The 144,179-nt window shown below is 41.5% G+C and overlaps 1 protein-coding gene across 2 annotated transcripts; it reads left to right on the top strand.

Annotated features, from left to right (window-relative positions):
* The first annotated feature begins 25,283 nt into the window (after positions 1–25,283).
* KCNG3 (potassium voltage-gated channel modifier subfamily G member 3) lies at positions 25,284–73,421 on the top strand. Of its 2 annotated transcripts, none has more exons than XM_089677840.1 (2): positions 25,284–26,276; positions 71,463–73,421. In XM_089677840.1, the coding sequence occupies exons 1-2, from the start codon at positions 25,675–25,677 to the stop codon at positions 72,106–72,108; spliced, it is 1,248 nt and encodes a 415-aa protein (XP_089533966.1). In that variant the 5' UTR covers positions 25,284–25,674; the 3' UTR covers positions 72,109–73,421. The 2 variants fall into 2 exon arrangements, with proteins under 2 accessions (XP_089533966.1, XP_089533965.1); XM_089677839.1 differs by having other exon boundaries at positions 25,284–26,306.
* Positions 73,422–144,179: the final 70,758 nt, after the last annotated feature.

The raw sequence follows: 144,179 nt of genomic DNA, 5'->3' as shown, positions 1-144,179 counted from the left end.
GATGATGTGCAGACATGTAGGCAGCAATGACAGGAGTGCGATGAAGATGTGCAGACAGGTAAGCAGCAATGACAGGAGTGTGCTAAAGATATGCAGACAATGTAGGTAGCAATGACAGGAGTGCGCTGATGATGTGCAAACAAGTAGGCAGCAATGACAGGAGTGCGCTCTCCGCTCCTCGCAAGACCTCCTGCTCTCTAGCTCCCTCTCTATGCTCGTCTCCAGGACTTTTCCAGAGCTTCCCCCATCCTCTGGAACTCTCTACTCCTATTTATCAGACTATTGCCTACTCTGCTCACTTTTAGGTGATCTCTGAAAACCTATCTCTTCAGGGAAGCCTAATCCTGCCCTCAGCTAATAATGGAATCTTCTACTCCTTCTACCAGTCCATCACCCACAGTTACTACCTTTTGTACCACTAGCCCCTCCCTCCTAGATTGTAAGCTCCGAGGAGCAGGGCCCTCCTAACCCTCTTGTATTGAACTGTATTGTTGCTGTATTGTCTCCCATTATATTGTAAAGTGCTGAGCAAACTGTTGGTGCTATATAAATCCTGTATAATAATAATAATAATGATGTGCAGACATGTAGGCAGCAATGACAGGAGTGCGCTGATGATGTGCAGACGTGTAGGCAGCAATGACAGGAGTGCGCTGATGATGTGCAGACATGTAGGCAGCAATGACAGGAGTGCCCTGATGATGTGCAGACAGGTAGGCCCTCAGCAATGACAGAAATAGCAGTAAGTTGTCCCTGCTGCTCTGATTTCTGGGACAAAACATCGTGGGACAGCTTATTAGAAAGTGTGACTGCAAATCCAGGACAGTTGTCAAGTATCTTAGTACTGCTTGGGTCTTAGGAAGGGGGTACACCCAGAAAGCTTGTCCTGAAAATGTAAATGTTAGTGTCACTAAAAAAAATATAAGACAATAGCCAATTTTTTGTTTCAAGTGCACTAATATTGCTACAGTCATCATTAACCGATCACATCTTATCAATGTTACCATCTCTTTTGGCAATAGAGGGCAGAAAGACAGTCCAATCCAGAAAAAGTTAAAGAAAAAAAATAAAACTTTTTTTGATTCTGCTCAATGATTTGAAGTACGTGTTTTCTCATGCAAGCTCCTGTCAGAGAAACATTTAATGTGAGATCTGGGAAAGAAATAAGATGGCTTTGGTGCTAAGAACGGGGTTCTGCTGCCAAATGAAGTACAATTGCTCTTCAGGCAAATGTAAATGAAATCCCCTGCAGAGTGCATCTTGATAATGAAACAGAGATGATACATGAGACCTGTTATCTTGAGTACTGGCTCCTGTCCTAGGCATTAATCGTGCTCACATTTCACACTCACTAATGTTTCTCTCCTTGTATTTGTTTCTTTACTTGGGAACATTGTTACAGTCCCCTGGGGCTTCATGTGTTGGAGAGGATCTTCCGTAACACTAGAGATAGGAGACCACGGGTCAAAAAATGAAAGAGACAGAAATAAGTTCGATTTGGAAAAAATAACAAAAATGAATGGATGATTTGTCCTTACCAGCTTAACCACTTCAATACCGAGCATTATTACCCCCTCCCCCATTTTTTTTTTACATATTGTCACCAGTCCAGTGCAGCGTTATCATATAACTGGTGTGGTGGTGATCAGGGATACTGACTGGTGACAGTATGTAAAAAAACAAAATAATAATATGTTTCTTTTTTTCTATTATTTTTTCTTTTTCATTACATTTCTTTGTTTTACTATTTTTTTTTCAACACACTGTGACCAGAGCAATACAATGTTACCATAGTAACATTGTACTACTTTGGGAAAGTGATCAGGCTTTTTTTTTCTTACATGTTATGATTGCTTATACCAATGTACACTGTTCAAAAAAATTGAAGGAACACTTTAATAAGAGTATAGCATCAAGTCAATTAAACTCCTGGAATATTGATCTGGTCAGTTAAGTAGCAGAGGGGGTTGTTTATCAGTTTCAGCTGCTTTGGTGTTAATGAATCTAACAACAGGTGCACTAGATGGGAAACAATGAGACAAACCCCAAAACAGGAATGGTTTTATAGGTGGAGGCCACTGACATTTTTTTCTCTACTCATCTTTTTCTGACTGTTTTTCACTAGTTTTGCATTTCGCTAGGGTCAGTGTCACTATTGGTAGCATGAGGCGACACCTGGACCCTGCAGAGGTTGCACAGGCAGTCCAGCTTCTCCAAGATGGCACAGTATGCCATTGCTAGATGGTTTGATGTGTCTCCCAGCAGAGTCTCAAAAGCATGGAGGAAATTCCAGTTGACAGGCAGTTACTCTAGGAGAGCTGGACAGGGCCGTAGAAGGTCCTTAACCCATCAGCAGCACTGTTATCTTTTTTTTTTTTTCAAAATTGTCAGTCTTTTTTTTGTTTAGAGTGCAAAAAATAAAAAACGCACAGGTGATCAAAATACCATCAAAAGAAAGCTCTATTTGTGGGAAAATAAATTTCATTTGGGTGCAGCGTTGCATGACCGTTCAATTATCAGTTAAAGTAACACAGTGCCGTATCCCAAAAAATGGCCTGGTCAGGAAGGGGGGGGGGGTAAATCCTCTGGAGGGAAAAATTAGTGCATACTTTCAAAAGCAATGAATGTAACAGCTTTGTACGTAAGCTTCAGAACCATGCTGACAGGACAGAGGTCTGTGTTTACGCACAGATCTCTTCCCTCTCAGCCCTGGCGACGATCACCGAGTCCTGGCCGGGACCCAGTGATTGACATAACCAGCATCTAATATTGGTGCGGGTAGGGCAGTGCGCACGCACGTGTGTGCCCCCTACCCAGAAATGCAAAATCACACATATATATATATATGATTTTGTGCAGCTGAGCCACCCTGTAGCAGTAAATCTCTTAAGTGGTTAAAACAGTTGTATGGATAATGCACTACGCCGTTGCGCCCTTTTGTCTTATTTGAAAATCCAGCCAGCACACATATGCGTCCATAAAGGGCACATTCACTGCATTCTCCTAGCACAGGGGTAGGCAACTGTAGCCCTCCAGCTGTTGGTGAACTACAAGTCCCATCATGCCTCTGCCTTTAGGAGTCATGCTTGTAACTGTCAGTTTTGCAATGTCTCATGGGACTTGTAGTTCTACAACAGCTGGAGGGCCACAGTTGCCCACGTAAGCACATTGGGCGAGCTGTCACTGACAATTCTCGGTCAAGACTTCTGTTTGTGAGCCAGCATGATAGGTTCCCATTCATGTGACCTCTGTGAGAGCCAGCAAGGGAAAATGCCACCAGCACACCGAGGATCACCAATATGGGTCCAAAAGTTTTATTGAACGATCACATAGTTACAGCAAGGCAACGTTTCGAAGTCTCGCAGGACCCCTTCATCAGGCATGTGATGTCACATGCCTGATGAAGGGGTCCTGCGAGACTCCTAAATGTTGCCTTGCTGTAACTATGTGATCGTTCATTAAAACTTTTGGACCCATATTGGTGATGCTTGGTGTGCTGGTGGCATTTTCACTTGCTGATTCTGTTCGGTTCCAGCCGACGGTCGCTGCAGCACCCACTTATACACACAGCCATTTTTAACGCAGGAACGTGTGCATTTGGATTGTACACTTGCACTCTGTGACAGCCAATCACAGTGGTCACATGATACAGAAACCATGCATTAGAGCCCAATTAAAAGGGCTGCCTGGAGGGGTTAAAAACATGATTCCCATGTAGACCAGAATAAAGGTTTATAATATAGAATCAAATCTATAACAAGCTTCCATTCAATGAACAAAAGGCACTTTCTTACACCAAGGGATTAGCCGGGTGAGCTGCAGTCCAATTGTTCGTTCATAGTCATATAAAGTAGTGCCTGGAGGACACAGGTGTCAGAGCTAATTATAGTAAATGAGCTGTCTGGATGTATTCAGAGGAATAGAGCTTCGAAGTGTCCACAGTATTCCTTAACAGTGTGAAGAGGTTCAGCGAAGCCGTAATGTTTAATATGAAATTCTAAAATCTAAATGACGGGAAAGATAGTTCATAGGGAAACTCTAGAAAATTGCAGTAAGTAGACATTTTGAGTTGTTAAGCGTACCAGAAAATGATTATTGATGTTACTTTGACACCTTAACTTGTGTGATTAGCAGTTTACAGAAAGATCTGTCAGTTCTCCCTCTAGTGGATAACAGGGTATTAGGCAGTGTAGCAAGCATCTCCAATGCATAACTGCTGAGAAAAAAAACAATTACCAGATTTCACTTATTATTATTGGTGCTGGGTCCTTATCACTGTTTTTGATTGGTTCTATTTTTAGAAGATGATATTTAGAGACATTGCATGTTTCTGAGTTATTGAATAGCCTTTAGGGTAATTCTTTGTCACTATTTCTGTATTGTGTTTTCTAAATGTAAGTAGCGAGTGTCTACTGACATGGTTTTATTGTTTAGGCTCACTTATTTTGGGAACCACAATTGGGCTCGGTTGAATGTCTGCTGCTGCTCCTGATTTGAAATGTGGATAGGCGTGCACAACGGCAATAATTACACGGACAACTGTCCAGTATAACCACTTTCACATCATCTGTTTATTGCAGGGCAGTGCTTAACCTTTTATACAAGGAGAACAATAGGGTATACATCACTATTATGTAAATACAGTCACATTCTAAAAGGCACATTTTGCTTGGCTGAAATATAGGAGAAGTGCAGAAACTTGATGCTTGAGGCCGGTTATCTTTTCACTCCCCCTCACATATTCTAGGCCTAGGTACAAGATCCTCACAGTTCGACGGGAGGGGTTGAGAACAAACAAGTTAAGGAGGACTGCAAAGCTCCGGAGACAAAATATTTACGCACAACACATATATTTAGAAATATGAAAAAGTATAAAAGTAAATATTTATAAAATGTATGTATATTCAGGAGGAAACCGAATAGGCTATTTACCAAATCCATCACAATTATATGATAAGCCTCATGTTAGTAGACATCATTGTAAATATAGGGGTTCCATCATCCTATAAGACTATAGAAAAATTAAAGGGGAATATACCCCCAATGAGGAAAATGGACTATCTCGGAACCAGAAGAAAAACACAGTAATAAAAACAATACATTTTTATTAGTATACAAAAATGTTTTGTTTGATCAGACATGTACATGAATCTTTTCTAAAATCGCATTTAAAAAAAGATGAAGCTGTGGGATCACATGACCAAAGTGCAATTAAAAAGTGCACAGGGGTTGATTTACTAAAACTGGAGCATGCAAAATCTGGTGCAGCTGTGCATGGTAGTCAATCAGCTTCTAACTTCAGCTTGTTCAATTAAGCTTTGACAATAAAGCTTGGTTCACATATGTGCGGGTGGTGCAGCTGCGGATCCACACAAAAATCCATGCAGCTGCACCACCTGCACAGAGGAATGCGGACCTGCGGGCGGGTGCCATTAGTTCTAATGGCACGCCGCCCGCACTGTGCGGGCTGCGTTTTCAGAAGAAGTGCAGGGACTTCTTCCCTGTGTGTCACGGGGCACGGGAGTCCATTCAAATGAATGGGCTCGCGTGTCCACGCAAAAATGTGAACCAGGTGTAAAACCTGGAAGCTGATTGGTTTATAGGCACAGCTGCACCAGATTTTGCACTTTCCAGTTTTATTAAATCAACCCCCACGGAGTGAACATTTTAAGAATAGATATAGTTAGGCTTTTCTTCTATTTTACCTCACTGATTTTTTACTCATTCTATTAATGGGCTCATTTATATACATCCTATTCTTGCAGTTCTGTATTGTATAAGACAAAATTCTCTTATTTTCCTATTCAGCACATTTTTAGCATGCTTTCACCATTTTTTGTCAAATATTTGCTACTTCTTTAAACCAGTGTTGTATTCTTCGTACTCACTAGCCTTGCATTGCCTTATAAATTTTTACAAAGCAGCCAGTGAATCCAGGTTAATTGGGTCTGTTTTGAATGGAATTGTCTTTCTAAGCATACCCCATGGACTAACTTTCAGATAACAGGAACAAGAACACACCATAACCGTGCAGCACCTCTAAACAGAACGCAGAGAATGAGCAAATACTGCTGCCCCATGTTGGTCTTTAAAGCGAAAGAATCTCATAAAAGCAAGAAAACATCCTTTCCAAGAGAAGATCCAATTTTCGAAGGAAAATGCTGTTGACATCAGCAAAATCTATTAAACGTCATGTAAATATGGACTTCAGGCAGATATTAAAAATCACTAATGAATGAAGCCATGTACCCAATTGGGAAATAGTGTAAGTAACTGCATTTGAGTGTGAAGGGCAGGACAAGGTGCCAATCCAGTGGGCTGCATGTATGTGGGGTGCCAAGGAACACAGAAGGAGAGAGCTGAGTGAGAAGAGGGTGCTGCATGTCCTTCAATGTCCAATCACAAGTTGGGGATAGGGAAGGTGACCAAGCTGTATTATGATTAATTGATCAACTGTTCTGCAAAAATTCACTGATGTATATCCAAAGCAAAAGTAGGGAAGGGATAAAACTCTTGTCCATTTTTTGCCATCTATGTTTGGAAGATTTCTCTTTATTTCCCATGCGTTTGGACCAATGAAAGGGAATTAGATCCCATCTTAGACAATTGCAACAGCATTGCAAAATTGTACCTTCTATTTTTGATACAACTTTTTAATTTTCTTAATTTATTTATTTCAGGTACTTATATAGTGCTGTCAATTTACGCAGCTTTTTACATATATATTGTACATTCACATCAGTCCCTAACCCTCAAGGAGCATACAATCTAAGGTCCTTAACTCACATTCCTTCATACACATTCTAGGGTCAATTTAGTCAGGATAGAATTAACCTACCAGCATGTCTTTGGAGTGTGGGAGGAAACTGGAGTACCAAGAGGAAGCCCACACAGGCACAGGGAGAACATGCAAACTGGAGGCAGGAGTTGCGATTTGAACCAACGACCCTAGTACTGCCAGGTGGAAGTGCTAACCATTTAGCCACTGTGCTGCCCATCCTTCATGCTATCACCTCATGATATAATATTTCATAACATGTATTGATAAATTCATGAAATGTAAAGTGCAATCAAATGCCTAAAAAAAGTGCAATGTCACTTAAAAAATTAGTGTGCTGTCAAAATTCAATAAATAAATAAAAAACAGCCCCAAACAATAAATGTGCGAATTTCTACTCTTTCATACAATTTAGTGTCCAGTGCATTGGAATATTATTATCATAATTATAGTTAAAAAAAATCCCTCTATTGCATGCTTCACCTTCAGTGCCACTTCACCTGACAAATCCACTAAATCACTCTCCAGAACTCATGGCTGGTAATATAAAAAACAAGCAATACCGCATATGGAATGTAGGGTTCACTTTTCATCAAGGCTCAATGGATCTCTCCTCAGAACTATCACAGGCTAGCACTTCCCCTCATTGACCATTCAACCATACAAACCCGGTCCGAAGAAGGACAAAAATCTCATAGTGTAAAACCATTACAGCTTTTATTTTTTATCCGTACACCAAACACTTACAAAAATTAGTGCCACAACTAACGCTGGTATAGCACAAATATTTAATTACCAGACCATCTCCAGCTGCATCATCTGACCATGACCTGGAGTGCATAATGACGTCACATCAAAAGCCCTACTCTATGTGTTTCGTCAACCGACATCCTCCAGGGGTGGAATGGAGGACATCGGTTGACGAAATAAAACAGGTAATGGGTAAGTGAGCACTGAAAGTCGCTATAGCCTCTGAACACCAAAAGGTACCAAACAACCTCAGAACAACTATATAAGCAGGGGGTGCAGTGCTGGGGATCATAAATAATGCATAAAACATAAATTAAAATGAATAAAATACTTAGCTTTAAAAACAAGTATCTCTGTGTGCATAAATTATTGTAAAAAACTGTACATAACACACTATGGTGCAAAAACACAATAAAGTGCAAAAGGTAAAGTCCACACATAAGCTATTCTTGTCACTGCGTCGTGACTAATCAGTAATGAAAGTGAGTGCCCAGTCCACAATATCCCAGAGGGTTGAGTGCTGAGAGGATCATAAAGATCTCTGTGGTAAATTCAAAGTGGTGATATCCAAACTGATAAAAGACTGCACACTCACCAGATGCGCAATCAATATGCGCATGTAAGAGATAACCTCTCTTAAGGTTTAAATCCAGGAATCCCTCTGGAGTGTGGTCTGGTCTGTTCTGTTCCCATGCTCTGCTCACCCAGTTATTAAGCATGGCTCTGTCCTCCTTAAACGTGATTCTGCAGCTGTTCATAGGTTATTCCACCATCAAACTCAAGAGTACTAGCAGTTCCTGTCTTGTCATCAGTGAGTGATGATTTCCCATACAATTGCATAAGCCCATGGCAGTCATCACTAAAAATCTCTATATGCTCTTGAGATCCCTGTAAGTCCTTTTTGTTATTCTGAAGAAATAGCTGTTTGTGTCCATGCTGACGAAATGCGTAGGTCAGGGCTTTGGACGTGACGTCACCACGCACTCTAAGTCCATGCTCGCACCCTCTGATAAATGCTCTCTGAAGAGTGATTGGAATGTGGATCTCTCTTCAGAAATCTAAGCATGTGTGAATGAGCCCATAGAGTAAATCTCCCCCGCAGGGACAAAGTCATTCATAAAAAAACTATCCAAAACAAAAAAAAAAAGACTTTATATACACTTTAAAGGGAAAGAAGCTTTTATCCTCACTCTCCACCCTCTTGACAGTCTCTTGTATTCCTTCTCCTACCAGAATACAAGACCCCAGATTATAGAAGGTCTGTGTCAGGGCTCCGGGTATGACCAGAGGTGTGTGGACTGACACAGGGAAACGCAGGCTTCAGATATTGTATAAACAATATAATTTAAGACTAAACAATACATAAATGCAGTGCAAGATTAAACATAAACACAGTGCAAACAAACCAAACCAAAACCCCTAACAGATAACAAAAGAACAATACTAAACGTAGTCGGGCAGGCCGGGTAGGTAGCAAACGGGCGGGCAAGGTACCAAAAGAGCAGACTGGAGAGTGGTCAGGAATAGCAGAGGTCAGGACAGGCGGAGTTCAATCAGAGTCAGGGATAAAGCAGGATCACACAAGAAGCCGACAGGATGCAGGTACAGGGGCTCTTGGGAAAACATACACCCCAAGGCCCTGATTGGAAGTCTGGCCATTCCTTATATGCACCTCCCGTAATCAGCCTCAGGTGTTTTGGCTGACTGCAGGAGTGAGCCTCTGGTTGCTGAGAGCACCCGCTGGCCAGTCCTGGTACTGCAACCCACAAGGCAGGTGAGTCCCACCACTATTGGCGAGTCCATTCCTGACAGTCTGTATAGTGCTCAATGAGTGGATTGGATCCTGGGAACCACATGCCTCGCCAGCAGGGATGTGACACAATACCGGCAAAGACAAGAATCACCAATACTACATAGCATCAAACCGTATTCACCTTTTATTTGTTATAAAAAGGTACTCAAATTGCACAATGTTAACAGAGCACTATACAGACAGACTGTGAGTGGGTCTGGTGGCGTGATGATGTCAACATTTGCTCTACCCAACAGGTTTTGTCATAGGAGGTGTTCCCAATCAGCTCTTCTTCTTTTATTATGGTCAAGGTGGCCCTACAAAGGGTTCATGCAAACTCTTTCAGGGGGCACAGTTGGTAAGAGAAATAGAAGTAGGCTTAGAAAGCAGAAACTTCTAAGTAAAAAGCTACAGGTAAAAGTAAAATAGATTTGAGATTTGACTTTTTTAGTACTTTAAGTCTTCTATGCAGAATTATGATAGACAGAAGTAGATCCAAAGAATTTGCTGCTGATCCATACTGTTGGTAGCTTGAAACACAGCAGGCAGATGGACCCATCCAAGGAACCAATATAAAAAGGACTGCATAGTCAGCCGGAGTGCGAAGTGGAGCAGATGCTTGACTAAGTGCTTGAGTACATTGAGCCATACATCTGAGCATACAATATCTGCCCTTGGCATCAAGAGGTGTTTTCCAGGCATTAGGGACAAGCGCCAACCACTCCTTTGACGCCTCTGTGCACTGGGCTTTAAAACCAGCTGTAACCTCATCACAGATATGCAAAGAGTAGATCTAGAACTGCGTGCTGCTGAATTTATTGCCAATAATGCTCCCCACTGAGTGTAGAAGTTGCCCGAAATATCCGTCTCTCATCTAAACTCAGCAAAATAACATCTGATGTTTTAATTAATATGTGAACATACTAGTAAATACGCCATTATTTTTGCTCAGCCATCCCTGCACAGCTTCTTTTCCAAATGTGTTTGGCGTGTTCGAGCTCTTCCAGCTTTACAGAAGAGGTGTCAGGTGGGTGAGGTAATTCCACTGCAGCTTTCAAAGCTAAAATCTTTGCAATTCAAGTGCAGCAAATGTAATCCCATGTAGAGGTATTAAAATGCTCATGAATACTAACGACAAAAACAGATTCAAATATTCACTGTGATTTTCTGTATCAGAGCAAGGATTCCCCACTGTAATGCACATGCTTTATGAGGTATGACGGCCAGGGACTACCAGCCAAAGAGAATTATAAAAGATCTACAAAATCAAGGAAGGCTAGCAGTACGCATGATGCAAAAAATAGTCAGAAAGGTACACTTTATTCAGATATCAAAGCTGGACTCCAGGCAAATATCTAAGCACAAAGATTGAATGCTTTTATGAGAGCTGTTTTCTCTGCCAACTACTTTGTATTTCTTTCAATCCAGTCCTGGAATTTTCTACAACTCTGGAACACAGTACAGCCCTGTCTGGCAGAGCAGGAGATCTGTTTTTTCTGCTGCATTTCAGTAACAGGTACATGTCTTGTTTCCTTCCCAGCCTGTGACTGGACCATGAAAGGAGAAGCAGCAGACTGATAGACTCATCCCTCTGTCACTCTGCTCTCTCCTCTTATCAGAATGTTCCTGGTTGGCACATGAGCAATGCAGCATGACTAATTGGATCCTCGTGCTGCTTCCACCTCTCTCAGTTGAAGCTCTGCTGTACAGGGACTGCACTAAGATGATACCAAATCAAATTAAGGTGCTTGTTCCCCCCCAGCCTGTGACTGAACAATGAAAGGAGAAGCAGCAGTCTGATGGACTCATCCCTGTGTCACTCTGCTTTCTCCTCCTATTAACATGTTCCAGGTTGGCACATGAGCAATGCAGCATGACTAATTGGCTCCTTGTGCTGCTTCTTCCTCTCCCAGTTGGAGCTCTGATGTACAGGGACTGCACTAGGATGATACCAAGTCTCCCAGTTGGAGCTCTGCTGCACAGGGACTGCACTAGGATGATACCAAATCAAATTAAGGTGCTTGTTCCCCCCCAGCCTGTGACTGAACAATGAAAGGAGAAGCAGCAGACTGATGGACTCATCCCTCTGTCACTCTGCTTTCTCCTTCTATCAACATGTTCCTGGTTGGTACATGAGCAATGCAGCATGACTAATTGGCTCCTTGTGCTGCTTTTTCCTCTCCCAGTTGGAGCTCTGCTGCACAGGGACTGCACTAGGATGATACCAAATAAAATTAAGGTGCTTGTTCCCCTCCCAGCCTGAGACTGAACAATGAAAGGAGAAGCAGCAGACTGATGGACTCATCCCTCTGTCACTCTGCTTTCTCCTTCTATCAACATGTTCCTGGTTGGTACATGAGCAATGCAGCATGACTAATTGGCTCCTTGTGCTGCTTCTTCCTCTCCCAGTAGGAGCTCTGCTGTACAGGGACTGCACTAGGATGATACCAAGTCTCCCAGTTGGAGCTCTGCTGTACAGGGACTGCACTAGGATGATACCAAGTCAAATTAAGGTGCTTGTTCCTCCCCAGCCTGTGGCTGGACAGTGAACGGAGAAGCAGTCGACTGATGGACTCATCCCTCTGTCACTCTGCTCTCTCCTGCTATCAGAATGTTCCTGGTTGGTACATGAGCAATGCAGCATGACTAATTGGATCCTTGTGCTGCTTCCACCTATCCCAGTTGGAGCTCTGCTGTACAGAGACTGCACTAGGATGATACCAAGTCAAATTCAGGTACTTATTCCTCCCCAGCCTGTGACTGGACAGTGAAAGAAGAAGCAGCAGAACTGATGAACTCCTCTCTATGTCACTCTGCCCTCTCCTCCTATTAGCATTTTCCTTGCTGGAGCATGAACAGAACAGCATGACTGGTTGGCTCCTTGTGCTGTTTCTACCTCTCCCATTTGTAGCTCTGTTGTACAGGGACTGCACTAAGCTGATACCAAGTCAAATTCAGGTGCTTACACTGATTGCATAAAAACATACGCTTCAAGAATACTGTATTTAAACCTAACATTTATTTCTCCTGATATGTGTCTGCTGTACCATGTATGATCTTTTTTGTATGAAAAATTATCCTATTCTCTTTGTATTGTTTCCTTTGTGTGAAATCCCTGGTGTTCCCGCCAGTCCCTATGCTTCCCTATTATAGGCATGAGAGCACAGTATGGTCTCTTTTAGGGCTGAGAACTAAGCCTGCTCTAATCCACTGATCAGTCATTCACTGGGAAAACCAGTAGCGTATTGTGAAAGATGGGATTTTTGAGGCACTATTAAAAAATTTACTTTAGTTATTCAATTAAATATAAAACCTACTAATATAACTTACAATATTTCATAAAATCAATCCATAATACTATCTTATTTCACCAAAACATTTATAAAACTGGGATACACATATTCTGGTCTTTTGTGGCCAGACGCGTTTCATGGAATACTTCACTTTTTCAGGGGCCACCAGTCTAGTATTGTATCAAAACTGATCTGAATAAAAACAAATGGCCAGAATCTATCAGTTGCTAGTGTAAGGAAGGGTCCTGTGTTCCTAGCATGATGCAAAATCCTCAAGTTTATACTAGAGGCATCTGATATCAAAAGACAGAAATTTCAATGACTGCTAGCTGTACTTTAGGTGCTAGCTGTAGGATATAGTAATCAATTCCACGAGGTATACAAAAAGCAATGCAGGCTGGCAGTGGATCCTCCAAGTCAATCCACAGTCCTGATACCAGAAGGACATAACTTCAGTTTCAGCTTCTCAGTAAGTTCTGTCCTAGGTAGCTATAGCTAAAATGCAGGTTACAAGGGTATAGCCATAGATTCCAGACCATATATGTAAAATGTATTGCAGTACAAACTGGCAGTAGATTTTCTAAATGAATCCACAGTCCTTTCACCAACACAATTCGCACACAGAGACCTCTCTGAAGGATAAAATGCAGGACTTCTATGTTGTACGTTATTTTAGTAGGTTGTATATTTAATTGAATAAATAAAGTATATTTTTTAATGTGCCTCAAAAATCCCATCTTTCACAATATGTTGCAAGCAATTTACAATACAGGACTGTAGCACTTTACAATTTATTTAGGGTTACACAGGGAAGATCAGTGTACTGCGGTTTATCCTCCCCAAGCTTGTTATGCAGCTGAGAACAGAGGGAATGTGATTACTTTAAAAGGGGGAAAAGATTTTTATATTTTTTTTTATATCTATAAACACATGTTTGCCTTTCATTTATATTTTAAACTAAATGGGTTGTTTTACATGGTAAGGGTTCACATACTTTAATAATATATGGTTAAAAGAAAAGTTGCAAGAATTTGTGTCTTTGATATATGTTTGGAGTTCAGGTTTAACATTTATGCATTTGAACGTATTCTGACAACACAGCCTACCTATCTGTTTCTATATGTCCTTGAATTTTGAGTCTGCAAATACCTCCTCAATTGACATATACAGGTACCTTACATTCATGTTAGGCTGCATTCACACTTTAGCGTTTTGGGAAGTGTACACAATTGCATGATTTCTTGAACATTTACAAACCATGCAAAAAGCGTGCATTACACTTGCACTGCGATCCATTGTTAATGGCATCCCAAACATGATAAAAAAGACACACATATGCCACTCAAAAAAGTGCATCAAGCATGGTTAAAAAATGCATGAAGTTCGATGCTTAGAAAGGCGCACGAGTTATTTTGCTGTGTTTGTCACGCATGCTAAATGTGATTACAGCCTTAACTTTAAACGTGTGTATAACTTTTGTCCATAAGAAAAACATACATTTGTATGTTTCTGTAAGATATTTCCACATATAGTGGTTCAGTATAGAGTAAAAATGACAAATTCACTGATAGAGAGATAGATAGATAGATAGATAGATAGATAGATAGATAGATAGATAGATAGATAGATAGACTCATATAGTATGGCTGAAACCACTGAAAGTCTGCTAGTACACAGGATGAATATTGCACTAAAATGTTCCATAAAGGGTTAAATCCAAGAATATCTATATCCATAGATATCAAACATTGGCTGGGTAATGTGCACTTGGGTTAAATATTGTGTAATATTGTTCAGCTGCTGCAAGCAAATGTATTCCGTGACTTTATTGATCATAATCCATCTGAGAAATAATACGCTGTAATACAGCGCAGAATGCAGTATGTGTCTCCATTAAAATGAAAAACATGCCCATATGCCATAGGATCATGCAGATAGAAGCTCGCATAAAACATGCACACTAGCAAGAGTTCCTATGTACATGACCCACCATAACCGGATTTATGTTTTGTTTCTCGTAATGCAATGATAGGGGGATACAAATTCAATGTTAAAGGATACATATCAATTACGGAGGTGGCCTCATGATATTAAGATATTAATCCTTTTCATTGCACTATTTTTGGGTTTTGAACAACTCCCTTTTTTACCTATACTTGCTAATAACATAATAAAGTGTACAGATCTGCTGCCCTCTACTGTTAGCTGCTAATATCACAGTGTTATTATAATTATGCATTAGCACTTCCTGTCTCTGGGGGTGGCTTAATAAACCGCAGAAGAAGGAAGCAGAGAGAGAGAGGAGTTGACACCACATGTCCACATACAGGAGAAGCATTACTGCAATACTGTATTTTATCCAGACCAGAAGCAGAGATTATTAGGTAATTAGTCCTGTGTTCTGGTTGTTTAACTGTAGCTGTCCATAACTTCTTGATTTGAAGCCTAATGACAGATGAGTCTCTGTCCTATTGTTATTATGTCACATGCACAGTGCCAAGTAGCTAGGTCTATGCTACTGTATTTGTGTAGTGGTCACCTTCCAGTATAATGGTAGGTGAACTGTTTATATGCAGCTATTATTATTTTAGTTAATCCTGTCCCTTCTGGTCTGGATTTCTATACCTGGATTTTACTCAAAGTTAAATAACCAGCATAGGCTGGAAGTAGGTTAGGTATCTGACAGCGACTTCTGGTAGTTAGAAGTCTGCTGCATAACAGCCCTTCAGGACTGTAACTGTAAAAATTAACTGAAAAAGACCAAAAATAGGGGGGGGGGGTTTGAGAAAAGGGTAGGAGGGATTAATCTATCCTTCACAGTTTGCAATCAAAAAGTATTTACTACAGCAGAACTAAACTGTATAAAAGAACTGCAAACTGAAAATACGATTTAATTTAGATATTCAAAACAAACTCATTTATCCATCCATGTCTACATGATTTATTTTGCTGAGAAATCACTTAGAAAAACACCCTCCTAGCAGTTCTGGCCATGGCCATCTTGCGTAAGGACAGGTGATGCATTTAGAATTTACGTCCGGGATTCCATCTGCCCTTAGCTCAGGCAGGATGGTGGGCTTAGCTGAGAAAGCCCCTCTTCCAGAGGGGAAGAAAAAGAAAGTGCCATGAAGGCTCCTGGGATGTATGACATCATTTTGGTCTAGGCCAGAAACCAGGAAGTAGCTGAAAAAATTAGAAAAAAAGATTAAAAAAGTAAATATAATATGCCTTCCTATAGATTTACTAAGAATAGCAGCATAAGGATTAAAAATCGTTCATGTTGATTGTGAGAGTTTAGTTCCACTTTAAGATTGTTTTACAGAATCAGAGAATTTCTGTTTAGGCAGGGCTTGACAAATACCAGGTGCCAGGTTGCCATGGCAACTAAAAATAGCGTACTGGCGCCTGGGCTTTTGTCAGCCGTCCGCATCCGTCTCCCATTCAGGCCCGGCGCCACCATAAGGCAGAAAAAGCAGTAAAATGTCCCTTCACCAGGGCTGTCCTAACGTAGGGGCTCATGGGGCTGCAGCCTCAAGCCCCTTCCTTAATATAGGCCCAGGGGTGGACTGACCAGGCCAATAGGGGCGTGGTCATGGACAGTGCCAGTCTGGTTGCAACAGGTGTGGGGATCTGGAAAGCGAAGGCCTCGGGGTGGGGGCAGGATGAGAGCACCTGGCTCCAGGTATCATCTCCACAGGGAGAGTAGGCAGCCTCAGAGACAGAGGCCGTGGGGAAGGTGAGCAGCGAGTGTTGCAAGGACCAATAGCCCAGGTTAGAGAAGACCTCTGAAGATGTGAGCAACAGTGGGCACAGCATCCCTGGTGCCTGGACTCCTTCTTCAACCTCCTCTCTGCTCCAAGGCCCAGAGGACAGCTTGACTGGGGGCCCGGAGAACAAGGATGTGTTCCTGATGTGAGCCAGGGACCGCTCCATCTCACATCAAATAGATCCGGAAGGAGTAGAACATTTCCTGTCCTCGCCCAAAATGAAAACGGGTCCTGCCCGCTGCTGCCATCATGAACATCCTGCTGGCAATTGAAGGTACTATACCGAGAATCACTCACATCTTCCCAAAGACAGGGACTGGGATATGGGGGCACAGGAGGGACTGCAGACAGGGATAGGGCTAGTCTGCTAGGGCAGTCTCTCTCTCCCTTCTCTCTCCCTCTTACCTCTCCCACTGGCCCCCATCTCTCTCACCCTGCTCTATCTCTCACCCCCATCTCTCTCTCTCTCTGACTCTCTTCTCTTTCACCCCCCTCTCTCTCTCTCACCACCCCCTTCTCTTTCTCATCCCTCTCTCTCACCCCCCACTCTCTCTCTCCCCTGTCTCTTACCCCCTGTCCCACCGACTTCCCTCTCTCTCACACTCCTCTCTCACCCCCCTCTATCTCTTACCCTTCCCTCTCTCTCTGACTCTTTTCTCTCTCACCCCCTCTCTCTCACCACCCCCTTCTCTTTCTCACCCCTCTCTCTCTCACCCCCCCCCCACTCTCTCTGTCACCCTCTCTCTGTCAATCCCCACTCTCTCACCACCCCTTTCTCTTTCTCACCCCCTCTATTGCCCACCCCCCTCTGTCTCTCTGACCCTCTCAATCTCTCACACCCCTCTCTCTCTGTCAACCCCCACTCTCTCTCACCCTCTCTTTCACCACCCCCTTCTCTTTCTCACCTCTCTCTCACCCCCTCTTTCTTTCACCCACTTCTCTCTCTTTCTCTCTCTGACCCTCCCCTCTCTCTCTCCCCCCTCTCTTTCTCTCACCGCCATCTTCTCTCACCCCTCTCTCTCTGTCACCCCCCTCTCTGTAAACCCCCCTCACCCCTTTTTCTCTCTCTCACCCTCTCTAGCTCTCACCACTACCTTCTCTTTCTCACCCCTCTCTTTCTCTCATCCCTCTCTCTTTCGCATCCTCTCTCTCTCAATTCCCCCTCTCTCTCACCCCCTTCTTTCTCTCACCCCCTCTTTCTCTGTCAATCCCCCCTCTCTATCTCTGTCAACCCTCTCCCTCTCTCTCTCACCCCCTTCTCTTTCTCACCCCCTCTCTCTCTGACCTTCCTCATCAGTGCCCATCAGAGCAGCTTTTTCAGTGCCCATCAGTGCCACCCCATCAGTGCTCATGAGTGCAGTCTCATCACCATACATCAGTGAAGAAGAAAAAATACTTATTTGCAAAAAAGAAATACAAAATAGAAATAAAGAAGAAGGTTTAAAAAAAAATTGGGGGTCTTTTTTCATTTGTTTAGCAAAAAATAAAAAACACCCAGTGGTGATTAAATACCACCAAAATAAAAGCTCTGTATGTCTCAAAAAAATGCTAAAAATTTAATATGAGTAAGCATGACTGAACCAAGGACACCCTCTGACATTTTCTTGCAGCTGTGAATAAATGGAAAAGTAATTTAAATTAAAGTAGAACTAAGGCCCATGTGCAGACCATTTTCCCGTTCTTCATCCATCTCCAGCCATCTGACAGATGAAAAATGGACATCTCTACGGAAAAATGGATGTAAACAGATGATGATCCGTTTACATCCATTTGCATCTGCATCCGTCAACATCCGTTTTTTTAAACAGATCAAAGCCCTATTTTTGTTCCTTTAAAAAAGCAGAAGGGACAAAAAACGTATGTAAATGGATATAAATGGACAAACAGTCCATTTTTGCATCTGTTTTTGCATTGCTGGTGGATGGAAAACACAGATGTAAACTTTTTTTCCTTGAAAAAACTGTTATTGATGAAAGGAATTGAATGCGTAAAAGGGGCCTAAAGACTTAACTTTTTATTGTTAATTTTGCATAGAGTTAGGTGGGGTTGTAAACCGTCAGGTTTTTATTTTTTGCCATCTGTGTCCAATTGGGGAGATTTCCAATAACCAAAACAGGAAGTGATAGGAAATCCCTACAAAGCGAGGGAATTCCTGGTTGTCACTAGAACTAGTGTCCCCATTGGAAGATTTCCCCTTTATTGTTGATTTGGGGAAAATCCAAATTTTAGGATTTGCTTTCAGTTTCAGTGATAATGGTAAATAAGACAAATAGAGAACGTGAATCTCCCAGAGACAGGATGTCATGAGGAAGTCATGAGGGCGTGACATAATGTGTAGATGCGGTGTGGTGATGCACTTCCAGTGAGCGCCATCTTAGGACCCCAAAGTGTCTGCAGTACACCCATGCGTAGTGGTGTTAAGTGCTTGACATTTTCGACTTAAATTTACACATCATCCCCCGGACGAAGGTACGAAATCCCTGTAGCGCAACGCGTTGGGGAGGGGCAGTGACGTCACCGCGCATCTTATCTACTATACGGCGAGTACTGAAGGTGTGTGGACACACACCCTCTGCTTTGTTCTTTACTACAAGCTGCGAATATTGATACATTCAAAGCATAATGTTATGTATTACATGTGAGTGCATTATGGAAGCATATTAAAACTGTTTTTATCTCTGGGATAAGGCACCATATTCTTTATTTCTCTTTTGCATGAGATATATGAGGAACACAAAGGCAGTGGATTAAGGAGCAGATTAAAGGAGGGAGTATCCCTCACAGCCCTGCAGCTACACAGGCTTACAATATAAATGCAAAGATCCCATCTTTATGCCGAAGGAGAGTATATCTGTTTTTGCTGGAAATTCATTTGCACAGTTGCATTTGGACAGTATTGTTGACTTTTATCAGATTATTCATTACCATAATATTTTATATTTATTTCATCATATATTTCACTGTGGTTTATTTATGGAATATTTACACATTTATATGAGTATTGCACATTTAGCGCTTTAATATTATGATATTACTATTTTAATTTATCTTAAAAAAACTTTGCCTGACCCAAGATGGCCACTAGAGTCACATGGGGCAGCAGCATCCAACTGGATCGTTTCCCAAATGACCCAGGAAACCATAGAGGAGTACGTTCCCCCTGACTTCCTCTTCATCTGCAATGTCATGGCGGTTGACTGTCACCTGCAGTGGAGAAAAGAGATTGCACCTGCCTACATTCTGGTTGGAATCCCCTAAAACACAAGAAAAGGTATGATGTTAGGGCCTTGGAGAGTCTGGCAGAAACAAGATACCATCTGAAAAGTTTTTAATTTTATCATAATAAAGATATAAAATATGACCCCCCCTCAAAAAAAAAAAAATCTTTTTTTAAGATTTTTATTTTTGCACACAGAAACAATACAAATTGAACATTAAAAGCAAAATACAAACACAGAGGTGTGCAGAATGCAGAAAAACACACACATGCATGCATTCATACAAATGCCAATGACCCCTGAATTCAACTGTACAATGCATTACCTTTAACTATTTTTTTTTTAATCCAAACTAGGTGCACTGGATTGCAGAAGCAAATAAAGTAAGGCAATGGCTAAATGGGAATGTATATAAATGGGACAATCAGATTGAAATGTGTGCAGCTAGCCAAGGATATTATTTCCATTTAGAGTTTGCATATGGAATACAAAGAACAGACATATTGGATCACAGCAGTCATGGCAGTGTACATTACATGACATGCAAAATGTCACTAGAAGGAATACTAGCAATAAAATATAAACAACATAAAAAAAGTTTTTCCAGGTAAAGTTTACAGTGGGAAAACAAATGAGTGATCCCATTCAACTGACTGTGTTCCAGGCGAATTAAAAAGGTACAAACTAATCCAGCTCTGTGATCAATAATACAATTTCAGCTGTATTTTTTTAATGCTACAGCGTAGGCACTTGAAACTGCTGCGAGCTGCTTGGAGATCTATTGTTGCTGGAGGGATCGGTTGTTGAGCGGATATTTTGTTATAGAGAGTCTGTTGTGGCTGACTGCAGGTGATCTATTCTACTTTGTTTCTTGTTTTTTTTCATTTTTGTTTTTTTTTTTAAATAAAAACTGCCCTACTAAAACTCATTAACAACCTACTAACTGCTAAAACCAATGGCTGTTACTCCATACTCATACTCCTTGACCTTTCCGCTGCCTTTGACACAGTCAACCACCCACTCCTCCTCAGTAAATTCCACTCCATTGGCTTCCATGACTCTGCTCTCTCCTGGTTCTCCTCTTACTTTCTCAGCGCACTTTCAGCGTCACATACAACTCCTCCTCCTACGCTCCTCTTCCTCTTTCTGTTGGGGTACTTGGGTTCCTCCTTTTCTCTCTCTACGCCTCCTCCCTGGGCCAGTTGATAATCTCCCATGGCTTCCAATGCCACCTCTATGCTGATGACGCCCAGATCAATCTCTCCACTTCCAGCTCACCCCCTAAGTCTCCTCACGTATCACAAATCTATTAAGCGACATATCAGTATGGATGTCACATCACTACCTTAAACTCAGCCTTTCTAAAACTGTGTTTGTAATATTTCCTCCCCCCAGATCCCCAACTCATGACTTTACCATTAAGATCAACCATTGGTCCTTCCCTTCATTCCAGGGTGCTAGGTGTAATCCTAGACTCTGACCTCTCCTTTGGGCCCCACATCCAATCCCTGGCTAAATCCTGCCACCTCAACATTTCCAAAATCCACCCCTTCCTGACCAATGACACCACAAAACAACTTATCCACGCCTTGGTTTTATCCCGCCTTGATTACTGCAACTCCCTCCTCACTGGTCTACCATTACACAGGTTATCCCCCCTTCAGTCTATTATGAATGCTGCTGCTAGACCAACCGATCAGTGACTGCTGCCCCTCTCTGCCAATCACTTCATTGGCTTCCACTATCCCAACATATAAAATTCAAAATACTAACCACAACATACAAAACCATCCACAACACTGCCCCTAGCTACACCACCAACCTCATTTGCAGATATTGTCCAAATCACCCACTCCTCCCAAGACATCTTGTTCTCCAGCTCTCTCGTCACCTCCTCCCACGCTCGCCTCCAGGAATTCTCCAGAGCCTCTCCCATCCACTGGAACTCCCTACCACAGTATGTCCAGTCAGCCCCCACCCTGTCTGCCTTTAGGCGATCTTTGAAAACTCACTTATTCAGGGAAGCCTACCCCACCTCCACCAAAGAACTGTACTTGAGCCACCTCCATCAGAACATCGCCTACAGCTATTAGCTTTTGTACCACCTCTCCCTTCCTTTAGATTATAAGCTCCACAGCAGGGCCCTCCTATTCCTTCTGTACTGAAATGTATTGTAATTGTACTGTCTCCCTTATATTGGCGCTATATAAATCCTGTATAATAATGTTATTTGACAGGAGAAATGTGAGCACAGAGAAGCTACAGCATAAAAAAAGCAGTTGATATAATTTCTACTTTTAAAGAACCATAGATAAATACTGATTAATAATTCTATAGTTTTAGATTTCAATATCTTTATTAAATGTTTTTAAATAAACATAAACCAAAGATACAAAAAAAAAAAATGTATCTATAAAATGAGAGAGAAGGATAAAGACAAGAATAACATCTACCATGTTAATATTTGTATATTTTTACATTATAGGACAGCCTTTCCCAACCTTTTCAACACAGAGGAACATTTGAAATAACTTTCCATGCTCAAGGAATCCCTGCTAAAAATGACTATATCTACAACTCATGATACTGTAGCACTACCCCCTTATGGGTTGCTTAGTAATTTTTGGATTCCCTGTCAAACTGGACCTCTCCTTGAAAGCCCAACCTTTGCTAACACCACCATGCTCTAGTGACCCAGATAAATCAACCTGTAAAATGGACTCACACACAGAGTAGTATAAACCAAAATGAAGGTTATATTGTATTTGGAAGTAACTGAGTCAAGAATAACAAAAAACATTTGTATTAGCAGCAAATCTGATCACTCTTAGCAACTGTGAGCAAAAGTAACAACATTCACAATAAAACAACAGTAACTGTCAGCAGGCCTGCTTTATGAAATAATCCACTGCCTCCAGTCTGAGGGGACTGTTGAATCCCAAGTGAGCAGGAATAACTATCATTAACAGGTAAGCTCACGGTGGGTCCTCAGAACCAGAGAACAAGTATTATATGTGAAATAAAGTGAATTCTCAGTTATAATTGGTAATGTCCCCTTTAAGAGCTCTATAATGTCTTCTGGGTGCCTGTTGGTGCCCAATTGGTGTGACGTTGTGTCAAGAGGGGATGATAGTTCCTTAGGGTGGTCACTTCAAAGATACTGAGGGGAAAGGAGAAGAATCAACACTTCCTTGATTGATGGTAAAGAAGTAGTGCAAGGTTCCCTATAATAGCTCTAACCATGAATTGAGCTTGAAGTAGTAAATGGCAACAATTGACATAAATGTCTATGGACCAAGACAACTCCCTCTGAATGTCAAAGGGAAAAGATAAACAGTAATAGGAATCCTGCTCCGCAGAGAGGCAAATGGACTTGTTGGTTTAGTTGGCAGTGCTGTATCTTGGTCTGTAACTGTATGGCCTGCAGTCAGCTTGAATGATAACTGCACTGCAGATATATTCCAGCTGACCGCAGGGTGCATGGGTCTCTCTCGCCCGATCACTGCGGTTTGGCAGATTTCCATGATCCATCTTTCCCAATGTATAGGAACAGTCCACAGACCCTATGGTTCAGACTTGGCTTTCCGCTCTGTCTCCTGCTGTCCGCGTGTCCTGCTTGGCAGCGTGGCAGGATGGGAGGTCTGTAAATTCTTTCAACTCTCTCTCCAATCCTGTGGCCTAGTTCAGCACTTCAGCCATCAGCACATCTCCTTCTCCTTCAATCTCCCTCCACACTCCCCTCACCAATCTCCTGGGCTTTGATATTTATATGCCCCCGCCAACACGCCACCTCTCCTGGGAAATGTAGTCCTAGGCACTACGCTTATCATCCAAGCTCCAGAGGGCTCTTCTGTCAATGTGGATACCCCTGATTAGCAGACCACTGCCATCTAAAGTCCACTTTAATGTATTGCAAGTAATAACATTTCAATGGGTTACAATACATTGTTGTGATGGTCAGTGGGAAGAATGCTCCTTACACTTGTGGTCAGTGAGAAGAATTTCCCCCTTACAAACAGCTAAAAAGATCAATGGTGTCAGTGGGCACTTATCTGAGAGGCAGAAACTGCTCATTGCTCAAGGAACCCCTAGCAATTTCTGGAGGAATCCTAAGGTTCAATGAAACCCTGGTAAAGGGACTGACAAACTGGAAAAAAAATTGGATACAGCTTAACTCAAGGCAAACAGTTGTATACACAGCTCTATCTACAGATATGTGAATGGTTTACCTATCAAGTCCTGCACCTCACTCATGCTGCACTGCTAGGTCCTGTTTCTCTCTACAAACTGCTAAGTAACTGAGCATGACAGGAATGTCCAAGACCCACCCCAGCCTGTCATTGGGTGGCAAATGGGCAGCAGAAAACTGATAAGGTCATCTCTTTGTTTTCCTGTGTAGTAAGATTGTTCACATAGAACATTTTAAAAAAGCAGCAGAGGCTTACTGACTTCCAGAGCTGGCCCACCCTCAACCAGTGTAAGAATTACAGGAGGATGATAACATGGCAGATTAAGGTACCTGAGCAGGACATATTCAATCTGATTCTTGTGCAGGAAAGAAAAATCACTTGATTCCCCCATCAACACAGTCAGTGTTGATGGGGAATCCCTTCTGTGGAGCTATTGTGTTCTCCCAATGGGGGGTAGCCATTCTTGCTGGGAGAACACAGTGATTATTGCTATTGGCTATAAATATCTAACATGCTGCTCAACCGATGTTTGAACCATCTATGGCCAGCTTTATGCTAGTTACATGTAAAAATGAATATAATGACTTCCTAATAAATGCATACTTGAATTAAATAGTTTTTTTATCCATCTGGAGCTTTAAAGGTTAAAAATATCCACCAATAAATCCATCAGTTCAGGTTAGATAGATGTAATTTATTTATACGGAGTACTGACAGTAAGCACAACCATACTGTAATTTAAAGCAAACTGTCTTTTGTGGCAGCACAGTGGTGGAGATAGAGTGCCGTGTGTATCGTATTGGCTGGGAACATCAATGCTTCAAAGAACGATTTAATGTACTACCAGCTGGAGCAGCAGTTGTTACCATTTATATTTTGTATGGCTGGGATCTTCCCCTTGTCATCTTATCGATGAGTTCATTCATTGCTGTACTGATCTAAAAAAATATTATTAGCATGATGCATATTTCGTCATGAGAAGTAGAACATAATCAACGGAATGCTCATAGGGTATTTCCTAAATTATGGATTGGTTTTTATATTATGTTATGTGTGATGGAGAGAGAGAAAAAAAGAAAGAGGTAGAAAAAGGGAGGGTGAGAGAATACGGGAGAGAATAATGGAAAGCAATACAAAATATGTTAATTTTACTCTAAACATTCTTCTTTTAGATATTCTTTTCAGAAGAAAAGTGATGGAAACTAGACAATGAAAGGACAAAGTTGGCTTCATCTACTCCTTCCAGTTGCCCTCTACTGATGATTTTAATGCAATAAAGACTGGTAAGGGAGGAACAGCTGTCACAGTGTACAGCATGTATACAGTAATGTTACAGTCATCTTTGTAATAGAGCTTTATAGGAAAGTACCTAGTAGATTTGTGTAGCAGACACAAGCCACTCCACCTCCTCTATCGCCTCCTTTCTCCCTCCCCTCCCTTCCTGCCTCTGAGTGAATCTCACATTGAGTAAAGTTCACCAGACACAGAACAGGCAGTAGAGCTGGTAGCTCTCAGCACTCTCCCTCTTCCTCTCATCTCTTCATTTCATTAGCTCTTGAGAGTTTCCTTGAAAATACATTGTAGAAGAGAGACCTGATGACTGCAAGGGGCTGCAAGACAGTTTGGATGATGTGTCAGGAAGATGTAGCCCAGGAGGAGCCTTAGAGGGATGTTGGACCTTTTGGGTCAAGAACTGCTGAAGTTTTCTACATCATCATTAGTCAATTCATCATGTTGTGCCCTGTATTTTTTACCTGTCTGGACCCACCCAGACAAACAGGCTGTAAGGAATCCGGAGGTGGAAACAGAGCCAAAACTTTAAGGTGAAAGGACCTCCGAAGCTTGGGGTGGTACTGAAGGATAGCACCAACGTTTCGGCCATCGCAATGAACTTTTCCCGAGATTCCTTTACTCTCAATGTCGGGGGTGCAAAGTATTCCTTCTCTCAAGAGCTGATTAAGGATTTCCCTCTACGACGGGTGAGCAGACTCCAGGACTGTTCTTCGGAGAAGGATCTTCTGGAGGTATGTGATGACTACGACCAGGAGAGGAACGAGTTTTTCTTTGACAGGCATTCCGAAGCCTTTGGCTTTATCATGATGTACGTCAAGTATGGTAAACTGAGGTTCGTGCCCCATATGTGCGAGCTGTCCTTCTACAACGAAATGATCTACTGGGGCTTGGAGTGCTCCCAACTAGAGTACTGCTGCCAGAGGAGGCTTGATGACCGCATGTCGGACACTTACACCTACCTGTCTGACGAGAGCAAGCCTGATGAGAGCACCGTGAAAGAGAACCCTCCGGCTCCTGAGGACAAGAAGTGGCTAGAGCGCATGAGAAAGACTTTTGAGGAGCCCACCTCATCCCTGGCAGCCCAGATCTTGGCGGTGGTGTCCATACTGTTTGTCATTGTTTCTATGGTGGTCCTGTGTGCTAGCACCTTGCCCGACTGGAAGACAGCAGAGAATAGGAGCGTGGAGGAGCACAGGTATACAGCAAGTCTGTGGGATCCTTCGGGGTACGACCAGTCATTCTCAGTATTATCAGTGTACGTCTGTCTTGGGGGGAAGGGGGCTGCTTATATTACAAGACAACCATGTGACAGGAGGGCATAAACCAAACATAAGCCAGGGCTTGTGCAGCACTTAGCACCATCGTTCTTTCTCTAGCTGGATAGGAAATAATTGGTACACTAGAAGTTAGCGGAGTTTAAAACATTCTTCAAGCTCTGGGATTACATCACATAGAAACACTTGTACAGTAATCCTGATAGACCTCATTATCAGACCTCGGGTTGTTTACCAGAGAGTCACATACTAGGCATTAACACGTTCCTTGCCATCAGGCTGCTTGTGCACAACATGGTTAACTCTGCTCAGACTGATGTAACTCAAAGAATACCACTCTAAAGGTACATTTCCCTAGAAAGCATCTTATGTCTAGAAGTATTTATTGATTAGTATTGTATATTCCTGCATAGAGAATATTTAGAATTCTTTTGCTGAAAACTTGCTTTTTCAGATGCTAGCAAATATATATGTTATTTGCATTACTTGTGTGAATATGCTGTCCTACTGTAGAAGCCATATGGCAGGATCCATGAGAAAATGGGCAAAAAACCCTAAAATGAGCCAAAGTCCAGTTTTTGCTCATATGAACCAATGAAAATCTTTGTTACAGTTGGCCAGAGAATAAAATCACTTTTGTCAACATCGTCACTTTAAGACATTAGTAGTAATCTGTGTCCAGCAGACTTTCCGAAGTAGAGGAGACATCTTGATCTTCTTGGTCATCTTGGTTCATAGATATCATAGGTGGATAGGGTCATCAAGGGACCCCTGTGTAAAACCAATTTTTGGGTCCCGCCATTCACCTACTGACCTATAAAAAGACTTAAAGTGTTACTAAACCCAGGATCCTGCATTCACTCTATCTGGTCTCCCACAGTACACAGAGCATGGATATGCAATTATTTTAGTAAATATAAACTGCTAAATACCTTTTCGCATCAGCAGCTAGAGCAGTCTTGTGACTATTATCAGTGTCCAGCCGAGCACTGGTTTAGACTTGTAGGAGGAGTTTTCATTTTGCTGTAGGAGGATGCGACAGTTCTGATTGGCCCTGTTCTGTTCACATGCACTCTCCCAAGAAAAAAAAACTCTCTAGCAATACACACCTACACTCCAAACTGAGCATGTGCAGAGTGACTCCATACAATATGTCTTATCAGGAGATAAGGGGGGGGGCACTGGAAGAAGGGGAGGATCAGAGAAGACAGGATCAAACAGCATTTTTATACAATGCAGAGGATTAACCCCTTAGGTTCCTCAGTGAGGATAACAAGCATGCTTTACTGCATATACAGGCTGATTTTACTGCTGTGGGTTTAGAAACACTTTATAAATGTGTATCAATTGGCAGCCAGATATAGGTGAGCAGGGTCTAAGTCTATGTAGGGTCTCAGCACCCATCTAACACGCATCTGGTAACAATGAAACCCTAAGTGCTAGAGGATCCTGGTGCAGCTTTACAATCTGCACATATGGTATGCCCACCTGTAAAGTGCTGCGCAAACTGTTGGCGCTATATAAATCCTGTATAATAATAATAATAATAATATGGTATGCCCACCTGTGACAGGTACCTACGGGATATATACATACTCATACCAGGGATATCTGTGTGCCTCTTCTGCTGCTTTAACTACTACATTTGCTATAAGCTGCTTCCAGATGAACAATACTATTTTTTTTCTAAAGGAATAGCCTCCTCTTTTCTGATAGATGCGTGTTTTCCTCTAGAATGCTACTTAGACCCGTTACACATTTAATGATTTCAAGCTGCTGTTTTAGCGACTTTCCTCGAGTGTGATGGCAGTCCTGTTGTTCCTGTTCACACGAGGGTTGATTATTTGACAAGTTAAGTCAGACGGATCAGTTCATGTTAAGGTGACCGCAGATGTTAGAGGATAGCTGCCTACTCTGGTGGGATTGTCCAACAACAGCGGTATTAAATTTAAACTGCAGGAAACACCATGGCCAACTGCTCCTGGGAGGGAGGTAGAAAAGAATAGAAAGTTGGAGCAACCACAAATGGAAGAAAAAGATATTTAAAATATATTTGAAAAATATTCTTCCTAAATATATTGATACATACTACAATTTTGGCCATATTCAATATATTGTAAAATATATTTCAATAAATAAATAAATATATATATATATATATGTATGTATATATATATATATATATGTGTGTGTATATATATATGTTGGAATGCATTTTTATTGCAAAATTAATGACAAATATCTTTAAAAACACAATTCAAATATACTGTATGTCTTTAAAAATACAGGTCCACATTCTTGGAATGCATTTACAGATATTTGTAAAAACATATGTTAAAATTCCTTTTTTATATGTAAAAAAAAATCAGAAGAATATATTTTAAAAAATATATTTAAAAAAATATTTTTCATATATTTTGTAATATATAAAAACGCATGTCAACATGCAATATATATATATATATATATATATACATATATATATATATACACATATATATATATATATATATATATATATATATAAAATTATTATTTTTTTTAAATTTAAATATATTGAATATGGCCAAAATTGTAGCATTTCAAATGTATGTCAATATATTTGGGAAGAATATTTTTAAAATGTATGTTTCTTCCATATGGGAAGGGGCACCTGCTATGTGCAGAGAAATGTACATTCAAGCTGTATATTTCCACAGCAGGCAGACAATTGCTATTTGTTGCCTCTAGGCAAGTTCAGCTCATGAGTCCTGTATAAAACACTTGCAACTGTGCTGTATGACCTCTATCCGTTCCAACATCAAAGTGTAAAAATTGAGTTCCACAATGATTGCATCTTTCAGTATCACTTTCCACAACATTGAGTTCATATCTAAGCATTTGTATCTTGCAGTTTACAGTACATGCATGGACAAATATGTGAAAGGTCAGGTCACAGGAGTTTGATGGTGTGCCAGCTACAACCTGTATGGTTAGGGTGAGAGGAGCAGCCCGTCCTTGCAGCAGTAAAGTAAAATTGGAATGCCCCTTTGAAGGAAACCTATATGGAGAGGAAAGATCTGGAGGCTGCCATTGCAGACTTCCTGAATATGCTGATTGCCTGGCTGCCTGCAATACTTTCTGAATGGTAGAGAAGAAGCATGCAGATTAGGAAAGTCAGAGTAAAGTCAGGACTCCCAATTTCAAATGGATACTGCGCTAGGTAAATCCTTAAAACATTGTAAGCGCTATGAAGACCTTCACACCTCTGAAAAGCGATCAAAAATTGAAAATAAAACATTGTAATAGTTAAACTAAATAAGTGCATACATATGCTCTATGAAGACCCTCACCCCTCTGAAGGGCAATCAAAATTTGAAAAAAATTAATTGACTAAACTGAGTGAGTACAGTAATCATACTCGTATTTATGTTTATTCAATTAATTTTTTTCAAATTTTGATTGCCCTTCAGAGGGGTGAGGGTCTTCATAGTGCTTACAATGTTTTAAGGGTTCACCAAGCACTGTCTCCATTTGAATTAGCCTTTTAAGAGACGATATCCTCTTATACACTTGCAGCTTTGTGACTTCAGTTGATTGGGGATTTGCACGGTTTGATCTTACATACATTAGGACTCCTGATTTGCATACTTCTTCTGACTCAGTGACTAAAAGTGGGTGTAAACCTTAGACATGAATTCTGAACAAAGCATATCCCTCTATAGTGTGTACTTGTTTCAGTTAAGAGCGTTAAGTGTCATTTCTGTCTATTGCTCTGTTCCTCTGCTATCAGCACTTCTGACAAATTTTCCTGACACCAAGAGAAAAATGGTGACAGGGGAGGGCACAGCCTGTGGTTGACAGGCTCAGCTCTGTGTGCTGTGTTAAGGGATGTATATCCCTTCCTTCCAATCAGCTCTAAGAGCTCTCCTCACTGAGCTCTACAGTGTGTAATTTCAGATCTACACCCCCTTTTTTCTGAACTCTCAGGAAAGTTCTTTCAAATTTTGGAGTTTGTCACAGATGTAAAGAAGATAAGGCAGCACATAAATGGGTACAACGTATGTAGGAGGATTTGTTTCATCTCTGTGTATCACCTGAGGCCTGTCACATCACTGGGTATATCCCTCTATAGTGTGTACTTGTTTCAGTTTAGAGCGTTAAGTGTCATTTCTGTCTATTGCTCTGTTCCTCTGCTATCAGCATAAATCACTACTGACAGTTTTTCCTGACACCAAGAGAAAAATGGTGACGGGGAGGGCACAGCCTGTGATTGACAGGCTCAGCTGGCTCAGCTCTGTGTGCTGTGTGAAGGGATGTATATCCCTTCCTTCCAATCAGCTCTCAGAGCTCTCCTCACTGAGCTCTACAGTGTGTAATTTCAGATCTACACCCCCTTTTTTCTGAACTCTCAGGAAAGTTTTTTAAAATTCTAGAGTTTGTCACAGATGTAAAGAAGAGAAGGCAGCACATAAATGGGTACAATGTATGTAGGAGGATTTGTTTCATCTCTCTGTATCACCTGAGGCCAGTCACATCACTGTAGGGTTTACAACCACTTTTAGCTGCCCATACACCGATCGAAATTCAGCTGGTTCATCAGGGAACAGATACATTTCAATTATTGTGTTGATATCCCTACTCAACAGAAGTTGATTGTTAGATTGACTCCTATTGAAGGGCCATGTTGGAGAGCTTTTCCAGATCAGCAGCTACAGCTGTGGGTGCCACTGTCAGAATACAATATCATGGTGGTGTGCATTCCGGAATCCAGGTCCTTTGTGTGGATGGAGGAATCTAACAGTCAATGACTAGCTGAAGAATGGCTGGAATCCAATTGATCAGCATGAGGGCCAGGAGACTAGCAGAAGTAGACTAGAGATGGCAAAAAGAGACCAGAGATGGCAAAAAGAGACTAGAGATGGCAAAAAGAGACTAGAGATGGTAGCCCCTATGCTTCCTCTATACTAGTCATTCTCATCCAGGGTTCTATGGAACCCAAAGGCTCCTCACAGGCTGTTAGGGATTCCTTGCATCAAGTGCATTTATAAAGGCAGACTGTTTTTTTAAAGGTAGACTGAACATAGAAAGACTTTTAAAGGTAAATCTAAAATTTACACAGTTGCTAGGCTTTGCAAGAGGGAATAAAAAAGAGCTTACAGCAGACTCCTTCTACAGCAGCCGTTCTGAACCAGGGTTCCTCCAGAGGTTGCTAGGGGTTCCTTGAGCTGGGGCTGATTGACCTTCCATTTGATGGTGCCTGCATAGTTCCAGCACAAAGACCACTTGGCAGAGTGAATGGCATGAAACCATTAATCTGTCTCTAAAGGTGGCATTCTGACCAGCACTGTAGGGGGGCATTCTTCTTACTGCTTATATGGAAGAAAAATCTATTTGAAATATATTTTTAAAATATGCTTCCCAAATATATTGACATATAGTTGAAATGCTACAATTTTGCCCATATTCAATATATTTAAAAAAAAAAAAAAAATATATATATATATATATATAATATATACTGTAGTATATATACTGCATGTTGAAATGCATTTTATTACAAAATATATGAAAAATATTTTGAAAAATACATTTCAAACATACTGTATGTCTTTAAAAATAAAAATCTACATTTTTGGAATGCGTTTACAAATATATGTAAACATATATGTTAAAATGACTTTTTTTGTATCTTAAAAAAAATCTGAACAATGTATTTAAAAAATGTATATTTTTTAAAAAATATATTTTTTAAATATATTCTTCAGATTTTTTTTAACATATAAAAAAGTCATATTAACATATATTTTTACATATATTTGTAAATGCATTCCAAAAATGTAGATTTGTATTTTTAAAGACATACAATATATTTGAAATGTATTTTTAATAATATTTTTCATATATTTTGTAATAAAGACATATTTCAACATACAGTATATATATATATATATATATATATATATATATATATATATATAAAATTAAATATATTTTTCATATATTGAATATGGCCAACATTTCAAATTAATGTCAATATGTTTGGGAAGAATATTTTTTTAAATATATTTCAAATATATTTGTCTTCCATGTGGGTGACCCCCAATGAACTTGTTTTAGCAGGGGTTCCTTGAGACTTAAAAATTATGTCAAGTGTAAAAAGTTTGAGAAAGACTTCTCTATACTGTCATTGATTTTTGGATTCCTTCATAATTTTTTTTAATTTTGCTCCTTTAGTGAATCATCCCAATCTCTATAGATTTTTGGGACCCTGCAGAATATGTAACATGGGCAGCTGACCAGCTTCATATAAAGGGAAGGAAGAATATGTTGATTTGTTATATGTAACAAGGTTATTGTTTGTGATGGATGGACACAGCTAAGCCCACTGGCAATGAGTGGTAGGAGTGGAGGGAGGGAAATCCTTGCTGTGCCAGAGGTTGCTTAGTAATTACTGTCATTATTATTACCAGCCATCGGAATGACTGTTTTCGGGGTACAGGAGAACAATAATGCTGTAACATTGTACTACTACAAAATGTGTTTAAATAGCAAAGCAATCAATAAACTAGACAAGACAAAAAAGTCTATATTAACAATGATGTACTATATTAACAATGATCTACTTACACACTTCCCTGCTAGACTGTAACCTAATATATTAAAAATATCTCCATGATTTTCAACAACCTACAGCCCTGGTCTCCCCCTGGCTGTGTCAGAGCAAAATCACAGTTCTTGGTGTGCTTTGTGTATTTGTTCCAGATCTGTGCAGCATTCCAGTATGAAGAGACACTGAAAAATGGAACCCTAACAAAAAAAGAAACTAATGGGGCTTTGAAGGGCACCATACCGACAAAACTCCATACACAAGTTACGAAAAAAAATAAATAATGATTAAAAAAAAAAAAAAAAAAAATATATATATATATATATATATATATATATATATATATATATATACAAAATAGAGCAAGTGAGTGCTAAAAGTCCAAAAAAGCTGCTGAAACACCAAAGGGTACCAAATAACCTCCAAAGGATCAATGTAAAGTAAGGTGCAGCACTAAAACTCTAACCACATTTGTGAAAACTTCATATGTTAAATACATAAATAAACATATAAATGTATAAATGAATAAAGTGACTCGTGACAAAGTGCAAAATATGTCATTAAAAACAGAAGTGACTCAGTGGTAACGTAAAATCTGTCACTATATAGTGACCAATAGTGATTTATTGTGCTAAAATATTGTCCAAATATAGGTGCATGGAAGATCTGATAATCTTCAGTTATAGGTGTTCCATCCGGTATTATGGTGATGTGACCAATGATATAAAGACTGCGCACTCACCAGATGCGCAATCAGTAAGCGCATTTAGAGACAATACTCTCAGTAGATGAACTGGAGGCCCCTTTAAGGATGAGTATGGTCTGGTCAGGTATTCCCCTCACTGCTCACTCCGCTGTCAATAATGGCTCTATCACTCTTCTCCTGCAGCTCTGTGGGTTATTAGAAGCTCACAGGGAGCTCAGAAAAGAGGAGGCCAATAGCGTGATACCATTTGATAAGGTGTATGTTTATTCCAACATAGATAGCAAGCGTGTAGGGAACAGAACAGAAGCTACTGACCATAAGCAGAAATCCAAGATGGCCACCAGGACCCACGTGGTGTCGGCGGCGTGGCGTGATGTCACGACACTGTAGCTCCTCACTGACGCGTTTCGTGCTATTGCACATAATCATAGGGGGTGTGCACCACATGGGTCCCGGCGGCCATCTTGGATTTCTGCTTATGATCAGTAGTTTCTGTTCTGTTTCCTACACGCTTGCTATCTATGTTGGATTAAACATACACCTTATCAAATGGTATCACGCCATTGGCCTCCTCTTTTCTGGGCTCACTGTGAGCTTCTAATAACCCGCAGAGCTGCAGGAGAAGAGTGATAGAGCCATTATTGACAGCGGAGTGAGCAGTGAGGGGAATACCTGACCAGACCATACTCATCCTTAAAGGGGCCTCCAGTTCATCTACTGAGAGTATTGTCTCTAAATGCGCTTACTTAATGCACATCTGGTGAGTGCGCAGTCTTTATATCATTGGTCAAATCGCCATAATACTGGATGGAACACCTATAACCAGGGGCGGACTGACCATTTGGAAACTCGGGCACTGCCCGAGGGCCCGGGGTCTGTAGGGGGCTCCATGAGATGCCCCTGGTACCTTTTTCATAGGCTTTTTTGAGTTTTGGCAAAGACACAGGGGCCCCATGATCCCCTATTGCCCGGGGGCCCCATGAGTTGTCAGTCTGTCCCTGCCTATAACTGAAGATTATCAGATTGGGGAATACCTGACCAGACCATACTCATCCTTAAAGGGGTCTCCAGTTCATCTACTGAGAGTATTGTCTCTAAATGCGCTTACTGATTGCGCATCTGGTGAGTGCGCAGTCTTTATATCATTGGTCACATCACCATAATACCGGATGGAACACCTATAACTGAAGATTATCAGATCTTCCATGCACCTATATTTGGACAATATTTTAGCACCATATAGCACTATTGGTATATAGTGACAGATTTTACGTTACCACTGAGTCACTTCTATTTTGAATGACATATTTTGCACTTTGTCACGAGTCACTTTATTCATTTATATATTTATATGTTTATTTATGCATTTAACATATGGAGTTTTCACAAATGTGGTTAGAGTTTTAGCGCTGCACCTCACTTTACATATATATATATATATACACCGTATGCCGGTATATCTGTATTCCACAAACATTAGCAACACAGTTGAGATGAGAAGTTTGAGCATAGGTAATGCTCAATATAAAACGTAAAGCCATTACATATTGTGACTATGTCGTCAGGCTTAGTATACAAAATATTCCAAGCAATTCCCATATACAGTTCAGTGGGTAAATAAACAGCTTGTATGTAATAGCTTGAGATTATTTCGCTTACACGTTTCGCAGGACAAAAGCCTGCTTCCTCAGGGAGTTTTTACACACAATTCAAACGATGGCATCTGATTTTTCATAGGGCAGCCAAGGAGACATGATCATATAGATCCTAGAAGATCTTTCAAACAGTAGTTGCAGAGAGAAAATAAAGATATGGGCCTAGCAGATAGAAGGAGATTAGGCCCATTCTATCCCAATCTCAAGGTTTTCCAAGGCAATGCTCCAGCTTAGTCGATGCACCCCAAGATAGTAGTGTAGCTAATGTGCACAAGACATATTAAAGCCCGCAGTAAAGTGGTATTCCAGTATAAAACTTTCCCTCTGTGGAGGAGCTTCCTATAATAAAGACTTGTCTCTGCTGCTCTCTCTCCTTGTGCAGGGTGACTGGTCTTGTCTCCGCCCCTCCTGTAGTTTTCTGCAGGAAGGCAGTAGAAGGTGGGACCTGCTGGGTCTCTCCCACAGCTCTACTCTCTGCACAGGCTATGTACTGCATAGTGATGATGTCACCCCTAATTTTACAAGGTAATATCTGGGTTTGCATTCGGTGCACACAAAGTGGATTTAAAGTATATCCTTTAGAAATACATTTAAATGAAAGCTTTTGTGCCTGGTTTCTGCTTTAAATAAAGGATGGAGGGGGGAAAACAGATGAATAAACAAAATGTAAACATTTCATATCTAAACAGCACCTGAGACTGTCTCCCACAGTACACAGAGCATGGAAATGCAATTAGTTTAGTAAATATATCTGCTAAATACCTTTTCTCATCAGCAGTATATAGTAGTCTTGTGACTTCTATCGGTGTTCAGCTGAGCACTGGTTAATCTTGTAGGAGGAGTTTTCATTCTCCTCTAACTGTCCTATGAGGCTGCATAACCCCTGAACCCCTGTCTGGACAGCACTGATTGGCCCTGTGCCGTTCACATACACCCTGCCAAAAAAAATATTTCTAGCAATACACACCAAACTGAGCATGTGCAGACTTGCCACTGCTGCTCTGTACTATAATAGATGGATTAGGAATGGTAAAAGAAGGGAAGGATCAGAGAAGTCAGGATCAAACAGCCTTTTTTACACAATGGAGTAACCCCTTAGGTTCCACAGTGAGCATAACAAGCATGCTTTACTGCATCTACAGACTGATTTTACTGTTGTGGGTTTAGTAACGCTTTAAAGCTGAACTCCAGCTTTCCTTTCAGTCTTGCACAGTCATACCGGCTCCTCTCCTGTACTGAAAGTGCCTACTCTGATTTCACTGCACACTGTGAGCTTCTTACAATGTGCATTAGAAGTTGCAGCATGTCAGTGTTTCCTGGGTGGAGGATGCCCAGCATTATTTAGCTTCTTCCTCCCCAGCCTAATGCAGACCATACATGGTTCAGATTCTGAACGATTTTTCGTCCAAAAATCGTAAATGTCATTCGCTCAGGAATCCAATGGTGCCATCGTTGTTTTGGAATATCGGTTAACCAAGTCATAAAGTTCACCCCATATAACATGCAAAACTTCTGTTCCTTCCAGGTCACGGCTCATGCGCATATTCTTTTCGGAAAAATGATCCTAGGATTTGACCATCATTGAGTAGAAAATCAGTCATTTTTCACACATTTTCCAACATGCCCGATCACCGAAAAGGGGAGGAACCACGAAAATCGGCTGGTGCCATTGACTCACTAACAGAGCGAAAATCAACCAATTATTTTTAGGTCCGATTTTTGGATGAAAAATCGGTTGATTTTCGACCCATGTATGGCCAGCCTAACTGTCCCTGCTCCACCCCTTTCATTTATTGGATTTTAGTTCTTTCAATCACGGAGGCTCATCATTACATGTGGGTGTTACCTAGGGTGGTCTGCATCAAATACAGCCTGCCTTGGAGCGCCCTCTCCAGACTGACATCTGAACATCAATGCATTTCAATACTGGCATAACCCCTACTAAGAGCCATCTCACTGCTTACATCAGGGCTGAGGGCTCTAGTGACAGATCCACACTGATCAAATGTAAATATTCCTCTGGAGTGCACCTTTAACCACTTGAGCTCCAGAGGATTTACCCCCCTTAATGACCAGGCTTCTTTTTGCTACTCGGCGCTGCACTAATTGAACTGATAATTGTGCAGTCATGCAATGCTGCACCCAAACGAAATTTACGTCCTTTTTTTCACACAAATAGAGCTTTCTTTCGGTGGTATTTGATCACCTGTGTGCTTTTTATTTTTCACGCTATAAACAAAAAAAGGCCAAAAATTTTGAAGAAAAACAATATTTTTTACTTTCAGCTATAAAAAATATTTAGTAAACTCAAAGTTGGTTATAAATTTAGGCCAAAATGTATTCTGCTACATGTTTTTGGTAAAAAAAATCCCAATAAGTGTATATTGATTGCTTTGTATGGAAGTTATAGCGTCTACAAACTATGGTATAAATGCTGCAATTTACGCCATTTTTCTGCTATACAGCGCTGCGCTAGTTTAACGGACAATTGCGCGGTCATGCAATACGGTACATAAATGAAATTTACATCCTTTTTTCCCCCACAAATTGAGCTTTCTTTCGGTGGTATTTAAACGCCTGTGCGGTTTTTATTTTTTGCGCTATAAAAAAAAAGGCTGACAATTTTGAGGAAAAAGAAAACAATATTTTGGACTTTTTGCTATAAAACATGTCCAGTAAAAAAAAAAAGCAAAAATCAAATTTAGTCATAAATTTCTGCCAAAATGCATTCTGCGACAAGTCTTTGCTAAAAAAAACCCCAAAACGTGTAAATTAATTGGTTTACATGAAAGTTATAGCGTTTACAAATGGCGGGAAAGATACTGGGATTTTTAATTTTTATTTATACTAATAATGGCGCCGATCAGCGACATATAGCGGCAATCAGCGACATATGACGGCGACCAGCAACTTTTGGCGGGACTGCGGGACTGAGGCGGACATTTTGACACTGGGGGGGAGCTGACTTGGGGTCACTGACATCCCCAGTGACACCAATACAGTGATCAGTGAAAAAAACCCACTGAAACTGTACTAATGTCACTGGGGAGGAAGGGGTTAACATTTTTAGTGTTCACTGTGTGAGGGGAGTGTTTTACTAAGGGGCGGGGGTGTGTACTGAACGGGGGGAGGGAGGGGGGAGCTGATCGAGGGAGAGAAACTGTATTCTCCCTCTGCAGCTTGGCGGCGAACTGTCACAGAGCAGGCTGTGTGTAAACAATGCAGCCCTGCTCTGTTTCAGTGTTCACCGCTCATCGCGGGAAAACGGCCGGTAAAAACCGGCCGTGACCCGGCGGCGGGGACCCGCTGCTGACACCCGCGGGACAGGTAGGGCGGGCGCGTGCCTCGCGCGCGCCCCCTGCCTGTTTTGTAGGCACACGTTTTAAAACGTGCTTTTGCCTACGAGCGCCGCCCTGCCACCGTTTATATGCGGTGGCTGGGCGGCATGTGGTTAACACTGTATTAAACCCAAAAACAAACATTTAATCTATTGCAGTTTAACAATTCTTAGATGGGATGGCTGCATTAGTTTTTCTATTTTCAGGATTTCTTTCTTCTGTTTTCTTCTGGTGATCTTGCCAGTAAGTCTGTTGTTTTCAACTGAAAAGCTGTCTTGCAGATACAGGGATGAGGCAAACCATTTTATAATGACATGTATACAAAACCTTATTCCCAAAAGAAAAAAAAAGACTGTTTGCTAGAATAGCGTAAGTTGTTAGTTAAATTTAGTTAGCTCATCTGTAATCAGTGGAGCAGAGATTGATTATTCAGGTCTGCTCAGCGTATCACAGTCTGCTACTGTGATTGCTTCCTCCTGTATTCTAGAGGAGGCTAGAATTATAGTGGGAGGAAGAAAAGAGCAAGCAGCCTGCATATTTATGAAACTCCAGCCAATCCCTGGGGAGGTGTGCCCAGTAGGTGTTGGGAGAGCCCATATATAGTCTGTGGCCCGAGACAGGAGCAGCAGAGTTCCTGGGTCCAGTCCTGCTGGAGGAGATACCTGTGCAGGGGTTCTGGATTACTGGAGGTGCCATCTAGAAGACATCAAGGTCCCAGCTGAGTAAGGTTGCTGAGGAAGTTGGGTTAAAGTGTCCATCTGTTAAAAAAAAAAGTGTCCAGCTGTCCTTTGGTGTTGTGAGACTGTATCTTCCTCTGGAGACTGCTTGGTGGATATCGGAAGGAGACAACCAATGATCCTGTCGCTATGCTAGCAAATTACCCCACTGCTTGCAGTTAGTGACTGTGTCCAGTTTTGGTCTTTTGGAAAAAATCCTAGTCACCTGACAGCATTAGAGATTCTGTAAGACCCCACATGGAAGAAAAATATATTTGAAATATATTTTTAAAATATTCTTCCCAAATATATTGACATACATTTGAAATGCTAAAGTTTTGACCATATTCAATATATTTCAAAATATATTTAATAGCTAATAATTGAATCTTCTGCTCTTCCTACCAGTCCATCCCCCACAGCAGGGATGGACTGACAACTCATGGGGCCCCCCGGGCAATAGGGGATTACAGGGCCCCTGTGTCCTTGCCCAAACTCAAAAAAGCCTATGAAAAAGGTACCAGGGGCATCTCATGGGGCCCCCTACAGACCCCGGGCCCTCGTGAAACTCGAAAAATTAGAATATCGTGCAAAAGTTCATTTATTTCAGTAATGCAGCTTAAAAGGTGAAACTAATATATGAGATAGACTCATTACATGCAGAGCAAGATAGTTCAAGCCGTGATTTGTCATAATTGTGATGATTATGGCTTACAGCTCATGAAAACCCCAAATCCACAATCTCAGAAAATTAGAATATTACATGCAATCAATAAAACAAGGATTGTACATAGAACAATATCGGACCTCTGAAAAGTATAAGCATGCATATGTACTCAGTACTTGGTTTGGGCCCCTTTTGCAGCAATTACTGCCTCAATGCGGCGTGGCATGGAAGCTATCATCCTGTGGCACTGCTGAGGTGTTATGGAAGATCAGAATGCTTCAATAGCGGCCTTCAGCTCTTCTGCATTGTTCGGTCTCATGTCTCTCATCTTTCTCTTGGCAATGCCCCATAGATTCTCTATGGGGTTCAGGTCAGGCGAGTTTGTTGGCCAATCAAGTACAGTAATCCCACGGCCATTGAACCAGGTTTTGGTGCTTTTGGCAGTGTGGGCAGGTGCCAAGTCCTGCTGGAAAATGAAGTCAGCATCCCCATAAAGCTCGTCTGTGGAAGGAAGCATGAAGTGCTCCAAAATCTCCTGGTAGACGGCTGCGTTGACCCTGGACTTAATGAAGCACAGTGGACCAACACCAGCAGATGACATGGCTCCCCAAATCAACACAGACTGTGGAAACTTCACACTGGACTTCAAGCATCTTGCAGTGTGTGCCTCTCCATTCTTCCTCCATACTCTGGGTCCTTGTGCCTCTCCATTCTTCCTCCATACTCGGGGTCCTTGGTTTCCAAATGAGATGAAAGTTGCTCTCATCAGAAAAGAGGACTTTGGACCACTGAGCAACAGACCAGGTCTGTTTTTCTTTAGCCCAGGTAAGACACTTCTGACTTTGTTTGTTTTTCAGGAGCGGCTTGACAAGAGGAATACGACATTTGAAGCACATGTCCAGGATCCGTCTGTGTATGGTGGCTCTTGATGCACTGACTCCAGCCTCAGTCCACTCCTTGTGAAAGTTCCCCAACACTTTTGAATGGCCTTTTCCTGACAATCCTCTCCAGGCTGCGGTCATCCCTGCTGCTTGTGCATCTTTTTCTTCCACACTTTTCCATATAACTTTCTATTAATGTGCTTTGATACAGCACTTTGGGAACATCCAACTTCTTTTGCAATTACCTTTTGAGGCTTTCCCTCCTTATGGAGGGTGTCAATGATGGTTTTCTGCACAACTGTCAGGTCGGCAGTCTTTCCCATGATTGTGATTCCTACTGAACCAGACTGAGAGACCATTTAAAGGCTCTGGAACCCTTTGCAGGTGTTATGGCTTAATTAGCTGATTAGCGTGGGACACTTTGAGCCGAGAATATTGCACCTTTTCACAATATTCTCATTTTCTGAGATTGTGGATTTGGGGTTTTCATGAGCTGTAAGCCATAACCATCACAATTATGACAAATCACGGCTTGAACTATCTTGCTTTGCATGTAATGAGTCTATCTCATATGTTAGTTTCACCTTTTAAGTTGCATTACTGAAATAAATGAACTTTTGCACGAAATTCAAATTTTTCGAGTTTCACCTGTGTGTATATATATATATATATATATATATATATATATATATATATATATTTATTTATTTATTTATTTATTGAAATATATTTTGAAATATATTGAACATGGTCAAAATTGTAGCATTTCAAATGTATTTTTCTTCTATATGGAACATTTTTGTGCAGCTAGAGAAGAGCCTCAAGGTGTCCTGTTCTGGGGTATCCCTTGCTCCCTTCACTCCATTTAAGTTAATTGTTCCAAGAAAACCCAGAAAAGACACCCCTAGGCAGTTCCTTCGAGCCAGTGGAAGAGTGAAGAAAATGCTGTGTACCTAGTTGTGTGCATTGTATATAGGAGAAAGGAGACATGTTGACCTGCGGCTCCTTTGGGGGTGCGCTACAGCTGTAACTGATTATAAAGTATTATCTGGAGTTTGGCTTCAATTTGTTAGTGTATTTAAATCTGCTAGTAAATGTAATACTCCCTTCCCCTCAGACTGACAATTGTGCTGTCCAAATCTGCCCCCTGTGCTGTAGTGTAGCATTCTAATACAGAAGGTGTATTACTGCTCAGATCACCAGGTGAAGAGAGAGGGACAAGTTTAAAAAATGAAAACTAATACAGCCACCACATGACTGGTAAGTTGTAATATATATTTTTGGTTTTGGGTTTAAGTTCACACGTGTTGTGATTGATGCATTTTTCCTGAGTATTTTCTGTTTGTTTATACGAGTTGTTGATGCATATTGCTTTTTTTTTTGCCAATAGGAAAGTGTAGACTTTGATGCCACTTTGATGTGATTTTGTATGGGTAAGACATCGATGCGACTTTGGTGCCACTTTGGATGAGTGTAACTAGGATGCAACTTGGATGCTATACATGAACAGAACTGTCATACTTTCCTGTTAGTGAAAAAAAGCTGCATCAAAGCTGCACCCATCCAAAGTAACATCAAAGCTGCACCCATCCAAAGTCACATCAAAGCTGCACCCATCCAAAGTCACATCCAAGTGGCATCAAAATGGCACTGAAGTCAATACTTTCCTTTTAGCAAACAAAAAAAAAACCCAAAACACATAACAAAATCCACTGCATTGAAGTCTATTGAACGAGAAACGTACCATGTTGCATTTAAAAAAGTCCCTGACCTTCTCCAAAAATGCAGCAGCTGAAAACTGCATAGACGTGAACGTGTCCCATAGGTGATCATGTTAAATGGGCTGTAGTGCATTTCTGCAAACTGTAAAATGCACTCAAAAATGCATAGGTGGGAACCAGGCCTAAGGGTAGAGCAGCAAATAACTGGATGCTCATTGCAATCTATTAGGGAGTCTCATTCTCTGCAGTGGAAAATATAAATAATAAGTCGCAGCACTGTAAAGGAAAAAAAACATAACCACAATCGCAAGTACCCCTCCTCCCACTGAGACTGTGTACAGTGAAAACTTCCAGTCCTGGCCAATGTAATTATCCTGCATTTCTCAGCAGACATATTTAGAGATCCAGCATAACGTTAGCGCACTGTGTCTCAATTTCATACCCGGTGTTCTGTACTTTACAGGCTTAGATCATTACCGGCAGTGGTGCACCAAAATTAAAATTCTGGTGCCGAAAACGAAAAGTCAAAATACAGTTGGACGAAAACCGAAACCGAAATGCTCAGTTTTTAAAAATGAATATATATTTTTTGGAAAAAAATACACTTTGAAAAAAAAAACCAAAAAAGTATATATGTACCCCAATTTTATGGTAAAATATGAAAGAGGATGTTATGGCGAGTAAATAGATATCCAACATGTCACGCTTTAAAATTGTGCACGCTCGTGGAATGGTGTGCAATTGCGGTATTTAAAACTCTCCATGGGTGATGCTTTAAAAATTTCTACAGGTTAGCAGTGTAAAGTTACAGAGGAGGTCTAGTGCGAGAATTATTGCTCTTGTTCTGACGTTCGTGGTGATACCTCACGTGTGTGGTTTGAACACCATTTACAAATGTGGGCACCACTACGTGCGAGCAAGGGGGGGGATTGGGGCACTTTAAACTTTTTTTTGTAAATTTATTTAATGGGGTTTTTTTTGCACTGTCCCTTTAAAAAAAAATGTAATCACTTTTAGTCTTATCACAAGAAATGCATGCATTCCTTGTGATAGAAATAATATAGAAATATATATATCTCAATTACCTTCCCGCCCAGCCTATAGCAAATTGCCAGGTAGGCCACTCCTCCTCACACAGCTGCGGGGCCACGCGGCAGCACGATCAGTCAACAGCTGTGTCCACCAGACACAGACGATGACTGATCACTATACCGGCCCGCTGCCAGTGTCATGTGATCGCTGTGACCAATCACTACAGATCTCATAACAACTGTATACAATGGATGGCTTCCTTTCATGCCATACTTTGCATATAATTGTGTTGTTAGTGGTGATTGGTCACAAGTCACATGGTACAGACAGGGCCAATCACAGCTGATCTGTACCATGTAATGAACTTTGACCAATCACAGCTAATCACAACAAAAGACACTGATTATTCAGTTTCATTCAGTAAAAATGGTTGCTAATATCAATAAAATACTTTGGTATAACCAATCATAATGTGTAAAACAAAAATCTTAATCACTTGCCCAGAGTAGTACAATGTTACTGTGGTAACACTTATTCTAGTCACAGTGCATTGAAAAAAAAGTTTAAAAAAAGAAAAAAAAATATTAAAAAAAAGAAAAAATAACAGAAGAAATAAAAAAAAATAACAATTATTATTTTTTTTTTTTTTAACATACCAGTTAATGTCCCTGGTCACCACCATACCAGATATATGATAACACTGGACTGGACTGGACTGGTGACAAGATGTGAAAAAAAATGTGAATGTTTTTTAACTTCTTAATTTTCCCAAAAAAATTGTGCCAAAAAATTACAACTTCAAAAAACTCACCATGCCTCTTACTAAATACCTTGGACTGTCTACTTTCCAAAATAGGTCATTTTGGGGGTATTTGCACTATCCTGGTGTTTTCAGGCCTCAAAAAATTAGATTGGTCCTCAGTACATCAGGATCGAACAATTGTCAGATATATATACCATGGTTTGTGGACTTTATAACTTTCCTACAGACTAAATATTATACAATAATTTGGGGTATTTTCACCAAGGACATGTAGCAGAATACACTTTGACCTAAATTTATGAAGAAACATTATTAATTTGCAAAATTTTATAACAGAAACAAAGAAAAGCGCGTTTTTTTTCAAAAGTTTTGGTCTGTTTATTCAGCACAAAATAAAAACCTCAGTGATGATTAAATACCACCAAAAGAAAGCTCTAGTTATGTGAAAAAAGCAAAATGTTTTTTGGGTACAGTGTTGCGTGACCGCGCAAGTGTCATTCAAAGTGCAACAGCGCTGAAAGCTGAAAATTGGACTGGGCAGGAACGGGGCCCGCTACCAAAGTGTATGAATATATATATATAAATATTTTTTTTTAATTTGCAATATTTTTTTCTAAGAAAGTGGTGTTACCCTTTAAGGCAACATACATTATATAATACACACTAACACACCCCATCTGATGGTAATGGTATGAATTGTAAAATGTAGTTCATCCTCTCCATTGGCAGTGAAGAATGCATTGTTGCCAGTTGCTGCTAATGTTTTCACAAATATGTCAGCAATAGCAATTTTTAGCATTTCCTTTTTTTGCTACAAGTTTCCTGTAAATCATATCTAAACCCCCCAAAATGTAATATATTGCAGTTTACCAATCCTGACATGTGGTGGCTGCATTAGTTTTTTTTTAGAACAGTTTCAGCACGTACAGAAAACCCCCGTTGATCCTCCCAGAAATCTAGTGTCCTTGTCACTTCCTGTTATTCGAAAATAAAGCACAAAGATCCTAATCTTTACTATGCAAACTACTAGTCCCATCATTCCCACATGAGCAAAGACAGACATGTTTGAAGTCCGAGTTGTATGACAATCATGGCCTTAAATTCAGTGGTGAAATAAGTGCAGACATTACAGTGTATCTAAAAACAAATATAAATATATGACAGAGCGGGGTCAGCGCATGCTGAAGCGCACAGTGCGCAGAAGTCACCAACTGTCTGCAGAGTCAATAGCTAAAGACCTCCAAACTTCATGTGGCCTTCAGATTAGCACAACAACAGTGTGTAGAGAGCTTCATGAAATGGGTTTCCATGGCCGAGCAGCTGCATCCAAGCCTTACATCACCAAGTGCAATGCAAAGCGTTGGATGCAGTGGTGTAAAGCACGCCGCCACTGGGCTCTAGAGCAGTGGAGAGGTGTTCTCTGGTGTGATAAATCACGCTTCTCTGTCTGGCAATCTGATGGATGTGTCTGGGTTTGGCAGTTGCCAGGAGAACGGTACTTGCCTGACTGCATTGTGCCAAGTGTAAAGTTTGGTGGAGGAAGGATTATGGTGTGGGGTTGTTTTTCAGGGGTTGGGCTTGGCCCCCTAGTTCCAGTGAAGGGAACTCTTAAGGCGTCAGCATACCAAGACATTTTGGACAATTTCATGTTCCCAACTTTGTGGAAAGAGTTTGGGGATGGCCCCTTCCTGTTCCAACATGACTGCACACCAGTGCACAAAGCAAGATCCATAAAGACATGGGTGAGTTTGGGGTGGACAGACTTGATTGACCAGCACAGAGTCCTGACCTCAACCCCATAGAACACCTTTGGGATGAATTAGAGCGGAGACTGCAGGCAGGCCTTCTCATCCGACATCAGTGCCTGACCTCACAAATGCACTTCTGGAAGAATGGTCAAACCTTCCCATAGACACCCTCCTAAACCTTGTGGACGGCCTTCCCAGAAGAGTTGAAGCTGTTATGGCTGCAAAGGGCGGGGCCAACTCAATATTGAACCCTACGGACTAAGACTGGGATGCCATTAAAGTTCATGTGTGTGTAAAGGCAGGCCGACCAATACTTTTGGCAATATAGTGTATATATATATATATATATACATTATATCAGTTTGCCAATCCTGAGATGTGGTGACTGCATTCGTTTTCTTTTTTAAAGACGTTTTTCCTTTTTTTTTCGCCTGGCGATCCGGCCAGTAAAACACTTTCTGTTTTAAGGTGTCTCCATTCTGGATGGAGGAGTAATAGAGACACCTTTGAACAGCAGCATTGTCAGTCTGGGGGAGGGGAAAGTTAGGCTCAGTTCACTACCACTACTACTGCAATGAGACTTTAATGTGATTTACAGTGTGATTATGTGGTGCGAGTTTTGCGGTGCATATTCTATGAAGCCAAGGGAGTGCAGGAACTTTTTCCAAAACTGTACAATTCTAAGTCGCATTGATTAGAACGGGCACCACTCAAAACAATTACATTTCCATTGTCATGCAATTCTTTGCAACTCCAGTCGCACCATTCGCACTAGTGTGAACCAGACCTTAGATGTACTAGCAGATTTAGATCGACTTGACTAACAAATTAAAGCTGAACTCCAGCTAACACTTTACAACAGCTTTACAGGTACAGCAACTGATTTTGTTTCTTTTTGGGATAAAAATGTAAATAAATAAATAAAAGCAGACCATTGTAAGCACCCCTGTCAGTGGTAAATGGTTTGTCTCAACCTTTCAACTGCCACTTTTGCTGGACAGCTTGGTCTGTTAAGAGATATTGAAATATAAAAGACTTACTGGCAAGATCACCAGGGGAAAATGAAGGAAAAAGCCTAAAAAAACAACTAATGCAGCCACCACATCTAAAAATTGGTAAGCTGCAATATATTACATTTTCACTTATTGGGTTTAGATACACTTTAAGGTACAGGAAGGGGTTGACTTACTAAAGGCAAATAAACTGTATTTTGCAAGTGCAGTTGCTCCTGTGCTTAGTAAATAAGATAAAGATCCACTTTGCAAAGATTACCCAATCATGTGAGAGGAAAATAAAAAAAAAACAGCATTTTTACTTGCACAGGATTGGATGATGGAAGCCTATGTGCCTTTAGTAAAAAAAAATGGAAGAAACATCTGAGTGTAGTAGGTAGGTAAAATTGGTTTAATTGGACAACTCACAAGATGTAGTGTAAGGGCTCACACATCACATAACAGCCACCTACTGAGAGGTGTAGGTTTTGGACCGCTGCGTGTGGTGACTCCAGAACCCATCACACCGGTGGCTTCCAGAGATTCAGGCAAACGGGGAGATCCAACGCTGATCGCGGTGACATCACAAGTAGAGGGGAGGTTGTCCAGCACGTGCGCATTCTGAGCATGCGCACTCCTTCCTCAGGCCGTGATGCGGCCATGTTTGTTAAGTATTTCAAAATGGACCGATCAGCTAAATCCAATGTGCAATTCAAAGTGATAACAATGAACAAAATACAAATACAATACTAATATTCAGTCCCAACATGTGAATAATTGGTGCAACGGTGCTGTATCTTTAACGGTGAACCTCCATACTGGAATGACAAGTGCTTCACTGTGTTCACACTGGCGCCCCACATAGATGTAAACTCACTGTCATTTCATGAACACCTATCTCTAGGTAAGTGACACTCGCTTTTGTGACTATCTCAATATGCAATCCGGTCCTGATTGCCGCTATTCCTTCACCCTTATAACCGTGGATGCTGGTAGTAACCGGTAACTTTCCACTAGGACTGCATCAATGTTAGGAAACTCCTCTCCTCCACAGGCAGTATTTCATATTTTCAGCATAAATTAAAACAAAACCAGACATCTCATAGTGTAAAACTGTATAGAACTTTAACCTCCCTGGCGGTATTCCCGAGTGTAGCTCGGGGTAACATTTCAGTACCAAAAGCGGTAACCCCGAGCTACACTCGGGAATACCATGCGGCGCTGCTCCGGCATGTGTTCTTCACTTACCTTACCCTGCGCTCCCACGATGTGTCCCCTGCAGCGTCCCCGGCCATCTCCTCCGGCCGATGCCGGCATCCGGCTTCTGTGTCCTGTCCCTGTGACGTCGGGACGTACGGGCGCCGCCGCCGCCGGCGGCGGGAAATTTAAAAATTTTAAAAAATGTCATTTTTTTTTTTTCATTTTACACAGTAAAACATTGCTGTTTCAACCTATTTCACATACATATTGTCCCTAGTGCTTTGTCCTGCGCCCTGCCTGCATTTTGTCTGTTCTTTCTGCCTGGAAACTGAGAAATGTCCATGGCGTCCAAAAAGTGTCCCTTTAGGTCAAAAGCGGTTTTAGATCAGCTAGAGAACAGCGATAGTAAATCAGAACCACTTGCAGAATTGAGTGATAATGATTCGTGGGGGAAATTCGTCATCAGAAACTGAAAACGATTTTGCGACTGAGCTCAGCAATGTGCGAACTTGGCGCTATATTTCACATTTCAGTGTTTTTGGTTTGATTATATTATTGAATTAAATTTTTTATTATTTTTATATTATTTTTATGATTATTTATTAAATTATAATTTATGATTTTGTGTTTCAAATTTTATCATACCCGGGATGTTTACTAGACTCTTGTTCGGACAGATTTCAGTGAGTTTTTCCTAAAAATTACAGCCTACAATAAAAAAAATACATATTTCCATGCAAAAAAATGGTACCGCTTTCAGCACCAAAAATCTGAAATAATCATACCGCCAGGGAGGTTAATATGGGGTCCAGGGGCGGACTGACAACTCATGGGGCCCCCGGGCAATAGGGGATCATGGGGCCCCGTGTGCTTGCCCAAACTCAAAAAAGCCTATGAAAAAGGTACCAGGGGCATCTCATGGGGCCCCCTACTGACCCCGGGCCCTCGGGCAGTGCACGAGTTTCCAAATGGTCAGTCCGCCCCTGATGGGGTCAAACAATAAAAATGCCACTCACAAAAAAGTGCCTTTCCTGGCACTGGGTGTATTCAGCTTTGTGTATTATGAATGGGAATTAAGATGGCCACCGTGTTCCAGCATGCATTCCAAATTCTGGAAGTGACGTCAGCGGAAGTTGTGTCATAAGCCCTCGACGCGGTTCGACCAATAGATCGTCTTCAGGAAGTTTGTTAAGGGCTCCCCTATATAGTGCCCGAGAGCAGACTACAAAGCTCAGCGGACGAAAAGTACAATAATACACAGCAAACTAAAAATAATATCTACATATACAACAAAGCTAGAGGGTGTATATATATATAATATATATATTTATTTATTTCAGGTACTTATATAGCTGTCAATTTTACACAGCGCTTTACATATATATTGTACATTCACATCACTTCCTAACCCTCAAGGGGCGTACAATCTAAGGTCCCTAACTCACATTCATATACTAGGGCCAAGTTAGACAGGATCCAATTCACCTACTAGCATGTCTTTGGAGTGTTGGAGGAAACCAGAGTACCTGGAGGAAACCTACGTAGGCACACGGAGAACATGCAAACTCCAGGCAGGAGGTGCTATGGTTGGGATTTGAACCAATGGCGCTAGTACTGCCAAGTGCTAACTATTTAGCCACTGTGCTGCCCATGACACCAAGTCAGTTCCCCCCAGTGTCAGAATGCCCGTCACAGTCCTGCAGTCCCACAGTCTTTTGTCCATATATATTTATGGACAAAATATTTATGGGGAACAAGATAAATTAATATAAAATCTATGATATAGTAAAATGAACAATAAAGATAATGGCTATTTGGCATATACAGTGTAAGGAGTATGTAGGGGAGAGAGAGGCCAGCAGCATTTTTAGTCCTCAGCATTCCCTGTTCTTATATGATTGCCTCCTGATGTACTTACTCTCCCAGCGCCACATAGGCTACTTTCACACTGAGGAGTTTTTGATGCGTTTTTGTGTTAATAAAAGCGCCTGAAAAGCTCAAGAAAAATGCTTCCCTATGTATGTGAATGTATATCTATGTATGTGTTCACACTGAGGCTTTGCATTTGTGGTGCGGTGTAAAACCTCCTCCTTGCAGCATCTTTGGGGCATGTTTGGGGAGTTAAAAAAACGCCCCAAAACACCTCTTCCCATTGAAATCAATGGAAAACGCCTAAAAAAAACCCTGAAAACCACCTGAAAAGCACCTAAAAAACACCTCTGATAAGTGTTTTTGATGCAGTTTTTAAGTCACGTGTCCTTTAACCACTTTCCCTCCAAAAGATTTACCCCCTTCCTGACCAGGCTATTTTTTGTGCTACAGCGCTGTGATACTTTAACTGACAATTGCACGTTCTCCCCTTACCTGGAAATGCAAAATCATGTATATATACGTGATTTTGCACACCCGTGCTGTCCTGTAGCAGTATATCTGCAATAGGGAGGACGGGAAGCGGTTAACAAACGCTCAGAAAGGGCAGCAAAAGTGCGGTAAAAACACATATGTGTTTTTGTGGCGGATCAGTGTGAAAGTAGCCTTAGGAAGTTTTTGAAGCGTTTTTGCGTTAAAAAAAGCGCCTGAAAAGCTCAAGAAAAACGCTTCCCTATGTATGTGAATGTATATCTATCAGGGGTGGACTGACAACTCATGGGGCCCCTGGGCAATAGGGGATCATGGGGCCCCTGTGTCCTTGCCTAAACTCAAAAAAGCCTATGAAAAAGGTACCAGGGGAATCTCATGGGGCCCCCTACTGACCCCGGGCTCCTGGGCAGTGCCCGAGTTTCCAAATGGTCAGTCCGCCCCTGATATCTATGTATGTTTTTACACTGAGGCGTTGCGCTTGCGGTGCGGTGTAAAAACTCCTGTTTGCAGCGTCTTTGGGGCATATTTGGTGAGTTAAAGCGGAGTTCCACTGACATGTCAAAAAATAAAAGTCAGCAGCTACAAAAACTGTAGCTGCTGACTTTTAAAAAAACAACCACTTACCTGTCCCTCAGTCCCGTGGTGTGTCCCCCGCAGCCCGATTCACCAGCTGTCCTGTATTCCAGGAGGCCGGCATCTTCAGTGTGGGCACCCGGCTGTGATAGCTTGCTGCTTCACAGCTGGGTACCCACTGCGCATGCGCGAGTAGTGCTGCGCTTCGTGAATGGTCCTGTAGTCTTCTGGGACCTGTCACGTGTCCCAAAAGACTACAGGAAGGGAGGTACAGAGGACACCTTCCATTTCTGATCTCCTAGGCCAGGGGTCTGCAACCTTTAAGACATAAAGAGCCACTTGGACCCGTTTCCGAGAGGGAAAAAAAGACTGGGAGCCGCAAAACCATTGCAACATTTAAAACAAATCCGACACTGCATATATTGCAAAAAACGCTCTGGTCATGAAGGGGGTTTAAGGGCCCAGTAAGCAAAGGGTTAATCAGGGCCACAGTGTATCGTCATAATCACAATCATAGCCTTATGTCAGCGGTGGGCAACCTTTTTTTTCGACTGAGCCAAATCTCGCCAAAACCACGATTGAAATTTATTTTGAGAGAAACATTTTTAAAACTGAAAATACATCCCCCATATAGTAATTCATCCCCCATATAGTAATTCATCCCCCATAGTAATTCATCCCCCATAGTAATTCATCCCCCATAGTAATTCATCCCCCATATAGTAATTCATCCCTCATATAGTAATTCATCCCCCATAGTAATTCATCCCCCCTATAGTAATTCATCCCCCATATAGTAATTCATCCCCCATAGTAATTCATCCCCCCTATAGTAATTCATCCCCCCTATAGTAATTCATCCCCCATATAGTAATTCATCCCCCGTAGTAATTCATCCCCCATAGTAATTCATCCCCCCTATAGTAATTCATCCCCCATATAGTAATTCATCCCCCATATAGTAATTCATCCCCCCTATAGTAATTCATCCCCCCTATAGTAATTCATCCCCCATAGTAATTCATCCCCCATAGTAATTCATCCCCCATATAGTAATTCATCCCTCATATAGTAATTCATCCCCCATAGTAATTCATCCCCCCTATAGTAATTCATCCCCCATATAGTAATTCATCCCCCATAGTAATTCATCCCCCCTATAGTAATTCATCCCCCCTATAGTAATTCATCCCCCATAGTAATTCATCCCCCCTATAGTAATTCATCCCCCCTATAGTAATTCATCCCCCCTATAGTAATTCATCCCCCATAGTAATTCATTCCCCATATTGTGTGAATTCACTTACCTTTGCTCCGCGCGTTCCTCTCGCTGGGTTCCCGCGCCGTTCTGGTCTTCAGGGCGGACTGTGAGAGGAGAGGAGTTCGTCACGCTGCCCCGCCTACATCCGGGCTGCCCCGCCTACATCCTGACAGCCAATGTTTGCCAGCGGGCGCCCGGCACACAGAAGATCTGCATTAAAAGAGCCGCGGCTTGCCGACCCTATTGCCTGTCACCTGGTGGGCAGTGTGCTCCGGAGCCGCAGGAAAGGTGAAAAAGAGCCGCATGCGGCTCCGGAGCCACGGGTTGCCGACACCCGTCCTAGGCGGTTGGACCGGAAATGGGAGCGGGTACCTGTCAAATTCGGGTACCTGCTCCCCACCCCCAAAGGTGCCAATCCTTAATGGGGAGTGGGGGAGGAGTCCTTAAAATGGAACTTACCCTTTTGAGTGAAACTCCGCTTTAAAAAAAAAATGCTTCTTCCCATTGAAATCAATGGAAATTGCCTGAAAAATGCATAAAAAATACCTGAAAAGCGCCTTAAAAGCACCTCAAAAATGCCTCTGAGAAGCGTTTTTGGTGCCATTTTTTAGTCATGTGTCCTTAAAAAATGCTCAGAAAACAGCAAAATTGCTCTAAAATCGCCTGCGCGTTTTTGCTGTGTTTTTGCGGTGGATCAGTGTGAAAGTACTTATCTTTCTGTTTGTCTTTAGTAAATCAACTCCAAAGTGTGTTAATTGCAGGATCACCAGGTGAAAATAATGGGAAGAGGCCCGAAAAAGAAAATGAATGCATGCATGGACTCACAATGGGTTTTGGATCTGGATACTCTTCCAGAAAGGAGAGGATGGGAGAACCCAAGCTGGAAAACCAATAGATATTTCACAGGACCAGCTCTGTCCTGCTTATTAATATGTTTTGATTTTGAGCGGTTGCACAGCAAATGAACAGAGACTGCAAACTGTGAAGAGAACATTGGACAGTCTAATGTATTTATCTACAGACTCCCAGCACGATCCATAGAAACCATTAACATTTTCAGGGAAACGTTTTTTCCCAGGGCGGAATGTTTGCAGAATGTACTTTATAAAGTGGTTGACCCCATCCAGTTAACCTCTGCCTTGCCTGCCAACTGCCTTGTTAGTGTCCTTTTAAACGGTTCTGTATTGTGCTGGAGAAATCTGTTTTACTGCCGCGCCTGGTTTACTGCGTAGTATGTGCACGCCGCAGACACCGCGCTGATCTGTATACATTGCACAGACAGACTGACTTTTGTGAAGATACACATACCAGCCAGAATTCACAGAGAGAATGTGTGTGCCACTGACTGCGCATCAGACGCTTGCCACAAAAACATTTCATCTAAAATGCATCTGTATCCAGAAAACTCAAAATAAACCGGCATCGGCAAGCAGTAACAGCCGTCATGTATACAATTGGTTCTCAACCTTTTTGTGATCATCGCCAGAAAGTGCTTCCAAAACCTTCCATTAGAGATTTATTACAGGTACATATATAGTGCTAGCAATTTATGCAGCGCTTTACATATATATTGTACACAATCAGGGGCGGACTGACAACTCATGGGGCCCCCGGGCAATAGGGGATCATGGGGCCCCTGTGTCCTTGCCAAAACTCAAAAAAGCCTATGAAAAAGGTACCAGTGGCATCTCATGGGGCCCCCTACTGACCCCGGGTTCTCGGGCAGTGCCTGAGTTTCCAAATGGTCAGTCCGCCCCTGTACACAATAGTAGTTGTGATGATATGTATGGTTTTACTAACACATGCCAAAGTTGCTAAATTTTGCTTAGGTATTATTTAATTATTTCAGGTACTTATATAGCGCTGTCAGTTTACGCAACACTTTATATATATTGTACATTCACATCAACCCCTAACCCTCAAGGGGTGTACAATCTAAGGTTCCTAACTCACATTCATACATACACATACTAGGGCCAATTTAGACAGGATCCAATTCACCTACCAGCATGTCTTTGCAGTGTGGAAGGAAACTGGAGTATCTGGAGGAAACCCATGCAGGCACAGGGAGAGCATGCAAACTCCAGGCAGGAGGTGCTGTGGTTGGGATTTGATCTGACAACCCTAGTACTGCCAAGCGGAAGTGCTCACCATTTAGCTACTGTGCTGCCCTATGTGCATGACGGAAACATGGATTTTGTATTCGTTCGTTAAGTTAATCATTTTGTTTTGTCATATTCGTTGAGTCATTTTTGGAATTCTTCTCATATATTCAGATTTGTTTTGTATATTTGTTGTTTTCAAATCGACTCGAATCTCAAATTTGCAAATTAGAAATTCGAGTTTCAGAAGATGGCTATATTTGTCCTATTATTTCTTTTCGATTTTTTCCATTTTATTCTATTCTTTTCTATTCTATTCCTTTAGTTTCTATTATGTTTTATTTTATTCATTTCTCTTTTATTCTATTTTATTCTTTTCTGTTTTATTTTGCTTTATTCTTTTATATTTTATAAAATATATCTTTATTTTCTATTCTATAAAGCAGCCTAAGTAGGAATCATCATCTTATTTCAGTTTTTTTTAAATGTTTATTCTTTTCTGTTCCATTCTATTCTGTTCTATTCTATTCTGTTTTATTTTGCTCTATTCTTTTTTTTTTTTTTTTTTTTTTTATTTTAAACATATAAAAACATACAAACAATGGACGCACACGCAAGGGCAGGGTCAAAGCCCAACAGAGTGTACATAAAACAACAATAGATCAAAACAACCCAAGGGAGAAAAACAAAAAGAAAGGAGGGGGGAAACCACACATAATATTCAAGGTCTAATCATTTATAGCCAATACAACAGGACCATAGCATATAGAAGGGAACCCAGCGCACAACAGAGAAAACAAAGCACCTGGGTGACTATCCATCAATCAATTCCAATTTTGCTATATTCTTTTATATTCTATAAAATATATCTTTATTTTCTATTCTATAAAGCAGCCTAAGTAGGAATCATCTTCTTATTTCAGTTTTTTTAAAATGTTTATTATTTTCTATTCTGTTCCTTTCTATTCTATTCTGGTTTATTCTATTCTGTTTTATTTTGCTCTATTCTTTTTTAATCTTTTTTTATTTTAAACATATAAAAACATACAAACAATGGATGCCCATGCAGGGACAGAGTCAAAGCCCAACATAGTGTACATAAAACAACAATGGATCAAAGCAACCCAAGGGAGCAAAACAAAAAGAAAGGAAGGGGGGGGGGGAACCACACATAATATTCAAGGCCTAATCATTTATAGCCAATGCAACAGGACCATAACATATAGAAGGGAACCCAGCTCACAACAGAAAAAAGAAAAAACAAAGCATCTGGGTGACTATCCATCAATCAATTTCAATTTTTCTCTATTCTTTTATATTTTATAAAATATCTCTTTATTTTCTATTCTATAAAGCAGCCTAAGTAGGAATCATCTTATTTCAGTTTTTATTTATTTTTTCAAATTATTTATTTAAAGTAAACAGCACTCACGGAGCAGCAAAATACAATGGAAGCACAGATATATGTGGTAACCCTTTCAAAGGCCCCAAACCTTTAAGAGATACATCATCATTCATAGATAGCATAAAGTGCAAGGGTGACTTGGCCGGAACATCTAGCAGTAGTATAACCAGCAGTTTTTGAAATGAGATATGGGGATCTCCACTATACTGAATCAGGCTGCACACATGCAAAGGGTATAGCATAGGATAGGTATGGGGTAAGGACTGAGCAGAGGGGGGATACTAAAAAAAAGGGAAAATGGGGGGGGGGGTTGCTGGAGGAGGGATGGAGGGCCCCCAATAAAGGTTATCGTACCATGTCTCCGTGCAGGCAGGAGGCTTCCCCCTCTTCCGAGAAAGTAAATATATTCCAATGAACCCAAGTTTTAGAGTAAGCCTCATGTCTGTTTTGTGCAGAAAGTATTAGGTCCTTATTTCACTTTTATTATATACTGTATGTATTGCAATATGTTCCCAATTCGAATTCAAATTCATTTTTGAATTTGGAAAATTTGTTTCGTTATAATTTATTTTGGATCCGTTGAAATTCGTTACTATTGTGATTAGGAAATTTGGTTACATCTGAATCTCTGAATAATGAAAATTTTGTTTCAAAATGAATCACACATGTCTACCTTGCATGACCCAACAGTAAAGAGTGAAAGTTATACACAAGAAAAGTATGGGAATGCAAACATGTATTGATATGCTGGAAGTGTCTGAATGGGGCTGGGAGGGTATAGGGGCTGTGGAATGGGGTAGAGGAAACGGCATCTGACCCTGTATGGTATTATGTTTCTGTAGGGGGCTGAGGAGCACTGTGGGAGGTTGGGGGCAATATGGAGGGATAAGGACCTTGCAGCAGGCTGGGTGGCACTAGGATAGGCTGGCTGGCATTGTGAGAGAATGGGGGCTCTCTGCAGGGCTGGAGGCTCTGTAGCAGGCTGGTGGGCACCATAGGAGGCTAGGCAGTACTGTGGGAGGTTGGGGAGGCACTGTGGAGGCTGCAACCTCTCAGGGGACCTTTGGGGCACTGTGGACCACTGTAGGAGGTTGGGGTGCACTACTGGATCTTAGAGGCACTGTGGTAGATTAAGGTATTTGCAGGTGGTTGGAGGTCCAGGAGAGGGGAGGACAAGACCCAGCGATAACCCCCTGTCAGGGCTCCCAGGTATGACCAGAGGTGTGTGACTGACGCAGGGAAACGCAGACTTCAGATATGTTATAAACAATATAATTTATTAACACTAACCATACAAACATAAACGCAGTGCAATACTAAAACATAATACAGTGCAAACAAACCAAACCAACCACCCACAGATAACAGTACATACAAGCAAGCGTCGTCAGGCAGGCCGGGTCAATATCAATAGGGCAGGTAGGTACAGGGGGAGCAAGCGGAGATGGGTCGGGGTCACAGGCCAGGTTCAGCAGGTAGCTAGCAGCGTAGTACAGAGGGTCAGGCAGAGGGATGGTCAGGGTCACAAGCCAGGGATCAGAACAGGTAGCAAGCAGCGTGGTACAGAGGGTCAGGCAGAGGGATGGTCAGGAGCGAGCCGGGATCAGAGCAGGAGAAGTCAGCAGCGGTTCAGATCAGGCAGGGTCAGCAAAGGAACAGAAACAGGATGCAGGACAGATACAGGGCCCTGGACAAACACAACACCAAGGCAGAGTCTGCAAGTCTGGCCATCCCTTAAATACACCAGTATCATCAGTTCCAGGTGTTAGCTGGCTGAAAGGTTGAGTCTCTGATTGCTGGGAGCACCCGCTGGCTAGCCCTGGTACTGCAGATCAAAAGGCAGGTGAGTCCCACCATTGCTGGCCAGTCCATTCCTGACAGTACCCCCCCCTCAAGGAGCGGCCTCAGGACTCTCCAAACAGTCCTAGCTGGGCAAAATGTTCCACCGCCCGGGTCTGGTAACTGGCGGGATATCAAAGACTGGCACATCGGGCTGGACTCCGGGCAGAGGCACACCGGGCAGAGGCACACCGGGCAGAGGCACACCGGGCTGGACTCCGGGCAGCGGCACACCGGGCTGGACTCCGGGCAGAGGCACCCTGGGCTGGACTCCGGGCAGAGGCACACCGGGCTGGACTCCGGGCAGAGGCACACCGGGCTGGACTCCGGGCAGAGGCACATCGGGCTGGACTCCGGGCAGAGGCACATCTGATTACCAGGCGAAGCAGCAGGCAGCGGGCCACCAGGCGGAGCAGCGGGCACCGGGCCCTCAGGCGGGGCGACGGGCATCGGGCCCCCAGGCGGGGCGACGGGCACCGGGCCCCCAGGCGGGGCGACGGGCGCCGGGCCCCCAGGCGGGGCGACGGGCGCCGGGCCCCTAGGCTGGGCGAAGGGCGCCGGGCCCCCAGGCGGGGCGGCGGGCGCCGGGCCCCCAGGCGGAGCGGCGGGCGCCGGGCCCCCAGGCGGGGCGACGGGCATCGGGCCCCCAGGCGGGGCGGCGGGCGCCGGACCCCCAGGCAGGGCGACAGGCATCCGGCCCCAAGGCGGAGCGGCGGGCGCCGAACCCCCAGATGGAGCGACAGGTCTCGGGCCCTCAGGCGGAGCGGCGGGCGCCGGACCCCCAGGTGGAGCGACAGGTCTCGGGCCCTCAGGCGGAGCGGCGGGCGCCGGACTCCCAGGTGGAGCGACAGGTCTCGGGCCCTCAGGCGGAGCGGCGGGCGCCGGACCCCCAGGCGGAGCGACAGGTCTCGGGCCCTCAGGCGGAGCGGCGGGCACCGAGTCACCAGGCACGACAGTGGGCTCCGAGTCAACTGGCATGACCGCTGGCACTGGGTCAGACATTGGATTGTCTGGCTGGACAGCGGGCATCGGGTCACCAGGCATCAGGTCATTTGGCTCGACAGCGGGCACCGCGTCATCTGGCAAGGCAGTGGGCTCCGAGTCAACTAGTATGACCGTGGGCACTGGGTCAGACATTGGATCGTCTGACTGGACAGCAGGCATCAAGTCATTTGGCTCGACAGCGAGCACCGCGTCATCTGGCAAGGCAGTGAGCTCCGAGTCAACAGGCACGACAGTGGGCACCGGGTCATCAGGTACCGGATTGTCTGGCTGGACAGCGGGCACTGGGTCACCAGGCATCAGGTCATTTGGCTCGACAGCGGGCACCGCGTCATCTGGCAAGGCAGTGGGCTCCGAGTCAACTGGTATGACCGGGGGCACTGGGTCAGACATTGGATCGTCTGACAGGACAGCGGGCATCGGGTCACCAGGCATCAGGTCATTTGGCTCGACAGCGGGCACCGCGTCATCTGGCAAGGCAGTGGGCTCCGAGTCAACAGGCACGACAGTGAGCACCGGGTCACCAGGTACGACAGCGGGCTCTGAGTCAATTGGCACGATAGCGGGCACCGGATCAGGTACCGGATCATCTGGATCAACAGCGGGCATCGAGTCAACTGGCCTAATAGGATCGTCAGGCTGGATCAGTTCATCATGCTGGGTAGAGGCATCAGGCTGAATGCCGGCGTCCGGCTGAATGCCGGCGTCCGGCCGAGTAGAGGCGTCCGGCCGAGTAGAGGCTTCAGGCCGAGTAGAGGCTTCAGGCCGAGTAGAGGCTCCAGGCCGAGTAGAGGCTCCAGGCAGAAGAGAGGCATCAGGCTGCGTACAGGCATCAGGCTGAGTAGAGGCTTCAGGCTGAGTAGAGGCTTCAGGCTGAACCACGGAAGGTAGGTTCACCGGTTTGGATACTGGCAGGATGGTATTGGTTGGAAAGAATTTTCGCTTTTTTCTGGTTTTAACTACTGGAGCACTGCAAGTAAACGCAGGTCTGCAAACGAATGGAGCAGCTGGAGACAGAGAAGAACTGGAGGATGGAACAGGAGAGGGAGCAGTTGCTACAGAGGGCTTTTTTACAGGGTTAAAGGCAGGATAGGTGCAGCGAGTGGGAACAGGGTACTGACATGCGGTAGATAGCCAACTATACTGGGCTGTAACTGGGGGAGCTGTTGGGAATACAGGAGTAGAGCTTTGAGGAAATAGATTAGAAGCAGGACTGGGTCTTTGTAAGCTGACTGAGGCTGGGTGCAACAAGTCTGTCCATGTCTGCAGTATGGGTTGAACAAAGCTGAGCTTACACAAAGCCTGTCTGACCAAAGACTGCACTGCGTTTATACAATCTCTTAGTATCTGTGGTGAACATGTGGAATAACGTTCCAGAAAGTAACCCACATCATCCTCTAATAACCACACCAGGGACTCAACCTGGTCTGCACTAAATGGTGGCAAAAATTCATCCCTGCATTCGGGGAAACCAGATGAAACCAACTCAACACAAACCTTAATCAATGGCTGCACCATAGAGAACTCTGTGCCCTGATCTACTAGAACATGAGCGAGCCGTATACATTCTAGCAGTTCATCCCGGGGATACTCCTTCAGAGTCTGATAAGCATATTTTCTGTCATCAAGCACTAGCAGAGATAAATACTCAACCTCATCCAGTTCCATCCTTCCCAGCAACAAGCCAAGATGGCTTCCCTGTGCAGCCACTTCTGGTCAGGATTGGCCTTGGTGTAATGTCAGGGCTCCCAGGTGTGACCAGAGGTGTGTGACTGACGCAGGGAAACGCAGACTTCAGATATGTTATAAACAATATAATTTATTAACACTAACCATACAAACATAAACGCAGTGCAATACTAAAACATAATACAGTGCAAACAAACCAAACCAACCACCCACAGATAACAGTACATACAAGCAAGCGTCATCAGGCAGGCCGGGTCAATATCAATAGGGCAGGTAGGTACAGGGGGAGCAAGCGGAGATGGGTCGGGGTCACAGGCCAGGTTCAGCAGGTAGCTAGCAGCGTAGTACAGAGGGTCAGGCAGAGGGATGGTCAGGGTCACAAGCCAGGGATCAGAACAGGTAGCAAGCAGCGTGGTGCAGAGGGATGGTCAGGAGCGAGCCGGGATCAGAGCAGGAGAAGTCAGCAGCGGTTCAGATCAGGCAGGGTCAGCAAAGGAACAGAAACAGGATGCAGGACAGATACAGGGCCCAGGACAAACACAACACCAAGGCAGAGTCTGCAAGTCTGGCCATCCCTTAAATACACCAGTATCATCAGTTCCAGGTGTTAGCTGGCTGAAAGGTTGAGTCTCTGATTGCTGGGAGCACCCGCTGGCCAGCCCTGGTACTGCAGATCAAAAGGCAGGTGAGTCCCACCATTGCTGGCCAGTCCATTCCTGACACCCCCATCCATGTCTTCATGCTTTATTTTACTGAGAAAAACACCCCGTAGCATTTCTAGCTGTGGCCATCTTGAGTAAAGGCAAATGATTCATGTAGCATTTACTTCCTGGAATCCAAGGGCATAAGCCCTTAGCTCAGGCATGTAGACAGGAGGGTGTGCTTAGCTGAGAAAACCCCTTCTGTCCTCCTGAAGACTCCTGGGATGTGAGATATCATTTGCCTTGGCATGGAAACCAGGAGTTTAAAACAAATCAATATGCTATGCTTTCCTATCTATTTAGTGGTTAGCACCTCCTGCTAGCTGCACTAGGGCCGTCGGTTTGAATCCCAACAATGGCATTATCTGCCTGGAGTTTGCATATTCTCCCGGTTCCTGCGTGGGTTTCCTCCCACACTCCAAAGATATGCTGGTAGGTTAATTGGCTCCTGTCTATATTGGCCCTAGTATGTGTATGTATGAATGTGAGTTAGAGACCTTAGATAGAACGCTCCTTGAGGGCAGGGACTGATCTGAATCTACTATATATATATGTAAAATGCTACCTACATTGACAATGCTATATAAGTACCTATAATAAATAAAAAGATGCAGCTGTCCATAGTAATGAATGTCTGTATACTAGATGTAGGCTGGTATACACATTGCTGGCATAAACAGAAGCATACATTCCTGGACACCTACTAGGGATTTACATTTGTGCGTGTGTTTAGGCAAGCATAGCAATTACCCATGTACAAATAGCACGTAGCCATTCATTGTTATGAGCAGCTGTACACTGCAGTTGTGTCTCCAAGGAACAAAAATCCACCCACAATTACACTGTATGGCCCTCTTGCGGCCCTCTTGCGGCTGTGTTCATGTAGCCTACCATAAATGTTTTAACGCAACAGATCCCTCCAGTAGAAAACAGCAACTATTGACCTCCGATGACCTGTTTCTCCCACCTATCCTTCATTCTAGAGTTACAACCTTGGGAAGTCTCTTCAGCAGTCAACATTTTTGATAATAGTGGAAGTCTGTGTACCTCACCAAGCATTTGTTTCTTCTTCCAGTGTAACTGCTGAGTCCTGTGTTGAAGTGGCGGTGGTGGTGGTGGACAGAAGGAACTCGTTGTTTTCTATTGAAGGGACCTGCTGGATTAAAACATTTAGATACCTTACATGATCTCTTTAAAGATAGCTATAATGGTTTTTGCTCAGTTTTCATTTTTAACACTTATAGACCAATTGCTGATGTCAGTTTTAAAAGTGCTTGATATAAGTATTTTATTTTAGATGTAGCATCCTCCTAGCATAGGGTGCTAGGTAAATTTAGTTTCGGCTCCTTCTGTAATCAAGGGAGTAGTAATTGTTTGGCCTGGTCTGTTCAGGCTTTCACAGGCTGAAAGTTTGATTGGTTTCCCCTGTCTCTGGAAGACGTTTTCAGAGCTTAGGGTGGGAGAGGTTCAAAGTAACCAGCCTGAATATTTATCAGATTACAGCCAATCCCTGGAGAGGAGTGTCCAGAAGGGGGCTGGAATGGTGATGAAAAGTCTGAAGCACTGGAGGGCTGGGTTCCTTTTCCCCAGAAGGGTTCCAGAGCCAGAGGGGTTGCTGCCTCTGGTCAGCCCATTACTTTACAGCTGTTCTAGAGGACTCAGCAGTGTCGGCGTTGAGGGCTTGGATGGACTTGGAGCCGATTGTAGAACTTCACCACAGGGGATCTGGTCTAGAGAGATTCCAACTCACTCACTGGACCATGTCCAGAGGAAGATGGAAGGTGGCAGTTGTCTTGGGGACTTGTGAGTAAAGACCCTAAGATGATCCTTGTGACTGTGTTGTGTTTTAGAGATTGTACTGGATGCTAGCAGTTGTATGTTGGCGCAAAGTAACTAGATGCCAAGAAGAGTTGCCTCCTGGCCTTTAGCTGTGAGGCCTTAGACTGCTCAGAAACTTGCCTAATGGTTCCCATCTGTGAGGTATAAGACTGTCAAATCCCTGCATTTACCTAAGGCAGCGGTTCTCAACCTGTGGGTCGCGACCCCTTTGGGGGTCACATGACCCTTTCACAGGGGTCGCCTAAGACCATCGAAAAACACATGTTTCTGATGGTCTTAGGAACCGAGACACAGCTCCTCTATCCGTCTCCAGGCGGGTCCACCCACATGCAGATACGCCCACATTTCCCTGGACCGCGATGTGTAGGCAGCATGACATGCCGCCCCTGTCATCTGGCCACACCCCCGGGATCACTCAACAGCTCCGCCTCCTCGCCAGTGATTGGCCGCCGGAACTGTAGCTCAGGAGAGGCACACAGGTGGCCAATCACCGGCGAGGAGGTGGAGCTTGGAGAGGAGGAGCCGAGTGGCAGCGCGAAGATCAAAGAAGATCGAGTGAGGAAGCTGCCTGAGCGAGTGAAGAGGAAAGCGGCTGGAGAAAGAAGACAGCTGACCGGTAAGTGTCTGTACCGTGCAGATGGTGCTGCTGCAGCCAGGTATGCTGGCTGTAGATGGGAGAGGGAGGGAGCGAGCCCAGGCTGGAGCAGGGGTCAGCAAGGTAAGTATCATTGGTGTCAGTGGAAGGAATAGTGCCCCATCATTGGTGTCACTAATACCAATGATGGGGCACTATTCCTCCCACTGACACCAACGATGGGGCACTATTCCTCCCCCCACTGACACCAACGATGGGGCACTATTCCTCCCCCCACTGACACCAACGATGGAGCACTATTCCTCCCCCCACTGACACCGATGGGGCACTATTCCTCCCCACTGACATCAATAATGGGGCACTATTCCCCCCCCCCCACTGACACCAATGATGGGGCACTATTCCTCCCACTGATACCAATGATGGGGCACTATTCCTTCCACTGATACCAATGATGGGGCATTATTCCTCCCACTGACACCAATGACGTGGCACTATTCCTCCCACTGATACCAATGATGGGGCACTATTCCTCCCACTGACACCAATGATTGGGCACTATTCCTCCCACTGACACCAATGATGTGGCACTATTCCTCGCACAGGATGTGTCCACTACATTTTGATATTAGACAATACAAGAATAAAAGAAAATTTATTTGATAGTCACTCTCAAACTTTATGTAACTGTGTGGCTTTCAGGTAGACGTACGATTCATTTTGTTACAAATCAAACTTCGGATAAAATGTTCTTTATTTTCAGATTCAGAAGTATACGAATCTCCGAATCATAATAGTAACGAATTTCAACAAATCCAAAATAACTTATAACAAATACAACAAATTAATTTGTATTCATTTGTTTCATTTGGATGACATGATGTGATAGTTTGGGCTTTTTGGTAAAGTTTGAAGCATCCAAAATAATGTAATGAATGAATCCAAAATTGATTTAATTCTATTTGTTCTTTTGGATCCATTTAGGTTTTATTTCACCTTAACACTTTTTATTATTATAAAAAAATGTACTACATATGAAATGGAAACATATTCAATAAATACAGTAAAGTATAAAAGGAAATTATTAAGTATAATATTCCTAATTATTGTGTTTTGGGTTGGATAGAGGTGGATCCATCAGAATCTCCAAAGTTCTGCCCAAATCATCTAGGCCTCGGGTGTCAAACTGGTGGCCCTCCGGCTGTTGCCAAACTACATGTCCCATAAGGCATTGCAAGGCTGACAGTTACAATCATGACTCCCAAAGGCAGAGGCATGATGGGGTAGTTTGACACCCCTGACCTAGGTGATCTGGACGAAGTGGAAGCGCGTACCTGGCAAAACCCAAAGAAAAAAAGTGTCCAAAAGTTGAAGAGAAGGAGGAACTTCCCTTTAGGGGTGAATTTCTGCTTTAAGTTTTCTATTTAACTTAGAGCCCTTTTTCAGGCTGTATACATAAATACATTTCCAGTATATATGTATTTTATTTTTAGTATTGAACACAATAAATAAAATATATAATAAAACTTTCCTTTTAAAGTAGATATTAAAAATAATGTTGACTTTTTAGGATTTGCTTGTTAACCCAAGCTAAGAAGAATCATAAGATAAGATTCTAGTTGGAGAGTTTGAAAAAGAAGAATCTAATTATGGATGCCCTTCTCTCTGAATCCCTTAAAAGCGATGTGCTGGTTCCACCACTGGCATCTCAGTGGATAGAATAAACCGCATGCATTGAACCGGCTGCTACCTAAGAATTTTTTTGAAGCAGAAATCTGATGTGTAAATATTAATAACAAACCTTCGAATGAATGTAAACAAGCATAACCTTAAAAGATAAGTAAACTAAAACTCAGAGATCACAACATGGAACTATGGCCTTGCAGCATTACACTTGCCACCTTTATAAGGCTTCCCAAAGGACATTGAGACCTTTCACCTTTTCAAAGTCTCCCTAGAGGAACATAACACACACATATCTCTGACCTTTCCAATTATAGCTCGGAGTGCTTATGAAATTGATGTCACAAAGGATCAGTGTGATAGGTAGGTAACTAGCATTTTCAAGAGAAGTCAGAAAATAAACCATACATATTTTCCCATGACAGGTGTACTTTAAAGGTTGTGTCAACCCAAAAAAAATTATTGCTTACAAGTGAATTTCAGCAAAAACACCTGACAGCTTGACTAGTGTAGTTCAGATACACCTGTTCCCTATGCCCACTCTAAACTGCCCCCATTTCCATCCCTTTGTTTCCTTAACAACTTCCCATCTGGCCCATGTATATAAATGGCTGGACGGTGGCAGTGCAGGAGCGGGTTGCCGTTCATAAACGGCTCCAGCCATTTTGAACTGTTCGTGCTCCGTGTGAACTCTCGGCACCGCGATCCGGTGCCCGCTGTGTCCTCTGACACCGATCGCTGTACGGGACCTCTGTGCGAGGTCCCGATCATGTGATCACTGATTGGCCAATCAGTGATCACATGAACAGTAGTAAGCCAAATGTCACTTCTGACATCATTGCTTACTACGTGTGAAATCTGTGAATGATCACAGAGATCACATGGTACAAGGCTATTCACAACTGCCTTGTACAATGTGACAACCTGTGACCAATCACAGCTCACACAGTATTTCTCAATGGCTGCAAGAATGCAGCCAGAGAGAAGGAGAAATTATTGTTTTTACAGCCTTTAAGGGTATAAAAGCAATCCGTGTAAAAAAAAAAAAAAAAAAAAAAGATCTTCAGCACCCCCCACAAGTAGTACAGTGTCATTATGGTGACACTGTACTGCTAGGGTGACAGTATGTTTTAAAAAAAAAACTACTGAAAAGATAACTGAATAAATTTTGATTTTGGATTTATGAAGAAAAATTATTTATTTGCAAAATTTTATAAGAAAAACACTTTTTCCAAAATTTTTGGACTTTTTCATTTATAAAGCAAAAAAAAAATAAAAATCCCAGTGGTGAATGTGTGTAGCAAACTCCTAGCATAGCATTTTAGGAAAATTTTGTTTTTTGGCTTCTTTTGCAATTAAGGGAGCAGTGATTGTCTTCTGTTTTCACAGGCTGGGAGTTTGATTGCTTCCCCCTGCCCCTGAAAGAATCTTCCAGAGCATAGGGAGGGAAATTCAAATGACCAACCTAAATAATAATCCCTTCACGTGGAGCATACGCATAAATATAGCATCACATAACTGGGCTTTTTTCCATGGATCCATATATATGCGTATCTGTCTTTGTGGTGGGTTCGCGCTGTACAGCATGCTCCCAGCAAATAAACTTGGCTGTCACCTGGAGCCCTGGGTCCCACATTAATGATGGGGATGCGGGACTTTCGATTCCAGGTCACCTGATCGCTGTGATATCCTCTGATTGGCTATCACATTGATCAGTCAATGTGGAGCCCACCCCAGTGTTTTTTTTTCTCTCTGAATGGGAGAGAGATGCCTTGGGCTTGATTTACTAAAGGCAAATCGGCTGTGAACTGCAAGTGCATCTGAGGGGAATATGCAAGGAGAAAAAAAAGAAGCATTTTTGCTTGCACATGATTAGATGAAAGAAATCAGCAGAGCTTCGAGCTTTGCCTCATTTCAGAGCTTCCCCTTGAATATAAAGCAACTGCACTTGCAGTGCTCAGACTGATATATATAGAGAGAAAGTATACAAATGTGTGTAGAAAGAAAAATAATAATAAAGATAAAATAAAAAATAAAGAAAATGTATAGAGAAAGTATACAAATGTGGACTATTCAGTTGTTCTCTGAGGTCTCGCTGTGGCAGATCCCAGGACCTGAAGTGATCTTTCAGTGGAGCTGGCTGTAGAACTTCACCATAAGGGATCAGATCTGGAGAAGGACTGTCTCCCTCATTGGACTGTGTCCAGAGGAAGCTGGAAAGTGTGCAGCTGTCCTTGGGACTATGGTGACTATGTGCTTTTGGATGTATGTGCCAGAGGTAGCTGTGAAATGAGACAGCTCTCAAAGGGTCTCAGAATACTGGCTATTCCCCTCGTCCTCAGCAGGATCCTGGTGTGGGAGCCTAGAGAAGAGTGTCCTCTTCTACTGTGCAGCATTTTGGAGTATCCCATGCCCTAACCCCTCTCCGTTTAAAGTTTTGCAAGCAATACATTTCAAAAAGACATCTCCTAGACCAGGGGCGAACTGACAACAATAGGGGATCATGGGGCCCCTGTGTCCTTGCCCAAACTCAAAAAAGCCTATAAAAAAGTACCAGGGGCATCACATGGTGCCCCCTACTGACCCCGGGCCCTCGGGCAGTGCCCGAGTTTCCAAATGGTCAGTCTGCCCCTGTCCTAGACTGAGTTATTGGAGCCAGAGTACATGGACTCTGTACTATTAGGCAAAAACCAGCTATTACCAGCAGTCCCTGGGGGTTGTGCTACATATGTAATATAAAAACTATATCCAATTTCAACTTACATAGCTGCATACTAGAACTGATACTACACCTGTCTAGTTCACTTATACAGGGTCATTCAATAAACAGAGCAAGTGCACATTGAAAAAACTCATAGCAATCAGTCAAATGTTACTTTACTGGAGACAAACCAGAAAAGAAAGTCGTTGACTGATTGTCAAAGGTTTTACTCTTTGCTTTCTGTAGTGTTTTAGTGAATAATCAAGACAGTCTACATTCCATGGCAATAATTGTGTTCCAGAGCTGACGTGTGTGATTTGCTTCAGAAGGCAATGACACAGCTTGCCACTCAGTTTCATCTTTTCCTCATTACCTGTGAAGTCTTCTAAGATTTCATGCACAAAGAGCCTCCTGTGTCAGTGTTTGGAATTATTTGCCCATAGCCACCAACTTGCAAGACAGTTTACATCTGATTGGTGGATGAAGAGAATAAACTCTGGTTATTAGGAACATAAAAAATAAAACGTAAAACAAAAGTGCGGTGCTACATGTAACCAAAAAGTTAATGAAAATACATGAAATAAATAAAAAGTCCAATTCACATGCGAAGGAGATATAACTTGAAATAAGCCCCTCTTTACTGGGACATCAATGTTGTCATGAATGCTTCAAATCTGGTCAAAAATAAAATCCACCATCACCAACACCAAAAAATTCGGCCTCTTACAAGACCAAATTGACCCTCAGTTCAGGATGGGTCAAAGTGCACAATGCAAATTCCAGACATATGCCATGGACCTGGACACTTTATGACATCAAAAGGATTGAACTGGCCCCCAATGGTAGATAGATAAACATTCGTTGGATAATTCCAAAAACTATTTGTAATCCGGACAATTGTAGAGCTCCAAACTTTTACTCCAAAAATTGAACAGAGAAAATGAACCTGCAAAAAAGATTTATCCTCATAGAGGACAAACCCATGCAAAAAACAAAGAGATCCTCATAGTGTAGTAAATTATAAAAGATTTATTACCCCAAAGCATATGTCAGGGCTCCGGGTATGACCAGAGGTGTGTGGACTGACACAGGGAAACGCAGGCTTCAGATATGGTATAAACAATATGATTTATTAAGACTAACAATACAAAACGCAGTTCAAAACTAAACATAAACACAGTGCAAACAAACCAAACCAAACCACCTACAGATAACAATACATACAATGCAAGAGTCGTCAGGCAGGCTGGGTCAGTAGCAAACGGGCAAACGGAGTACCAGGAACAGGCGGGAGAGTGGTCGGGGTCACAAGCTGGGTTCAGTAACTCATGGGCAGCGCGGTGCAGAGGGTCAGGCAGAGAATGGTCAGGGTCACAAGGCAGGGATCAAACAGGAGAAGTCAGCAGAGGTCAGGATCAGGCAGGGTCAGCAACAAGTCAGGCAGAAACAGGAACAGGAACACAGGATACAAGATACAGGGGCCCATGGAAAAACACACACCAAGGCCCTGACTGTGAGTCTGGCCATTCCTTAAATACAACCCCTGCAATCAGCTTCAGGTGTTTGGCTGACTGCAGGGGTGAGTCTCTGATTGCTGAGAGCACCCGCTGGCCAGCCCTGGTACTGCAGCCCACAAGGCAGGTGAGTCCCACCATTATTGGCAAGTCCATTCCTGACAGCATAATATAAAGCATACATCAAAGTAACTGATAAAACAGCATGTCACCATAAAGATGGATGATAGGTTTTACCAATAAGATGGCCGCCATGTTCCGGTACATGCTGACGTCAAGCGTTCTGGCTCCTCCCTACGCATTTCATCATCGGTGACGTTGTCAGGGTGTGCACTAGGAACATTGTGGCTAGTGGACCCTCAGAGATCTGTGCAGCTGATGCTGGGGAGCATGGAGATGACATCACACATTGCAGAAAGTCTGGTCTCCATTATCGCTTTAGCGTTGCCTCATTTGCAGCTTTGTACCTGAATATTATTATTAGTATTATTATTATTAAACAGGATTTCTATAGCGCCAACAGTTTGCTCAGCGCTTTACAATATAATGGGAGACAATACAGCAACGATACAGTTCAATACAAGAGGTTTAGGAGGGCCCTGCTCCTTGGAGCTTACAATCTAAGAGTAGAACATGGGTAAAAGTTTACACCTTGCTTTATAAAAGTGAAGAGGACAAAGTTTATTATAATGCAAGAATATAATATTTTAATAATAGAGAATTAAAATTTAAAAATGGAAGTGATAGTTTTGGGTCAGTTTTATTTTTTATTTTTAGTTAATATTTTCAAAGTGATGTTTTATGTCTGTTTTATAATATTTAAAGGGAAACTAAAACGGTTTTAAGTAATTTATTATTTCACGCTTACATGCATTTTAACAGATTTTTAATATACATATAATATAAATAGAATAACTTTTTTCTTTACTATATAAAGGAAAAGCATATTTGTTTGGGGTCAATTTTAGTTTTCAGATTATATAATATTTTATAAGACTTTCTATTTAAACTAATGTTTACTATGTATTTTCTTTGTGATTTAAGAGAAAACTACAATGGTTTTAAGTCAGTTTTGTTTTTTAAGTTTACATGCTTTCAAACTGATTTTTAATATATTTTATATAATATAATATAAACATTTTTTCATCTACTATTTAAAAGGAAAGCATTATTGTTCTGGGACAAATTTATCTTAAAGTTTCTCTATTTTTAAATTGATATTTTATATATGTTATAAATAAACAGTTAAGACGGGATGCACACAAAGCAGTATGATATTTACCAAGAGAGAGTACAGCAGAAGTAGTTTACTTTCAGACTCTCATTTACTAAAAGTTTCTAGTAGAGCATTTTCACAGGCAGGTAACGGGAAGGAGAGGAAGAAGCCAGAACGAGGTGCTTCTCAGACATATTTAGTTGTCTGTGTAAATTTTAGCTTGAGCTATGAAGCTCTGTAAACTGAACTTTATTTTCAGCAATGCAAATAAGGATAGCCTGGCTGGAAAACACAAAAAAAGGTCTACAACTCCAACTGCTGGCTGAAAATAAGAATATAAACTATTCATATTTCAAAATTTAATACCAGATTATACATTTTATTATTTTATTTATTGTTTAGTGTCTACGTAAAAATTAAACATGTATACAAAACCCACTATACTTTCCTTTTAGCTGACCTAATTGATGTACATATATTTTATAATATGCAGTGTTGCAGTCTTTTATAGGTTTTCTTAATTTAGGAAATGATAAATAAAGCTGTGTTATTGCAGAAAATTATGCCCTTTTAATGTTCCTATGGAAATAAATAATTCAGTGTGTTTTGTTTTCACAGGATAATTGAAGCTATCTGCATCGGCTGGTTCACAGCAGAGTGCATCGTCAGGTTCATTGTCTCAAAGAATAAATGTGACTTTGTCAGAAAGCCCTTGAACATCATTGACTTGCTGGCCATTTCTCCTTATTATGTCTCTGTCTTCATGACTGTTGTCACCGGTGAAAACCCCCAATTGCAGAGAGCTGGGGTGACCCTGAGGGTCCTGAGGATGATGAGAATATTTTGGGTTATAAAACTCGCCAGACACTTTCTAGGCCTGCAGACACTAGGCCTCACTCTAAAGCGCTGCTATCGGGAGATGATCATGTTGTTGGTGTTTATTTGCGTCGCCATGGCGATATTTGGCGCACTCTCTCAGCTCCTGGAGCATGGCCTGGACCTTGAAGCGAAAAACGAGGATTATTCCAGCATACCGGCAGCCTGCTGGTGGGTGATCATTTCTATGACCACGGTGGGCTATGGAGACATGTACCCGATATCTATCCCCGGCAGGATACTTGGTGGAGTTTGTGTTGTCAGCGGGATTGTTCTCCTGGCCTTGCCTATAACATTCATATACCACAGTTTTGTACAGTGTTATCACGAACTTAAATTTAAATCTGCCAGATATAGCAGGACTTTATCGAATGAATATCTCAATTAATCGGATCAAAAGCTTTGTTATATATTTATTTTATTACACAATGGTAGCCAATTCTACTTCAATTTCAGTATCTCACAGGCAGCACAAGTAGGAAGCAGGATGTCACCCCGCTCATCCCTGGTATAGGCCAACATTGGTTTCATTGGTGTTAAAGCTCCAGCCAGCTTTAAAAATTACCCTTTACATTTTCTTTTTGTGCAGGAGGATTGGAACTAGAACAAACACTTATCCTATTCCTCACTCCCCTGGCAGCCAGTGCCCTTCTCTGTTCTCCCACTGGTCCTACATAATGATGTAAGAGAACCCGCTATCAAAAAAAAAAGGGAAGTGGCTTAGTAGAAGCGGGGAGGAAGCTTGCAGGTGCAAGGAATAAGATAAGTATTGAAGTAATACTGCTTATACCAATTCCCTTAGAAAAAATGAGCATTTAACCCTTGCAGTGTGGGGCAGGGTGGGAGGGTAAGGCTAATGCTATATCACATTTTTTTAGCCTCAAGGAGTCAGGTTTTAATTGTTTGTTTTATTTAAAGGGTTACTTCACCATTTGAGGGAAAATGAAAAGGTGAACTAACAGCCAACACCCTCCCCCCATCGCCACCACCACGGTACCCACTGTACTTACCTCCTTGGGCAATGAGCTGTCTGTGTCCACACTACTGGTGTAGTAGTTCAGGTTTAATTAAATCTCAACTTTTCTTCTCCTACTTTCTGTAGGGCTCCTGGGACAGATCAGACTAATTTTGATTGCTGACACGTGACCACTTTGACAAAATGGGAAATCATTCTGATTTTTCCCGATAGCCCTGCTGGGATTTTAGATCCTCAGTCTGTTACACTGGCTGCATGGGCACTGACAGCTCATCACCTACAGAGGTAAGTACAGCAGGGATCAAGGTGGGGAGGGGATGTACGGTGTTAGTTTACCTTATACTGTATTTCTGAAAAGGTGAACTAACCTATAAATAAACCTGTACAGGGGGGAACATGTAAGTGGTAGATTTTGTTAGCCTAAAATGCTAGTTTATCTTCAGTCCCTTGTGGTAACTGATCCCAAGATCCAATATCTAATAGAATGTACCCATGATCCAAACTAAAACAATATCTAAAAGAATGTGGCGCTACTCATAAATCCCAAAACACCTAAAGTGAATAATAAATGAAAAGTGCCACACTAGACTGACCTCTATATAAAATATAAAATCATGCAATGTACCACATGAATCAATATAATAAATCTACTGTGAAAGTGAATAATAATCAAGTGGTCATAGTGATACTATAAAGCCTCTATACATATAACTATATAAATGTAACATACAGGATGATGTGTCAAAAAATCAAAGTAAATGATTCTCAATTATATGAACCTCACATAAGTGCAACATAAATATAAACAAATACATATAATGATGAAACATATATTGCACTTATGTGAGGTTCATATAATTGAGAATCATTTACTTAGATTTTTTGGCACATCATCCTATATTTGATTTGGTATAATATATGATTTTTTAATACACTAATACACTTTATGTTACATTTAGATATTGTTTTAGTTTGGATCATGGGTATATAATTTAATGTTGGCAGCTTCTCCTTTTTAGTTTAGTTATTTAGTATAGTAGCGCAGGAGGTTCACACCATTATTGTTTGATCCCAAGATCCAACAGCTGCAAGGTTACTAATGTCAACCTTAACAACACCAAATGGTATTACAAAACACCTTGTATATCTTCCTTAGATATACAAGCAGATACTTGGTGCTTCCATTTCCTTCTTGAAGCCCATGCGCAAGTGCATATCCAGTACTACTTCTGCCTAGAACTGGGGAACCAGATTAGAAAGTGCTTTAGAAAATTAACTTTTATTTTGAAGGGTACCTCTACTTCATTTTACAGGACATCTTGTGAAGCTTTCTATGTATGTCCTTTGCCTTACTCTGCACTCCTATCTCTTCTTCACCACCAGTTCACTAACTATCTTTAACTGATATAAGGGTACATTTGCTAAGTTGCATGAGTCAACAGTATTCATAATTTTATGCCAGGGTTATTTTCTCCTTAAATCATACAATTCACATATCAAGAAAAAAAATCATAGTTGAGCAATCATTTGAAATAGTTATATAACCACTGTAAAACCTTAGTTCTCATGAAACACTATTTTATCCTATGAACTGCTATTTTGTCCCCACTTGGATTGGCTTCATTTATTTCTCCTCAGTAGACTAGAACCTCACATTTATATCAGACAGATTAAAGTATTTTTATAAGCAGGAACCCATGAAATAACACTTGCTCATTGACTTTTACATTGAAAACACAACAATGGAATAGAACATAATAAAACAAGCAAGTAGCAAATTCAGTGTATCTGAGCGACAAAACATGCAAAACCTAATTTTTGGGTGACAACTTCTTGATCATATCACATGGTAATAAATTACTGTATGTAGTCTGCCTTATTGACCTGAACCTGTAGACATTTTCTTACTTTTTGTAACTTTTTGGTCCCAGGGAACCCCTACTAAAAATGACTATATCTAGAATTCATAGTATATTAGTGTGATGGTCAGCGAGAAGAAATTTTCCTTACATTTGTGCTCATTGGGAAGAATTACCCGCTTACAGATAGCTAAAAAGATCAATTGTGTCAGTGAGAACTTGCCTGTGAAGCAGAAATTGCTCATTGCTCAAGGAACCCCTATCAACTTCTGGAGGAACCTTAGGGTTCCACGGATCCCTGGTTGAGAAACCCTATAATATTCTGTATATCTCTAAATCATTTGATGGAAAAGATTCTATATACAAGGCCTTAGGGTTGCATCCTATCACTAGTTACAGAAATTAATAGTCCTGTCACATAGAACACAAAAAGTGCCTACCTAGATCAGTGTGTTGGTTGGATAAAAGAATTTGATACAATGCCTACAGTATATTTATTTTTCTGTGGAGGTCTCTTGGTGTATGGGAGCAGCCTACACATCACCCAGATGCCCCATTGGGATAACAGTGGTAGAGCTTTGTGACAATACCAATCATAGTTACCAAGAAAAATCCATCTAGGGTCCCAGTACCATCCAATCCACTATCGCAAGAACCTAGATTAGTGTGACAGGTTTCCTAAACAACTGAATAAATGAGTAAAACAGAACTAATATCATTCATGATGATTTGCTACATTGGACCCATATTTCACAAATCTTTTATTGTGGCTTAAAATAATTGTGTTTTGACATACTTTTGAATGTAATATAAAATATGCAAAATGTAGTAACTTGTAGTAGCCAATCAGAACTCAACAATCAATAATGTGAAACCTGATTGGTCATTATGGGTTGCTGCACTTAGCGCTTGCCTCTTTATTTAGTAAGTTGGGTTTTAATTTTTTTTTCAAAAACAGTATTCTTTGAGGAAAACTAGAAAAAAGTTATCTCAATAATATCTCCATCATATCTATATTATATTATGGAGATAACAAGAGATGTTGAAACATGCATAGATGGGTTGGAACCCATGGTAGACAGCGACAGTGTCAGGTTATATAGATCTCACTGCTGAAGAATCTTATACAGGAGCATGCCTAGGTTAATTGCAGTTTTTTCTGCCACCCCTACCATGGGCACTCCAGATGCCACCCACGTTTGCTGTTCCCCCTTTTTGGTTGCTGGGACACTGGCACAACAACCAATGAGGCTGTGCGGCAGTGCCTCAGGGTGCTGATAACTGAGCCAAACAGTGTCATTGGTTTCTATGACACAGGTTCCTGGGCATACAGTGCCATTGGTTATTATGGTACAAGTACAGACACTTAAGACTTAGTGCTGCCCCCCACTGAGTGCCACCTCTGGTGCTTACCTCACTTTGCCTCAGTGGCAACACACCACTGATCTTATTAGAGTCTAGGGGGTCAAATCAAACCTTGATCAAGCTTGACAGATAACTAAAAATTCACTTTAGGATGGATTGTTCTTTTAATTGCAATTTTTTCAAAGGTACCTTTAAAAAAAAAAAAACTTTAAAAAAATCGATCATTTAAAGACTTACACAACTGCCATTTAATAACACAGCTTAGACAGTAATAAAATGCAGTATCTAATAACATCCACTCGGGTTGCTAATATAGCCTTTTAATTACTGATCCAAATGGATTACCTGGGTTTGATGGCTGTATAAATGTAGGTGAGAATCTAATTAATGGGGAACCTCTATAACTTAGATATATTGGTAATTAAAGGAATAGGTTGGCAACACAAGCAATTACCTGAAAAGTGCCCAACAATTAATCAATTACCCTTGCAGTTTAGACCTTACCTAACCTTGTTTTATAAATAATGAAGCCCTGATAAATGGCATGGCCTTAGGAGTCGTTTTATTATTCTAAATGTTGCTCAATGGAAGCAATGGAAGGAAACAAATGGGGTGTATCACTGTGATTGACTAAATTGATTCAAAGCTGAGTATTGTTCTTGTGTAGATACAGTAAGCTACCAACATATAAAAAAAAAGATTGGGGATTCCAAGGCAAAAATACTACTTCCAGCTTTGCCTCTTATGATATATTTAGCTCTCCTTTTATAGTAAGAAGGGGTATCACTGCCTAGGGGGGCAGAGACTGCCGTCCTGTACTGAGCCTTGACCCAATTAGTTCAGTAGGGAGGGGAATTTTTATTTTATATGGGATGCAAGCATAGTATTACTACAAGCCATTGGTTCCCAGCATTTACAGCAAAGTTAAATTAAGTAACTCAGCTCACAACATTTGAACTGTATATGTCACACTCCCCAACCTGCTCTCTACACGAGTTCCTTTTTTAAGCCCTTCCCACCTGTAGCCAATTTTGCCACACCAACAATTCACCACTGCGTACTTGGTGTGCCACCTCATTATTGTCCCCTAGATGTTCAAGGGGGCCCTGTCAGGTAAACTATACACAGCAAAATTATTTCTAATAGTAGCCCTGGTCACTGCAGGAGTCTCTGTAGAAACATGTAGGATTGGTTTGGATGACACAACTGTTCAGATTGAGTTGGTAACTTCCATGGTGGGGGAGAAAAGTTGGGAAAATATAGGAAGATTTCACCTCTGACCTGCCCACATTTTTGGAATAGCCAATGAGTCATTATCCTTTGTGACATCCAAACAAAAGGGAATGGTTAGTTTTTGATGGAGTAACAATTTTAGTGCTGCCTGTTGTAGATACTTTTCAGATGAATGTTTCAATAAAGTCAAATGTAGCCGTGCTTCTGATAATTGTGTACAATCAGTTCAACCTATAGCTTCATATTTTTCTAAGAACAAGGTGACTTTAAGGAGTCACTCTGCCTGAAGCAAGTTGCATTATGTAAAAGAACTTCTAATAATTTCACTATATACAGAAGCTGATATACAGTAGAACACATTAATGTAACATTTCTGCTTAGCCTGTTGGGCTACTCTTATTGCCATTTTAGGCAAAAATAAAAGGATGTACCAGAATGACAGCCAGTAGATTTCTCCTAATGGTTAGAAAGTCAACTGTGTTTAACGAATGCAGAGAAAATTAAAACGGACTTTACTGGTACCACTCAGGGATAATATAAAACACAAATAATTTTATTCTATATCAATACATCAGATTAAAAAAACTAAATTTTCTTTCAAAATCAGAAAATTACATTACATATAGAGCTCTATTACAATTGCCTAACACCAACCCGTTCTACAGTTACAATAGCCTATCAGGATCTACAGTGCTAGATTAAACTCTATGGTGGCCCAGGGAATTTGAAACCTTGAGGGCCCCCTTACAGGTCTCCTGAGGTTTCTCCTGTGTGCGCTCTAGTGGGATAACATTGAACTAAGTGTGCACATTGGCTGCTAGATGGAGATGACGATCAGTACTGTACATTACACCGATGTAGGTTGCACCAAACTTTTTTACAAGGAGACAAACTATAATGTGAACCTGATGTCTATGATTTATGTACTTTAAGTTGTTATTGGGTACAGGACATTATCACATTAATACAGTATTTTCTTTAATGTAAAGTTTTCATTTGCTTGGGTGATTTATTTTTCCTATCTTTTGCAAAAAATTTAAGAAAATTTCATTGTAATTTTCTTTCAAGATCAAATTTTGATCCATTGTTCTAGGGCCCTTAATAGGTATAGGGCCCATAGGCCGGTTCCGACTCTAGCTATTTGGTAATCCGGTACTGAGGACCTTTACTTTCTAATGGTGTAATCAATGGTACATTGGCATGCCGTCTTGATGTGTTTCACAGACTTAGTCTTCTTCCAAAATTTTACATAAAACACACATCGCAAAAAAATGCATATCTGAATAAAACATACAAATACTCATTTAACAATATGTATAATTACATTAAAACACTGTGATTTACAACATTTTAATATAATTAGACAGCATTTAAAATAAGTGTTTTTACACTTTATTCAGATATGTAATTTTATGATCATAAAAATAATGTAGTATTTTTAATTTGCTGTATCAATAGCATAAAAATTATTTGTTTTTACATTATCCCTCAGTGGTACTGGTGAAGTCACTTTTAATTTTCTCTGCATTCTAGTTATACTATGAATGTGGTTCCTTATGGACCTATGTTTTTACGATATGTGTATAAAGTACAGAGACCTCTTTAAAAAATTTTTTTTACTGTATGAATGGACAATGACATCGCTATACACTGAAAGTACAATGATCCTTTACCATTACACCTGCTTCATTATAAGTATCCCGCTCTCCAGTCATTTCCTCCTCCTTTTAAACCACAGTGTAATTTTTCTGGTGGCTCTTATGAAAACACATTGTTAAAAAAAGGTTTTCACTCAATTACCTTTGTAGTAATATATTAATATAGTGTGTCGCAGAATTGCAAAATATAGTGAAAAAATAAGGATTAACTGCAATTTAGTTTGTGCTGAGCTGTTGTTAAAGCTGATATCCAGCCGTACCTTTCATTTTACACAGTTGTATAGGCTCATCTCCTGTACTGAAACTCTCTGAAAGCTTCTCACAGTGTGCATTAGAAGCTGAAGCAAGAAAGATAGAGTCTGTCTCATGGCTGGAGGACCTCCGGCATCACCTAAGGGCTCGTTCACACTTGACTTTATTCCTAACTCTTGCCAAACGCCCCTATAGCGTTTGACAGGCGTTAGACAGGCGTATGGGAAGTGTTTTTAATGCTCCTCAAACGCTCCCCAAATGCCCTATGCGCGATTTTGAGGCAGTTGATAGGCGTTTGCCAAGCGTTAAAACCGCACCACAAATGCCTATAATGATGTTAAATGGTATTAACGCTCCACAACCACCTCGCAACCGCACCCGCAAAGCCTGCCAGTCGTTTGAGCAGCGGCACCATAGACTTAAATGGGAGGCTTCAACTCCTCCTGACTCAACACGAGGCGTCAGTTTGCCGTGGCTCAACACGACGCAACGCTAACACTTCAGTGTGAACAGCACTGTGTGCTGCCATGTGCAGAATCTTCACAGGTGTTTGAGAAGCGTTAAAAATGCTTCCTAAATGCCTGTCTCACACCTTCTGACAAAGCTAGTGTGAACATAGCTTTACTCTTTCATCCCCTGCCTGACTGTCTCTGGTCTGCCCCTTTCATTCACTGGAATCTAGTACCTCATGACGGCTCCACATCACATGTGGGCATTACCTAGGGTGGGCTACATGCAAATGCCTTCTACCTATAAATGCCCACTCCACCATACTGACATCCATCCATCAAGACATTTGGATATTTGCAAAACTCCTCCCAGGAGCCAACCCATTGCCTACATCAGGACTGAGGGCTCTTGAGAGGAGTACTGTGATGTTTTCAGGAAGCTCTGTCCCTACCAGCCATGATTTGCCTGCATTGCACAGAGAAGCACAGAGATCTATTTATGATATCACTGGGTCTAAAAGGTATGTAACAAAATCAGAAAGTTTTTTTTTTAAATGTCATTAGAAGGTCGATAAGGGGGGATGGAAAGGCAAAATTTAGGCAGATTAGACCTCAGCTCTAAAGTAATACTGCACTTAAAAGATGTCCTACATAAGAGGCACCATAAGCAACTGATATTTACTTTCCCCATGCTCTCCTGACAGACCACCCAAAAATTCTGATGCAAGTTTAAATATTCAAAAGGTTGAAACCGACACAGAGCTTGCGCAGCTCCTCTCAGCCCCACGTGACAGCTCTTGGATCTGATGATTGGCTGCACAGTGCTGAACTGTTGGGAGCTGATAGAGTGTCACATGTTTCTAAAAAAAACAGTCAGTATCTGGGCAGTGGGCAAAGTGGGAAAGGAAGTACAGGCACTATATGACTTTGAGTATTTACACTAGCTATTTTTTTTTAAGAATTGATACCTTAGAAAAAAATGTTTTTATATAATTGGAAAGCATTGGTTTCTAAAGTGTGTAATTCCTAACAACAAACTTGTATTCTTTGCTCCGTTAAATGTACAATTGAAAGAATTTGTCATATCTGTTCAATAAGTGCATAAAATACCTGCTGATGCTGCCAGAAATCTTGTGAGCTGATAGCTTCTCTCTGCCTTTGCTAGCTGTTATCAGTTTCATTGTTCCCAGCTAACCCTATAAACTATATAACACCTCCCTCTATGTCACGGAGAAGAGGTGGAGGTGTTTTTGTAGTCTTTTCCTAGGGTAACATTACACTGAGCAGTGTCACCCTGGCATGGTCTCTAGGTAAAATTAGAGGTAAAAAGCTAAAAAAAAGAAAGAGAAGGCAGCTACTATAGCAAAGTATTGGTAAGTTGTAATATATTACATTTTACACATATTACATTCACCAAACACACAGCCCCAGGCTTCATTTTGTGAATGGTCCAGAGAAGAGGGTGGCTGAGACACAACTAAAGCACTATGAGACCTGCTGCATTAATCCCAGCATGTAAACTAGAAAGTTTACTGGATGTAGAGGAAAGTCTGAAGGACTTGGTGTTGCTTTTGAAGCAAAGGATACAATCTTTAACCCAGATAAGGTTATTGTGCCAAGAGTTGGGGTCTAAACTATGTAAAATGCACCATACTGTCTTCATGTCAGGAAACATTATCAGTATGAAATAGACAGCACCGCAATTGCATTAGAAAATGAGGGGTTAACTGCACTTCTGCCTGTGCACAGCAGGTGGAGCTGATTGGATCTCCCGCCGTGATTTATCGACAAATTACCGTGTTCAGAAGGATAAAAATAGGTCAAGATACCAACTGTGGTGTACCTGGAAAGATAAATCTCCTTTTGTTTCTACACATTGGCTTTTTGTAAGAATGAATAAACATTTTGTTAAGAGCTTGTGAAAAAGTATGTATTTTCTTAGCTGAATAAAAACTGAACTGCTTCAAATAATGAAAGTTTTGGTAGTATTGATGTTAAAGTAGAAATTTACATTCAATGGTTTAATTTGAGGTCTAGCTATACCAAAGTCATGATTGGATCTCGAGGTTCTTCAGTTTCTGATTTTTAGGTATTCCATCCAATCTATAATACCAAAAGCATTATTTGTAATAGTTTTCACTACTGGCTTCCATAACTATCGAACAAAGAGTGTGAAGGATTGGCTACCCAGGGGCCAAGGTCTCTAGTGTTCTTGGCCCAGGCACCAAAAACACACTGCAGATTTTATGGGATGGAACAGCGTGGGCCAGCTTCATCGCATCAGCTCTATTTCACTTACAGGTTCCAGCATATCTTTGGCCAATTAGCCTGATCAAGTTTTAGACTTTGCAAGGTCTCCCTTTCCCAAAAGTTCCAGATCCGGTCCAGAGGCCAAGTTGTTGAACCAGTTCCTGATCCAGGCACCAAAAACACTACAGCTTTTAAGGGATGGAACAGCGTGGCTCAACTCCATTCCACCAGCTCTATTTCACTTACAGGTTCCAGCATGTCTTTAAATCCGGAGTACATTGGTACAGTTGGCTTTAGATCTTGCAAGGTCTTCCTTTCCCAATAGTTCCAGATTCGGTCCAGGGGCTGAGTTGTTGAACCAGTTCCCAGCCCAAACACTAAAAACACTACAGCATTGCAGAGATGGATCCAAAGAACAGAGGTATACCACTCAGGCAAAAAATCCAGATCAATCCATGACAGGTGCAGGCTCTGGCTCGCCACCACACACGATGCAACAGGAAAAAGGGTCAGCCGCACATCGGAGGATTGATGAATATATTGTATATTTATTGATCATTGGACACACAAAACACCAGGACATAAATACAGGACCTGTTAACGCGGTTCACTTGATCTCGTGCTTAATCATAACAAAGAAAACAAAAAAGTGCTGTCTTAGGCTACGTTCACACTAGCGTTGTGTGCAGGCGGCAGAGAGGCGTTTGGGAAGCACTTTTACCGCTTCCCAAACGCCTCTGCCAATTCTGCACATTACAGCACATGGTGCTGTTCTAACGGGAGAGTTTGCGTCGCGTCGCGCCAAAATGGACACCTCTGGTCGAGTCAGGAGGCGTTGAAGCCTCCTATTCTAGTCTATGGTGCCGCTCCGCAAACGCCCGGCTGGCGGTTGCGACGCCGTTGTGGGGCATTTGCGGAGCGGTAACACCATTCAAACTGCATTATAGGCATTTGTGGGCCGTTTTCAACGCTCAGCACATGCGTAGCAACCACCGCTAAACCGCGCATGCGGCGTTTGCCGAGCGTTAGAAAACGCTCCGCAAACGCCGGACCGACGCTTGCCAAACGCTATAGGGGCACTTGGCATGCGTTGGTAAAACAGCCAAGTGTGAACGAGCCCTTATAGGAGTTAGTTAATAAAGAACACCTGTCCTAATCAGCACTGCTGAATCCTGAGGATACGCCTACTAGTACATTGTAACAAAACATATAAAACCATTGTATCAAATACAGTGATATCAGAAAACAACAAAGAAGGATGAAAAGAAAAAGGAAAATGAAATGGAATTAAAATAGAAACAAAGAAAGAGAAAAATAATAATGAATAAAAATTATGAAAAAAATATAAATGAAAAGTAAAATAAAAAATGAAATAACATACACACACACAGAGATAAAAGCAAGTAAATATCCCAAGATGATATGGGCTGAGAAGCCACATTTGTAAATGATCAAAATTTAAATAATAATATATACAAAAAACACGTCTACTTGGGATAAAGTACAAAAAAATAACAAAAAACCATACATATTCAGACAGGAACATATCAAAACAGCAGAAAAAATATATATAAAAGTAACGCATCAAAAACCAAAAGTAACACAACAGAAAACAAAAAGAAAAGAGAATCCCAAAGGAAAAAAAATGGTAATAAAGATATGTGTGCACATGGAGTGCATGATGTGCCCAAATGAACATGTCGTGCATCCAAATATCCTAAGTAATAAAATATATCAAAGGAGATATATATATATATATATATATATATATATATACACACATACATGTGCATATGCACACATGCATCCATATACAGGGGTGAAGGGAACGCTAGAGACATGTTCTCTATCAATCATAAAAATATGTGATATCCCATTCATGGATCAAACCCTGTGGGACATGTATGTTTAGATGGAATATCCGGAATACCTCCTTTCTGTATAACCGCAAAAACGTTTCACCACCTTTTTTTAAAAAACACATTTTTTCAATGACCTGTACCTGTATTGCCGTAATATCTCCCGCATGACAATTATTGAAATGGCGGGCCACACTAGTAGAGAGATGTCTTTCTATACTATAGATGTTCATAAAAACGACCCCTTAAATATCTAGTTGTGCGTCCCACATACTGAATATTGCAAAGTTTACATGTGATCAAATAAATCACATAGGTGGTATTACAATTAAAGAAGGAAGCAATACTATATTCTTTGTTATTAACAGTAGACTGAAATGTATTGCCCTTCATAATATGTATACAGCATGGACAGGAGAGCGCACCACAATGGTAGTTGCCTTTGAAATGTAACCACGTAGTGGATTGAGCTTGTGTGGGACTATAGAAGCTGGGAGACAGCTAGAGTTACCTACAGTGGGGCTCTTCTTGAAACTATATTAATACCATTCTTGAGTATCCTTGCACATATCTGGTCCTCACATAGGATAGGAAGATAATGGATGACAATACTAGAAAAAGTAAGATTATGAACATCATTATCCTCTCAAAGACTGAAGAGGTTGAAAAACGTCAGAGGGAAATCTCTGTTTTGCAAGAGGACATTAAACCTCTCCAAAATGCGGCTGAATTTGTTGAATTGCACAAACGCTTAAATGACAAATTGGATTGACTATAAAAGGAAATCATAGGTGGTAAGAAAGAGAAAATGTTGAGAAACAAATTTGATTATGACACAAACACATTTTATATCCAGAAAGTACGATGCTCCTGGGGTAACCTTCCAGGTTACATGTTAGCTTCTCTGATACTGAAGCAGAATTTCTGGAGGTAGACTATGGCTGCCTCCTTTTGAGATCGTTCCTCTCTAGAACCTTGGAGGGATCTAGACTCCAATTGTTAGCAAGGAAGTCAGAGTAGCAGTGGGTGGATCTGAGGAGTGACTAGTTTGTATTTTTAGAGGTTCCTGGCCAATCCCCAACAAGAGGCTTGGGAAGGGGCCAGAAAAACCTTTAGGAGTAACTGATCCTGCTCAGCAGGGAGTTGAGGGAGTTGGAGTTGTTGGAGGAGAAGAGTTTGGAAGGAAGTTGGAGATGGAGTGAGGCTGGAGAGAGGAGCCTGGGAGGGGGCCCAGATAAAGAAGGGCTCCCCTACAGGCAGTGGAGCTTGGAAGGAGGAAAGCTTAGACCTTCACCAGCCTCCAAAGCAAGGACCACCTTTGTAGCAGGGAAGGAGCGGCCCAGCTAAAAGGCCTGGTAGCAGCCACCAACCCACCAGCCACACGGGAAGGACTGAGTGAGTAGACCTGCACCCCCTGGGCCAGAAAAGGGAAGCTGGATTAGCCTGCCACCCAGGACTGTTTCACTATTTATGTGGCAGACACCGGATCCCCTGCTCAGGGATTCGCCCAGAATAGCTGGATAAGGAGTATCTAGGGTCTGGGGTGGTATTACTTGAGATGCTGGCTAGTTCTCCAGAAGAGACTGTTTGCTGTAATTACTTGTAAATAGTTCAGGAAGTTGTTTCTCAGTTCCACTGGACATCCCGTACACCCCTTATCCTTTTGAAGTTGAAATCCAAGAAAATCCAAAAAACACTGACTCCTAAGGGGGTAGTGCTACACATGGATGAAGAACATTTATGTCTCTTAGCTGTTCTTGCAACCTGCTTCCCCATACTGGCCATTTGTTCAAATCAGTGACTTCGCCAAAAAGTTGGCCTGTTAGTAAACATGATTTCTGCCTGTGAAAAATTCACGATGATTGATTATTTAACAAAGAATCTGGAGTGTAAGAATGAACAAACTTGACAAAGTTATTACCAGGTTTGGACAAGGACACTTTTCTCAATGGAAAAGGAGAAGGAGGGGCCAATCACATTATTTAGTGCTGTTGAGTCCAGAGACTCAAAGCTGTTAATGCCCGCAGTGCTGGAAGTTCAGCAGCAGGAAGAAGATGGGGCAGCTTTGCAGTAAAGATTTCTACAGAATCCAATAGCTTGCACATTGTGGGACACACTTTATTACAGGTTAGTAGTGTCAATAAAGCTGTAGAGGCAAATAAAAATTAAAGAAACTTCAGCTTTATTGCAGCTAGATAATATATGATAAATCAATCACTGCATTTTAATGCAAGCAGTGCAGTGTATGTACCTCAGTTTGACTTAATAGCCTTTTGTAATCTCCTATACAGTAGAGCTCAGACTGAGAGAGGAAAGGGCAACACAAGGGGCCAATAAGTTGTGTGCATGGAACTATAATGACAGGAAACATGATAATAGGAGTGCAGAGCATAGTGAACAGAGAGATGACCATTAGTCTGCTGTTGCTCCTTCACTTTCCAGCAGACTGGATGTAGAGAGAGGACACTGCTGTATTCCTTCTACAGTCTATAACGAAAACAGGGAATGTGGTGTCATCCACCTGGCTGTGCTATGTGGCTGGACTGGATGGATAGAACTACAAATTCTTTGAAGGTGAAACCTCCTGCATATACTATATATATTTCTTCTAAGCATTTAGTTAGTAGCCTGGAGCTCTGCTTTAATCAACTTTTTAAACTTAGGTTTTGTCTTGTGCAAACCTCAAATGAGAAGGTCTTATTTTAGAACTCTACAAGATTTAGAAAGCCATCCTGACCACCAGTAAGAGGGCTGCAAAAAAAGTAACATTTGTTGGGGATGACAGCCAAAAAAGATTACACAAATTTGGCTCCACTGTAGCTCAATTTTAGAATATTCATGAACCGGAAGATTCTCTTTATGTGATTCCAAAACAGACTTAAAAGCCTACTGGAAATAAAAAGTTCAAGCTGTTGACTTGACATCAACTAATTTTCAAAAATCAATATCATTTGAACTCTTTATGAATGTTTCATGGCTTTTTCCTGTTTTATCTAGCAAAAAATGGGAAATAAGTCTTAAAAAATACAGCAGAGTGCTGAGACAGTAATATTCGCAAAATACAGGCGAAACGTTTCCAATTCTGATGTGTAGATAGTGGAAAAGTCTACTATAAAATGGCTTTGCTCTTGCAGTTCCAAAGCGCAATTCTGTTCAATAATTCACAGAAACTTTAAGCTGGAAATTTTTAAATAGAACTCTTCCTAACAATGCAAGTTCTGCTGGAGAACAACTTAGATAACCAGGTTACAATATATATAAAGCCAAAACTTTTTCTTTTTAAGTTTTTTTATGTTGTTTCTGAATTCTGATTCAGTTGGACAAATCTAAATGTCAGTGTTATTTTTGGTACTTTGGATTTCCAAGGAGAATTTGATCAAAGGCTCTTTCTGCCTTATATCTACCACAATTGCTTGAGCCTTTAGCTTGACTACCAGTGTCACCAATGTCCTGTCTTAAAGGGTATTTCCACTTTTGCAACCTGGATAATAGTTTTACCATTACAAATTGCAGCTTATCTTTTTAGATTCCCTTATCTGCAACTTCTAGCAAGGATAAATTATACTTCTCCTGTTTGTTATGAGGGGGGCTGAGGAGCTGGGTTTACTATAATTAACTCTGTCTGGAAGCAGATATCTCATCAATTGGGGTAGATCAGGGGTAGTTAACATTTCAGGGGTTGAGATCTCCCTAGACAACATGGTGGAAATCAAAGATCCCCGGGGATGGTGGTGGTGGGGGGGTTGGATGGCGTCCCCCCCCAAAAAAAAACTCCATCAAGCTTACAATAAAAAGACGGCATGAAGGACACACAGTGTATCACAGTAGTGTCTTCTGCCCCCCTTCACATCACTTCACATCAACCCTCATAGTAGTGTCCTGTGCCCTTCCACTCACAGTAGTGTCCTGTGCTCTTCTACCCCCCCCCACTGTAGTGTCCTCTGCACCCCCCCAAAGCAGTGTCCTGTACCCCCCAAAGCAGCAGTGTCCTCTACCCCCTTCACATCACACTCCCACTGTAGTGTCCTTTTCTCCCATAGCAGTGTCCTCTGCCCCCCCACCCAACAGTAGTGCACTGTATCCTCTCCCCCATAACAGTGGCCTATGCCCCCTTCACTTCACTTCACTTCACTTCACATCACCCTTCCTCTGTAGTGTCCTCTGCTCTCCTCCCCTACCCCACAGTAGTGTCCTGTACCCCCCCCCCCAAAGCAGTGTCCTCTACTTCCCTCCCCCCACAGTTGTGTCCTGTACCCCTCCCCCCAATGCAGTGTCCTCTACCCGTGCACATAGTGTCCTTTACTCCCAGAGTTAACTATTAATAATAACAAGCAGGTGATTGGTTACTAGGACCACCAAGCTACCAATTACCTGCTGGTTAACTTGAGAGGTTAACTAAGGCAGCTCCCACCCCCACCCTCCATCCAGCTCTAGGCTGTCTCCCACTCTAGTGTCCTGTACCCCCCCCCAAAGCAATGTCCTCTACTTCCCTCCCCCCACAGTTGTGTCCTGTACCCCTCCCCCCAATGCAGTGTCCTCTGCCCGTGCACATAGTGTCCTTTACTCCCAGAGTTAACTATTGATAATAACAAGCAGGTGATTGGTTACTAGGACCACCAAGATACCGATTACCTGCTGGTTAACTTGAGAGGTTAACTGAGGCAGCTCCCACCCCCACCCTCCATCCAGCTCTAGGCTGTCTCCCACTCTCGACTCTGCAGTAAACATGAGAGTGGCAAAGGCTGGGGAAGCAAAGCTGTGTTCACAGTCTACCTGTTGGCTGTCCACGGTTGACAGGTAGATTGCGATCTATGGCTTGCCAACCCCGATACTAGATTTTACCACTGCCTGCCATATTAAAAAGTTAAATAAGAACGAAACTCAGCCAGCCTCCATCCCACCTATTGGGACAGATCACGCTGAGCTAGCTGAGAAATGCTTGCAGTCAGCCACACAAATTTCTCCTCAGAAACATCCAAAAAATAAGAAATATTTGTTTAGAAAAATTAGATATGCTATGTAAATTGGAACACATAACAAGCATAAAGTGTGTTACCATTAGACATGTGCATGCCAGAAAACTTTTTTTTTTGTTTTGGATGCATTTGTTAATTTAAAAATCTTGTTTCCTCATATTTGTTATGTGGGCCCATTTTCATAATTTGTTTCATATCTTTCGCTTTAGTTTTGTATATTTGTTGGTCGGTTGGATTTAAAAAATGTAGCAGTTTTTCTGGAAGATTGCTATATATTTGAATATTGGACAGAATCAATATTTTCGGACGCTAGTCCAACCCACCAAGAAAAATGTCATGGACAATATTGACTGGCGTCATGTGCTTCCAAATTAACAAATAGAACGAAATTCAGATCCATTCATATTCCAAATCCAAATTATCGAACAAATTTGAAAATTTAATTAATTTCCTCATGAGCCTAAACTACTATCACCTCATGTCACATCATTCAAAGGAAACTAAAGAAACAAATACATCTGTTAATTTCGTTATAACTTTTTTCAGATTCGTTGCCATTTGTTTCTGTGTCCATTTGGAATTTCGGATACATCATAATCTCCAAAAATGAATCAAAACTAAATGAATCACACATGTCTAGTTACCATACTAGACAGATATGGTGCTGCTCAAAACATTCTGCATTCCATACCACAAGCATTATCTTCTCTCCAGGTGCTGGACCCTCAAGGAGCATGTCCCACTCCATCCATCTTCTGCAGCCTTTCTAAAACTTTTCAACATGGATGAAATATGTTTCCAGTTTAAGGGAAGTTTCCGATATCTAGAACTCATGATACATTAGTGTGATGGTCAGTGGAAGGAATGCTCCTTACACTCGTGGTTATTGGGAAGGAGTACCTCCTTACAGGTAACTAAAGAGATCAATGGTGTCAGTGTGAACTTATCTGAGAGGCAGAAATTGCTCATTGCTCAAAGAGCCCCTAGCAACCTCTGGAGGAACCCTGGCTGAGAAACCCTGACCTACGGTAATACAAACCCCGAGGCGTCACTCTATATGTATCAACTACGTTTGGGGGTTTGTATTACAGGAAACATAAGGTGGGATTTTCTAAAATTTGACTACAAACATGGATATACACTTTAGGATCCCAGGTAGAATTTTTTTTATGGAAGTGGCCCAGTCTACTTTTTAACAGGCAGGGCTGACAGGAGCTTTTCAACTGTTTTGCACATTTGTGCATCATTTGTTGCTCTGTAATACACAAACTTTAATAGCCTGGCTTGGATTTCTGTTGACTTCAATGGGACTTTTAGTGCAGAAATTCTTATTTTCAAATTTTCACAAATGTTTAGAAAAGTTCAGCCAGACCACAACTGATCGAACATTTTAGAGGGAGAAATCTGCCAACTGGGACTTCTTCTGGTGACAACTATCTTGAAGGAGAGATAACATATTTTGTAGAGATTTCTTTCCTCCTATGAAAAATAAAGTAAAAATAATTGCCCTCAATGAGACCAGGACAGCAAAACAAACAAAACCAAAACAAATTTTTTGGCTTTATAGATACTTTTCCTAAAGTGAACCTACGAAGTCACTCAGTAACATATTTAAAAAAGAGCTGGTAAGTGACCCTTTTTGTAATGAAAGTAACATATAACATTGTTTTACTAATTTATTTTACCTTTTGAAGATTACATCTAAATCTACAGGATGTTGCAGTAATCTAACTGTCCTAATCACTTACAGCTGCACAATAAAAACTATTTTCAGAAGTAATTTTTCATAATTATAACCTTTAACAGAATTAAAGCCTGCAGTGGGCTTTATATGACAGAGCTGGATGTGCAAACATTCTGCTATAAAATATCACATAGGATGCACTCAGTTACACTTTAAGGCTCTATAATCTCATTAGGACAATTAAGGCACTCAGCACAGCAGATTACCAGTGATGTAATAACAGTGCATAGGACAGACACAACCCAACATGAAATTAATAACATATATCCACATCTCATCATGTAATTACCAAAGTCTGCACTCTTCCTGTAGAGAGTAACAAGAGAGGGATTATGTGTTGCATTACTAATCAGTTTTATGTTTGCTTTTTTGATTGATCCGAAAGAGGAAATCTCAGATACAATTCAAATGATTTTAGTTCAGGGACAGAGGATATCCAAAAATTCTGGCTAATTGGCCAACCTATTCATCTAATCTTATCTGTTTGGTTTTTTAACCAACACCAGCCTACACATCGATTGCTGAGCCATGTAAGCCAGTGAGTGTGTAAACCCCCTGCTATACCAGAATGTTCCAACAGCCGAAAATGCCAGGACAGTACAAACACTCCCCAAATAACCCATTTTTGGAATGTAGACACCCCAAGGTATTTGCTGAAAGGCATGTAAGATTTTATTTTTTGCCACAAGTTTTTGGGAAATGACAAAAAAAATCTTTTTTTTTACACAAAGTTGTCACTTTACTGAGATATTTGTCACACGTGACATTTTTGGCTGCCTAGCCTTGTACAGGGGCTCACAATCCAATACACAATCGGAGTTTAAATTTATTTATTAATTATTATTAATTATTACAGGTACTTATATAGTGCCAACAATTTACACAGTGCTTTTCACATATGTATATGCACATCAGTCTCTGCCTTCAAGGAAAGTCCCTAACTCACATTCATACATACAGTGCATATACAATATTAAGGCCAATTTAGACAGGATCCAATTAACCTACCAGCATGTCTTTGGAGTCTGGGAGGAAGCCAGAGTACCCGGAGGAAACCCACGCAGACACAAGGAGAACATGCAAACTCCAGGCAGGTAGTGCTAACTACTTCCCCATCGTACTGCCCAAAATGCCAGGACAGTACAAACACCATTCCCCCCTCCCCATCCCCACAAATTACCCCATTTTGGAAAATAGACACTCCAAAATGGTGAGTATTTTGTAGATCTCATTTTTTGTCACAGGGTTTTAAAACATTAAAAAAGAAAATTAAAAATACATTTTCCTTTTCTAAAGGTTCATATTCTGAGCCTGATTCTGATAGTTACACCTCCCCTTCACTCTCATCTGTCATGCTCAAAATGCAATCGCTAGTGTACCTTTTTTTTTTGGACATTTTTGGAATTAACTTTACAGGTACCTAGTTGCAACTATGGAAAAAAAGAGCTCCTGGCTTGCAAGCGGGGACTGCTTGTATGATAGAGATAGAAATGAACTGCTAGTGCTAGCAGAGATCAGGCCTGATCGTAGTAATACTGCAGTTTTGTGGAAAATAAATAAGAGGTGGTAGTGATTAGAAACATTATACTGACGCTACACTTGTTGGGGGGTGGGAGCTAAATACAAGTGCTGGCAGTGATCGGGGCTGACCCTGCCAACATTGTGTTGGGCACTCTATTATAGTTCTGACCTTGACCAGGATATGGACCCTGACAGACACTATATTGGTGATGGTGGCAGTCAGCAACTTATAAAGCTTGATTTACTAAAGGGAAATATACTGTGCACTGCAAGTTCAGTTGCTTTATATTCGAGGGGAAGCTCTGAAATGAACCAAAGCTCTGCTGATTTCTTTCATCCAATTATGTGCAAGCAAAATGCAGTTTTTTTTCTTTCCTTGCATGTTCCCCTTAGATCTAGAGCAACTGCACTTTCAGTGCACTTGCAGTGCATAGCCTATTTGCCTTTAGTAAATCAATTCCACAATGTGACTGTGATAGTGTGGTGGGCAATTAGGGACAGATGGTAACTGATTCTGACACTATCTGACATCGCTAGTGTAGCTCAGTGCTGGTCAACTTACATGTGCCACTGCCAGGCATTTATAATAAGGACTGTGTTGAATTAATGCCCCCTCTAGTGTCCAGCTGTAGTAGTGACATTGTGTTTAGTGGCACTGAGAGAGAGGAGGATCCAACAGAGAGCAGGAGATTGTGGGACATGTAGTCCGGCTGTGAGAGATTTGCTAGGCGTCAATGCTGCTGGGAATTACAGGTTCCATCCGGCTGGAGGAGGAGAGGTGAATGCTGGGAGAGGATATACAGGTCGGACTCCGGAGAATGCTCTTCCTCTTGAGACTACGGGCTGAAGCTGCAAGCAGGGACCTGGCAGCTATGGAGAGCTAAGCAGGCTGCGAGGTCCAGACGGTGTAGGAAGTCTTTGGTGTATGAGCTACAGACTGTCCACCAGAGCACCCGTCTACAGTTTCCTGTCAGCAGAAGTGTCTGAGCCAAGATGTGAGCATTGTCACCACCTCAGTTACAGTGGAATCCCAGTGTCACCAGATCGAGCATCCCACTCTGGTTGCAGATTCTGCAGGAGCTTTCCAGGACACCCCGGATCCCTTGAGCCAAGATATCATCAGGATTGGTGAGCGGGCAGAATTCCCACTGTATACATTGTTCATTAAGGGACGCTGCATGCAGACACCTTTTATACGTCACAGCTGCTTACAAGTTTGTGATCTTTGCCTGAAATTATCTACATAAAATACTTATTATTGCTGGTCACCATTGCACAGCAATCCTTCAGGCCCTTATTCAGCTAGCTGAAGACCTAGGACATTCTTTCCACCAAGACTCTCCTTGATAATCCTCAATCCCAAGACTCTGTGCTTATCTCTGTACATATGTTAAAGGGGGACTCTGTTTAGAACTGTTCATAGCATAGCTCATACATTCAATATACAGAGTGTGCTGTTTTCAGGACCTGTGGCATCAGGATTCTGAGGGAGCAGGCTGACACCATGAAGTCTTCCTTTTCCCGTTTTTATACCTGAAGTCAAAGGATCGCTACTGAGCATATTTAAAACCCTGCTTGATTTATTGTGTTCATCTCTGCCAAGTTCACCTGTGTTCACAGTTTGAATTCCAGCAAGGTCGTTATTGCCTAAAGAAGTAATTGCATAAATCTTTTTTTAGTGTTTGCTGACTAAATAATTCTCATTAAATATTCAATCGCATTAATGCATTCAAGTGTCTGTGCAATTGTTTCCTGTGTGCATTATGTCTGAAAACATGGTGTCAGAGATGTCAAATGGCTTGCAAGGTCAGGGCAACTTTTGGGGACCCATGTCTTACAGTGGCCCTCTCGAGGGTAGCGCTACACTAGTGACACTAATACAGCTATCAGTGATAATACTGTACACTGTATTGAAGACACTGGTTGGGTGACAACGGTGATCAGGAGGGCAATTATGGAGTTAAGTGTGTGCCTAACAAGCGTATGTGTGCTGCCTTTACTTGTAGTGCCCTACTAGTTAGCAAGGGTAAGCTAGAGTCATGATTGTGAGAAAGGAGAGCTGAGTAGCAGCCTGGGTGCAATAGTCAGGAGGTCAAATTGTGGCCAGGGCTGAGAGGCTCTGCAGGCCAGCCCCTCTGAAATTTACCCCTGCTCTAGAGCTTTGGAGGAAGCTCTAGAAGCAGTGGCTGGCTTGTACTCTTAAGGGATCCTGGTCAGTCCCCAACAGGAAGCTTGGCAAGGGGCCAAGACAACCCTTAAAAGTGTTTGAGCCTGCTCAACAGCAGAGGAGAGTTCGGGTGCAAGACAGAGAGCAAGATATGAGGCTGAAGGCAAGAGCCTGGGAGCCCAGATGGAGAGAGGGGCTCACCTACATGCAGTGGAGCTAGAAAGGAGGAAAGCTTAGAGCTTCACCGGCCCCCAGAGCAAGGACCACCTGTACAACAGGGAAGGAGTGGCCCAGCTAAAAGGCCTGGTAGCAGCCACCAACCCATCAGCGGTATAGGAGAGGATCTGAGTGAGTACCCCTGCACCCCCTGGGCAGATAGGGGAAGTAGCACTCTGGTCAGAAACCAGATTCATCACCTACCTGGGACTGTCTACTTCTTAAAGCGACAGGCACCAGATCCTCTGCTCAGGGATACCTCCAGAATGCTGGGTGAAGGAAGAGGAGTTCATCTAGAGTCTGGGGTGGTACATTGGAAGACGCTGGCTAGCTCTCCAATAGGGACTGTGTTGCAGTGGAGGCTTCTAAATAGTTCCAGGAAGTTGTCCTTGTAGCAATTGTGCACACAGAGATGGACGCGGCCATCCATCTTGCTAAAGACCCTCCATCTTGTATCTCTCTCTCCCTCCTCCAATCACCCCTCCCTCTCTGTTGAGTGACATGTGGTCTGTATGATGCTGAGAGATCACAGGCATCAGGCCCCCAGCTGGAGAGCTTCATGGTTATAAACCCCAATTAGCCTGGCCCCAGTATGTCTGTGAGATTCTTGCTTGGAAAGGATCGTAAAGCCATAAACCAGTCCTTCACTGGGCTTCAAAGACATTCCAGCTAGCCGAAAAAACAGACTGACATTTAAAAACCCACATTTCCATATAATTTTATATCTTAAGGTAGGAAATAATTACATAAACATAAAGCATATATTCGGATAGCTCAGTTTAATACAAGTCGCCTGATATCTTACACCCCCTAGTTCAGGGGTAGGAAACCTGCGGCTCTCTAGCTGTGGTGGAACTACATTTCCCATGAGGCATTGCAACTTTACAAAACTGACAGTTACAGCTATGACTTGCAGAGGCATGATGGAACTTGTAGTCCTGCAACAGCTGGAGAGCCGCAGGTTGCCTACCCCTGCCCTAGTTGAAGTCTACAGGACAGCAGAAAGCATACAGTTCTAGCTGAAATAGTGAACTATGCCATGTTTGATATCCAGACGTTCAGCAGATGATTCTGCATATTAATCTACCCGTGGATAGAATGTTGCATGTACCTAGGTAAGGTGTTTGCCCTGGTATAAATTGTGAGGGATTTTGGTTCTTGCCTGAGTCCTCCGCCTACAACACCCTCCCCAAATGAGGCGATTGGTTCTCTGCTTCAAGGAGACACCCTGCTGAGTTCCTAGAAAAAGGCTGTTATGCTTGGAGCAGAGAGTTAAGTTGAGCTGAAGAAATCTCCCTTTTTAACATCGGAACCAACTTTGGGAGACAAAGCGCCCTTCTGCTCAGAACACTGGAATCTGCTTAACCCAGGACTTTTGGCAAGTACTCTACCTCCCTAAACTTCTTTCTGTTATCTCTTTGCTGTGTTATTGCTCTCTGTGTATATATATATATATATATATATATATATTGGCTACATCTTTTTCTGTAAATATTGTTATTGCACCCTTTTGACCTTTTTAGTAATAAATCCTATTATCTGAAAAGTGTTGAACTGTTTCTAAAGCTCTTTAATGCAAACTAAGAATCCCTGTCTCTGAAGAGTGCTACTTTGTGTTTTAAACCTCTATATATCTCTGCCTGCGGTGACAGTGGTATACAGACGATTATTCAAACATCATAGTGTTATTGCTAATATTGGTGAGTTTCCTCCTATTCTCTACAAAAAGGCGGTGGTGGCAGTGTGAAGGGTTACTTGCGTAATTAACCTGACCCAGTAACAATCGCTCTCAGGCTACAGATACATAGATTGTGGTCCATTAGCTGGAAAATCTTGTGCAGGGTGCAGCTGAGCGTGGCATTGTTACGCATGTGTCAACTCGGTCACGAGTTGGTGACAAGGGCTGGGGGTCTGACGCCGTGATCGTCACAGTCCTCAGTTCATCTTTTCCATTGGTCATCCTGTACACCCCTAACCCTATCCCAGTTCAAATTCCCCCAATAAAATCACAAAAACAAAGCTCAAGGACTGATCTCTGAATTCTGGATGCAATCCTGTGTGAAGATGCGTATTGCCTTGCTGTGCAGGACTGTGGGGGAACCTGAAATCTCTTTGCAACTCCTAAGGGTTTAGTGTACATACTCATAAGTCTGGCTGGGTCTCTCCTAATCATAGTTCGAAATAGTATGTAAGCTTGTGGGGTAGTAGGTGGGGTGACACTTCCCTCATGTTCTCCTCCTTGTCGGGTGCCAAGTATGGGTAACATAGGAGGCTTACCCCAGGATGGGTCCTTTTAGGTTATGCTAGGTAACTTTGAGCAGGGTTACTGACTCACACATGAATACGGGGCACCTTTGCTATGTGTTGTTTACCGGGTACACTTGAACCTATAAAACGGTTCTCCAGTTAACTCTCTCATTCTCATGTCAATGTACACCTTCACTGTAACTTGTTACATTTAGCAGAGACATGCTGAGCCTGTGACCACTCCATCTGTTCAACATATCTCCACTACCTCACTCCTAGTAGTGGAATGAAACCCCACCATGCGCCTAGAGCAGATTTCCTTTTCCTCTGCCGTATACAGTGCACAGGCAGGGAACCACTGAGCACTAATCTGCTCCCATTGCTATGGGAGATGGACAGTCAGAGAAGATATGCTTTGCTACAAGAGGATGTCCCACCAGTCACAGGTACATGCTTAACAACAAGCTGTATGACTGACCAATAGCTTGTGTTATCCTTAGCAACCGTAATGTGTCTGCTGACCAAGGTTATAGACCAGCAATGGGCAAACTATGGCCCGCGGGCCATATACGGCCCGGTGGACCTTTTAATCCGGCCCGCGGAGCGTGATACATTGGCTGTCAGGATGTGTGTAGGCGGGGCAGCGTGACGAACATGAGGGGAGCTAGGCTCCTCTCACAGTCCGCCCTGAAGACGGGAACGGCGCGGGAACACGGCGAGAGGAACGCGCGGAGCAAAGGTAAGTAAATTGACACAGGGGGGACTTGGCTTACTACTTGGGGGGGAATAGTACTATGGGGGATGAAATACTATATGAGGGATGAATTAATATGGGGGATGAATTAATATGGGGAATGAATTACTATAGGGGGGATGAATTACTATATGGGGGATGAATTACTATGGGGGATGAATTACTATATGGGGGATGAATTACTATATGGGGGATGAATTACTATGGGGGATGAATTACTATATGGGGGATGAATTACTATGGGGGATGAATTACTATATGGGAGATGAATTACTATGGGGGATGAATTACTATATGGGGGATGAATTACTATATGGGGGATGAATTACTATGGGGGATGAATTACTATATGGGGGATGAATTACTATGCGGGATGAATTACTATATGGGGGATGAATTACTATATGGGGGATGAATTACTATGGGGGATGAATTACTATATGGGGGATTAATTACTATGCTTACTATGGGGGAATATTACTATACTTACTATGGATGACACATACACATCATTCATCTACTCTTGGTCCGGCCCCCGGGTCCAATATATGAACCCATTGCGGCCCTCAAGTCAAAAAGTTTGCCCACCCCTGTTATAGACTATGTGTGCCGGTTACTTGCAAACACTCCTTTAATGACTTCAGACCAGGCAAATGGCAAGGTTTAAAGGCTTTACTGAAACATTCTGAACATAACCAAGTTCAAAGTACAATACAGTCCTTTCCCTATATCCCAAGTCTCTATCTCACGCTTGTGTGCTGCCACGGTGTACCTGCATAGTCCAATTGTGGCATAGTCCATGGTTGACAGAATCCAACATCTGGTATCTTCTTAGCAGTCCCCCTAGATTGTGGAAGGCTTTGGAAAGTATGCAACCTCGGACTCCGGCATCGGTAGTCACATGCAGCACACAGGCCAGGAACTCCGGAATTGGGAACTCTCCAACGTATGACTCAGATACCCTTACAGTTCTCTGGCTCCAGACCACTGTCCCTTTTTTATTGGAACTAAACCAGTGGGTCGGACCCAAGAAAGCCTACCAAAGAAAACCCAAGATATAACATTAACTCCAACCCTCCCATCCACAACACTTATCTAGGCTACCCTAAGCAACCTGCTTACAGGTAACAGAGAACGAGGAGAAAGAGCCATCTAGATCCTGTGTTTTGTGTTTACAAACACACGGATCTCTTTGCAGTAGTTCACCCACAGCCATCAGCAGATTTACAGCCAAAACAATGTGCCTGTGAACCAGGAAGTTCACCTCGACTTACTGGTACATCATGGTGCCTAGGTAAGCAGTAAAATTACTGCTGGCCAATCGGTAAGTGGTTAAAACAAGTAAACATAATATACCTTCCTATCTAGGTATGCTTGCAGCATAAGGGTTAAATTAGTTCCTGTTGCTTGAAAGAGTTTAGTACTGCCTTAGGTTAGGTTCACATCTGTGCAGGTGGTTCCTGCTGCGGGTATTCCTGCAGCCACAACCACCCGCACAGATAATTTCAGGAGATGTGTGCAGGTGACAATAATCCAAATGGCACAATGCGCACACTGGAAATTGCTCCCACACTGGGAACTGCACTTCACTTGAAGTTCCAGTGTGGGCTGCAATTTCAGAAATGGTGCAGGAACTTTTTCCTTGCATTTCAAGAAGCCCAGAAAAGCTTTCAAATGAATGAGCTGCCATGCCCATGCAAAATACGGTTTGCAGAGCTGCATCAATGTGAACCAAGCCTTAAAGTGTTACTAAACCCATGACCCATGAAACAAATTAAAATTAGGTGTGTACACACATCTCTTTTACAGATTAAGAGGATGGGGGAGGGAACATTGTTAAGAATAGTTATATGTAGCCACGGCACCTCCTGCCTGGAGTTTGCATGTTCTCCCTGTGCCTGCGTGGGTTTCCTCTGGGTACTCTGGTTTCCTCCCACACTCCAAAGACATGCTGGTAGGTTAATTGGATCCTGTCTAAATTGGCCCTAGTATATGAATGTGAGTTAGGGATTTTAGATTGTACGCCCCTTGAGGGTTAGGGACTGATGTGAATGTACAATATATATGTAAAGCACTGCATAAATGGACGGCGCTATATAAGTACCTGAAATAAATAAATAAAATAAATAAATAAATGTAGGCTTTTCTTCCAATTTAAAGTGTCACTACACGCACATCATAAAAAACTATCAATAAATGCTGTATTACATGCTGTTTTACTCACTTAGTCACTATGGGAATATTTTCTGTATTCTATAAAAAAAACCTGGTTGATCCTTCTGTTCACTATCTCCCCCAGGGGCGGACTGACAACTCATGGGGCCCCCGGGCAATAGGGGATCATGGGGCCCCTGTGTCCTTGCCCCAACTCAAAAAAGCCTATGAAAAAGGTACCAGGGGCATCTCATGGGGCCCCCTACTGACCCCGGGCCCTCGGGCAGTGCTCGAGTTTCCAAATGGTCAGTCCGCCCCTGATCTCCCCCTTCTGTCCAAGTCCCCAATCCAGCTAGGAATTTTGCAGAACAGTGTTGGCAGCTCTGCACATGCTCAGTTTTCAGTGAGTTTCTTTGCTGAGCATTACCTCCCAATTACATCTGAGCAGCCCATGTGACTACAGAGTCACACATGTGAGTGCATACACAGTGGTAAATGACAGCCCACTCCCTCCCTCCTCCTCCATGCCCACTAACCAGCTAAACACAATAGGGGTGGGATAATGCATCTTGATTGATGGAGGATTCACCTCCCTCTTATTCTAAGACATGGGCTGGAGGGGCGTGACACGGTCTATGACTGGCCCAAAAATAATAAAGATTTGATTTAATATATATATATATATACTGTATATATAACAATTTTAAAAAGCTTATTGATATTATTTATTTTTATTCTAAAGACTGTTAAGGACTAGAAGTCTTCCTGCTTATGTTTATCTGCAGACAGGCTGGGAAAGAACTGTGACAGCTGTATGTCAATTAGGAAAAAGGTACTTGGATGTTTTTCTTTTATTAAAATAACTACAGTGCCATCATCCATATACAGAAATAGAAGGAACAGTGTAAACTAAACAGTGTGCTTTTAGTACCACTTTAAAGGGTTACTAAACCCACAACAGTAAAATCAGTCTGTATACTGTATGCAGTAAACCTAAGGGGTTAATCCTCTGCATTGTGTAAAAAGGCTGTTTGATCTTTTTATCTCTGTTCCTCCCCTTTTTCAAGTGACCACCTCTTATATCCAGACTGAACCATAGGCATGCACATGCTCAGTTTGGTGTGTATTGCTAGAGAGGTTTTTTTTTTTTTCTTGGGAGAGTGCATGTGATCAGCACATGGCCCATCAACACTGTCCAGAAAGAGATCAGGGGATTTCCATCCTCCTGGAGCAGAAAGAAAACTCTTCCTACAAGCTTTAGCTAGTGCTGGGCTGGACACTGATAGAAGCCACAAGACTGCTCTAACTTCTGATGATAAAAGGTATTTATCAGTTTATATTTACTAAAATAATTTCATTTCCATGATCTATGTACTGTGGGAGACCAGATATAGTGAATGCAGGATCCTGGGTTTAGTAACACTTTAAGTAGTTGAATTCAATGTTCTGTAAATGTGAGATAAAACAACAAACATTGTTTTATTAACTCCTACAGCTCTGTGGATTGATGTCATAGCAGCTAAAATTTTGTATATCAGCTGAAACCCATATTTGACACATTTTTTAGCATTCATATTTACAACTTAGTGGCTAATAATTTGTTTATCACATAGAATATTAAAATCTACAAAATGTCTAAATAAATGTAACAATCTTTGATCTTTCACTCAAAACTTCAAATTGTCTGGAAATTCTTGTCAACTTTATAGAATGGAAAGTCAAGCAAAGTTCCGCTGAGAAAAGTACTTCATATATAAATAAAGAGTTCGTACTATATTTATATCCCTATTCCCACTTGGGGAAACACCGACATTGATTAAGGTGAATGTTCAAAGAGAAGAAAGTGGCAGGGGCCCCATATGAAGTATGTATAGCCGACGATAATGAGTCTTTTCAGGATTGGGCTTCACGCTGACAAGAAGAAAACACATACAGCATGGAATTATTGGCTGTAAATGTCTTTTTTTTTTTACTATTTCATTTTCTTCCTGAGCTGTGAATAAATCATCACTATATAGCCGTGCTGCTGGAAGTTCTTAAAACTTATACACTGCTGTGTGCTCTAAAAAAATATTTTCAATTAATTGGCAGCTTTTGTGACTTGTAGACTTGTCCACTGTTGCAAAATTTAATGCAGAAAATGTATTATTCATGGGAATTATAATCTGAAAGCAATCATTATTTATCAACAAATAGCTAGACAGCTGTGTGTATTCTATGGCAATGACTGTAATTATTTCCTTCTAGTATGTTTAATAGGATTTATAAAAGGGGGTTTAAAAGCACTGAGTATTGTAGGGAAGCCCACTGTGGAGACCACCTTAGGACTCTGTCTATAGCCTAGGATGGAGATGTAAATGAAATCCCAAGAACTTCTTGTAGAGCATGTATGTGGTACATAAAAACATAATTAAACCTCTGCATAAAAAAGCAGAAAATGTCCCCCAGGGGCTTTATACCATAATGTACTAATATGCACTGCATATTTGGTAATTTTGGCAGACTTACCTGCCAAATAATTCCCTGCAGTGCTCTTGGCTTTCACGTGCGCTTCCATCTTTTCTCGGTTTTCCTTCTAAGTTTGGACTCTTTGCCCCCTGGGTTGTGCACAGAAGTCATATCATCGCAGCAAAGAATGGTGCTGTAAATGTCGCATACGCGGCTCAGTGTGTACATTAATGCTGAAAGGTAGGGAAAATAGCTATAACCTATAAGGTTCCTACTGTTGTAAAAATTCTACCTGATGGATCTGAGGCTATTGGTACCTTCGACTTACTGTGCAGAGTTACTGGGGTGCCTGTACCACAAGCTCTCAGCATTAGATATTTTTCATCCTCTTGGGTTCCAAAATGACTATACCTTGAGCATGGAAACGGTCCCCTGTGTCCCTTGTGCAAGCTAACAAGATATCATGGATCATGATCCATGAAAAAAATGTTAGCATTTGGAAGGATACTATCAAACAATTCAAAAACACTTGGGATCCTTGGACCCAATAATTGTGCTTACCTCTTGAAACCTAATTACCATTTCTAGTTGTTAGGAGCAAATGTCTCCATCAGTCTCAGTCCGACTTAGGGACGGACTGACCATTCGAGCACTCGGGCGCTGCCCGAGGGCCCGGGGTCAGTAGGGGGCCCCATGAGATGCTCCTGGTACCTTTCATTGGCTTTTTCATAGGCTTTTTTGGGTGTGGGCGAGGACACAGGGGCCCCATGATCCCCTATTGCCTGGGGGCCCCATGAGTTGTCAGTCCGCCCCTGGTCCGACTCATCTCTCTTCTTTCTTTTTTCTCTTTCCTGGTTGGATCCCCACCCATGGGGAATACTTTGCTTATGTTCTCTTTGATTGTACTGTTGTGCTGCAGTGCTTAGCAAACTTTTAGGCGTACAGGATAGCTGTCCGATGCTAGACCCTCCAGGGCACCGGCACTTGTATGATTGCCAGTTGGTTAATGGACTATGTTATTTTATCTTGTAACATCCTAGACCACTATATGCTCTTTGCATCTTTATATCTTGATTTATGGAAAGTACTATTTTAGCTTCAATGTTTTGTGTTACTAATATACAATAAAAACAGATATAATGGAAAATACTACCTGACAGTGTTTTGTTTTTAGTTTAATATTTATCTAAAAACACTTTGTCTTTAGTTTTCTTGGAGAAGGAAATGGTTAAAAGTCTTAAGTTTAAGCTTTTTTTCTTCTATCTTTACCCCTGCTGGGGAGATTTACTGTCTCTGATTGTCCTGATGACCATTGTCACCAGGGAAGAAGGTGATGGGAAATTACCCTTGATGAGAAATTTTACACTTTCATCAGATGTGAGGAGAAATATTCCAATAGGGACATCTGTGCCGGTGATTTCTGTCCATGTCTTTGGAGAGGACATCTCCCTGTTTTTTATTTCCAACTATATTTTTCGTTACGCATAGCAAGAATATGTGCTTCTGGTACCTTTAAATGGGGATGATGCTAATTCCAACCTCTGCCCTCCAATGCTCTTAATTTATATATTCATTTAACCCCTTCCGATCTAAGGGTAATGCAATGTTAATGCATAAGCACAATTTTGCAACTTTGACATTTGCTAGTAAAGCTTTACATATCATCACAACTACTTTGTGTATCCAGGTGGATTATACCTTGTTTTTTTCAGGACAAATTGGCTCTTGTTTTTTTTTTGTTTCTTGTTTTTTTTTTTATGTTAGCTGTATATTTCATGCTATTACCCTAATTTAACACCAAATAACAATTCAAAATAAATTCTCCTGTTCCTGATGATCGGAATGATACCATATATATGTGTATTTCATTTTTAGTATCCTGCCTAAAGCACACTGACACTGACACTGACACTAACTATCACTGATACTAATTTAAATTTTTTTTTAATTCAACCGAAAATATGCTGACCTTTAACCCTGACATTGACCTTTGTCCCCGACCTTGACCCTAACACTAACCCTGGCAAACCACGATCTTGTTATTTTTTTTTTTTTTTTAATTTCTTTCTTTCTTTTTACACACATTTGTTTGTGTATTTCTTCCTCACCTGCAAGAAGAGAAAGTTACAATGTAACTTTCCATTCATTCAGAAGAGGAAGGAAGTAAACACAGGAGTCAGCTCACAGTGACTGATCACTAGAAGCTATCATGGCGATCAGGTGAAACAGAATCAGGAGTCCCGAGTCCCGATCGTTGGTATATATCTGTCATATATATATATATATGTATGGCATGTCCAGAAAGTAATGAGAATGATATTTTAAGAATTATTCTATTAAAAAATTTTACAATTGAACAACTCCTTCAAAGTATGCACCTTGCCTTCTTTGCTGGGATGGCTGCAGAAGACAATAGGAAACTGAGAACATATTACATAAGTCTAGTAGAGATCAATGCTATTACACTAATCAATGGTCCCGCTACAGATTGCTGAGGTCCAAGGGCCGCACAAAATATACCAAAGGACAGCATGTGGCCCTCGGGCTGAGAGCTCAATTAGTTTAGACTTAGAGATTATAGTTTTCAGAGGTGTCTTACTACAGCAATATTACTCAAATGTTTAAACATTATCGTTTTTTTTTTTTTATTATTTTTTTTTTAATGTTGAAGAGCTAGATCAAGTACTAGGGAATTTTTATATTCTTCCAAATCTATACCTGCCACATTAAATCACATGGATTGGCATAATAGAGCACCAGTAAAAGACAAAAAAGGCAACAATCCAAACATAATCTTTTTATTATGCATAAATACAAAGGATCCTACACACGGCATGGGACAAAACCCAACCTCTTCTACAGGGCTGTTATTAGAGTGAAACAAATAATACAAGATACAATCAGTAAATTGTAAAGAATTGAACAAAGGTGTATTATGGAATGTGCAGAGTGTATTATGGATTTTGTATAGACAATATGAACTAACATTACATGTCTATAATAGTGAATGTGAATCTGATGATGAATAATATGAAATATGTTATTTGTTATCATCAGTACATATAATTCCAAAAAGGGTTTGGTTCCACCAGGAGCACTCTTCAATTATGGCACTACCTGTGAGTACTCTTAACCTCAATTAATGACACCTCTGAAATAAATGGCACCACAGCAAATACTGAATTTCTTGAAACACATGGCACCTCCAGGAATGATTTCCAAAATTAGATAAAAAATGGTGCCCCACACTTCTGTCTTGGTAAATCTGCATGCATGTAATCTTAAAATAAATACCAAACACAACATAAACTGAATGTTATATCCTGGGTGGTCTACAGCCAATGCTGCAGTAAGTTTATACAACAATGGAATATTTGTCCCATCCCAAACCTAAACGACTATGAATAAACATATATCTGTTCTGCATTCCTCTGTGATAGAACCTGGCCAATCAGTTCCCAGTCTTTTGCATGGATTTTTTCAAGGTAATCTAAAGGCAGATGTGAACTCTGATAGGGATTACCTAAAGTAGACCTGGACTCAAAAAGTGAAGATTTACTATGTTACTGTATAGGTAATATCTAGAAATGTGATTTGTGCCTAAGCAGTACCTTGAAACAGTTACTATATGTCTTACATTTTTCCTGAAACACAGCAGTGTACCTTCTGATGTGCGGCTGTGGCTAGGCCTTGTATTGCCTACAGCCCCTTAGCTGTATATCTGCTGTCTGTGACTGCTAGTCTGATTAGATTTGAAGTTAGATTTGGTGATGTCACCTCTGCTCGCATTTCATTTTGCTAGAGAGAAAGCTGGATGTCTGAATACCTGCACCTCATGCATCTCCCTATGGGTGATTTATCCATTCTGTGGATCTGTGCTTCCTCCATGTCTTCAACTGCTTTATTACTCCACGCTAATGGCGATAATGGCGCGCGTAGGGATACAGCTAAAATGCAACATAATCATTCATGTGAATGTGCTATGGGGGTTATAGTAAGACGTCCATAGGTCCAAAGATATCCATGGCAGCTCCTTATTGAGACTGAAGTAATCTCTACAATATATAAAGGAAACAGAAGAGGGCTCCAGCTAAGTGCAGTATATAGGAAAAGACTTTAATCACAAGTGGCAAATCTCAAGAAGGGCATGTAATCCACTCAGTGCAGTCTGCAGTTGAGCCTCAGTGTTTTGTCAGGAGCCAGGAAGAAGATGCCACTGTCAGGAGCTGTATGGGACACTAGATGCAAGAGCTCCAAAACGTGTAGCCATGCTCCCCACGTTATGGCGTCCCAGTCCTGCACAGTCTATGTGCTCTAGGGTGGCTCCAGGATTTCGTTTTTTTTATTCTGGTGTCCTACATCTGACACCAGCATCTTTTTCCTGGCTACTAAAAACACACTGAGGTTCAACAGCAAACTGCGCTCTTATCCTTATGCATCTTGTGAGCTGCCACTTGTTATTTTTAATAAAGTCTTTTCCTATATACTGCACTTAGTTGGCACCCTCTGCTATTTCCTTTTTTTATAATTCACTGGAAATTAGATCCTCAGTCAGTCATTAATGGGGCAGATCTGACACAAGGAAAATAATTCCTGTCTGTACCAAGATGGCTGCCTCCACACTAGGGGTGTCCCTTGGGTAAGTGTCACCCGGTGCGATAATACTTGGTGACACCCCCTCCGACGATCCCCGCAGAATGGATCAGATCTGCAGATTGAGCATAATGGATCGGACTCCAATCCATTATGCTCCCCAATCTGCAGATCCGATCAGATCCGATTTAATGAAGTCTTTTCCTATATACTGCACTTAGTTGGCACCCTCTGCTATTTCCTTTTTTTATAATTCACTAGAAATCAGATCCTCAGTCAGTCATTAATGGGGCAGATCTGACACAAGGAAGATAATTCCTGTCTGTACCAAGATGGCTGACTCCACACCGGGGGCGTCCCTAGGTTAAGTGTCACCCGGTGCAATAATACTTGGTGACACCCCCTCCTACGATCCCCGCAGAATGGATCAGATCTGCAGATTGAGCATAATGGATCGGACTCCGATCCATTATGCTCCCCAATCCGCAGATCCGATCCGATTTAATGAAGTCTTTTCCTATATACTGCACTTAGTTGGCACCCTCTGCTATTTCCTTTTTTTATAATTCACTGGAAATCAGATCCTCAGTCAGTCATTAATGGGGCAGATCTGACACAAGGAAGATAATTCCTGTCTGTACCAAGATGGCTGCCTCCACACCAGGGGCGTCCCTAGGGTTGGTGTCACCCAGTGCGATAACAAGATCTGCGGACTGAGCATAATGGATCGTACTCCGATCCATTGTGCTCCCCAATCCGCAGATCCAATCCATCCTGCGGGGATCGTCGGCATGCAACCTATATGGGGTGACACCGGACCCGCTCCACAAAAAAGTAAGTTGTAAAGAAAGCCAACCATCCCCACAGAATGGATCGGATGCATCCTGCGGGGATCGTCGGCTTACTTTACAATTTACCATTTTGTGGAGCGGGTCCGGTGTCACCCCGTGCGGTAGGTATCACCTGGTGCGCAACGCACCCTGTGCACCTGCCTCGGGATGCCACTGCTCCACACAGACCCACAGTGCAGAACAAGTAATGTTAGGTCAGTCATGGGGAGTAGATTAACTGTGGGGAGCCCACAGGCAATATTGATGACTTGTCATTTGGACTCCTTTTTGCCTTTTTTTGGGCACAGTACAGGTCCTCTTTAAAATACATCTGTCATCAGCAAATCAAATGCAAAACACCCCCTCAGCCTGCCATATAGTATAGTATCATTATTAACATACACTATATGGCTAAACATATGTGGACATCACTCAAACTGAATGAGTTCAGGTGTTTCCAGCAAAGGGTACTGGGAATGCCACAACAGGCAAAGACACTTTGCACTTCCAACCTTGCAGCAAAAGTTTCAGGAAGGCCATTTTCTGTTCAAACATGACTGTACTCCTGTGGATTAAAGAGGTAGTAAACTGTAAAAGAAGAAAAAAATGGGTCCCCCACCAGGTTATCCTATAATGTGCATGCATCACATACTAGTACATTATGACACACTTACACAGAGCCCTCCAGCACAACTCTGTCACGGATCTCCCAGTGCTTCCATCTTCACCCAGTCTTCCTTCCGGGTTCGCGGCCTTCGGCTGTTTGAGTGGCTGCAGCCACGATGACGTCACTCCCATGCCACGGTACAGTGCTCTGCATTCAACGGCATACTGTGTTCCCTGAAGTCCATTTTCAGCTTTGCGAGATCTGGCTACATATTGAATAATGGATGGGCAGTGTCCCAGAGGAAAACTGCAAAGCTGTAAGGATTCATTTACACTTGTGGCAACCCTTGCTGCCTCTCTGAAAAGCGTTTTTCAGTGTATCACTTGTCAAATGGCATTTGACAGGAAGACGGGAGGCAATATGTCTCCTCTGCAGTACCTGTTTTAACACAGCATTGCAGTTTAGCCACATTCACTTGAATTGCTGCACGTATTGAAGGGTATAACGTTTTTAGGGGAAGCGGAGGTAAAACCACAACTCCACCATTTATTTCTGCTGCCTCCCTTATTATGTGGTGTGGCAAAGTAGTGTCATTCACTACACTGGCTGGCAAAAAAATCAAACTATAAGTTTTGGTAGATAAGATTTAATAACTAAAGCCTGTTTGGAGAAGTTATACAGAGCACAATAGAACAAAACAATAGAAGAAATATTTTAAGAAAGTTTGCATGTTCAATATTATCTATAATAGAGGAAATGGATTTTTGCAGATGACACTTCCCTCGCACAGTCTGCGGGTGTTCCCTCTCTTTATTAGTTCCTAAAGCAGCAAAAGATCTGCTTGTTTCATGCAATTACTGCTGTGCCTAATCTTTTCCCTTGGCTCCCTTTGTTGTGTCTGTCACCCGCATTGTGGTTAGAACTTGTGGCAGACAATTAGAAAATGTTTTCGATGGGTGCTTCATAAAGGCCAAAATAAATCAGAGGAAATCTTCAAGGGTAAGAATTGTCTTTTTTTCTTTGAAAATGTACAAAACTTAAAGAGAATTTCATGTCTAGGTGAACTCGGTGTACTGATCCCTTGCTGTACTGGGATCCTGTGTTCAGTGCCCACCAAGGCCATTTTCTGCATTGAATTTGACTGTTCTCTTTATGTATGCTTGGGTTTTCTCCCATGCAATAAAAGACATAATTAATAATACAGGTACTTATACAGCGCCGTATACATACATATATATTGTACATTTACATCACTCCCTAACCCTCAAGGGGTGTACAATCTAAGGTCCCTAACTTACGTTCATACATACACTACTAGGGCCAATTTAGACAAGAGCTAATTAACCTATCAGCATGTCTTTGGAGTGTGGGAGGAAACCCACGCAGGCACAGGTAGAACATGCAAACACCAGGCAGGTGGTGCCATGGTTGGGATTCAAACCAGTGACTCTAGTACTGCCAGGTGGAAGTGCTAACCATTTAGCCACTGTAGTAAGGTAAGGGGACCTTAGTGCAGGCACTTGTTTAAAAGAGAAGTATTTTTTTGATTTTAAATCATACTTACCTAGGGGGGATAAAGCATCAATCAGTTAATCTGTCCCTCGAGGGCTCTAAGGGTGAGACCTGAACAATCAGACACTTTGCTGATTGCTTAGTTCTTCTTGCCGCTCTGAGCATACAGCAGTGACTGTCGGTCCCTGTTATCTGCTCTGCCCCCCCAACGCTTACTGGAACGCTGGGCTGTGAAGGGGTTGCTCGCTGAGAGGCTGAGCCAGGTGCCGGTCCAATCTCTTGGGTGGATCCTGAGTATCGTCAGTAGAGATGAGCGAATTATTCAAAAATTCGATTCGGCTGATTCGCCGAATTTACGGGAGAAATTCGATTCGATGCAAATTTATTTGCCGCGAATTTAACTTATTAAAAGGGTTTCTAGGCTTCAGAGAGCCTTTATATTAGTGCAGAACACTGTACCTTTAATTTAAATGCCCTTGGAGTCTGCTGGGGAAGAGAAATAATACTGTCAGTCAGTATGACATGCAGATGAGTGCCGTCGATCTTAGAATCACCGCACACTTCACTCATTTGGGCAGTCACGGGGCACGACGAAGAAGAAGAAGAAGAAGAAGAATGAAAAGAAGAATGAAAAGAAGAAGAAGAAGAATGAAAAGAAGAAGAAGATGAATGAAAAGAAGAATGAAAAGAAGAAGAAGAAGAATGAAAAGAAGAAGAAGAATGAGAAGAAGAATGAGAAGAATGAAAAGAAGAATGAGAAGAATGAAAATAAGAATGAAAAGAAGAAGAATGAAAAGAAGAATGAGAAGAAGAATGAAAAGAAGAATGAAAAGAAGAATGAGAAGAATGAAAAGAAGAATGAAAAGAAGAAGAAGAAGAATGAAAAGAAGAAGAAGAATGAAAAGAAGAATGAAAAGAAGAAGAATGAGAAGAAGAAGAATGAAAAGAAGAATGAAAAGAAGAAGAAGAAGAATGAAAAGAAGAAGAAGAAGAATGAAAAGAAGAATGAAAAGAAGAAGAAGAATGAAAAGAAGAATGAAAAGAAGAAGAATGAAAAGAAGAAGAAGAATGAAAAGAAGAAGAAGAATGAAAAGAAGAATGAGAAGAAGAATGAAAAGAAGAATGAAAAGAAGAATGAGAAGAATGAAAAGAAGAATGAAAAGAAGAAGAAGAAGAATGAAAAGAAGAATGAGAAGAAGAATGAAAAGAAGAATGAAAAGAAGAATGAGAAGAATGAAAAGAAGAATGAAAAGAAGAATAAGAATGAAAAGAAGAAGAAGAAGAATGAAAAGAAGAAGAAGAAGAATGAAAAGAACAATGAAAAGAAGAAGAAGAAGAATGAAAAGAAGAAGAAGAATGAAAAGAAGAAGAATGAAAAGAAGAATGAGAAGAAGAATGAAAAGAAGAATGAAAAGAAGAATGAAAAGAAGAATGAAAAGAAGAAGAAGAAGAATGAAAAGAAGAAGAAGAAGAATGAAAAGAAGAATGAAAAGAAGAAGAAGAATGAAAAGAAGAATGAAAAGAAGAAGAAGAAGAATGAAAAGAAGAAGAAGAAGAATGAAAAGAAGAATGAAAAGAAGAAGAAGAAGAATGAAAAGAAGAAGAAGAAGAAGAATGAAAAGAAGAAGAAGAATGAAAAGAAGAAGAAGAAGAATGAAAAGAAGAAGAAGAATGAAAAGAAGAATGAGAAGAATGAAAAGAAGAATGAGAAGAATGAAAAGAAGAATGAAAAGAAGAAGAAGAAGAATGAAAAGAAGAATGAGAAGAAGAATGAAAAGAAGAATGAAAAGAAGAATGAGAAGAATGAAAAGAAGAATGAAAAGAAGAAGAAGAAGAATGAAAAGAAGAAGAAGAAGAATGAAAAGAAGAATGAAAAGAAGAAGAAGAAGAATGAAAAGAAGAAGAAGAAGTATGAAAAGAAGAATGAAAAGAAGAAGAAGAATGAAAAGAAGAAGAATGAAAAGAAGAATGAAAAGAAGAAGAAGAAGAAGAATGAAAAGAAGAATGAAAAGAAGAAGAAGAAGAATGAAAAGAAGAAGAAGAAGAATGAAAAGAAGAATGAGAAGAAGAATGAAAAGAAGAATGAAAAGAAGAATGAAAAGAAGAAGAAGAAGAATGAAAAGAAGAAGAAGAATGAAAAGAAGAATGAAAAGAAGAAGAAGAAGAATGAAAAGAAGAAGAATGAAAAGAAGAATGAAAAGAAGAAGAAGAAGAATGAAAAGAAGAAGAATGAAAAGAAGAATGAAAAGAAGAAGAAGAATGAAAAGATGAATGAAAAGAAGAAGAAGAAGAATGAAAAGAAGAAGAAGAATGAAAAGAAGAATGAAAAGAAGAAGAAGAAGAATGAAAAGAAGAAGAAGAAGAATGAAAAGAAGAATGAAAAGAAGAAGAAGAAGAATGAAAAGAAGAAGAAGAAGAAGAAGAATGAAAAGAAGAAGAAGAATGAAAAGAAGAAGAAGAAGAATGAAAAGAAGAATGAAAAGAAGAAGAAGAATGAAAAGAAGAATGAGAAGAAGAAGAATGAAAAGAAGAAGAAGAAGAATGAAAAGAAGAATGAAAAGAAGAAGAAGAGGAATGAAAAGAAGAAGAAGAAGAAGAATGAAAAGAAGAAGAAGAATGAAAAGAAGAAGAAGAAGAATGAAAAGAAGAAGAAGAATGAAAAGAAGAATGAGAAGAATGAAAAGAAGAATGAGAAGACTGAAAAGAAGAATGAAAAGAAGAAGAAGAAGAATGAAAAGAAGAATGAGAAGAAGAATGAAAAGAAGAATGAAAAGAAGAATGAGAAGAATGAAAAGAAGAATGAAAAGAAGAAGAAGAAGAATGAAAAGAAGAAGAAGAAGAATGAAAAGAAGAATGAAAAGAAGAAGAAGAAGAATGAAAAGAAGAAGTATGAAAAGAAGAATGAAAAGAAGAAGAAGAATGAAAAGAAGAAGAATGAAAAGAAGAATGAAAAGAAGAAGAAGAAGAAGAATGAAAAGAAGAATGAAAAGAAGAAGAAGAAGAATGAAAAGAAGAAGAAGAAGAATGAAAAGAAGAATGAAAAGAAGAATGAAAAGAAGAAGAAGAAGAATGAAAAGAAGAAGAAGAATGAAAAGAAGAATGAAAAGAAGAAGAAGAAGAATGAAAAGAAGAAGAATGAAAAGAAGAATGAAAAGAAGAAGAAGAAGAATGAAAAGAAGAAGAATGAAAAGAAGAATGAAAAGAAGAAGAAGAATGAAAAGATGAATGAAAAGAAGAAGAAGAAGAATGAAAAGAAGAAGAAGAAGAATGAAAAGAAGAATGAAAAGAAGAAGAATGAAAAGAAGAGAATGAAAAGAAGAATGAAAAGAAGAAGAAGAAGAATGAAAAGAAGAAGAAGAATGAAAAGAAGAAGAAGAATGAAAAGAAGAATGAGAAGAAGAATGAAAAGAAGAATGAGAAGAATGAAAAGAAGAATGAAAAGAAGAAGAAGAAGAAGTAGAATGAAAAGAAGAAGAAGAAGAATGAAAAGAAGAATGAGAAGCAGAATGAAAAGAAGAATGAAAAGAAGAATGAGAAGAATGAAAAGAAGAAGAAGAAGAATGAAAAGAAGAAGAAGATGAATGAAAAGAGGAATGAAAAGAAGAAGTAGAAGAATGAAAAGAAGAAGAAGAGGAATGAAAAGAAGAAGAAGAAGAATGAGAAGAAGAATGAGAAGAAGAATGAAAAGAAGAATGAGAAGAATGATAAGAAGAATGAAAAGAAGAAGAATGAAAAGAAGAACGAGAAGAAGAATGAAAAGAAGAATGAAAAGAAGAATGAGAAGAATGAAAAGAAGAATGAAAAGAAGAAGAAGAAGAATGAAAAGAAGAAGAAGAATGAAAAGAAGAATGAAAAGAAGAAGAATGAAAAGAAGAAGAAGAAGAATGAAAAGAAGAATGAAAAGAAGAAGAAGAAGAATGAAAAGAAGAAGAAGAAGAATGAAAAGAAGAATGAAAAGAAGAAGAATGAAAAGAAGAGAATGAAAAGAAGAATTAAAAGAAGAAGAAGAAGAATGAAAAGAAGAAGAAGAATGAAAAGAAGAATGAGAAGAAGAATGAAAAGAAGAATGAGAAGAATGAAAAGAAGAATGAAAAGAAGAAGAAGAAGAATGAAAAGAAGAAGAATGAAAAGAAGAATGAAAAGAAGAATGAGAAGAATGAAAAGAAGAATGAAAAGAAGAAGAAGAAGAATGAAAAGAAGAAGAAGATGAATGAAAAGAAGAATGAAAAGAAGAAGAAGAAGAATGAAAAGAAGAAGAAGAATGAGAAGAAGAATGAGAAGAAGAATGAAAAGAAGAATGAGAAGAATGAAAAGAAGAATGAAAAGAAGAAGAATGAAAAGAAGAATGAGAAGAAGAATGAAAAGAAGAATGAAAAGAAGAATGAGAAGAATGAAAAGAAGAATGAGAAGAAGAATGAAAAGAAGAAGAATGAAAAGAAGAATGAAAAGAAGAAGAATGAAAAGAAGAAGAAGAATGAAAAGAAGAAGAATGAAAAGAAGAAGAAGAAGAAGAATGAAAAGAAGAATGAAAAGAAGAAGAAGAAGAATGAAAAGAAGAAGAAGAATGAAAAGAAGAAGAAGAAGAATGAAAAGAAGAATGAGAAGAAGAATGAGAAGAATGAAAAGAAGAATGAGAAGAATGAAAAGAAGAATGAAAAGAAGAAGAAGAAGAAAGAAAAGAAGAATGAGAAGAAGAATGAAAAGAAGAATGAAAAGAAGAATGAGAAGAATGAAAAGAAGAATGAAAAGAAGAAGAAGAAGAATGAAAAGAAGAAGAAGAAGAATGAAAAGAAGAATGAAAAGAAGAATGAAAAGAAGAAGAAGAAGAAGAATGAAAAGAAGAAGAAGAAGAATGAAAAGAAGAATGAAAAGAAGAAGAAGAAGAATGAAAAGAAGAAGAAGAAGAATGAAAAGAAGAAGAAGAAGAATGAAAAGAAGAATGAGAAGAAGAATGAAAAGAAGAATGAAAAGAAGAATGAAAAGAAGAAGAATGAAAAGAAGAAGAAGAATGAAAAGAAGAATGAAAAGAAGAAGAATGAAAAGAAGAAGAATGAAAAGAAGAATGAAAATAAGAAGAAGAAGAATGAAAAGAAGAAGAAGAAGAATGAAAAGAAGAATGAAAAGAAGAAGAAGAAGAATGAAAAGATGAATGAAAAGAAGAAGAATGAAAAGAAGAAGAAGAATGAAAAGAAGAGAATGAAAAGAAGAAGAAGAAGAATGAAAAGAAGAAGAAGAATGAAAAGAAGAATGAGAAGAAGAATGAAAAGAAGAATGAAAAGAAGAATGAAAAGAAGAAGAAGAAGAATGAAAAGAAGAAGAATGAAAAGAAGAATGAGAAGAAGAATGAAAAGAAGAATGAGAAGAATGAAAAGAAGAATGAAAAGAAGAAGAAGAAGAATGAAAAGAAGAAGAAGATGAATGAAAAGAAGAATGAAAAGAAGAAGAAGAATGAAAAGAAGAAGAAGAAGAATGAGAAGAAGAATGAGAAGAAGAATGAAAAGAAGAATGAGAAGAAGAATGAGAAGAAGAATGAAAAGAAGAAGAATGAAAAGAAGAATGAGAAGAATGAAAAGAAGAATGAAAAGAAGAAGAAGAAGAATGAAAAGAAGAAGAAGAATGAAAAGAAGAATGAAAAGAAGAAGAATGAAAAGAAGAAGAAGAAGAATGAAAAGAAGAATGAAAAGAAGAAGAAGAATGAAAAGAAGAAGAAGAATGAAAAGAAGAATGAAAAGAAGATGAAGAAAAATGAAAAGAAGAAGAAGAATGAAAAGAAGAAGAAGAAGAATGAAAAGAAGAATGAGAAGAAGAATGAAAAGAAGAATGAGAAGAATGAAAAGAAGAATGAAAAGAAGAAGAAGAAGAATGAAAAGAAGAATGAGAAGAAGAATGAAAAGAAGAATGAAAAGAAGAATGAGAAGAATGAAAAGAAGAATGAAAAGAAGAAGAAGAATGAAAAGAAGAAGAAGAAGAATGAAAAGAAGAAGAATGAAAAGAAGAATGAAAAGAAGAAGAAGAAGAATGAAAAGAAGAAGAAGAAGAATGAAAAGAAGAATGAAAAGAAGAAGAAGAAGAATGAAAAGAAGAAGAAGAAGAAGAATGAAAAGAAGAAGAAGAATGAAAAGAAGAAGAAGAAGAATGAAAAGAAGAATGAGAAGAAGAATGAAAAGAAGAATGAAAAGAAGAATGAAAAGAAGAAGAAGAAGAATGAAAAGAAGAAGAAGAAGAATGAAAAGAAGAATGAAAAGAAGAAGAAGAAGAATGAAAAGAAGAAGAAGAAGAATGAAAAGAAGAATGAAAAGAAGAAGAAGAATGAAAAGAAGAATGAAAAGAAGAAGAAGAATGAAAAGAAGAAGAAGAAGAATGAAAAGAAGAAGAAGAAGAATGAAAAGAAGAAGAATGAAAAGAAGAAGAATGAAAAGAAGAAGAAGAATGAAAAGAAGAATGAGAAGAAGAATGAGAAGAATGAAAAGAAGAATGAGAAGAATGAAAAGAAGAATGAAAAGAAGAAGAAGAAGAATGAAAAGAAGAATGAGAAGAAGAATGAAAAGAAGAATGAGAAGAATGAAAAGAAGAATGAAAAGAAGAAGAATGAAAAGAAGAAGAAGAAGAATGAAAAGAAGAATGAAAAGAAGAAGAAGAAGAATGAAAAGAAGAAGAAGAAGAATGAAAAGAAGAATGAAAAGAAGAAGAAGAATGAAAAGAAGAAGAAGAAGAATGAAAAGAAGAAGAATGAAAAGAAGAATGAAAAGAAGAAGAAGAAGAATGAAAAGAAGAAGAAGAATGAAAAGAAGAAGAAGAAGAATGAAAAGAAGAAGAAGAAGAATGAAAAGAAGAATGAAAAGAAGAATGAAAAGAAGAAGAAGAAGAATGAAAAGAAGAAGAAGAATGAAAAGAAGAATGAAAAGAAGAAGAAGAAGAATGAAAAGAAGAAGAATGAAAAGAAGAATGAAAAGAAGAAGAAGAAGAATGAAAAGAAGAAGAAGAAGAATGAAAAGAAGAAGAAGAAGAAGAATGAAAAGATGAATGAAAAGAAGAAGAAGAAGAATGAAAAGAAGAAGAAGAAGAATGAAAAGAAGAATGAAAAGAAGGAGAATGAAAAGAAGAGAATGAAAAGAAGAATGAAAAGAAGAAGAAGAAGAATTAAAAGAAGAAGAAGAATGAAAAGAAGAAGAAGAAGAAGAATGAAAAGAAGAATGAGAAGAAGAATGAAAAGAAGAATGAGAAGAATGAAAAGAAGAATGAAAAGAAGAAGAAGAATGAAAAGAAGAAGAAGAAGAAGAATGAAAAGAAGAATGAGAAGAAGAATGAGAAGAAGAATGAAAAGAAGAATGAGAAGAATGAAAAGAAGAAGAAGAAGAATGAAAAGAAGAAGAAGAATGAAAAGAAGAAGAAGAAGAATGAAAAGAAGAAGAAGAAGAAGAATGAAAAGAAGAAGAAGAATGAAAAGAAGAAGAAGAAGAATGAAAAGAAGAATGAAAAGAAGAAGAAGAATGAAAAGAAGAATGAAAAGAAGAAGAAGAAGAATGAAAAGAAGAAGAAGAATGAAAAGAAGAAGAATGAAAAGAAGAATGAAAAGAAGAAGAAGAAGAATGAAAAGAAGAAGAAGAAGAATGAAAAGAAGAATGAAAAGAAGAAGAATGAAAAGAAGAATGAAAAGAAGAAGAAGAAGAAGAATGAAAAGAAGAAGAAGAATGAAAAGAAGTATTCCAGTACAGCAAAAAGTGTATCTGCAGAGAGCTCCGCTATTTCTGACAGTTCTCTGACAGTTCCTTCACATTTACAGCGGTTGAAACATTGTATCTATTTATTTCCGAATAAAAACATCTGTATCCTAAATGGAAACAAATAGATACAATGTTTCAACCGCTGTAAATGAACTGTCAGAACTGTCAGAAATAGCGGAGCTCTCTGCAGTGACACTTTTGCCGGCTGATCGGGAAAAATTCGATTCGTGCACCCGAAGTTTGCTAAAATTCGGATTCGATGCGAATCGAATTTTTCCTGATATTCGAAACGAATTCCACTTCGCCAGGTTCGATTCGCTCATCTCTATTATAACCTTCCCTTACTCTATCCACATAAAAAAAAAAAATTGCCTATAGTTCATAAACGGTAAACAGTAAAAGAGGTGCTGGTATACTAACCTTTCTCGTATTTAGGGTTTTCGATTCCTTTCGCTGCCAGTAACATGACCAAATACCTGAGCACTGGCCACATGATCTTTGATGAGGGAAGATCAAGCCTTAAGCACAGCTGCTGAAAGCCAGTCTCTCAGGTACAGTCAGGTGAGATCATATGACTAATGCATCAGCACCTGGATATGTAGGCAGCACCAGAAGGAGCATGCAGCACTGGTTTCTGCAAAAACCTAAACATTTTGACATTTCTATACCCATTTATTTATGTGTAGCCCAAGTTTGCAATGGGCCCTTTAAGCCACTCAGCAGATTGTTACTCCTTGGCCTACACAGACTGCTTTTTCTCTTTATTCCTCTCCGTGCTGGGATGGACAATGCAGATAGATAGATGAGGGCACAGGAGGACATTTATTGATCCAGAACCATGAGTGTCTGCTGCTCAACTGAAGAGGATTCTCACCCTTAGTAATAGGGCAGAAAAACTTGCTATTGGGCTCCGCAGTGGCTGGAGGAACAAACTGACCTGCCACTTACAGCTGCACTTGAGAGCAGCCAGAGCCCACGTGGGATATCGGATGTGGGTGCATGAGCTGGGCTGTGTGGGTGCAAAGGATTAGCAGCCTGGAGCCCAGGAGTAAAGTTCTCAAGGGCTGATGTTGTGAGTCTACCATGCTCAGCTGTGAGCCTGGGTACAAGAGCTTATTGGAGAGATTGCTTCTAGGGAGAAAACTGCATTAGACCACTTGCCACTTTGAGAGGTACTGCTGTGCTGTAAGCTGACTTGCAGGACCACATACTCCTGTAAGTCAGGACTTACGGACTTTGCTGCATGAGAGCCTTGTGGCTGCTAGCCCGCATCTGGAGTGATTGTGCTAAAGAGCCACAAGGCCATGTGTGCTGTTTTTTTGTCAGTTGGCATCTGTGCTCACCCGAGACTTTGTCACTGTATGGGACTGATCGAGTAACTTGCTCCAGTACACTATTGCCTTTACCCTTCCAGGGGCTGAAACTTTGTCCTACTTTCTTACCACCCTGGGTAAGAGAGTGATCAAAGACTGCACAGCAACCAGTTGAACTTCATCAGAATGGCAGGGTGGTGAAAGACCTATAAGCACCAAATATGTGTTATAATTGTCACTGCCCCTAGCTGCTGAGGAGTTCTGCCATTAGGGGACTGTGTTTTCCCTACCCCATGGATTAAACATTCCCCCACTGGGGAACCCCAACACCGCAAAGACTGAATTTAACCCCAGTGGTCAGTGGAGTAGGTAGGGCTTCTTTCTTGGCGATAGGTCAACTGTTATAAATCTTGTGATTACTATACTGTCTATTTCGCACTTTATTCCTATATTTGTGGACCTATATGAGCTTGTTGGACATCTCATTTCAAAACCAAGGGAAATTATATGGAGTAGCCCCCAAGCAAATCCTTCCCCTGCCTCAACTGACTATGACCACACCCACTATTCTGGGAAGGCTTTGGTCAAGTATTGACATTGGACATGAAGAGTTGGCTTGCTATTGGCTTACCAACTCATCCCAAGGGTATTCAGAAGGGTTCAGGGCTCTTTGCAGGCCACTCAAGTTCCTCTACACCAAACCCACCAAACCATGTCTTTATGGAGCCGGCGTTGTGCACAGTGGTACAGTAATGCTGGTACAGAAAAGGACCTTCCCCAAACTGTTGCACAAGTTTGGAAGCACACAATTATCTAAAATGCATTTGTATGTTTTAGCATTAACAGTACCTTTTGCTGGAAATACCTGAATTTAGTAATTTGGAGGAGTGTCCAAGTAATTTTTGCCATAAAGTTTATCTGCTATAGAATGATTTATAACCAGTCAGGAAGGGAAACAGCAAATGAACATTACAACTTTTATGTAAATCAACAGATTTTTAATCTCAGTAATTACTTTATTATACAATGAGCATGGGCTGCGTTTTGTTTTTTTTGTTCAATGTTTATAGTCTGAACCACCACAGTACAGCATTCATACCAATTGCCATTTTCCTCTAATGTAAGAAAATAAATGTATCTGCATTCCTGTACAATTCTTTATTTTACTGTGTATAAAGAGTATTGCATTGCCATTTGTGTGAATGCTACATGGCTCACGACTCTAGTAACATTTTATAAATAGATCTAATTTTGTGCAGAAAGGTCATTGGTAAATTTATAAACCATTTTACAGCTTGTTTTCCTTTTTACTTAGGCAACAAATCAGCTCACTTACAGCAAACAGTATGATATGTTTAGCATCTGAACCTACTCAGGCATACCGCATATTTATTATTTGGTTACCAACCGTCCTTAGGCTAGGAGGTTAGCAGCAAATGAATGTGACCAGGGACTGCGAAACTAATCAGGGCCCAGAAGAGGCTAATTAAAAGGGCATTTTAAACAGAAAGTCTCAATTAGTGGGTGAATCCATTTGGGAAGATCATAAATTACCTTCTAAACAGTAGATTACAGAGCTTTTATTTACAGAAATGATCATAATTAGTCTATATTGGTTGCATTTACTAAAGCACGCATGATAAATAATTTAACATTAAAGGTCAGGTGCCAGATTGGATACCAGCATGCTAAATATCTTGGGGGCTCCCATGACAAGATCTGCTCCTGAATTCCCGTCTCCTCCCACCTCTTGTGGACAGTAGGAAGGGGTCTCATTCTACCTGAAGGATTTTTACATTACATCATGCACAATGCAGTATGAGAAGTTAGACTTTTGTCTCCTTGTAATGAGGTGGGGGAAGGAAAAAACAGGATCCTTAAAAAAGAACTGCAGTTTCCAAGAGTTCTAAGATGCAAAGGCAAATTATGTCACTCCATAAATAAAACATACATTTTGAATGCCGCAAAACAAACAAAAGATTTCCCAGCAACATTTACTAGCCAGCTTGTGAAACAACCAAGATGGCCATGTCGAACAGTATGCGTTAAAAACAGAGGGTTTTTTTGCACACATTTGCAAATACATGCATAAGCCACAGTCCCACGTCAAGGGTCCTCTGTATACTGTGGACCTAACTAAAATTTCCAAAGCCTCCATAGTAGGAGTACATGTATAAATGGTTAGGTTAAGGGCAGGTGTGCCTGGAGGAGCCCATCCCTCCTTAAAGGTACAAGGACGCACGTGACACCCAGCTATACCAAAATGACAGCAAAGGCATCCAGTGCGTTCCTGCATCCAATTTAGCCAACTGCAAAAAAAATGGCAACAGCTTCAACCTATAACCAGCCTTAGCAGTAAGGTGCACATGGAAGGGCAATGCACATCGCAAAACAAACAAAAGATTTCCCAGCAACACTTACCAGCCAGCTTGCGAAACAACCAATTTGGCCCTGTCTAACAGTATGCGTTAAAAACAGAGGGTTTTGCTTGCACACATTTGCAAATACATGCATAAGCCACAGTCCCATGTCAAGGGCCCTCTGTATACAGTGGACCTAGCAAAAAATTTTGGAAATTTTAGTTAGGTCCACAGTATACAGAGGGCCCTTGACGTGGGAATGTGGCTTACGCATTTATTTGCAAATGTGTACAAGCAAAACCCTCTGTTTTTAGCGCATACTGTTAGACAGGGCCAAATTGGTTGTTTCGCAAGCTGGCTGATAAGTGTTGCTGGGAAATCTTTTGTTTGTTTTGCGATGTGCCTTGCCCTGCCATGTGCTGAACCTTCCAAAAAGAAGAGAGGCAGGTCTGGAGTCTCCTAGATTGTAAGCTCCAAGGAGCATCCCTCCTATCCCTCATGTATTGAACTGTATTGTTGCTGTATTGTCTCCCGTTATATTGTAAAGCGCTGAGCAAACTGTTGGCGCTATATAAATCCTGTATAATAATATTAACATGGTGGGAACAGCTATCCATTGGCGGACTACATCAGATTCTTCAATTTAGAGTAGTGTTTTTCAATCTTTTTAACATGGGGAACCCTTGAAATTACTTTCCATGCTCAGGGAACCCCTGCTAACAATTACTAGATCTACAGCTAAAAGTACATTAGTGTGATAGTCATTGGGAATAATGCTTCTGACATTTGTGGTAATTGGGAAGAATCCCTCCTTACAGATAGCTGAAAATATCATTGCTGTCAATGGTTACTCATCTGAGAGGCAGACGTTTCTTACTCCCCAAAGAACCACTTGCAACCTCTGGAGGAATCTTAGGGTTCCCAGTTTGAGAAAAAGCGGATCTAGAGTCTTTGCAATCATCCTTTCTGGCGAACTGCATCTTTAAAAAAAGGAAACAAAATTCCCAAATTACATGGACAGGTTTTAAAAGAAGGTTTATAGCACTTTTACAATGTATTACTACTAAAGCTTTTAATTTTACTTGGGGTTTTTCTACTGAACAATGTCTTTATTCTGGTGTCGTGACTTCTGCTTTAATGTAATTACAGAATACCTAGAACACAAAAAAAACATTTCTTAGTGACTTGCTTCCAGAATTCCATTGTCTAGTTATTACAATAAATTCCAACTGAGATTCAGTTTTTCTATAACTGGAAGATGCAAGCTAAAGATATAGAGGAGCTTTGCCCTTACAGCCTCAGACATAAGGATTTTTGAAGGAAGATAAGAAATAGATTATGACAGGTGTAGAGATAGAATATGTTTCTTATCTGTTTTTTCATTATTTCAGAGAAAGGTTTTGAAAAACCTTGCCTACGTTTTCAGCTCTTTTTGTGCCATGATGAACAATCTTCACCAGTCCACCAACTGCAAAGATAAGTTGCACATGACCTCAAATCCCAAACTCAATCCCTAAACTGCATTCTGTACACCATTAAAAAACTGATGCTGAGAGCAGCTGGTTGGTGTTCTGTGAGGTGCTCCCAATGTTTTTACCCTTCCTCTTGTAGTACCCACCAGTGCTGGAATGTAATTGGCCTAACTTTAGGCAAAACATTCACAGCCTGCAAGGATCTTCAGTCTCCCTCAAAAAAAAATTAAAACTCAGCAGCTACAAATACTGTAGCTGCTGACTTTTAATAACAGGACACTTACAGTACCTGTCCAGGGATCTAGAGCTGTTCTTCCCCAGTCTTTGGGACCCCAGTGCCAGCATGTTTACTCATGGAAACTGGCTGTGAAGCCTTTTGGCTTCACAGCCGGCTTCCCACTGCACATGTGTGTGCCGTCCAACAGAAGGCTGCTGGCAAAGTGAGGGTGAACCAGGGGCAGACTGACCATTCGAGCTCTCGGGCACTGCCCGAGGGCCCGGAGTCAGTAGTGGGCCCCATGAAATGCCCCTGGTACCTTTTGTATAGGCTTTTGAGTGTGGGAAAGGACACAGGGGCCCCATGATCCCCTATTGCCCGGGAGCCCCATGAGTTGTCAGTCCGCCCCTGGGGTGAACTACCATTCTGATCACCTAGGCGATCTGGGCAAAAGTGAAGCGGGTAAATATCAAAAGCAGTTACCCACTCCCCCCCAAAAAATAAACGTTTCCAAAAGTGGAAGAGCAGGGGGGAGGAGGTGGAAAAGCAATTAACAATTAAGGCAAACTAATAAATGGAACAAAAAGAACATATCTCAGGACTAAACCGGATTTGGAAATGTTTGTGCTACTTTCAAAAAAGTTACTTTTAAATCTCATTTAAAGAGCATAAAAAAAGAGAAATTGCAAGTGTACAAAACTGTATAAACATAAATGTTTTCTGGCAAATGTTTATCCCTTTAAATCCTCAGGCTGTGAACATTCTGTACAGCTCAATGTCCATTATTATGTGGATCACTTCCAATATTTTATATTCTCCAAAGGCTTAAGAAAGAAAAATACCTAGAGCTAGACCTGCTTAATTCTAAGCACAGGTAAAAATATACATTAACCACTTGCCAACCGGGCACTTTTACCCCCTTCCTGCCCAGGCCAATTTTCAGCTTTCAGCACTGTCGCACTTTGAATAACAATTGCGCGGTCATGCAACACTGTACCCATATGAAATCTATATCCACTTTTCACAGAAATAGAGCTTTCTTTTGGTGGTATTTAATCATTACTGGGTTTTTTTTTATTTTATGCACTATAAATTTCTATTTTAAAGGTAATTTTTCTCTTTCACTGATGTGTATTGATGAGGCTGCACTGACAGGCAGCACTGATGGGCACTGATAGGCAGCAATGATGGGCATTGATGTACACTGATAAGGTGGCACTGCTGAGGTGGAGTTGATGGGCATTGATGAGGAGGCACTGATGATGTGGCACTGATGGGCACTGATAGGCAGCAATGATGGGCACTGATATTCGGCAATGATGGGCATTAATAGGTAGCACTGAAAGGCACTGACTGATGGCACTAACTGGCAGCACTGATAGGCGGCACTGACGGGCACAGATTGGCAGCACTGCTGGGCAGCACTGATGGGCATCACTGTTGGGCACTTTTGAGGCTGCACTGATAATCAGTGCCCTGATTATCAGTGCAGATGTCTCCTTTGACAGTTGCTGGTTAGCGGCATTACTTTCCTCACATTTTGACAGCTGCTATTGTGTGTACTACATGGTGATCGGCTGTGATTGGACACAGCTGATCACGTGGTAAAAGTCTGCTGTAATTGGCCTTTCACCATGTCATGTGATCAGCTGTGTCCAAAGGACACAGCGATTTCAGACAGCGCTGGATGCATGCCGCTGGGGGGCACACGGGGAGCGCACTCTGGGAGGACGTCATATGACACTGTCCCAGAACTGGACGACCGCACTGTAGCTATAGAGTGGTAATCTGCAGTTAATATGATATTCAAAAAGGTGAGAAGAGAATCTCTACCGAGGTTCAGTGCCGACTATGTCATTCCCACTTGGCAGTGGGGGGGGGGTCACTCCGTTGTCTGAGGGGTCTTGAGTAAAGAGCCAATCACCACAAGTATAAAATATGATATTCAAAGTGAACATTTCCTAATCGAGTCTCATAAATGTGAAGCTGCAATGCAGCATTGCATTCCTTGTACACATATGACAAAATAAATGTTTAACTAATGCAACAGATGGAATAAGCTGTATGAAGTGAATTTCTCTAGGGAAACTGTCTAGTTAAGGCCTCATTCACATGGGCGTACTTAAAAGTGCACCGGCATAAGGGCTGTGTTTGCACATACAAGATGCACAGGTGTTCCATGCATATGTGTTCTGCCAGCCCCATTCATATCTATTGGGAGCAGTGACTGCAATTTGACATCAGTGTGAGTGCGGGCAACCATGACCCCCACAAGGGTGTACACTTAACGTGTTACTAAACCCAGGACCCTGCATTCACTATATCTGCTCTCCCACACTACACAGAACATGGAAATGCTATTATTTTAGTAAATATAAACTGCTAAATACCTTTTCTCATCAGAAGTTAGAGCAGTCTTGTGACTTCAGCAGAGCACTGGTTAAAGCTCTAGGAGGATGTGAAAGTCCTGGCCCTCTGTAAGGTTGGTGCTGATTGGCCCTGTGCTGATCACATGCACTCTCCCAAGAAAGAAAAAACCTCTCTAGCAATACACACCAAACTGAGCATGTGCATGTGACTACGGATTCAGTCTGTATTAGGTGGTCATTTCAACAAGAGGATGGGCAGAGAAGAATGGATCAAACAGTCTTTTTACACAATGCAGAGAATTAGCCCATTAGGTTCCACAGTGAGTAGATCAAGTATGCTTTACTGCATATACAGACTGATTTTATTATTGTGGGTTTAGTAACATTTTAACCATTAGCCGCCTGGCCAATGGCCGTTTGGCGGCTTCAAAAGTGCTTCGGCATTCCGGGTGCACGCCATTTGTACCTCGGACACGGCCGATGACAGATCTGAGTACCGGCCCCCATTGCTGGTACCATGTGACCTGCTGTGACCAATCACAGCAGGCCACATGACAGTTGTATACAATGGATGGCTTCATTCATGCCATCCATTGTATACTACTGCCTAGCTGTGAATGGTCACAGCTAATCACATGCACATGTCATGTGATTAGCTGTGACCAAATCACAGCTAAGCACAAAAAAAAAAAAACAAACCTGAATGAATCGATTTCATTCAGGTAAACGCTTGCTTATAGCAAAGTAATTCTTTGCTATAAGCAAATTGTGTAAAAAAAAAAAAAAATACTGATCACTTCCGCAAAGTAGTACAATGTTACTATGGTAACATTGTACTACTTTGGTCATAGTAAAATATGAAAACAAAATCTTAAAAAAAAATGTAATAAAAAATTAAAAATAAAAAAAATAAAAAAAAATATATATTTTTTTTTTCATACTGTCACCAGTCAGTGTCCCTGATCACCGCCATGCCAGTTATATGATGACGCTGTACTGCACTGGTGACAGTATGTAAAAAAAAAAAATAGCGAAAATAATTTTTTACATTTTTTAATTTTCCGAAAAATTATGACAAAAAAAATACAACTTCAAAAAACTCGCCATGCCTCTTTTGAAGTACGTCGGACTGTCTACTCTGCAAAAAGGGGTCATTTGGGGATATCTGTACTGTTCTGACATTCTTGGACCTCAAGAAATTAGATTGGCCGTCAGTACTTCAGGATTGATCAATTTTCAGATCTATACCATAGTTTGTGAACTCTATAACTTTCCTACAGACTAAATAATACATCCTAATTTGGGTTATTTTCACCAAAGACATGTAGCAGAATACATCTCGGCCTAAATTTATGAAGAACAATTATTTATTTGTAAACTTTTATAACAGAAACAAAGAAAAACGTGTTTTTTTTCAACATTTTTGGTCTTTTTTTGTTAATTTAGCAAAAAATAAAAACCCCAGCGGTGATTAAATACCACCAAAAGAAAGCTCTAGTTGTGTGAAGAAAATGATAAAATTTTATTTTGGGGACAATGTTGTATGACCGCGCAATTGTCATTCAAAGTGTGAGAGCGCTGAAACGTGAAAAATGGCCTGGGCAGGAAGGTGTAAAATTGCCCGGTATTGAAATGGTTAAGTATGCCCATTGTCAGGGCTGGGCAGCAGGGATGGCCAGATCTGCATAGCTAGACTTCAGAAACTGAGACCAGACTATACATGATTTGGGTAAGATTTATTTACAGTAAAACCAAAATCCATCCAAACACCAACAAACAGAATATACAGCAAACAAGAAAATATAAGTGAACAAAAATAAAATGATGAAATGCCTAACTAGCAACTTAAGTAACAGAAAGCTTAGCTAGCAAATAAACTATATACAATATATAGAAAATGGGGATCACAGAAAAACAGTAAAACTGGAGGTGCAAGGATCAGTCAGGAAGTAGGAACCAAGACTGGGATCAGGAACAAGGGGGGTATGCATAAGGCAGCAGGATACAGGCTTTAGGTAAAAGGCAAAAGCAAATTCAGGAGCAGGAGCAGGGTCAGGATAAATGGCAAGCAGCATCTGGCTAGTAGAGCAAACCACTGAAGTGAGAGGCACTAATAGTAGAGGAACTAAATGCCCTCTCAGCAGCCAGCATCAGGTGGGGACTGATTACTGGATCTGCTGGCTGATAGCAGACACCCGCTGATGCCTCATCAAGACTGACATCTTGCCTTCCTACTTTCCACACTTTGGCAGTTCTGTGTAACTTCTCCGCATTCCATGGTGCTGGAATAAATTAACTGCAGTGTGCATACATGGTAGTTATGTAATCACATGGTTTGCCAGTTAGAATGGCTGAACACTCAAAACCTTGAGAAGACCAGGGGAAGATGTTGGCACCAGCAAGGGGAATCATGGATATCACATCGCTTAAGGGAAGGGAAGTATGGGCAGTTTTAGTTCCACTTATAATATACACTCAATGGCCACTTTATTACGTACACCTGTTCAATTGCTTGGTAATACAAATTGCTAATCAGCCAATCACATGGCAGCAACTCAATGCATTTAGGCATTTAGACATGGTGAAGACGACTTGCTGAAATTCAAACCGAGCATCAGAATGGGGAAGAAAGAAGATTTAAGTGACTTTGAATGTGGCATGGTTGTTGGTGTCAGATGGGCTGGTTTGAATATTTCAAAAACTGCTGATCTACCGGGATTTTCTCACACAACTATCTCTAGGGTTTACAGAGAATAGTCCGAAAAAGTGAAACTATCCAGTGAGCGGTAGTTGCATGGACAAAAATGCCTTGTTGATGCCAGAGGTCAGAGGAGAATGGGCAGACTGGTTAAACATGATAGAAAGGCAACAGTAACTCATGTCAATATGGCCAAAATCTCAGAGAAATGTTTCCAACACCTTGTTGAATCTATGCCAAGAAGAATTAAGGCAGTTCTGAAGGCAAAAGGGGGTAGGAAGAGTGGAGGAGGTCGGGAATTAGCAGGGGGTGGGGTAGGCTTCCCTGAAGAGGTGGGTTTTCAGGGAAGGAGAGGAGAATAGGTGATAGTCTGATGGATTGGGGTAGGGAGTTCCAGAGTATGGGTGACACCCTGGAGAAGTCCTGGAGGTGGGCATGGGAGGAGGAGACTAGGGAACTAGAGAGAAGGAGGTCTTGTGAGGAGCGGAGAGTGCGTGTAGAGATGATAGAAAGGCAACAGTAACTCATGTCAATATGGCCAAAATCTCAGAGAAATGTTTCCAACACCTTGTTGAATCTATGCCAAGAAGAATTAAAGCAGTTCTGAAGGCAAAAGGGGGTCTGACCTGGTACTAGCAAGGTGTACCTAATAAAGTGACCACTGGGTGTATTTATTGTATAGACTGTTTTTGCTGAACTCTCCTTTTCCTAGTTTCCCATTTGTAAAAGTCAGGACCATGCCTGGGTGGATGGTGCCAGAGGTGACAAGTTTTGAAACCTCCCTCTACCAACTCCATCCTGGAGCCCACTCACCTGCAACAACTTCCTCCTGACACATAGGAAAGCCCCTAAAGCATGTACCCACATAGCTCCTTCAAACCTAATGGGAACCCATAAGGCTTCTGATACTTCTGCACACAGACATAAACACAGCATAGTATGTGGAAACAAGGCTAAGTGACTCAACTATGCATGAAAACATAGGAACTGGAGTGCATAAAAATGTCAGCAGGTGCTCTGGACTGAGGAGTGAAAATTTGAAACATTTGGCTGTAGTAGGAGGCAGTTAGTTGGCGAAGGGCTGGAGAGCGGTACAATAATGAATGGCTGCAGACAACAGTGAAGCATGAAGGAGGTTCCTTGCAAGTTTGGCGCTGCATTTCTGCAAATGGAGTTGGAAATTTGGTCAGGATCAATGGTGTCCTCGATGCTGAGAAATACAGGGAGATAGCTATCTATCATGCCATACCATCAGGGAGTGTGATTGCCCCCAAAATATATTCTGCAGAAGGACAACCACCCCAAACATGCAGCCAATATCATTAAGAGCTATCTTCAGTGTAAAGAAGAACAAGGAGTCCTGGAAGTGATGGTTTGGCCCCCACAGAGCCCTGATCTCAACATCATGGGGTCTGTCTGGAGTTACATGAAGAGACAGAATTATTTGAGGCAGCCTACATCCACAGAAGATCTGTGGTTAGTTCACCAAGATGTCTGGAACAACCTACCTGCTGAGTTCCTTCAAAAACTGTGTGCAAGTCTACCTAGAAGAATTGCAGAACTGCTGGTTTGAAGGGAAAGCGTGGTCACACCAAACATTGATTTGATTTGGATTTCTCTTCTGTTCATTTACTTTCTATTTGTTAATTGATAAAAATAAACTACTGACACTTCTATTTTGTAAAGAATTCTTCATTTACAGCATTTTTTCACACCTGCCTAAAGGGAATTCTAACTTTAGTATAATGCCAATGGCTACAACCTTTTTCTGGATCACCAACTCAAAGATAGACCTCTACCTAACATTTTCCAGGCCACACAATGTCAGCTCCTGTTTTTCTCTTAGTATTGGTTTCCTTTAAAGAATACTACTAATCAAGGGCGGACTGACAACTCATGGGGCCCCCAGGCAATAGGGGATCAAGGGACCCCTGTGTCCTTGTCCAAACTCAAAAAAGCCTATGGAAAAGGTACCAGGGGCATCTCATGGGACCCCCTACTCACCCCGGTCCCTCGGGCAGTGCCCGAGTTTCCAAATGGTCAGTCCGCCCCTGCTACTAATACTGATCCAGTGGCTTCACTTGGTTCTGGGTACTGAACCATTCAACCCAAAGGCAGCAAGAAAAAAGTTTCAGAAGATGGTCAGCAAAAACATCCTTTATACATCTCAGTACTGCTGTCCTTCATGGTGTGAAGAGTTCTTTAGGCTGCCTGATAGCCCACTGTACACATCTCAGAGCAGTGGCTTTCCTTTAAATTGTTCTGACCATTGAGGAATCCTGATGTTACTGGCTGTAAGCATGGCAGCTACAAAGGACATGGCGCATCCACTCATCATAAATTCACTGGAGCTACTTTATGCAGACAGGAGGAAGCTGTAAATGGTCCAGACAAAAGTTAAAAAAGAAGGCTAGCATCTGAACTTTCATCTAATTATCACCATTCCCTAGCGGGCCTGACAATTACCGTTAAATTCCTATTGCAAGCCACTAACTCTTTTTAAAAGGTTCAAATTCTTTGCAAACTTGTTCTATAAAAAGAAGTACATTTGATTTTTTATTTTCAGTTGAACAGTAATATGGAGGGGAAAGTTTTAGTCTGGCTTGACACCATTGCGTTATGGTAATGAACCTTTTACCACAAGTTATCATAAAGCAAAGTAACAGATTATGGCAGTTGTTTTGCCATTGGGGTATTGTGCAAGTGCAGGAGCACACCTATACATGTGCATGTTCAGCCTATCACAATGCACAGATGGGAACCATGTAAGCTTGCTGCAGGTCAGTGACTCAGAATGTGTTTGAACCAGCATAACAGCCAGACGTATAACATCAGCAGAAGAGCAGTTTCATCCCCTGTGCTTCTTTCATGATGGGTTTTCTTTTCTGCAAAGATCAAGACGTTTGCCTTAAAGTAGAACGCCATGTAATATTTTTATTTTCCCCATGCAGTGAGGCTGTGTCCGCACTGCATGGGAAAACTGCTCGTTTTATCCAGGGGTTTTAGTGGAAAAGCTATACTTACCCTGTCCTCTGATCCTCCGGAAAACCGCGCTCCCCCACATCCAGCAGTGGACTGCTCCTGCAGTTCTTACGCCTGGAGCCGGTCTATGGGCATGATGACGTCATGAACAGTCCATTCAAAAGACCACTAGCGTGCAGGAGGGAAAAAGCGGCAGAGACCAGTCTTGCACTCCGAGGACCAGCGGATTCAGTAAGTATAACTTCACTCTTCTCTCTCCTAGACAAAAACGAGAAGATTGCCCATGCAGTGCGGACAAACGTTTTGCCCAGATTTCTGCTCTAACATTGCAGCAGCACATGAACATTTTTTTTTGCTCCCCTATGGCTACTTTCAGTGACCTTTCAGGTATGGAGGACCATGTTGCCCACTCCCCTTCCTGCCATCTGAAAATGCCAGTATGGTTCTGAGTGATTATGATTGGCCCAGCGCTGTCACATGTGGGCTCAGCTCTGCATAAACTCCGGTTTTTCATTCTCCCAGCAAATGAACAGAGCAGTGAGGCAGTGAAATAAAGTGTGTGTGTGTGTGCGTGTGGGGGGGGGGGGGGGAGTGTAGAGGTTTAACTAAAGCGATATTAATCCCAAAAGCAAATATTTATTATATTGCAGCTTACCAATTCTTAGTTGTGATGACAGCATTAGTGTTCTTTTCTAGACTTTCTTTCCTTTATTTTCACCAGATGATCTAGCCAGTAGGTCTGTTGTTTTTCAGCAGAACAAGTTTGAGGGTTGAGACAAACTATTTACCCAATTACCACTTACGGGGGTGCTTACAACAATCAGTGTTCCAAAAAAGAGCAAAACTGTTGCAGTTACTGCTTATAAAGTGCTAGCTAGATTTGGGCTTGAATTTGTTAGTGCACCCTAATATGCTAGTACATCTAATACTTCCCTTCCCCCAGACTGACAATGCTGCTGTCCAAAGGTGTCCTGTTGCTCTGTTGTCTATCCAGGGTGGAGGCACCATAATACAGGAGGGTTGATACGGGCCAGATCACCTATTGGAAACAGAGGAAAAAAGGCCAAAGAAAACTAATGCAGCCACCACATATAATGATCGGTAAGCTGCAATATATTACATTTTTTGTTTTGGGTTTAATACCACTTTAACTGCCTTCCAAGTTAAAGAAACAGCACAATGTTGCCGCTTTTTTTAAACTAGGGAGGATGTGCTATTTTTTAATTACATTTTTGTAGGTAGTTTGATAAAGAAAAAAAATTTTAAATTTCAAGGAGAATATTCATTAGTAGTGTCTATATCACTTTTTCTACTATTTTGAGAGTGCCTATATACAGGTGAAACTCGAAAAATTAGAATATTGTGCAAAAGTTCATTTATTTCAGTAATGCAACTTAAAAGGTGACACTAATATATGAGATAGACTCATTACATGCAAAGCAAGATAGTTCAAGCCGTGATTGTCATAATTGTAATGATTATGGCTTACAGCTCATGAAAACCCCAAATCCACAATCTCAGAAAATTAGAATATTGTGAAAAGGTGGAATATTCTCGGCTCAAAGTGTCCCACTCTAATCAGCTAATTAAGCCATAACACCTGCAAAGGGTTCCTGAGCCTTTAAATGGTCTCTCAGTCTGGTTCAGTAGGAGTCACAATCATGGGAAAGACTGCTGACCTGACAGTTGTGCAGAAAACCATCATTGACACCCTCCATAAGGAGGGAAAGCCTCAAAAGGTAATTGCAAAAGAAGTTGGATGTCCCCAAAGTGCTGTATCAAAGCACATTAATAGAAAGTTATGTGTAAGGGAAATTGTGTAAGAAAAAGGTGCACAAGCAACAGGGATGACCGCAGCCTGGAGAGGATTGTCAGGAAAAGGGCCATTCAAAAGTGTTGGGGACTTTCACAAGGAGTGGACTGAGGCTGGAGTCAGTGCATCAAGAGCCACCACACACAGACGGATCCTGGACATGGGCTTCAAATGTCGTATTCCTCTTGTCAAGCTGCTCTTGAACAACAAACAATGTCAGAAGCGTCTTACCTGGGCTAAAGAAAAACAGACCTGGTCTGTTGCTCAGTGGTCCAAAGTCCTCTTTTCTGATGAGAGCAACTTTTGCATCTCATTTGGAAACCAAGGACCCAGAGTATGGAGGAAGAATGGAGAGGCACACACTTCAAGATGCTTGAAGTCCAGTGTGAAGTTTCCACAGTCTGTGTTGATTTGGGGAGTCATGTCATCTGCTGGTGTTGGTCCACTGTGCTTCATTAAGTCCAGGGTCAACGCAGCCGTCTACCAGGAGATTTTGGAGCACTTCATGCTTCCTTCCGCAGATGGGCTTTATGGGGATGCTGACTTCATTTTCCAGCAGGACTTGGCACCTGCCCACACTGCCAAAAGCACCAAAACCTGGTTCAATGACCGTGGGATCACTGTGCTTGATCGGCCAGCAAACTCGCCTGACCTGAACCCCATAGAGAATCTATGGCGCATTGCCAAGAGAAAGATGAGAGACATGAGACCAAACAATGCAGAAGAGCTGAAGGCCGCTATTGAAGCATCCTGGTCTTCCATAACACCTCAGCAGTGCAACAGGCTGATAGCTTCCATGCCACGCCGCATTGAGGCAGTAATTGCTGCAAAAGGGGCCCAAACCAAGTACTGAGTACATATGCATGCTTCTACTTTTCAAAGGTCCGATATTGTTCTATGTACAATCCTTGTTTTATTGATTGCATGTAATATCCTAATTTTCTGGGATTGTGGATTTGGGGTTTTCATGAGCTGTAAGCCATAATCATCACAATTATGACAAATCACGGCTTGAACTATCTTGCTCTGCATGTAATGAGTCTATCTCATATATTAGTTCCACCTTTTAAGTTGCATTACTGAAATAAATGAACTTTTGCACAATATTCAAATTTTTTCGAGTTTCACCTGTATATATACACTATATTGCCAAAAGTATTGTTCGGCCTGCCTTTACACGCACATGAACTTTAATGGCCTCCCAGTCTTAGTCCGTAGGGTTCAATATTGAGTTGGCCCGCCCTTTGCACTATAAAGGCTTCAACTCTTCTGGGAAGGCTGTCCACAAGGTTTAGGAGTGTCTATGGGAATGTTTGACCATTATTCCATAAGCACATTTGTGAGGTCAGGCATTGATGTCAGACCAGAAGGCCTGGCTCACAGTCTCTGCTCTAATTAATTCCAAAGGTGTTGTATTGGGTTGTGCAGGCCAGTCAACTTCCTCCACCCCAAACTCGCTCATGGATCTTGCTTTGTGCACTGGTGCGCAGTCATGTTGGGACAGGAAGGGGCCATCCCCAAACTGTTCCAACAAAGTTGGGAGCATGAATTGTCCAAAGCGTCTTGCTATGCTGATGCCTTAAGTGTTCCCTTCACTGGAACTAAGGGGCCAAGCCCAACCCCTGAAAAACAACCCCACACCATAATCCCCCCTCCACCAAACTTTATATTTGGCACAATGCAGTCAGGCAAGTACCGTTCTCCTGGCAACTGCCAAACCCAGACACGTCCATTGGATTTGCCAGACAGAGATACGTGATTGGTCACTCCAGAGAACACGTCTACACTGCTTTAGAGGAGTTCAGTGGCGGCGTGCTTTACACCATGGCATCCTACGCTTTGCATTGCACTTGGTGATGTAAGGCTTGGATGCAGCTGCTCGGCCATGGAAACCCATTCCATGAAGCTCTCTATGCACTGTTGTTGTGCTAATCTGAAGGCCACATGAAGCTTGGCGGTCTTTAGCTATTGACTCTGCAGACAGTTGGTGACTTCTGCGCACTGTGCGCTTCAGCATGCGATGACCCCGCTCTGTCATTTTACGTGGCCTACCACTTCATGGCTGAGTTGCTATTGTTCCCAGTTGCTTCCACTTTGTTATAATCCCACAAACAGTTGGCGGTGGAATATTTAGTAGCCAGGAAATGTCACGGATGGACTTATTGCACAGGTGGCAACCTATCATGGGACCACGCTTGGAGTCACTGAGCTCCTGAGAGCAACCCATTCTTTCACAAATTCACATAAGGGGGGTGCAGCGCTATATAAAATGACAGACACTCATAAACTGCAAATAGTAAATAGTGACTTAGTGCAAATGAGATAAAGCCACTTAATGGTGGCTATAAAGTGACACACAGGTGTAAAAATAATAAAAAGAGTCCAAAGAAGGGGTGCTCTTAAGATCCAAGATGATCTTCAGATGTCCAATGATTGGAACAACCAGGTGATGAAAATGTAAAGATTGCGCACTCACCAGATACGCAATCTTTATGCGCATTTGTATATCAAAATCACTGGACCACTGATGTCATCACATTAGGTCTGGTCAGATCTGGTCATGTGGCTCCTGCTGCCTGGCACTCGGATAGATGCGGCTACTCTGTGGATCTGGCTGGTTTTCACCAGAGCTCAAATAAACAGAGAAGGCCACATAGTGTGATATCCTTGAGGTACTTTATTAAGTATATAGGCACAGGATAACAGAAGCAACTCATATAAAAAATTTACTGACCCAGGTGTAAACAAAGATGGCCGCCGGGGCCCCTCGTGGCGCCGGCGGCGTGGCGTCCAACCTGCTGTAGCCTTCCCTGACGCGTTTCGAGCGAAGGCTCGTATTTATAGGGGTGCAGCTTCTGGATGTTCGGGGAAGCGGCACTGAGGAATAAGAAGCAAGCAGCTTTTAGCGTTTTAAAAAGTGACTGACTGGGGATATATATTTATTTTTAATTAAAAAAACTTTTTGGTATATGTTTGTAGGATGGACATGAATACTTTAATGTTAAAAATTAGCAAAAAAAATGTGCCTTCCATCAATACGCTTTTAGGTTAGTTTATTCATTTCTCTATATGCCAGAGGATATGCTCATTAGAATGCAGGAAGAAGGCCTGCAACTGAATTTACTGAATGTTTAGCTCAGCAAAACTTGGCACAAAATTCAGCCGTGGCCAATGGTTTATTGCATTGTTCCTTGTATAGGAATACAATGTCATAAATTACCGCACTATTTAGTTCTGTAACATCAGAGCGGACATGTTTCTGAAAGTTTTGACAGGTTATTAAAGAAGAGCTACAACCCCCCCAAAAAAAACATTTTAAAACAGCTACAATTTCTGCTGCCTATCTGTAAAACGATTTCTCGCCTTACAGAACTGTAGAATGATTTCTTGACTTTTGAAGGATTACATAAGTTAGAGTTTTGATATATTTTTCCCAAGTTCCACATTAAACTTGAACTGCAGGACAAACATTATATATATATAATATAATATTATACAGTATATATATATATATATATATATATATATATATATATATATATATATACCTGACAAATAATTTGTGGTTCTGCCCATCCAGTCCTGATATTTACACAGCTCTGCTGCATAGCACAGTCCTGTCTTTCAGGGTAGAAGACTAATATTTTCTCTACTGTAGTTAAAGCACATCTATGATCAAAATGTAAAATCATATATTCCTTCTACACAGTATTCAGTCATTTCTATCCTTGAAGTCTGTAACACTCATACAGTCTGTCCTGTGAGTAGGCACTGCAGTGTCACACATTTCACAGAGCCTGCCTCTTGAACTACTGAGGAGCTGAAAGGAGGAGTTTCAGAAGGCAGAGTCAGTACTGGAAACACTATATGCAGGCAGCAAGGTGCCATGGGATATGTAGTTCTTAGAAATGGAAAGTAAACAGCAGAGGAGAAGCTACAAAGCATGCAGGGAATCTAGGAAGTTGTGGAAGGAGATGGCCAGCAGACAGACAGAATTCACAGCATGAAATAAGATTTTTCAAATAAGCTTTTGTCAGATATAAATATTGTTTTTATTACAATGCTGATGTTAAAATATGAAAATGTATACAATGACCATAGATTTTGTAATACAAGCTGGTCTGTTTTCTGTCCTCAGCCTGTACTTGAACAGTGAAGGAGAAGCAGCAGACTGATGGGCTCATCTCTCCATCATTCTGGTCTGTCCTCCTATCAGCATGTTCCTTGTTGACACATGAGCATAACTGATTGTTACCTTGCACTGCTTCTTTCTCTTCTAGCCTGAGCTCTGCTGCACAGAAATTGCAAGACGCTGATGCATTTAGAAAAAAATGTTGTGATATATTAACCGCTTTCTCGCTGCCCTACAGCAGATATACTGCTACAGGGCATCAGGGGTGCGCAAAATCACGTATATATATATGGGATTTTGCATCTCCGGGTAGGGGGCGCGTGCGAGCTGTGCGTGCACCTTACCCGCGCCGCCATTCATGCCCATGGCTGTCAATCACCAGGTCCCGGACAATGATTACCCTCTGGCGCCTGGTGATTACCAAGCATCTCCAACGGGGAGGAGGACTATTTTGTTTACTAACAGTCCTCCTCCCTGTCAGCATGGGCACACTGCTCTGGATGGCTGTGCACAGCACAGCACAGCCATCCAGAGCAGTGTGATTACAGTGAAGCACACAGACACCGCCCCCCAGTAAAGCACTCCCTCAACACAGTTAACCCTTTGATCGCCCCTCATGTTAACCCCTTCCTGCCCAGTGAAATTAGTACAGTGTCAGTGCTTTTTTTAGCATTGATCACTGTATTGGTGTCACTGGGGATGTCAGTGACATCAAGTCAGTTCCTCCCCCCAGTGTCATAATGTCCACCGCAGTCCCTCTATAAGTCTCTGATCGCCGCCATTACTAGTAAAAAGAAAAATTCCAATATCTATACCGCCATTTGTAAATGCTATAACATTCACGTAAACCAATTAATTTACAGGTATTGGGATATATTTTTAGCAAAGACATGGAGCAGAATACATTTTGGCCTAAATTTATGACAAAATTAGATTTTTGAAATTATTTTATTGGACATGTTTAATAGCAAAAAGTCAAAAATATTGTTAATTTTCTCAAAATTGTTAGTCTTATTTTTTTATAGCGCAAAAAATAACAATCGCACAGGTGATCAAATACCACCGAAAGAAAGCTCAATTCATGGGGAAAAAGGTGTAAATTTAATTTGGGTGCAGAGTTGCATGAATGCGCAAGTGGCAGTTAAAATAACACAGTGCCGTAACGTAAAAAATGGCCTAGTCAGGAAGGGGGGTAAATACTCAGGAGGGCAAGTGGTTAATAAATACTATGTTATTGGTGGTTTTTATGTCTGTCTGGAGTTCAGCTTTAAAAACTTTACAACTGCGCTATAGCTGTATGATGGCTACAGCGCGGTTGTCCAGTTCTGGGAGGGTGTCATATGACGTCCTCCCAGAATGTGCGCCCCTAGTGTAGCACACCTGGCACTGTCAGTGACACAGCTGATCACATGACTAGGTAACAGGCCAATCACAGCAAACTTTTACCACGTCATCAGCTGTGTCCAATGACACGACAGATCATAAAGTAAATACAGTTGCCGGTTATCTGCAGTACTTTCCTCATGCTGTCACAACGTGAATAAAGTACTGCCAATAACCGGCAAATGTCACAGAACAGATCTGCACTGATATTCAGGGCACTGATGATCAGTGCCCAGCAGTGCCGCCCAGCAGTGCCACCGACCAGTGCCCAATGCCCAGCAGTGCTGCCCCTCAGTGCCGCCAGTCAGTGCAACCAGTCAGTGCCACAAGTCAGTGCTGTCAGTCAGTGCCACCAGTCAGTGCCGTCTATCTGTGCCCAGTAGTGCCACCTATCAATGCCCATCATTTCTGCGTATCAGTGCAGCAGCATCAGTACCTCCTCATCAATTCCCACCAGTGCTGCCTTATCAGTGCAGCCTACCAGTGCCCATCAGTGCTGCCTATCCATGCCACCTCATCAGTGCCCATCAGTGTTGCCTATCAGTGCTGCACATCAGTGAAGGAGAAAAATGACCTGTTTGCAAAATATTATAATATTATTAAAAAATAAAGGAACACTTTGAAAACACATCAGAACTCAATAGGGAAAAATCTCATGCTAGATCTCTATACTGATATAGACTGGGTACTGTGTTAGGAATGTAAGGATGCACCATAGTTTGATGGAAATGAAAATTTTCAACCTGCAAAGGACTGAATTCAAAGACACCCTGAAAATCAAAGTGAAAAAGTAATGCATCACTCTAGTCCAGTTTGCTAAAATTCCATTGCAGCAACACAAAATGGTCCTCAGTAGTTTGTATGGCCTCCACATGCTTTTATACATGCCTGACAATGTCGGGGCATGCTCCTAATGAGACGACAGATGGTGTCCTGGGGGATTTCCTCCCAGATCTTGACAAGGGCATCACTGAGCTCCTGGACAGTCTGAGGTGCAACCTGGCGGTGTCAGATGGAACATGATATCCCAGAGGTGTTGTATTGGATTTAGGTCAGGCGAGCGTCGGCACCATTCAATGGTATCAATTCCTTCATCCTCCTGGAACTGCCTGCATACTCTCGCCACATAAGGCCAGGCATTGTCATGCACCAGGAGGAACCCAGGACCCACTGCACCAATGTAGGGTCTGACAATGGGTCCAAGGATTTCATCCCGATACCTAATGGCAGTCAGGGTGCCATTGTCTAGCCTGTAGAGGTCTGTGCGTCCATCCATGGATATGTCTCCTCAGACCATCACTGACCCACCACCAAAACGGTCATGCTGAACGATGTTACAGGCAGAATAACATTCTTCATGGCTTCTCCAGACACTTTCATGTCTGTCACATGTGCTCAGGGTGAACCTGCTCTCATCTGTGAAAAGCACAGGGCGCCAGTGTGGACCTGCCAATTCTGGTGTTCAATGGCAAATGCCAGGCAGTGAGCACAGGGCCCAATAGAGGACATTGGGCTCTCAGGCCACCCTTATGAAATCTGTTTCTGATTGTTTGGTCAGAGACATTCACACCAGTGGCCTGCTGGAGGTCATTTTGTAGGTCTCTGGCAGAGCTCATCATGTTGCTCCTTGCACAAAGGGGCAGATACCGGTCCTACTGATGGGTTAAGGACCTTCTACGGCCCTGTCCAGCTCTCCTAGAGTAACTTCCTGTCTCCTGGAATCTCATCCATGCCCTTGAGACTGTGCTGGGAGACACCGCAAACCTTCTAGCAATGGCACGTATTGATGTGCCATCTTGTAAGAGTTTCAACTGCTTGTGCAACCTCTGTAGGGTCCAGATATCCCCTCATGCTACCAGTAGTGACACTGACCCTAGACAAATGCAAAACTGTGAAAAACAGTCAGAATTGATGAGTAGGGAAAAAATGTCAGTGGCCTCCACCTGTAAAGCCATTCATCTCATTGTTGCCCATCTAGTGCACCTGTTGTAAATTTCATTAACACCAAATCAGCTGAAACTGATTAATAACCCACTCTGCTACTTAACTGACCAGATCAATATCCCAGGATTTTAATTGACTTGATGCTATACTCTGATTAAAAAGTGTTCCTTTAATTTTTTTGAGCAGTGTAGAAACAAAGCAAAACTTTTTTTTTTTTAATTTTTTGCTCTTTTTTTGTTTATAGTGCAAAAAATAGAACCCCCAGTGGCTATTTAATGCCACCAAAAGAAAGCTCGATTTGTGTGAAAATGATAAAAATGTCATATAGTTACAAAATTGCATGACCTCGCAATTGTCATACAAAATGCAACAGCACTGAAAGCTGAAAATTGGCCTGGGCAGGAAGGAGGTGAGAGTGCTCAGTGGGCAAGTGGTTAGAGAACAGACACAGTTTGCTAGTATGAAATAAAAGGTCAAATACATGTAATGTTGGATGACTGCTAAACTTCAGATTCCCCTGCTAAATGTCTGGATTTATACTTTTGTCTACTTTAAAGTTGACCATACACTGTAAGATGGGCTTGAAAGAGAGAAATCAGCTGGTTCCCCCATGTTTTGCTTTGCATCTTTTACGGTTCTTTGCGGTAAACCCAAGGAAGCAATTAGTCTTCTGTAGTGTAGTAATGTGCTTTGACTAAATGAAAATGAGGTACATCCAAACAATTCAGTTATAGGAATACGTACAAGACTGATAGATATTACAAAATATTTGGAATTATAATAATACGCGCCACAAAATCCAACAGTGTGCAGCTGACAGTCCAAAACACCCCCCCCCCCCCCGTATAAAAGTCTTGTATACAAAACCTCACCAGAATCTCCTTAGGGGCAAAAAGCGTGGTATATCATATGATCTCAATCTCTCCTTTGATCTTCTAATCGACTGCTTCCAATCTCTAAAACAAAAAACTAATATAGTGCAGTAATTCTTATATAAAGTGTACTACATAATACACATATACACATAAAACACTATGCAAATAGTGATCACCACTAGTCCCACTAAATACTCTTAACCTCATAGGGTGAAAATGTGCATTCACTCTCCTTTGTTCTAAATAACATCCAGCATCCAGCTCTGGATGTGACCATACTCCATCCACCACCAGTGTGCAAAATAAATCCACGTGCTCTATCCCTTCCCCTTCAGGTATGCACATTACCCTGCATAGCTTGTTGATTGCTCTTCAATATTCAACGTGCCCTGAAATCTGTTTTCTCCTCCTCGACTCGTCATATACTCTCAGTGACCATAAGAGATTAAAAATATACACCCATAGTGCAGCAGTATTTAAAAGATCAATGTAATAGTAAAATTGCGCTTACATGAACCAGCAATGAAAACAGACTATTCCAACCAATTCCAAAATGGCCATCGTATATTACAAAATATGCCTACAATGTACACATGTACAAGCTATCTTTTCTAGCAAATTAGCATGGATAGAGGGATACACGAAAAGCTACTTAACTTGGGTTGTAGATTTAGTGTCATCCCCAGGTAACGTTCCTATTTTTAATCTTTCTTTATGAGGGAGTCATCTTCCAAGAGTCAGAATCTCTTTTCAGACTGCTTCTTAGAGTCCTCCAGCACCACAAGTCCTGTTCCTTTTTCTTGAGCACATGGCTTGTTCAAGCCCTCTTTTCTCTCACCCTACTTTCTGTAAGATCATTTCCTGTCCAGAGCTTCATGAACCAGTCCAACAGGTTTGTTAGCATATGAATAAGGGAATCTTAGCTTCTCAACAATACATGGTCTTAAAATGTTATTGCATATTTATGCTTTAAAAATTACTAAAGTATGATAATCTAATTGTTAACTACCAAGACTCCCACCCCTAGACTGGTGCACCCCCCCCTTTCTCCCCCCTTCCCTTCCCCCACAATCTACTACATTCCTATATTTTTCCCACTTAATATAACCTACCCACCTCATCACAGTTCAGATCGAACACAACATACCTCTCATGTCTATGCGACATACTTATATATTGCCCTCAGCCAAATGGTGGGGAGCTTATAACACATGACTCTGTTCTGTTATTTATGTATGAACCATATTGAGATACTTTGTTTTGACAAAATCTTTTCAACAAAAACTATTGAACATAAAAATTACTAAAGTAGGGCGTGGCTTGGCGCCGAGCGGAATGGCCGCTTAATGTAGGAGCTCCCGCCGGCCGGATCGGACTGCCAAACAGCGTGGTCGGGAGGGGTAAGACAGACCCCTCACATCATGGGGAAACACGACCGGACACTCTCCGGCACCCGATCGCGGTCCCCAAGGGGCCCCAAGCCAGGAGGGAGACACATCAAGGAGCTCTTTAGCTCCCAGGCACAGACAGCAGGGCCGCAGCCACCTTCCTCTCTCTCTCAATCCCCCTCTCCCCCTCCCTCTGCAGCCTCAGCCTCTGACACAGGCTGCTCTTCCTGCATGGCTATGCAGGCTGGAAGGGACACAGTGCCACAGCATGATCTCTCTCCTGCCACACAGTCATTGTCCCTAAAAGATCTTCATGCTGTGGCCTCTGATATAAAGGCCTCTCTGGCCATTACCCTGACCTCTGCCCTTAATGATTTAAGGGAAGACATTCGCGCAATGGGCTCAAGACTGGCTGAGGTAGAAACGGTCTCCAGTAGCAACAAGAATGCTATACTCCACTTACAGCGACAGTCAGGGGCCCACACTGCGACTATCAGAGAGTTCTACAGGCAGATTGAAGACTTGGATAACCGTGGCCGTAGACATAACATTAGACTTCGCGGTGTACCAGAATCCGTGGAAAACCCTGATATACCTAAGGCGGTGACAACCATCTTTAACGACCTTCTGGGTCACCCGCCGGCGACCCCCATTGAGATTGAGCGTGCACACAGAGCAAGTCGGCCCAGGGGGAGCGATGTGGATCCACCCAGAGATATCATTTGCTGCATTGTTAACTTCCCGCTCAAGGAAGATATACTTAGATGCGCTAGGATCAGAAGGCATCTGTCATATGAAGGCGCGGATATACAACTGTACCAGGATTTATCCAGCATGACCCTACAACAAAGGCGAGCTTTGAGGCCACTACTAGAGTCGCTCCGTTCCCACAATATTATATATAGATGGAGATTTCCATTTTGCCTTTCAGCTCGGGTTGGCGGCCACACATATGATTTGCGAATTCCTGAAGATCTTCCATCTTTTTGCTCGTCAGTGAATATCCCATTGATTGACCTGCCTGACTGGCAGGGGTCTCTGAGAGGGCTTCCGACCCTGACCCCAGATTCAGCAGATGGTGCAATGGACTGGCAGGGCCATTCTCTTCGTAGAAGACGGACTGTCCCTTCGACTCCTCCAAGACCTCCCACTGGAGGCGCGGTGGCCGCTTCTAGCCCATCGGCCTCCCCTGCGCACAGAAAGCAACGGCACGAGCCTTAATTGGCTCCCGCTCCCCTTTCATCGGGCCACTTCTGTGTAATTTTTTTCAGCTGCCTGTGGTCCATTATTCTTCTTCTGTTGTTCCCATGGCCTTCCCTATGGAGCCCCGCATGCCTCCTCTCTCACAACCTGTTTTGCGCTGGAATCCCTTTCTGATTGCCACGTCCTTTGTTAGCTTTTTGGGGAACCTACGCTTCTGGACTCCGCCCAGCACCCACTAAGGGAAAGACGCCATGGGGATGTCTCCACTGTACCCCTGCCTCATTGGTTCCAGGACCTGCTCCGAGTGATAGTCGGCTGCTCCGTTGTGGATTTCTTGACCCCTGGCTCGCTCTCTACTGCTGAGATTTGGCTCCCCGGATCCCCCAGCTGACCTTCTGTCCCCTCCTCATCTGGATTCCGCCCAGTGATCTGGTCGCTCTTGTATCTGCCTTAGTGGTCGGCCTCCGGATCGTCCGCCCACCTTTTGCTGCATCCTCTTCGTACCCAAGGGAACCCCTCCTGCCTCATTGTCTGACGCTCTGTTATCTTTGAAGCGGCTCCCAGCTGAACTCAGCCTCTCCCTGGCGTTCTATGACCGGCTATACCCAGTTGACTTCTTCAGTGCTGGCGCAAGAGGGCTGAGTATTGCTTGCACTGTATTTGGGACTGTGGAGGTGGGCTGATGTCGGGATGGGGGGTGGGTTTGGGGATGGTTGTGGTGGGGGGAGTTGGTGGGGTGGCTCCTGGGGTTACTGCTTCTTGCCTATGGTTAGATGGACGAGCATCCCCTTCCCTGCTTCCTTTGGGGTTGTCCCGCCTGGCCTTGCCTTCTTCTCATTGGGTTATTCCTGTTTCCTGCTCTTGCTGTCAAGCGGCTTCTAGGGATAATAGCATGGGCGGGGTCCCCTTGAGGTTC

The sequence above is a fragment of the Staurois parvus genome, unplaced genomic scaffold (assembly GCF_062004578.1).
Source record: "Staurois parvus isolate SC_StPar_1 unplaced genomic scaffold, SC_StPar_1.0 ptg000192l, whole genome shotgun sequence".
NCBI classification, from domain to species: domain Eukaryota; kingdom Metazoa; phylum Chordata; class Amphibia; order Anura; family Ranidae; genus Staurois; species Staurois parvus.
Note: the sequence above shows the minus strand (reverse complement) of the source record. Positions and strands in the feature narration are given on the sequence as shown.

Bases quoted from the DNA above. Each gene is read 5' to 3' on its own strand.
- KCNG3 (XM_089677839.1), top strand. From the start codon at position 25,675: ATGAACTTTTCCCGAGATTCCTTTACTCTCAATGTCGGGGGTGCAAAG. The intron at 26,307-71,462 runs GTACGACCAGTC...TTGTTTTCACAG, and splicing joins AGTCTGTGGGATCCTTCGGG to GATAATTGAAGCTATCTGCA.